Source organism: Oryza sativa, chromosome 9, assembly GCF_034140825.1.
Source record: "Oryza sativa Japonica Group chromosome 9, ASM3414082v1".
NCBI lineage: Eukaryota > Viridiplantae > Streptophyta > Magnoliopsida > Poales > Poaceae > Oryza > Oryza sativa.
In genome coordinates this window covers 14,088,519-14,232,697 of record NC_089043.1, presented here as the reverse complement: position 1 = coordinate 14,232,697, position 144,179 = coordinate 14,088,519, and the positions used below count along the sequence as shown (strand labels likewise).

The following is a 144,179-nucleotide window of genomic DNA, read 5'->3' as shown; positions in this document are numbered from 1 at the left end:
CCCATAATGTCCATAAGCAGTGTCTATGGTGCCATGTCAATAAGACATCACAATAGAAACTACACTCTAAAACCCATGAGTTCTTAAAGTGGGGCCATTAATAAATACATCATCTCTCTTCTCTACCAATCATATTTATTTTTCATCTATTATAAAGACACTATTATCTCCCAATGCAAAACTTAATAGTGTCTAGTGCATAGGTTCTCGTGTCTTGCATGAGGCCCAGTTTCTTTCTCTCTTCACTCTCTCTCTCTTAATTAATATAGAACACATAAGCTAAATGTCCTACATAGCAATGTAGTTAATGCCATAGACACCATCTTAGGTGGAGGCTTGGGAATGACCTCATGCAATAATCTTTCCGCAACGATGTTTCTTCTTCCTTCCCTCTCTTTCTTACACGGCACCAAATTTACCGGCATGAAAACGAAGAGAGCCCGTTATTAGATACTATTGTACGTGCTCTTACATTTCTTCAAATTAGTATTACCCTATGAAAATGTAATTTGTACTGTCCAATATCAAAATCATACGTATTTGCATCACGATGAGAATTTAGAAAGTTCAGTTAATTTGAACGTCCCAGCATACAAATTTGGAAAGGATAATTGTGGTGAAGATTAATTGTTAGGTAAGATGGAAAACCGTAAAAGATCTGGGCGTGTTCGCTGCAGGAAATTGGAACCTATCTCAGCGCACGAAAAACGGAGCTGGAGTGGTCCATTAGCACGTGATTAATTAAGTATTAGCTATTTCTTTCAAAATAGATTAATTTAATTTTTTTAAGCAACTTTTATATAGAAACTTTTTATAAAAAACACATTGTTTAGCAGTTTGAAAAGCGTGTGCGTGGAAAACGAGTGAAATGGGTTGGGAAAAGGGGTGCCGAACAGATGTCTTGCACTCGACAATTAATTAAAGCCTATCCGCTCGGTCATTTCTCTTGCAGAATCCACAATCAATTGAGACTTTCTCGTATGCTTGGGAGGCAGTACTATATCCGTTCATCGCCTCTAATCTAACGATCCATAACAAAAGGTAGCTATGGCAAGGTATTAAAAATGTGGGTCAGGTATTAAGTTAAAAAATTAGGTGGAGGGTTAGATAGGTAATTGTACTTATATCAAATTTTATTGGGACGGTTGTTCAAACAAATCATGGAGATTAACTCGGCACTGTTCTGTTGCGTGAAAATAGATAACGGAAAACCAATCACGATTAATCTTAGATTGAACTTTGTTAAAATTGACAAGAACCGAACTAAGTAACTATATGTACTGGAACCAAGTAATCAACTTTCACAAGCATCTATCGGTGAAGGAAATATTCTGAAAAGGAGGATCGTCAGGTCCATGTCTCTTGTCTTTATGGATCATACAAAGAAATACTAGTAGGTAAGAGAATATTACTTTCGGATTTAGTTATAGGTATTTGTACGTAGGTATCGATGAAAAATAATGAACCAAACGGCTGATCACCGTGCAGTAACTAAATGTGTGAATGTCAAGGAGAGAATTAGAAAAGTTTGTTGACAAAGAAAAAATACTAAATTACCCATGTTTATGCATTTCTATTTCTCAGGCACCCCTTTTTAAATCAACGGTAGATATTAAACATAGATGAAGGTATCCCCAGTACCTCTCAAGCACGGTAAAAGCCCTCCAATCAATAATATATGAAGCATTGCTAATTGCCGACGCTCCTAGTAATACTGGTGACGACGTTCCGCTAGACGGAAGAGACGGCCGTGATGGCCCAGACCGCTCCGACAGAATCGATAAACGGAAAATCCATGAGCTCAGAACTAGCGAGGAAGACAAGGTTTCGCAGAATATAACAACTGGAACGCAGGTCATTGGGATTGTCTCTGTGCTCGTCGCGGCTGTGCCATTTGCAGCAGCCTTCGCGCTGCCTGGAGGTTATCGAGCCGACGACCATCCTAACGGTGGCACGCCATGGCCAACACTTGCCGGGAGCTATGCATCTCCATTGCATTGGCGTTCATCTGCTCCTTGTTAGCCACGAGTGGCCTAATCTACTGTGGTGTCCCGATGGTTGAATTCTCCATTCGTTTCAAGTACTTCAACGCATCCATGCATCTGCTGCAGAGTTCAGTCAGAAGCTTGTCTGCTGCTTTTGCCTTGGGTGTTTATCTGGTGATGTTTTCTGTTGCTCCCAGTGTTGCAATCACCGTGTGCGTGATCGTTTCTTCAGGCCTGCTTTACGGGAATGTGGAGTTACGGCAGTCCATCATGGTGGCAAAAACGGTATGCATCAGAATCGGACTTAAGGTAGCTCTTCAGTTCAACTCCAAAACTCTAACTCTGTTCTACCCAATCTTTGTATCTCTGTTCTACAATTTCTGGTCCTTCGTATTAATCTTCGGCCTGCCCGCTATTTGGAAGATCCACCGCCGTCCCGAATGACTGCAGAGGTGGTGACTGCAGCCGCAATCACGATTGATGGAATTAAGCTGGAGGCACATCCTTCCATATAGGACTGCACCGTGCAAAATAATAATATCTGCTAGAAGTTTCACCATTCCTTTACTTCCCTGTATTCGATAGTATTATGTGTCTATTGCTGCAACAAATTGTAAGGAACCATATCACCTGTATGTGTAGCTTGCTTGTTGTTTTGAATTATATTTTCAGTTCATTAACCGTTGCAAATACATGTAATCTATATTTGTTGCGCCATTGTAACGCTTTGATATTTCTCAGCCAGAAGCAAGCACTAGCTAACTCATATCGAGTGTTATGCATAACTTGTAAGATAGTACCGGCCCTTGGGTATACAAGCTGGTTCATACAGAATAAATATGGATTCAAAGGAAACTAACTTTCTTACATCACTTGGAAGTAGTTCTTACATATGTTGCCATGATGGGCAGGCCTATAGATGAACAACATGGAAGCATAGAAAGCTACAAAAGCGACATCACATAAGCTAACAATGGAAAGCATCTAAGCGACTAATTAAGCAACTAGGCACTAGACAAAACACCTAGACGGCTAGGCGACTAACTTATTCCATAGGCTTGGCTTGGGAGAAAACACGAAACTTCTATTGTTTCCTTAGGGCACTTCTCGGCGGTTGGGTCAATGTTTTCATCTTCACAATCTGTATACATATAAATGGAGCAATGGTGAATACTTTATGTACTCAGCAAACAGGGAAAAACATAACATGTTTGACTTAAACAAGGAGGCTAACATTTATTTGCAAAAGCAACTTTTTTGGCAAAGGGGTTTATTTTGCACAACACTATAGTGAGTGAAATTTTAGTTATTAGGAAGAAGCTCATGCCTCCCCTAGTCTACCAGGCTGAGTCCGGCCTTAAGCTCTATGATATACCCGAACATGGAGGGATACAACGGACAGACTCACCACTTTCCGTGGGACACACAACAACGAACGTAATTTCTAACCTAGACACCACGCCTGAGTTATTAATTATTACTCAAGCCTTGCGCAGAAACTTCCTTCTTTATCCAGAGTCCTAGTACTAGAGCACTCAGTTGCACACTAAGCGATGATCCCGCATCGATGAGAATATATCTCACTTAAATAAAATAATTAAAGAACACAAAGAAATTCAAACAATTACTTTGATAAAAGAAGCATCCGCCGAGGTACAAGCAAGAGAAGAAGGCCGACAATCCCGGCTTTCTCCGGAATTCCGTTGGAAGAATGCCGACACTTCAACACTCCTCTGTATCCTTTGTAAAATTCTCGAAGAAACTATGATATTTCGGGGCACTCCTTCTGGAGCTTCCCTTACTCGCCAACATACTAAAATTGAAACTACAAGTGAGTTGTACTCTACTTGAGCTCAAGAGTTGTGTGTTGAAGTGTGTGAAGCCTCCTCCTTTTATAGCCTCCATATGGCGGTTGTGAAAGTTATCCAGGCCGAGAACCGGGCATAATCGCCATTGGTGAGCCATCTAGGACCTACACGTGGAAAGCCAAGGTGAGAGGGGCTAGTGGTAGTTCGGCTGACCCCTGAGCCCCTCCTTCTGGTTTCTGCTTTATCCAGGAGTCTTACTGGTGGGCTCTTATGGCAGTAAGGATGGCTTGCCCCACTTTACTCGGTTTCGACTGACTTTTGGGCCCTCCAATCTTTGTACTCGTACATGATTAGTCGGAGGTTCATTTTTGTCGTCTGGCGGGTGTATTTTCTCCTTAAATGACCCGCATACATATATTTACCAAAACTAGTGGAAGTGGTTAGTAGTAAACTCCTACCACTAAGTTTTGATAGTATATTTGATATCTTTTATGTAGGAGATTACGGTTAAAGTTTGCACTTAACGGCCGTCAACACTTGTGAGGATCGTGATGGTGCTACCCAAGGAGCAGAAGGTTGAGAAAGGTCAAAAAGCAACTTAAATCAGCTTTTATCGTTGGAGCAAGGCAAGTCATCGCATCCCCTTCCGTTGATCATATTGTACCTATATTGCAAAATGTTTTGTTTTCAAATAAACTACATGCTATGTTTAAATCGCATACCTAATTGCCGATTAAGCCTATCTTTATGTTGATTACCTTTACCTTGATAACCATAGATATATTAGGGTCCCTAGTCAAATTATTGACACATGTTTAGCCATGCCTATAGTTGCTTATAAAATGAAATGATGATGTGATTTAGGAAGGTAGTTGCCAGGGTAGCGGATGGAGACATTGATTTCCATCTCACAAGACACATGCGAAGTTGTTTGTGAAAAACCAAAACTTAATTACAACAAGATGATTTAGACTGGGGCGGCTGTATGATTTGGGTGGATTCCAGACAAGGCTAGTGGGAACTCTGGTTAGTTCAGGACAGAGTCAGGAAAACAGGTTGGAAACGAAGTGAGTACGACCGTATCTTTTCGTATGGGCATAGACGTAGGATTAGTGTCGACCCCCCGATTTTGGAAATCGGAAATCTTTTGCGTTTATCAATACCAATCCCTGGATCAGTAGTTGGTACACACATACATAGCCGAATCACAACATATCACGAATGAATTCAGGCTAAGAGAGTTAAATGCTTACATTAGGGCCAGACATACCAACAACTATCATAGAACAACAGCGGAAGACAAAATAATACAAGGGCCCGGTTGACATGCCACAAGCAGTCGACTGGGGAACGAAACCTAGAATGGAACCGCACTCTGATCATCTTGTTAGCTACGCAAGTGTACTAACAAGGGATTCTCTTCAACACTCTGCTAAAAGATATATATATATATAGAGAGCAACAATGAGTACGAAAGTACTCAGCAAGCCACCACACAAAATGCAGTAATGTACATGGTAATACAAGGAGTGGCTATGGTTACTTTATGTAAAGCTGAGTTTTCAAATATCATTTCACAAACCTAAGACCTAGCATAAACTGCTCAAGTTCTAATTCCATTATTCATTAAACAGCGACGATTCTGTCCACCATCCATTGTATTCCCAAGGATAGCTTCCCGCCACTAGTCGTCATGGTTTTCTAGGGTCTACCCCTTCTCGCCTCTCGAGAAGTTGATCCACCAGTACAAAATCATCATGCAATATCCCACCCATCATTTTAAGAATTTAGAGTCTAGCCAAGTGTAATACATGTCCCGATGCTCAATAACCGCGAGCATGGCTATTCGAATAGATTTGGTTTACTCACATTGCAGTGGATGTACACTTTACTCGTACTCCGAGACTTGCCCAACACATGAGCCTACGTCCCAACGAATGAGACTTGCCTCGGCAAAGCCTTTCAACAACCTCACTTTGGCAGTACCCACTCCATGAACTTAAATCCTCATGCACTCTAGGCGTCCACGGTTTCTAGCAGTGAGAGGAGTTCTGGCACTCCTGGGGAGGGAAAAACACACGCATTCCTAACGTTGCATCCTGTAGTTGAACCCAATCCATGCTGTCCTCCTTTGGGTATCTCCTTATAGTCTTGTAGTCTTGACAAGTCAGTCTCTGGCCATCCGTATCGGGTATATGCCATTTGGCCATCCGTATCGGGTATTCGCCAGCAGAGCTTGTTCGTCCACACACCTAAGTGAAACCACTATGCAGGGATATTGCCTCCGCTCGGCTATCTACTCCGCTAGGTCTATACCCATTCGAGAAGTACGACTGTACTAGGATCGTTTCATGCTTAATATCATAGCTCGGTCCTTAACTGACCAGGGACGGCACTAGCCTTTATCGGACACCACCCAAGTCCTCCAGCCACCCCAGTCGAAAACAGTTATTTATTTTTATTTTTCCTTTCACCAATCATTTCATTAATGTCATGGCAATGTGGCGCTTATGTCTCCACATGCCGCATCTCAACCACCTTCCCAAAGGTAGTTGCCCAAGCATAAAGCATTTTGATAAATATGAATATGCATGATTCTAGAGTAGCATTTCTAAGCATTTGTCATATTTGACTAGGGACTCATACGTAATTATGGATACAAGGGAATAATGAGGTAAACAATAATCAAAGGCATGGCATAATAACAAGTAGGATATTCATCATTGCATGCAATTTTATATATAAACAAAATAATTTCACAATTGGGATCAACATGCTCAAGGGATGGGGTGATGACTTGCCTGCTCAGGATAGTCCTTATTCTGGATATAATTCTTGATCAACCTTCACCTCCTGGAAGCTGCATACGCTACCTCACGACTAACCGATATACAATTTTTATAATACGCGAGAGAAACCAATATTCGAACAACAATCAAATGCGCAAACAAAATATAATTGTTGGCGTTGATCCTAGGGCAGTTCATACTACTCATGTTTGCTAACGGATAATCTCTTAATCATTCTCATTGTCATGGCGGCTTATTTAGGAGCTAATCATCATAATATCAATGGGATACACATTTCGTTAATTCGGAGTTGATCTATCTATTGAGTTATAGAAGGGGTATGACCACATATGCCTCTAATTAGTTTACATGGGTTTTACAGTGATAAAGCATGTTAAAGACAATTATCCTCACACCTACTCTACTGTTCAGTATCAATTTTATCTATTAGCACACTATTTAGGTTAACTATTATCTAATCATTTGATATTATTTATTTATAATTATAAATATATTTTATTGAATAGTGAATTATATATCATTGGAAAGCTTATGAATTTAGATGAATTTAGGTTCAAGTTTCACTCAAATCAGAGTTAAAATGAGTGAGTTATACCTGTTTAAAGATTCAAATTTGTATTAATTCCGATAATTGTGAAACAGTACTGTTCCTAATTCATTTATTTTTAGTCCTAGCATTATTCATAAGATACATTGACTGACACGTGGGGCCGGCCCTGCTGACTAGGGGTCAACTGGCCCTTTTAATCACCAGTGGGTCCCGCTTGTCATTGACAGTAAACTTATTTTTGATTTTAATTAGATTTCTAATCATCCGGACCCACGCGTCATGGACTGAACTAATCATCATTAAGGAGAGGATTACTGTGTGCTAATTATACGTGGGTCCCACACGGTTTTCTCTCTCTATTCTTCTTCTTCTTCCTCACGCTCGCATCCGAGCAGAGGGAAGCGCCAATGGCGGCTGGTGCGACCGGCCCGGGACGACGGTGGGCGGCTCAGCGACGGCCAGGGAAGGCGCGGAGGAGCTCCGGCAATCTCCCGTCGGCAGTCACAGCGCGTGGCGACGCGGAGGCGAGCGGCGCGGCATGGCCGCCATGGCCAAGCTCCGGGGTGCAAAGGGGACTCGGCAAACGGCGAGGTCTCTAACCAGTTAGTTTGGCGCAAGAGCTTCTACAGCTTATGGTGATAAGGGCGCTAATCACCAAAATTGGTGGGGGATTTAGCTTCTACGTGACTAGGAGGAGCTATAGGAGCGAGGTATTACCGAGAGACGGCGGGATGACGAAGTTCAGCGGCACGCGGCTCAGTGCGGACGAAACAGGGGCGGCTAGCGGTCGGCGACGCTTGCAGGTGTTCGATGCGTGGTTCCCGACGTCCAGCACAGCTCTTCCTCCACTCCCTCCAACCTCCAGCTCCGGCCGAGGAGCCTTGCAATGGTGATCTCTAGCGGTGGTGAGAGAGTGATCGCAAGGTGTTCGATGAAATGCATTCGAGGGAAAAAAGGCAGAGAGGGATGGGGGTTTTATGGGGGCTTAGCTCAGGATGTAAGGAAACCATGGGGATAAGATCGCCAGGGCATGGACAAGACGAGCTAGAGCTCTAATGGCGATCGGATAAGGGCAATGAGGTGGATGACGCGACTGAGGTTCATCTCCTTCTCCATTAAGGTTCTATGGCTTCATCATTGCGCCAACAGCTTATAATCTGCGCGTTTTAGTCCTAGCTGGGGAAAAGGGATCCGTTTTACCCATTGGGCGCAGATGGGGGCGATGGGACGCGCGTGTCTGGGTGATGAAGGCGGGCGTGGCGACGGCGACGTGCGCACATGCGATGGCCGAGCGGTGGCTTGGCGAGGACGGTTTTTTCGGCTTAGGGTAGTTTGCTAGGTCTAGAGGTGACGCGAGATGGCGTGGCGGCCGTTATCCATTGGCATCGATGGCGACGCGTGATGGGACGATGTGACGCCGGCGCGCGTGGCGACGCAATCTTTTGCGGGATCTCGGCGGCTCGGTCGGGCGGTGGGCCCACGCGGTCACGGTGCGACACGGTGCGGCGTACGTACGTCATGCCGAATGCGGCGCACGGGTGGGAAAGGCGGGCGCGCGGCACGGTAGCAATCGAAAGGGACGGCGCGACGCACGGGAGAGGCGCGACGCGGGTGTAGAGCCACTCGGTCGAGTTGGGCTGAGAATAGTGCGCCCAGAAAAAGGAAAGAAAGAAAGGAAAGAAAAGGGAAAAGAGGGAGAGGGAGGGGCTAAACTTCAAAAGTGAATGGGATTGGATTTGAATTAAAATGTAATTTATACATTTTGGTTTTGAGAATTCAAATGTTTGTTTTGAATATTTATTTGGTTATTCATTAGTTCCACAATGAATTTGCTTTCCATTACATTATCCAAATATTATCCAATATAACTTCTAGGCTTTGATATTTCTTAAAAACTAATTAAATATTCAAATGTGTCCTTTAATAATACAATGGCACATTGGTCGAGTTTATTTGTATAACAATGTATTTTACATGGACATGCTTAATCTATTATTCCATAAAAGTAAATTGAAATTTGGTACAATATTGATCTAAATGTTTAATTAAACACTCACATAAACGTATTTTATATAAAGCTCAATTCATTTATAGGACTAATTATTTTATGTGAGTGAATTTTATTCCATCAGAGATTCGATGAAAGTTATAAATATTAATTTAATTATTCCAGTGGAACACTCCTTTATATATAGGGTTGTTGTAGTGGCGACTATTTTTCTAGTTACTTAGATGTCATGACACTTGTCAACATGGTTCAAGTATTTAACATTCAATTTGTAATGTACATTATAGAAATTAATAATTGGCTTGTGCTTTATTTGGCTTCGCTTTCTTGTGCATAAATACTTATAGGATTAATAATAGATATCTTATTATTATAATTATTACTTAGTTGTGCAGCTTTAGCTTAATTTTTAATTGTGACAATTTATAGTTTGGCAAGCAATAATAATCATAATATCCATCATGATGCAAAAGTTTTAAAAAGTTCGAAATTTTAGCGATTTTTATTGTCAGGAATTTTCAGGATGTTACAATTAGTCCCACCAAAAGGGGGCGGTACCACACCCATTTGTGGTTCAAAACCATAATAATGTAGGTCGTGTGAGAGAGCAAAACACGAGGAATTCACGGCGAGCGTGAAATCCAACACTAAAATTGGACTAATTGTGCCTAAGACTTCTTCCCTTAGAATCCCGGGAATGCTAGAACTCACCTCACTTCTGGTTTGCGAAGCGAGGTAGTTGACTAGGGCGCAAAGTTCATGGAGCGGGTACCACAATCTTAAGAGACCCGAAAGACTGGGTCGTGACTCTTCTCATGTGTTGGGCACGTCACGGAGTGCGGGTAAAGTGTATATCCACTGCAGTGTGACTAAACCAATCTATTCAAATAACCATGCTCGCGGTTAAATAAGCGCAGGGACTTGTATTACTCTTGACTAGACTTATAAACTTTAGTCTGTCTTAACGCATGGATGGGACTGGGTGGTGAATGGTGTAACTACCTATGGTGAGGGTAGCCTCCAATGGGAGAAAAATGGATACGTGTGCCTGAGGGTAAACCAATCCAAGTGAGGCCTGGGGAGGTGAATACAACCCTTGTTGAATGCTTAAACAAGAAAACTTGGCATTGTTTCTATGTTAAAATGGCTAGGTTATAGGTTTAGAAAAACTGGCTTTGTGTAAATGAACCCTAACCTTCCTTGAACCTTATGAGCATTAATAATGCTGTACTATTCTTGACTATTTCCCCCACCAACTGGCTTGCGAGTACTCTATGCACCCACCGTTGCTATTTCCCCGTTTTTAGACATAATAGCATGAGAAGAGAAAGATTCTGCCAGCATATGCTGGCATACTTAGCAGATGATCGGAGGGCTGATCGAGAACTAAGTAGCAAGTGCAACCCTAGTCAACTGCTTGTGGATAAGTTACTTGTGCCTACTACTATGTTGGTTTCCGCTATTGTTTATTTGATAGGATAAGACCTTATTGGTCCTTGTAAAGGTATTAAACTCCTTTATCCTAAATTCATATTGATATATGTTTTGTACTGGCAATAAATGTGTGTACCAACTATTAATCCTGGGATTGGTACAGGAAAACACATGAGGTTTCCAGTCTTCAAAGCCGGGAGCCGGAACATTTCGTGCAACCATGGTCGTGGGTATATCGCTCACTTCGCGCCATAACGACTCCTCTCCTATTAGCAACCAAAACGAACCTAGATCCACTAATTACTTGGCTAGGGGTGTTCCGTAACACCCATGTGGTCGCACTATATTATGATTTATGATCAGTGCAATTCTTCAACGAATCGGTCCTTATTTGCGAATACAAAGCACCACCACACATGTGATCATTTTGCATCGCGGGTTTTTGCAAACTTTTATTTCGCAAACACACCAAAAGTACGTGTTGGGTTTTAAAAGGTTTCGCAAACCCTTTTTTACCATATCGACGAACACGTGTCATGGGAGTGGAACCATCGGAATCCATACTCAGAGAGCACGGTTACCGAGGTACCACGAGGATGAAGCGGCAAAGGATGAGGGTTAACAACAACATATGAGTATAATGCAACTATTGGGTAGTTCTATCGATTTGTCGCGTGAACTGAGGCCGGTCAAACTATCGTGCACACTCAGTTATGCAATTTTGCAAACAAGACATTTACAAACTGAGAGCAATACGATCAAAGGGTGACTTCCCTCAAGTCTTCGTCTTCAGATCCTTGAAGGTCCAAGATCAAAACAATTTCTGGCGACAAGTACAAATCGCAAAAGAGAGAGAACCACACAAAACCCTAAAAAGGAGATACTATTAATAAATAATAGATCCATTTTGTAGATATCAATTTAAGGAAGAATTGGAGACTGAAACAGGGTCAATCGGAGCTACGGTTTTGAATATATGACTTTTTGAAGATAGAAGTATTTTCTGGATATTGGGAAAAGAATTTATATTTAGTAAAGAATATTCCTTGGGCTGAGAGGGTGTTGAGGGAGGTCGGCTAGACTTTCTTACGCTTTGGTACAAATAGGAATTCGGTCGAAGGAGACAAAATAGACTTTTGGTTTGGAGTGGGAGGTTAAAACGTATATTGGAGGAATAAGTTCACTTTGTGACCCTCAAAAGTGATCAAAATCTAATCCGTAACCCTAAACCAAAAAACCGGATATCTCGACCCCTGAACTCTTAAAACCGGTGCAATTTGACTCTCTTGACGGTTTTGAAGGGCGATTTTGTTGACGTGGCGCCTACATAATGGTATTGACTGGGTCTCCTTTACACGTGGCGATGATGTGGCGTTTATGTGACATTTAGCATTAAAAAAATATGTGTGGGGCCTATTGGTCATTGACACATAAAAGAAATTATGGGACCCACGTGTCCCTTCTCTCTCAGCTCCCACCAGTTCCTTCTCCCTCCTCGCCGCTCCCTCTCTCTCTCTCTCCCGCGGCGGGCGGTGAGGGCCGGAGCGGCGGCGGGCGGAGACGGCAGTGAGCGGTGGAGGCGCGGGCGTGGCGTGGCGGCCTGCGAGCGGCGGAGACGCGGAAGTGGCGGCGGCAAGCACTAGAGCGGCGACGGCGGCGGCACCCGGACTGAGCTCCACCGCGCGCCTCCTCGCCGCGGAAAAGGGTGGACGCGGGCGAGGAAAGCAAACGCTCTGACGGCATGCAACTGGGGCGAACCATGTGATACCCCCGTTCAAACACGCGACACCACATGGAGCTCCGGCAGCGAGCGTCGTCGTCGACGACGATCCGACGCTGCTCACGTCGTGCGGCGGCCTGGGAATCGAACTCCGGCAGAGATCGACGATCTTGTCTATCAGCGCCCGGACATCCTCCCTGTCCTGCTCGGTGTACTCCTCCCAGCTATCCATCCCAACCTCGTTCATGAGGACGTTGTAGTACAAGCACTGCATCTGCCTGGCGTAATGGATGAGGATGCGATGAGTGCCCAGGCATGTGAGCTTGATGTACCTATCCTCGCACAGTGAATTCATGCCGCCATTGTCTCTCAGAAGCAGCATGGTCCTCCTGTGTAGCCATCGTTTGACATTGATCTGGACCATGTACCACCACGGCCGCCGCCGCCTCCGCTCCTGGCGATCTGCTGCTGCTTGTTTGTCTTGCCGCCGCCCGCCGTCCTCCTGCTCCAACGCCTGGTCACCGTCGGTGAGGAGGCGGTGGAGCTCAGCCCAGGCGCCACCGCCGTCGCCACTCCAGTGCCTGCCGCCGCCACTCCCATGTCTCTGCTGCTCGCAGGCCGCCACGCCACACCCGCGCCTCCGCCGCTCGCCGCCGTCTCCGCCCGCCGCCGCTCCGGTCCTCGCCGCCCGTCACGGGAGAGAGAGGGGGAGCGGCGAGGAGGGAGCGGAGAGAGAAGGGACACGTGGGTCCCACAATTTCTTTTATGTATCAATGAAAAATGGGTCCCACACATATTTTTTAATTCTAAATGCCACTTCAACACCACGTGTAAAGGAGACCCGGTCAATACTTCCACATAGGCGCCACGTCAGCAAAACTGTCTTTCAAAACCACCAAGGGAGTCAAATTGCACCGGTTTTAAGAGTTTAGGATCATGGATTAGATTTCGATCACTTTTGAGGGTTAAAAAGTGAACTTATCCCTATATTGGACCGAGGACTTCTGGAGGGTATGGATAGACTTGAAAGGAGACGGGCTGAAGGCGGCCCATGAGTGGCGCGGCCTGGCCCGAGAGAGGGCCGCGGCTGTTAACGCGATCGCCACATGGGGCTGCACGACGGCACGGACTGGGCGGGTTTGACCCGGTTCCCGATCCACAGCCGGCAGCGCTCTAAGGTGAACCGGCGAATGGCGGCTCGCCGGAGGAAGATGTACACGGAATCAAGGGACGGGGAACATGATGAACAACTTGGATTCGGGACATGGGAGTCGCTGGCGGCCGGCGGCGAGGCACCGAAGGCAGCGGCGGTAGATTCCGGCCGCGCGATAAATGGTCGCCGGCAGCGGCCGAATTGGTGGCGGAGGGGGCTCGGGAAGGATGTGGGGATGTGCTGCACGGTGAGACGAAGGGAAAGATTGGAAGTGGGACGCGCTACCTTGGTGGCGACGAGGGATTCGGGCCGACGGGCAACGGCGGACGGCGGTGACTGGAATTTGGGGGTTTTGGCTCCGGCGACGATTGGGCGTCGAGGAGGGGTGAAATGGGGTCGTGGGGAGATGGCGGACTCAAAGGCGGCGACGGATCAGTGGATTGAAGGCCGAGGGTGGGGAATTTCAGCGGGTCGAAGCGAGGATGGCGGTGGGAGAGAGAGAAGGCGGCGGCTTGGTTGCCCAAGGTGAGGAGCAATCTCGCCAGTAAGTCCTGACCAGAGAGCGAGCAGCGAAGTGGCGGGCCGCCTTTTCCTCCGTGCTGTGCTACCAGGGAAGTGCATGAGTAACTACTTAATCCTATCTCACTATAAACTTATCCCCCACTAACTTCTTAAGCTTAACGTGCAAAGATGATGCCACATCATCATCTACTAACAATCATCACATTTAAACATCATGTAAACATACTATATCTTTATAGTTTTATAATTTATGAGCTTTTCAAATACAAACATGTGAAATTATCATCCAACATAATTCACATAATGTTTCAACGCATATCTTTATTATGTTTTATGATATTCTATTTACTTATATAGTTCATCCTTAGTTAGTTAGTGTTTAAATGATTAATCTATGGTCCAAATTATTTTTCTCCTTTTTTTTCTCTAATTAAGTCATATCACATCAATTGTTTTTAACCTTTAGATGATTAATTTACGGTTCAAACTATCTCCCTATTTTTCTTCTTCCATAAAGTCATAACACTTTACTTTTTATGTTTGAATCACCATTCTACATACTATTTAAATTTAAATTATCATAAACCACATTAATTTACTTAATCTGATGTTATCTAGCTATCTTACACATTATTTTTTTTATTGTTATGATACTAAATTCCCGCAGCAATGCGCGGGGTTTCACCTAGTTCATTGGTTTTGCTATCCATTTCCAAAAGAAGTTATACATATTTCACAAATGACAACAGTTCAATTAAACATTTTACAGTAGGCTAACACAGTGCCTAACAGTTACATGCATTCTCTAAAATTTCAATTAGAAGTACAATGTTTGTTTACACCTCAATGAAAAAGCGTGACGTTTACATCATAGCCGCATAGGAGTACTTATTATGGGCCCAAAGGGCCTCAGATATGAATGACATAAGAAAACACTCAAGAGAGCACACGCTTGAGAACAGTATAATTCAGACGAAGCCAAATTCTAGGAGTCAGACACGACTCACGTCCAGAAGAAAGAACATATATACACAGTGGATAGTGCTGATCATCTGTTTCATACCCACGTTGACTGGCTATGTTTCAGAAGCTAGGTGTGGTTCCTTCCATGTGCCGCCCAAGCAAAGATGAATATTAGCGGCCAAAATTCCATTATCGAATAAAATACAATGGTGATTGCAAGAAATCCCAATGTCCAAATTGGCCCCATTCTGACAATACACGATGGCGCCAGAACCAGCCGTTTTACCCAGTAGCGAATGCTGTTGCACAGCACTACAAGGGGACTTAAGGCACATACGACAATGGCAGTTCTACGAGCAACCGGAGATAGCACCATATACATACCAAGTGTAAAGGTAGCGACCAAACATGTGATCGAAGTCTTCATAAAGTAGAAGGCTGATTCTAAGAAGACTGCACGGCTTTGCTTGTTAATCAACGGACTTCCAGAATACAAGAGACTAGTTGTGGAAATCAAGGAGAAAATGAAAGCGAGCGTATTGGCTATCATGAACGAATCAAAAGCATACCTCCCAACAAGTGTTGGTGTGCCACCGTTTGAGTGGTCATCTGCTCTGTAACCTCCGGGCAATGCGAAAGTTGCACCGAACGTCACAGTTGCTATTAGAACTGAGCCAATGGCCATTGTTTCCGTTGCGTCCTTTAGCTTTTCTAATTCTTTGCTTTCACTATCTGATTTTAGGTTGTGAGTGTCTTTGTGTTTTTCTCTAAAGTGATCGTGGCGGCAACTGTCATTCATAGCACCAGCTTGTGTCAATACAAAGCGTACCATTTCTTCGGTGCTCTGAAAAATAAGGAAACTAATCAATTTTGTTAGGAAGTGAAATCAGTATTCAATTATCGTTTATCTCGAAAGTAGTACTTCTAAAAGAAGAATTTAAATTACCTGATTATTATGTAGCCCTGGAGGAATTTGATCATGTGATATATCTCTAGGAGTTTGGCCTTTTACATTTACTACATTTAGTTGCACTTGCCGATTGCCAAATAGCGAACAAAACATTTGAAGATTCGCAGCCTCGACAGCTAGGTGCAGCGCAGTGTTCCCATTATTGTCTTGCATATTCAGGATCCATGCTTACGACCGATTTCTGCAAGCATAGCCGACTACATTCACTCTCCTGTTCTCAACAGCAACATGAAGAAATGTTCTTCCTCTTTTATCGCGCAGGCCAGCACTGCTGGGATACTTCTGAACAAAAATCTCGATGGTCCGTTTCTCACCAACTGAGGCAGCAATATGTATGGGGAACATCCCATAGATGTCTGGCTGGTACAGTGGAGCTCCATTAGCTTGGATTACTTCTCTCACAACTCGATGACGTGGACATGGAACACGAAACCAGCGGATATATACGGTGGGGATAGTTCCAATTGTTGTTGTCAATCGTACGAGACGAGGCAAAGTGAAGAGGAGTACTACCGTTTTTGTCCCCTTGCATAGTAAGGTTCTTGTTCCACCCCAACAGCTGTTTGGTCATTCCTGTAAATGGTAACTTTGTGTTGGTACATGCTCGTTGAAACAAGAAAGAAAGATATTCTAACAACATTTTCCCTCTAAAATCCGCATGAGTTTCTTGTGAGCATCCAAGTAATGAATTGGACTAATTCCTGTGTTCTTAAGTTCATGCAGAAATGCATATATATTACCTCTGTTTTTAATTTATGACACTGTTGACTTTTTTTAAATACGTTTGATAACTCATCTAGTAATCTTATTCAACATGATATAGGGGTACATTACTCTGAGAAGGGTCTAAACTTGTATAAAAATCTCTCGGTTCATTTCACAGACATCTCACCGTATGATAGACAATATGCAAACATGATTCAGGTATATGTATAAGTTTACAATTGTCATATTTATAACAACACCAACACATATTGAGTTTCATATGTGCTAGTTCTCTACTTAATTTAACCCCTGTAGGTACCAGGGTAGGCAGGAAAATCCCTCGTATGTAGTGATGTTACATATTTGGTGTTTGTCATAGTACTGCTATGCTGTCTTTTCTAGCACTAGAGATAGGCATGTTTTTAACACCGTCATCCCCTCGTAGATACTACCTCGAAGGTTTTAATCATTAATAACGGTACAAATAGAAGGATTTGACATGTAAAAGTCGTAGAAGTAGATTTTTCATGAAAAAAACTTTCATATGTTATAGTTGTAATAATTTTTATAAATATGCAGTTTAAAAATAATGATGATTGTCCATCGGAGGTTTGTGTCATTGGCCAAATCATCAAGTAAAAAAGAACCAACATAGTAAACAAATAGAATGGGCATCTAAAACTTGTCGATTACCTCTGCTTCGGAGAACTGCAACATGCAATGCATTTTGTCCACTTGGCCCAGAATATGAGAGAATATTTTGTCTACTCATCTGGTATAATGTCCGCGCGATGTCAAATTGCTTCAGCAAGATAGCTAGGTACAATGGTGATGTGCCTTCTTGCGGAAATAGCGCCAATTCAGAATCATATGTCAATAGCTCCGTTACTATAGGACTATGACCAATGCGAATTGCCGCATGCAAGGCCGTTTCATTACTGTCATTTTCCATTCTGAGATATTCCACTCCCCTGTGGACATTGTCCTCACTTATGCTAATACTATCTCCGACTGTAAGATTATCTGCAACACGGACATCATCGCTCAAGAATGTCTCTGTAGAAAGATTATCACTTCTAAGGATCAGGTTATTCGCTATGCTGTCAACACTTTCCTCCCTTCTACTAGGTCCAATAGCTAGACCAATAAGCTTATTGACCATTTCGTGATTCCCAGCCCTGGCAGCACAGTGCAAGGGTGTATCATCCTTATTGTTTGGCTTAAACAGGAGGTGCTTGCCCTTGGCACAGATTGTGTCAACACATTTCAAGTAGTTGTGGCCATCCCCATGTGTGGCCACCACATGGAGCGCAGTGTCTCCCTCGATGGTGACACCCTCCAGAAGCGACTCGGGAGACAACAACAATGGCATGTTTGCACCTTCTTCTATGTCATTAGAAGCTTGCGGCGGAGTCGGCAACCTTCCGTTGGTGCAGTTGCCGGGGATGCATGCTTCTAGGGACTTCAGAAACTTTTTACTGGGCTGAACAGATGAATCTGCATATGCTTCTTCCCTGTTGAGAAGAAAATTCACACCCTTCCAATCCCCGGAGGAAGCTGAGGCGTGCAGCAGCGGATGCATGGCCACCGGAGGACTTGCCGCCGCGGCGGAAGCCGGCGTGCCGTTGCTTGACGCCATCACCAGCACCATCATGGCAGCATCCTCCTTGTTCACGACATCCTTCAGCTGCTGGCAGTCGCCATGGGCTGTGGCCACCATCAGTTTGGCGTCCATGGGCAGTACAGCAGGAGCATTTGCCTCCATGGATCACCACAACCAGAACCAGGTGCCAGCCGTCGCTTGCACTTTCTCGATCGTAGCCGAAATGGTTTAGTAAGTTTGGATATGATGTCTGCTCAAAATGTGTGAGGGCTTATTGTGTTAGTGCGCCCAACTCTGACGTGAGAACACACCGTTATATAATTGTGCGCACACACATTGACCTGAGTAGGGGAAACAGAAACTATTTTGATCCCTCTCGAGGGGATGTCGTCCCCTCGTTGTTTTAACATATGATATATCACTCCAAAAACACGATCAAATTCAACTTCTACAGCTCGCAACAAAGAAAACAAATTAAATACAACTAGTTAACGTATATTCTCAGCCAATTTATTTTTTTCGTTGCGAAATGTAGAAGTTAAGTTTGAACTTGTATATTTGTGTAGTGATATATCACACGTTAATATATACATATTTTCTCTAATTTTTTTATAACTATTTAAGTGACATCAAAATAACGAGAGGACATCCGATCTCCGAGAGATCAAAATCCACTCCTCGTAAAGTATTCTCTCGTCATGTTTTGCTTTCCTCGTTTGTTAATTCGTGTGGCATGTATTCGTTATGATTGTGTGCCCGCTGTATTTATCAACAGGATCCAACTCCTAGCACATCTTGCAAAATCTAGCGGATAAGCACTGGTGGAGAAATCATCTTTGGTCGGTCGGCCAAATTCCACAATAGTCCCGGTTCTAATAATAACCGGGACTAAAAAGCATCTTTAGTCCCGGTTTAAAAGTTGAGGGGTACTTTTTGATTTTTAAGTCCCGATTGGTGTTACCAACCACGACTAAAGTTTATTTTTAGTCCCGGTTCAAGAAGTTGAGAGGTTCAAGACAGACCCCGATTATTTTTACTCCCGGTTGGTATAAACAACGAGACTAAAAACAGATCTTTAGTCCCGGTTATTTATACCAACCGGGAGTAAAGAGTACCCCGAACCGCGCGCCAGATATTATCCCCACGCCACAAAAATAATTGTTTATACCAATTATTTTTACTCCCGGTTGGTATAAACAACCGGGACTAAAGAACCGGGAGTAAAGAGTACTCCGAACCGCGCGCCACTCAATTATTATCCGCGCACTCCTCTCGATCTCCTCCCCTCTCATTGCTCCTTCTCCATCCCTTCCTCTCCCTCTTCATCCCCTTCCTCTCCCATTTCCCCTCTTGTTCCTCCTCTTCCCCTCTTTGAGCAGCGGCCGAGCGGGAGCAGCGGCGCCCGGCGGGAGCGGCGGCCGCAGGCCGTCTGGGTGCGGCAGGCGGGCGGGCAGGTGTGGCAGCCGGCCGGGTGGGCCGCCGCGGCACGGGCTGGCGCGGCGGCTGGCCGGGCGGGCGGGCGCGGCGGCCGGCCGGGCGGGCGGGCGCGGCGCGCAGGCGGGCTGGCGCGGCGGCCGGCTAGCCGAGCTCACGCGGAGGCCGCAAGGATGGTGAACGGGAGGCCGGCAGCGCCCTCCTCTCTGGTGCCGATTTTTTTTGAATTTTTGATTCATTGGATTTGATCTGTGATGTATGTGATATTGGATCTAATCTGGGAGTTGTGATGTATTTCTTTTAGGATTTGTGATGTATTTTTTGTTTGAGATTTTGTGATGTGCTGTATTGTGATCTGTGATGCATTTCTTTCCAATATGTGATGTATTTCTTTATAGATCTGTGATGCTACTTTGATTTGGGAATATGGATTTGGGGATGATTTGGGAATATGATCGGGGATATTTGGGGAGCAGATCGATTTGAGAAAAAAAAAACAACCGGGACTGCTCCTACCATCTTTAGTCTCGGTTGGTAAAGATAAATTTTTAGTCCCAGTTATTTTACCCGGGACTAAAGATGGGTATTTTTAGTCCCGGATTCGTAGTCCCGGTTGTATAACCGGGACTATAGGGGGGTTCTCAACCGGGAGTAAAGCCCCTTTCTTCACCAGTGAAGGGACGGACAACTAATATACTTGTAATTAATTTGACTTTTTTTTAAAACAAATTCTACTACTACAGAGTATGAGTTTTGTGCTATAAACCGAATCCTCACGTGCTTGCATATATCCCTTTCATATGTGGAAAATTATTTTATATCTGTTCATATTGTATCACCTGCTTTGTCCTAAAATCCATGTTTCACAAAAGACGAGGACCATACACAGTTAGTCCCACCCTACCTAATCTTGGACTAAATCAAACGCCGAATCTTGGTTACGACCCTCCCCCGAATTAATCTTGGACTAAATTTACTAAAGAATCTTTGTAGGACGCTTTGGGATTTTTTTTCTTTTGAAATAGAGTATTATAAGACGTTTTAATTATTACGTTGGCTTTTACATACTGGCTGTACTAGAGTCCATTTTCATATTGCATATATATGGCGTTAATGGAAGATAAAGTGCAATAATATGAGCCCCACCCCACCCCCACCCCCACCCCTATTGGGCTGTCATTTCATGCCTTATGTGATAAGTTTGATCCTAGAGTGTCTTAGGGCATCGGTGTAAATTTATTATGCCATTATCACTGATTTGTTTATGCCCGCCTTGTAAAAATAGATAAAACTACAGATAAATTTTCACAAGTGGCCTTCGTGGTGTCGCTTAAGGAAACATTTTCACAAGCGGCTCCATAAACCGGCCACCTGTGGAAATGTCCTCCCGCTATATAATCTAGCTTCTTTGTTGAGCTGATCATTGTGCACCCAGCTCTCTCTCTCTCTTAAAAAAAGAAAGAAAACATAGAGGGAAGGATAACCTTAACCTTTTGGGGTAGAGTTGTCTCTATAGTATTGTTTTCCTACTAACTTTCACGTTCCCTTATAAGTTTACGCCTTTATTACGGTGTTATTATTTTTTGAGTAAATGCATCGCCGGTACATGAACTTGTCAGGTGGGGTGTAATCTAGTGCACAAACTTGTAAAATGCTCACTTTGATGCATGAAATTATCTGGTGCGTGTAGAGGAAGGCGAAAAGGACATAACATGGCTAATCTAATTGATTTAGGGGCTGATTATAATACTATGTAAACATATATACGAGAAGGATGCTATTAGACATACACCTCTTCAATAGAAAATAAAATAGGATATAATGATAGTAGAAAAACATTAAAAACAACCAAGCAATGATATAAATGTTAGAAATAAATGAAATTCATCTTTTCCACGATGAAGGATAAACTAGAGACAAAATTTATAAATATTGCATGTCTTATGCATACTCACTGCACGTATACACGTTACATCCTAATCAACATCAGCTTCGTAAAATTAACATTACCAAATTATTTTGATCCTTGTTTGCACGAATTAGACAAGTTCGTGTACTGAAACGAGCTTTTTACAAGTTTATGTACTAACTTGCATCCACCTAATAAGTTTGTGTACCACCAATACAATTTACTCTTATTTTTTTAATCCATAGATTTTAATTTTCAACTTGGAGCTCAAATTAGTCCAACTTTGTAGGCAATCCTTCTTCAACATTGCCTTCTCATCTTTAAATTAGGAAATTTAATGTCTTTAAGGCTATGAAAATTTAATTGTAGATATAGGTCACTTTCTAGATCCATCAATGCGAGGTAAACCATGAAGCCGATGCAAATATATATTTCAGCTCCAATTGCCTGACTGCCCTTTCACTTTCACGCGCGGCTCCTTTCTTTCCCTGCTGCTTTTACAACTGAAAACCCAAGAGGCCATGACGTCGCCATGCCCTCGTCATCGCAGGGAACGCTCACGCCGTCATTCTTTTTCTTTTTCCTTTTTTATGCTGCTAAAATGTACTAGCTAGTTGCATTTATTTTGTTTATTTATGTACTACGACTTTAATTAGTTAGCTTCAATTTCAAGGGAAATGATTGTCGATCATTCTGCTAGCTTTTCTCAGTGCGGTCGATCATGTGCATGAGGCATAGTCAAATCAAGCATCTCATTCTAATCTTAAAGCGTCACCAACGTTACATACTCACTTTATCTTCGTAAAATGTAGGGTACTGGAAGGAAGAATAGTTCTATTAAAAACCAAACAATCGTCCAAGTGCACCATTCTGCTCGTTTCATAACGTTTGTTGAACGAAAGAAAATTAAAGGACCATGCAAATTGTGCCCAACTTGCAAATTAATGGCAGCATTATAAAAAAGCAGTATGTAGTGGCCTCATCTTAACGTTAAAATACATCTCGAATCATGACTTAGTACAAACGTTCGATCGAATAATGAGTGCTCTATCTTGCACATAATTAGTTGCATATATTTAATCTCGTAGCTATGTACGTATGTCAGACCCTATTATTTTTAGGGTAATTGGAACCATACCATTGTAAATATGTAGTATTAAAAAAATAAACCTGTTGCGTACATTTTATGAAACCTGCTGCGTGCCAGAAATTTTGAAAAATTCGAAATAAACCACTCCGTCACGATTTCAGCTACGAACCAAACAACTCCATCACGATTTTAGTCACGGAGATGGACTGCTCCCTCGGCCGCTTCAGGTCCCACTTTCCTGACCCCTTCGCCGGTCACCGCCATCAGCTTTCTTCTCCTCCCGCCGCAGTAGCAGCTTGGATCGGTCCCTGCAAAAATCCACAAGAAGCTCTGCTAGTCAGACAGAGCAGCTGAATTTAATCGTACAATCCAAGAAACCAACTTGAGCAGTAGGAATTTCTCGGCCGCTTGTCGATCATTTGGGTTCTTCTCAGGATGCACCTGCCGTGGCTGAGGATCAATGAACGAAAAAAGAAAGCCCAAATCAGCGCCGGCTCTCCGAGCAGAGTGCTAGGAATTAGCAAGAAGCAAGAAGGCGACCGCCGCAGTCATAGAATTCGGTCTCCTTCGCCATGGCCACGACCGCCCCACCACCTCCGCCGCTGCTTCCTACACCAAGGACACCCTCCCGTAGCAGGATTCCTCCTCCTCTCCCACCTCTGACCTCCCGAACTAAGAAGCAAATGGGACAGGGAGACGCAACAGAAAGAAGCAGACAGAGCATGGATGGGGAGAAAAGTGCAGGTAGCAATCAATCTGGCGACTGCTCTACCCGTCCATGCTGCAAGGTGCCGTGCCAAGTTGGGGCTGACGGGCTCAATCTTGCTGTCACCCCGCAGGCAGCGCCGCAGCTTCGGGAGGTGGAGAGGCAGGTGCGAGAGATCGCCGGGAGATGGAGGCTGGGCTCAGAGAAGGAGCTAGGGTATGGACGGTGAAGAAGAGGGTACTTGTTGCAGCGCTGGAGAAGTCCAAGGCGATGAACCAGGCCGCCTTCCACTTCTCCCCTTTCCTTCTGGCCGCTCCCACCATGAGTCTCCCCTTTCCTTTCCGGCCGCTCCCATCGCGAGTTCGCGTGTCGGCGAGGAGCGCGGCTCCGCCCAATGCCGGCGGACGGTGGTTGGCAAAAATGCATAATCCCGGCTGCTCCCATCTCGAGTCCATGCGCGTACACGAATACACGATGGGCGTGTCGCCGCCGATTCGCCGAACGGCGGTGGAAGGTCGTTGACAGAAATTGTGACGGAGTGGCATGATACTAATTTTTCAAAATTTCAATGGCACGTAGCAGGTTTCGTAAATAGTAGTGGTATTTTTTCAATACGGTTTATTTGCAATGGCATGGATCTAACTAGGCATTTTAACCTGGACTAAATATTTTTTATATGTACGTATGTCAAAAACATGTCAGACCCCATTATTTTTAGTCCCGGTTGGTAACGGGTTGGTGTTGCCAACCAGGACTGAAAAAATGGCTGGCCTCGTCCTTATCTCCTCGTCCCCTCTCATTTTCTCACCATCTCCTCCTCCCCCCTCCTTCCCTTCCCCTCTCCTCTCTCTCCCCTCCCCACTCCTCTGACGACAGCGCCGGCGGGCAGCGGCCTATCCTCCGCCAGATCTGGCGGGAGGGGAGGCCAGGCGACGGCCGCAGCGTACAAGGCAGTGGTGGCGGTCGGGCGAGGCATCGACGGCGGCCGGGCCACGGTAGGCAGTCGGCGGAGGACGGGCTGCACAAGGCAGGCTGGCAGTGGTGACGACTGTGTTGCTTTGTCGAATTTTTCTTTTATATTTTGTCAATGATTCGTAGATTTTTTTTTAGATTGGGATGATTTTGTGGAGGATTTGTGAATGATTTGTGGATTGTGGATGATTCTGTGGATGGGCATGTGAATTGTGGATGATTTTATTGTGCATGTTTTTTTTGGATGATTTGTGGGGATTTGGTTGAAATCAATAGGTGCAAGCAGTAAAAAACAATGAAAGAAAAAAGAAAAAGACATTAGCCAGAACTATCATCTTTAGTCCCAGTTATTTCACCTGAGATTAAAGATGGGCATCTTTAGTCTCGTATTCGAGATCCCGGTTGCATAACCAGGACTCCATGGGGTTACGAACCGTGATTGAAGATCCTTTCTCCAGAAGTGCTAGATTCGTGTAGATCCCTTGGAACCCCAAAAACTCTTCTTCCTCTCCTCTCACTCACACCGCCACCACAATTCTAGCTAGTGCCGATCGCAATCATGCCTTTTCCACCGATACTGCTCCAACATGATGTCGCCCGGCCACATCGGCTGCCCAAAATGCGCGAACGGCGGTTGAGCAACAATCCTCGTCGATCTAGTACTAGGGTTAGTGAGCAAAGACATTGGAATCTAGTACTGTCTTGAACGAGGTGTAGAAACAAGGTTAGCATAACCAAATGAATACATGTTCTAACCCTGCATATTCTTCACCAACCTTGTTATGTCATGTTGAGGGTGCTGTTGACGAAAAATCCACACTCGGTGAGTGGTGCCGAATCTGTGTTGGCGCAAACTAAGTCAACGAACACAACGGCCTGGGAGATCTGCTTAGCTCTAGTGCAGGACCAAAGGTTGATGAGATGAGGGCGTGCCAGTCAGTTTGACCCTGCAACTGACAAGATATACAAATAACAGATCAATAAGCCGATCGGCTGAAAAGCCGATGGAGTAATTCCAGCTGATAGCCGATGCTGATTCTAGCCGATGTCGATAGGGTTTTGAGCAATCGGCTATATGTCCAATGTAGATAATGATGCAAAGACAATCGGCTGATGATAATAAAATATAACAATAATATAATCTAATAGAAACCAATCGGCTAATAATAATATGATAAGATAAGCACTGATCCGATGGTTAAAGCATACATCGGCTGAAGGTCCGATGTCATAAAATCCAAACGATTTAGATAAACAGTGAAGCCTTTGTTGCAATCGGCTAAATCCAACTTGTATGTAATCCTTGTAAGCCGATGCAAAGTGTAGATAACTTATCGGCTAGCACCCCGATAAAACATTAGCATGAACCTATCGGCTTAACAAGATTTATATTATCAACAACAATCTAGTAGGTCGGACCTAACCGATGTAGCACGAGATTATATATGTGTTAACAGCGAAGTTTGGTAAGCCCTTAAGAGAAAGCAGATCTCCCAGGCCAGTGTGTGTTTTTTGCGTTAACAATATGATAATCTAGTACTCAATGAGCTGATAGATCTGTCTAATGTGATGGATATAAGAAATCTATTTATAACAACATTGTGATTGTAGAGATATATCGGCTAAGACAGAAGATAAGACCTAACCGAGACAGTCCCAACTAAACCGATACGTCTCTAGACACAATGCAATTAGAGATAGAATTGAGATATCAGGTAGGCAAATATATCAACCAAACCAGAGAGATCCAAAGAGATCGAAGCGATGCAGCCGTGAAGAATACCAATGTAGTCGATAGATTCACCAGGGCCGACGGAACATAGGACTTACCCCTTCGCCGGAGATCGAACTGAACCGATGTAGCCCCACGTCAGGTGCCAAATTCCGCCGATTGATAAGTAAAACCTCAGAAAAGGGGGTGGCGATACGCCGAGAGTAGTTGTATTGATCTGTGAGATAAATTACAATGACCTCGGGTGTACATATTTATAGCCATGGGTAGATACTAGTCTTTGTAGGACAAGAAAGAAACTTTCCTAAAGATAAAAAGAAAACATAAAGTCCTTATAGGACACTAAACACACTTTCCTAAAGATAAAAGTAAACTAACAAACTATTTCTAATTAATAGATAACTTACCATGCCGCATCCTTCTTGAACTCGGTCACTTCTAGATAAGTTTTCTTAATAGATTAATTTCCTTAACCGAATATAGCACGAATCTGACTATTGGCGATGTGATAATTCTCTTAGGGGCTTACCAAATTTCACCGTTAACAGGTGCATATCTCGGCGAGGAAAGTGAGATACACCACTTGAATGATAATGACATGCACAATCGAGCCTCTCGAAGACTTATGGAAGTACTATGGATAGCTCTCAAAGTCCTAAGGTGTTTTTGACGCTTCTTTCTAGCCTTTCTAAAGCAGAACCTAACCAAATGACCAGCTTTCCCACAAAAGGTGCACTCAAACTTGGTTTTCTCTCAAGGTTGGCTTTGGTTCAGGTTTCTCTTGTGCTCAACTTGTTTTGGATCCTTAGGTTTTGCTATCTCCTTAGGCTCTAAAAGCTTAGACTTGCTAGTCATAGGTACCAATTTATGCTCTGATGTTTTGGATCTATTAGACCTAGTATTTCTATGAAACTGACAAATTTAAAGGTTATATGTTTTGGGGCTAGCTCTATTATCCCATTTGTGGCATCTAATATCTCATGGGTACCTACACTCAAAGACTCAGCAAAATCATAACCTATGCTTCGGTTGTTTATGGACACTTTGGATTGGTCTAGGATCATGTTCAGCTTTTTCTTTCTTTAAGCAAGCCTCTCTAAGGACTGTTGTAGATAGGAGTTCTCTCATTTTAGGTTCACAAGGGATTCCTCACACTTGGCAAACTCTCTTTTAGCATAATCGAGATCAATCCTAAGAGAAATGCAAGATGCACATGAATCAAAAGCTTTAAAAGAGTCGGTGGCAATTTTAGCATCTTTTAGTTCTGTTTTCAGAATGGCACAATTTGAACATGAGCATTGAATTGGTTCCTTAGAAGCAGAAGATTCTAGCAAGTTATTCATGATTTTGACCATGCCAATTTGTTGTCTTAATTCACCATTTTCACTGATGAGTATAGGACAGTTTTCACAACTATATATCCTATCATGTTCATAATTACTATTGATGAACTCAAACTTATCCTTCCATCTTCCATTCATAGCAAAAAGAGCATGCAGTGATAGCACTAGAGGGATTCCCAACTCATATATAATATGAATTTAAATTATCCTTAAGGAGGTTGATTTCAGAAAGATATAAATCACATGAAAAATCATGGAGCGAAGCCTATCAATTTCTAGCGCCATTCCTTCATTCTCATCTTTTAGTTTCTCAGTTTTAATCACATAAGTCCTATAGTTTTTAGTTATTTTGATCATTAAGTGAGCCATTCTCTATCTGTTAAGATTACCATCATTCAAGCCATCATCAAAACAAGAATCATCACAAAGAGAGGAATCATCCAAAGAGAACACATCGCCAGAGCGTACCTTAGGATGCTACATCGAGTCATCCAAGTCCTCAGGTGCCATAAGCCACATGTTGGTGAAGTTTCCATCGTTGACGTGATGGCACATGTCGAGGAAGACCTAGTCCTTCTTCGTCGTCACACGATCATCCTTGTCCTCGGAGTTGATGTGGCCTAGGATCACCTCCAAAGCGGCAAGCACCTTTTTGACCACCTTCTTCATGATGCATTTGTTCCAATGTGCCCTGAGATGATTTAGCTCACCGTACTCAAAACAAATGATAGAGTGGCTAGTCATTTGTCTTATTTCTGTTTCTCACATTTTTATAGGCTCATGAGAACTTTTTAGCAAAAAGAGAAAGATCATTTTCAGGGATCTACCCTAATTGTTCTTCAGTGATCGAGTGTAAAGCGGCAAGTGAAAAATCACCACATACGAGAGCTGAGGTAGAAAATGCATTAGGAGCATCAAAGATCGCTGGGTTTGAAGAGTACTTCTCCAAAGCGTGGTTCGTTGCCACAGCTAGGTTACAACGAATTTAACCGGGCTTTGATACCAATTGAAAGACCGATACCCGCTATATAGGGCGGTGAATTTAGCTTCAAAAAATATTCTTTCCCCAAATACTCGAACTTCTCTGAAATCTTCTTTAGACCATAGCTACGTGACAAGCTAGATCAAGGATGAGGTTGAGAAAAGCTACAAAGAACCCTGCTCGGATGAGGGCTTCAACCTCTGATATAGCACGAAGGTCATATGAGGTTGCCTCTCCGTTCACCTCCAGTAGAATTGGACAGATAGTAGAAACATACTCCACAAAAATTAGGAGAAAGGCAAAACCCCCGTGTGAAATTTAAATTGCACAAAGTAAATACAGGAATTTAAATTGCATAAAATAAATTTAAATCATCACATTATAAAAGAGTGAAGCTAACACACTAAAAAATACACCTTCACATTGGGTTAGAATTTAAACTCGCCCAAAGGCCAAAGCCCTAAAGGCATTCTCTCACGCACAAAGCACAGGAGCCACCAAAGGAACTCAAAGGGGCTCCTCACACACTAGCCCTTCCAGGCGTTTTTTAGGCCCAAGGGCGGCTGAAACCCTAACTCGGCCGAAATCTAAGCCATCCGTTGGAAACATATCTGATTTTTGCCTTTAGTGTAGGATCGAATCACAATAACTAAGCCAACCAGAGGGGGGGGTGAATGGTTGGTATACCCAAAAACCGAAAACTTTTAGCGGAAATAAAAGTTACCCTCTAATTCGACGGATCGCGGTGTGACCGAGATTGTCCTGCCGGTCTGACCGCCTGGTTGCCGTCGGTCTGACCAAGATCGGATCTCCAGTCTGACCGCCGAGATCAGCTCCTGTCGCCTGTTGCCGACACCGGTCTGACCGCCTTGCACCTGCCGGTCTGACCGCCGCGATGCCGTCGTTCTAACCGCCGGTGGGTCGCCGGTTAGACCACCGAAACCCGGTGAAACACAAATCGAAGAATTCTTAAAGTGGATGACGACTTTATTGATTCTCTCTGTGTTTACAAAGTGCACCAACAGCACTCCTTACAAAAATTTCGACTAAACTTGAAACCCTAACTCAAAACTCAACTCAATTGCTCTCAAAAGCAATACCAGGAAGCCTCACGCTCCCCCTCTATTTATACCCGAGGTAAGCAGCCTAAAGCCACGAACTAAACTCATACTAGGAGTCCTAAACGCCTTAGGAAACCCTCTAGTACAAGAAACAAACTTTACATAACCAATCATACCAAAATTTGGACTCCTTCCAAATTCGACTCCGCATCCCATACGCACACAATACCTCTATCGTATGCCATATATAATCTTCACCAACCACGTGCATCAACTCTAGCCTAAGTATCCCGCATGATCTTTGACCACCACGGACGTCGTCTTATCCCCAAGCCGACTCCCGGTCCATCACCGCAAATACTCTCCCGAGGCATCGAGTCACCTACACATGAAATAAACAAAGAAACCATATTCAGAGACCAAGCTATCTCCAACTTGACTTATTAATAGCAAACAACAGTATTACATACGTATAGTATCTATCTAGAAGCCATAATCATGAAACAATCTCGGATGTCCAAACAAACAACCCGAAACCGAAACCGACACAGAGTCGGCCGGTCAGACCGTGCGATACACGCCGGTCTGACCGGCACACACTGCCTGGTCTGACCGGTCCCAAAACAGCGGTATCTGTATATTCACCTGTGAAATCCAATCATCTCCAAAACCACTTCGTGAATAAATTCCAAATATCAAAACCAATAATCTCCTATACCAATTGTTCATCACAAAATAATAATCAAAAACACATTTGATTTTACATTTAGCAGCCCACACCTATATCCCGTCTCCCACAGAAGATCTGTGCAGCTGCCTCCCACGCGCGCTGTCCTCCCGGGCGGGCCTGCCTACCAGTGAGAGAGGAGAGTGCCCGGCTCCCGCGCGCGCACTCCCGACGTGAGCCACGATCCATGGCCGAGCTCCTCCGAGCTCCGAGCCAATCTGTGCGCACATGCACCACACATATCCACCTCGTCCTCTTCCGCGCGAATCGTCTCTCGCCACGCGTCCCCACGCTCCTTCGTGCTGCCACCTGGAAGTACGGCCCTGCGCTACTCGGCATTCGTACCCATGCGCACCTGCACTACCTTGGGCCGACTCCATCTTGGACTGGGCCAATGGTTAATCTGCAGTTCCGCCATCGGCACTATAAATTATCCTTGCTATTCGCCTTCAGCCCGGTGACGAGCTTGGGTGCAGCCTTTGCGCTTGTCATGTTGTTGGTGCTCTCCCCAGTGGCTCAGTTGACTGCGTGCAGCTGCAGTCTGTTTTATGATGATGGCTACGTCTCTATGCTTATTCACGGAGCCTTTGAATGGCGCTCGTGTAGCGGCGGCGGCATATTTTAGAATGGGGAACCAGGCATTGCTATTCATCGCGCGTGTTCTTCTTGGTCAAACATTGCTTATATTTTGGCCCTATGTGATAATCTTTGGGTGGGCAGCGATTTCGACCAAATATGGATGCAAATAATGATCAGATAGGTTAGTATATATCCATCTGATGAAATTAATCCATACATATTGCCACTCATTATGTACAGGATATTTCTCCGTAGTGGTTATGATTCCAAAGCTTCTTGTGCTTGTTGTGTTCAGACATTGTAATTTTCACTGTCCAAAACTATGCCACTGTAACATTGGCCCATGGTATTCACCTTAATTTGAATGGGAGCCATATGGAAAGATCGGGCCTAAAAAATTGGAAGGAAAATATCCGAGTTACCCCTGAATTGTTGTGGCAGTACAATTTAATCCCGTAGTTTAAATACCAACATTTTACATCCTAAACTTTTTATAGGGGATGAACAAACACCTCAAGCACTATTCTAGGCGTTTTGACACAGTTTTGACTCAAGCTGGAAGACATGGCACCGACGTGACATCTAATCAGCAAATAAGTTTTTAAAAGAAACATAGGGCATACCCATTTCTATCTCATTGCACCTCTCTCTCTCCCGAGCTTCCCAGTGGCAAGGAATACCCAGGCATCCAGCGACAACAATGGTAGAGAGGAGTCTCCAACAGCAGCTACGGTGTTGGCAGCTACGAGGAGCACCCAGTAGTGAGGAACGAGCTCACCGGCAGAGCTCAATAGGTGCGGTGCCTACACCTCGATCGATCGAGGTGCAGGCACCGCACCTATGCCCAGTGGAGGCGGAGGTGGCGGCAATCCGTGGAGGTAGGGGCGGTGACGTGCACCTCCAGCCTTCCAGTTTTGGCCGCTTCTCGTCATCACCCCTACCTCCACGGACTGCCGTCACCTCCACCTCCACTGGGCGCTCGAGGAAGAGAAGGCGAAGCAGAGAGGGGGCTGCAGTGGTGGTCTATAACCAAGAGCTCCGAGGTAGGGTCATGTCGCTGCCTACAACTAGTTAACGTATATTCAGTTGCCGGCACTATATCTTGCTTTAGCCACCGCTCCCATCTAGCCATCCCGAGCCCAACTGAGAGAAAGATAGGGGACGGGATAGGCAGAAATGAGATATATGACAAGTGGTCCCTTCGAATTTTTTAAATTTTTTTGCTGGTTGGATGCCACCAACACCACGTGTGCCAGCTCCGGCCAAAACTACCTAGAACATTGCTTGAAGGGGGTAATTCGTTTAGTATTAAAAGTTAGGGGTTTAAAATGTCTGGTATTTGAATTAAAGGGGTAAATCATACTATCGCAATAGTTCAAGAGGTAATTCAAACTTTTCCCAAATGGACCCACCAGTACAAGCATTGGTGTCCATCTTTGTTTTGAGGGAGCATCAAAATATGTCTGGTTAATTAAGCTGGATATATGAAATGGAAGGAAACAAATATGTGTTTCATTCTGGACATCAAAAAATTATGTAGTCTAATTTGGTATGATCCAAGTGCATAGATGTCCAAGTTCAAGTTCTTCGCATGGCTTCTACTCCAATCTGGACGATAGATATGCTTCAGCAAAAAGAATGACCCAACAACTATTAATTTTTTCCAACTCTACTTGAGGAAAGTAGAAACAACACACCACCTCTTTAATGAATGCCTGACAAACTAGGAAAATCTGGGATGCAGTGGCAACATGGATTCAACACCCTCAACTAAATCCACATAATTGGTTCGACATACTACCTCTTGAGGAATGGTGGACCCAAAGTGTCAAAGCAAAACATCCAAGAAAAAAATAGATGTCACAGTTGATTCTCATCCTACTCTCCTAGGAAATATGAAAGGAGAGGAACAATTGAGTATTCAAGAACGAAGAGATGCTGCTGCAATGGATTATAATCTAGGTGATCGACGAGATTTGGTTCTGGCGTGCAGGTCAAATCCTTCATGCCAGATGAATAAGGTGGCACAACTGATAATATGTAACACAACACCTTGTAAAAATTGGGCATGCTGGACATCCCGCGGTCACTTCCGTACCCTACCCCTCGTGGACCTTAATTTTCCTTCTCCTTGCTTTTTACAAGTAATTCCTAGCCCCAAAGGCTATTATACAATGTTCCCTTCTTCTAGCATCAACTATATCTAATTACTACTGATCACGGTTTGAATGCCAATTTGATGTTTCAAATGCATTTTTTTACACGGTTTTCAAATTTGTATTACATGAAACTCAAATAAGCATGATCAAATCACTTGACTATTTCAAAATTCCCTTTTGTCCAAGAGCATTTTTTACCATCCTTGAGGAAGTACCACCAGGTACCAGGTACCTCGAGGTACCACTGACATCTCACCGTTGATTTGAAAAGGGTACGATGCTCATCTGATTCGAACTTTTCTGTCCGCTACTCTATGATATGCTTGAGAGGCTGAGATACTAAAAATTTGCCGCCATCGCTCAATGCACATGCTGTTTTTTTCGTGAACGTGCAAAAGGATTGCACGTCAATATATTGGAAAGGAAAAGAGTTTTGGTTACACAACGCAGTCAGCCAGATCGGCTTATGCCAGGGGAAGGGAGAAAAAGCAAAACAAAAATTGAAACTAGTAAAAAACTACTACGACAGCTAAACACAACTCCAAAAAGCGGGAAGGGGCAGAGCCACGCTACACTCCCAAGAAATCCCCAGAAGCGGCAACACCAGCTAAAGACCACATATGGCCCTCCGAGAGGATGGACTCCAGAACCACTGAGACCGAAAATACAATTTTAGCAATTGGGCGGCAGGTACCACGCAGATTGAGAGGCGGTAGTGCGCTACCAACAGGTACCAACTCTTTCTCAGTTGTCCGATTATGACATATCAACGGTCTAAATTTGGTACCTCTTACCTGATAACTCTCAAGAGATGGTAAAATACCTTTTTGTCCAAAGCAAGCAGATCCTCTCAAATTCCCTTTTTCACTTCCTTTCCGCCCATGTCCCTGCTCGATCGTCACGGAATAATTAACTATTTGCCACTCTTACTAGTGGTTCTAAAGGATTTGCCACTGGACCCACGTGTCATAGACACATAAGGGCCCACATGTCGTAGACAGCGAGTGGCAAATCATTAATTGGCACATCTTAAGAGTGGAAATAATTAAATGTCCTGATCGTCATGGGCAGAGTGACGGGCACGTGTCCAACCCAGCGCTAAGGCTCGTCGAGTATATGTTTGTCGACGAACACAATCACATACTTTGCCTATTATTTGTAAAATATTAACGACTACATATACTGTTTACAAGAAACGTAAGCACACGGTTACATATATAGCACATGTACAACAACCCAAACAATTGACATACTATTGAGAGACATGCATTTGAAGAAGAGCAATATATAGTAGTGATGCAGAAGTCACCAAATGCAGCTTGCCAATCTTGTTATTTTCATCTCTATCGATCGGGACCTATAATTCATCGGTGGTGTCGACAATATGTCGTATACCCAGCCCAGCCGAAGATTAGTATCAGAGTCCAACACTCCTTCAGCACGCCAGAGAGAATGTCCTTCGTCAGTGACAGCAACGCCCAAAGCCCCATTCTGATATACAACGGTCCAGCGAGTGCATAGAGCTTCTGAAGGCGTCCCTTGTTTCTGTACAGCATAGTGAAGGGGCTGAGCACGCAGACGGCAATGCCAGTCTTGGCATCCACCGGAGCCAGCACCATGTACATCCCCAGTGCAAATGCCGTGACCAAGCTGGCCAACCTGCTGCTTGAGTACTGGTCCTTTGTGATGATCTTTGTATTGCCCTTGTACCTCAAGTTCTGAACCACCTCACGTTAATTAGTTCCACTTAAGAGCTCAAGCTGGTGAACTTTCACAACAGGAATCTTGGATAGGTCAGTTTTTTGGGAGCGATACATATCGGACATCTAATATTTTAGCTAGAAAACATCGGATGATGTTGCACTGTATTATTACGAAATGTTTCACATGCTGCACTACTCGATGAAAAAATGTCTCAACGAAAATATTTCAGATGCTTCATCAATCGGGAAAAAATGTTTCATCACATGATTGAAAATATTTTAGCTCTCAAACAGAAATGTTTTGACAAATAGAAACAATGAAACACAATCGAATCACAACATGAAACATTTTGGTGTAGCGTTTGAAACATCATGTTTCATCTATTGGGACATCCACGATTCACAAACTTTGTAAAAAATACCCATTTATTAGACATTTAGATCCAACACAATGAAACACAAAAAAAAAATTGTGGCCTGAAACATCGAAAAATCCTAAAACAAACGGTAAGTAGTCTAGATCCTTCTTATTACTCTCCAGTGGGAGGTAGCCGGCCATCATCGAGCTTGGCACCAGAGCACTCTTCACGCCGCCAATGGCATGTGGTCCGCCACAGTCATGCTATGTCGCCATCGACGCCGAGGCCTAGCTCACAATGCCATCGTCGAGGGCGAGAGGCCATCGCCGTCGTGCTGCGCCACCGTCAAGGAAGATGTGGCCAATTGCGCCACCCTCGAGGAAGTCGAGGTGAATCTCACATCGTGCCGGCACGCCACCCACGCCATGCTGAGGACGAGAGGCGGAGCTTGTCCGTACCGTGTCGAGCGTTAGTGACAAGAGGATCGAAGGAGCTCATCGCTTTGCCTCCGCTGCATCAAGGACGAGAGAGTGCTCACTCTGTTGGGGATGAGAAAAATTTGTTAGAGCACTATATGTATAAATTGTTTTTCTTATGCTTTTTATGCTTTTGTATGTTATAGTTGTTGTTTTCCTCTCATCCCTTAGTCTTTAAATGTGGTGCTTTTATATGTAAAATAATGTTTTTGCCAACTTAAAATTTTTAGATCTAGATAGGAACACAAAAAAATATGTAATTTTGCTTATGTGAAATTTGTGGACCTAGATAGTTACAAAAGATAAAAAGATCACACGTTGCCTTCTTATTTTTATTCCTCGTTCCCTAGTTTCTTTTATTCCTCTTTCCATAGAGAGCAAATTTATTTTTATAAATTTATTTTTGTGAATTTAAATATATACAGATTAATGTGTTAATTTAATAATATATGAAATATTTTTAGAGACATGGACAAGCAATGGATGTATCATACGCCAAGATATATGCCGTCATATATGAATGAAGTATCTAAATAATATTGACAAGACGCACGCTTTCCAATAAGAATATAACAAAGATACATTGTCCATAGGATGACTACAAGAATGAAAAGTATGGGCACATACAACGAGAATCATGGGACACTAGTGAAATTTATGAATACCTATTATTGCGAGCAAGGTACACCACAAAAAACTGAACAACAAGTGGATCTTGATGACAATAAAGAAAATCGAAGGGATGTTGATCATATGGACGCTAATGATGGTAATAGTTGTGGTGATAATATTTTTGGTTTTCCAAAAATGCTACGCCATATAGAACCTGAGGTGCTAATTGGGTCCGCTAGGGGTTTAGATAATTTTGAAGCCTTATAAAAGGCAAGGCAGCGAAGGAATTTTTGTACGCTGAGTCAAAGGGGTGTGATAGAGAGTTCTAAACATTACGTTCAATGCTTGAACTTACGAGATTAAAGGTCAGGTATGGTTGGTCTCACAGTTATTTGTTAGCTTACTAGAGCTTTTGAAAAGGCAAAATTTACTACATGACACTCAAAAAATATGTAATTGGCTGAGAGATATTGTAAAAATGTGACACGGCTGATGGATACTACACAAATTATGTAATTAGCTATAGGACACCAGAGACAATATTTTATAATTTATGGATCAAAAGAGGTGAGAAATTTTTCAAAATGGCGAAATTGCCCCTGGCACCATCTTCCTCTCACGGCTCGCCCATCCACGACAGGTTCCCAACAGCACCTCCGCCGGCGGAGAGTCGTTGTCCTCATCATCGCGGCGCTGGCGCCTGCGCGACCTCGTCGGCGTCGGCGTCGGCGGCTGGTCAACAATGGATCATAAACTGGGTGACCGATGAGATTTGGTTCTGGTGTGCAGGTCAAATCCTTCATGCCAGATGAATAAGGTGGCACAACTGATAATATGTGACACACCACCTTGTAAAAAATGGACATGCTTGACATTCTGCGGTCGCTCCCATCCCCTACCCCCTCATAGACCTTTTCCTTTCCTTTCTTTTACAGGTAATTCCTAGCCCCAAAGGCTATTGTACAATGTTCCCTCCTTCTAGCATTAACTATCTAGTTATATTACTAATCACGGTTTGAATGCCCATTTAATGTTTCAAATGTATTTTTTTACACAGTTTTCAAATTTATATACATGAAACTCAAATAAGCATGATAAAATCACTATACTATTTCAAAATTCCCTTTTGTCCAAAGCAAGCAGATCATCTCAAATTCCCTTTCTTCACTTCCTTTCTGCCCATGTCCCTGCTCGATCGTCACGGGTAGTTTGACGGGCACATGTCCAACCAGCGCTGAGGCTCGTCGAGTATATGTTTGTCGACGAACATATGACACAACACAATCACAAATTTTGCCTGTTATTTTTTAAAGGAAAAAGTACGAATTAGCCCCCTGAACTATCGCGGTCGGCTGAATTTCCCCCCCGAACCTAAAAACCAGACATGACTCACCCTGAACTTTCAATACCGGACGAATTACCCCCCTCGACCCAATCCAGAGCGGTTTTATCCTACGTGGCGTAGGCGTGGCAACCCAGTTAGCATTTTCTTTTTTAAAATATGGTGGGACCACATGTCATATATTCTCTCTCTCCTTCCCCTCTCTCACTTTCTATCTCTCCCTCACTCGGCGAGCAGGCAGACGGCGGTTGCGGCGTGGGATGGGAGGCGGCACTGGCTTGGGATGCGGCGGCGTGGGATGCACCGGCGACAGCGTGGAATGCGGCGGCTATGGCGTGGGATGCGGAAACAGCGGCGGCGGCGTGGGATGCGGCGGCGGCAGCGTGGGATGCGGCGACGGCAGCGTGGGAAGTGGGATACGGAGGCGGCGGCGGCTGCACCATGGGATGCGGCGGCGGCAGCGTGGGAAGAGCCGGCGGCGGCGCCTCCGCATCCCGCACCGCCTCCACTCCCCGTCTCCTCCTCCAAGCCCACCTCCGCACCAAGAACGATCATGCGCTGCCTCGTCGACCTCCTCCCCTCGCCGCTCTACCTCCCGCGCCGCCTCACCATCTTGGATATCATGGCGCACCGGTGGTCGAAGCCCACCGCGGTGGCCTCCGAGCTCCTCTCCCCGCATCCCACGCTGCAGCCGCCACCGCCGCCGCATCCCACTTCCCACGCCGCCGCCGCATCCCACGCCGCAGCCGCCGCATTCCGCGCTGTCGCCGCCGCATCCCGAGCCGCCGCCGCCGCCTCCCATCCCACGCCGCAGCCGCCGTCTGCCGTGTTCGCTGAGTGAGGGAGAGAGAGAGAGTGAGAGAGAGAGAGGGGAAGGAGAGAGAGAGAGTATATGACATGTGGGCCCCACCATATTTTAAAAAAGAAAATGCTGACTGGGTTGCCACGTGTACGCCACGTAGGATAAAACCGCTCTGGATTGGGTCGGGAGGTTAATTCGTCCGGTATTGAAAGTTCACGGTGAGTCATGTCTGGTTTTCGGGTTCGGGGGAGAAATTCAGCCGACCGTGATAGTTCGGGGGGGGTAATTCGTACTTTTTCCTTTTTAAAATATTAACTATTTACAAGAAACGCAAGCACACGGTTACATATATAGCATATGTACAACAACCTAAACATTGACATACTATTGAGAGAGATCGATGCATTTGAAAAGAGCAATAAATAGTGATGCAGAAGTCACACAAATGCAGCTTGCCAATCTTGTTATTTTCATCTCTCTCGATCGGGACCTATAATTCATCGGTGGTGTCGACAATATGTCGTATACCCAGCCCAGCCGAAGATTAGTATCAGAGTCCAACACTCCTTCAGCACGCCAGAGAGAATATCTTTTGTCAGTGACAGCAACGCCCAAAGCCCCATTCTGATATACAACGGTCCAGCGAGTGCATAGAGCTTCTGAAGGCGTCCCTTGTTTCTGTACAGCATAGTGAAGGGGCTGAGCACGCAGATGGCAATGCCAGTCTTGGCATCAACCGGAGCCAGCACCATGTACACCCCCAGTGCAAATGCAGCCACCAAGCTGGTCCCGGAGCTCGTCAGGAAGAAGATGGACACGGCGAAGTGGTTGCGGCGGACAGGCAGGTTGACCATGGAGATCCCGGAGTACATAAGATCAAGGGTGGCAATCGAGGAGCAGATGAATGCTAAGGTTGTTGCCATGATGAATGCGTCGAACGTGTACCTTCCCGCGAGTGTCGGTGAGCCGCCATTGATGTGGTCATCAGCTCTATAGCCTCCTGGTAGAGCGAAAGTTGCGCCGAATGTCACCGTTGCTATCAGGACGGAGCCAATGGCTAGGGTTTGGGTTGAGTCACTCAGTATCTGGGACTCGTTGCTGTCGCCCTCTGCCGTCCCAGGGGGTATGTGTTTTTGTTGCAGTTGATCCCATCGAATAGTGCCATGCTTTGCACCGGAACGAACCAGGGCATGATGTATTGTTTCTTCTAGGTTCTGTTAAATCAAGTAGGATCAACACAAATCATCAGTACATTTTTCAGGGGCTGCATGGTAAGTGATTTTAGTTATCTATATAAGTTACTAATTTTAACCACTAAATGCATATCAGCTTCCCGTTGTCTAACAGTATCCTACTCATCTATGATCCATTGTTCACAAGCAAACGATAGAGCAAACAGAACCAGTTTCAGTAAAACTTTTCTATGATATACTACTCATCTTGGATAGTTGGGTGCTACGAATAAGCAAAACGTTTTTAAGAAATTTTAAGACATGCATGCTGTGACAATTTTTCAGCGTAAATGTAGGTATGTCCTGGTGCTAGAAACTGAGTAGAATCAAATTTTATAGTAGAAAACGTAGGCTGTGGTACCTCACTAGTCACTACGTACCTCATCAATTACAATAAAACTGCTTAAAACATTTTGTTAGGCTTTTTAGAATTTAAAGTGCAAGCATATAAGGAAGTAGATTACCCATCCATAGAAAATCCCTGTAGGAATTTTTCTTCTTGCTACATCCAGTGGAGTTTGCCCAACCTTATTTGTCAGATTTAAGAGTACCCGCTTGTTACCTAGCAAAGAGCAGACTAAACTCAGGTTCCCAAGCTGGACAGCTAGGTGCAGTGCAGTGTTGCCTTCTTTGTCCTGCATGTTCAACACAGATGAAAGAACTACTTTTTTGCAAGCAAACCTAACAATATCATTCCTCTGCTTCTCGACAGCAATGTGAAGGAATGTTCTTCCATCAGAGTCACGAAATGAGGCACAACCTGGCCATTTTTCTATCAAGATTGCTATGGCGCTCCGGACACCTGCAGATGCAGCGACATGGATTGGTAGGGACTCTTCATTGTCTGGTTGAAATGCTGAAGAAGGACAAGCTTCAAGAACTTTGGAGACAATTGCTTTGGAACTGAATCGATTGTGTAGTGACGATTCCACTGATGCAGCAAAGTGAAGAGGTGTACTCCCGTATTTATCCCTTTCTTCAGAAAGATCGTTCTTCCATCTCAACAGCCTTTCTGTCATGTCTGTAATCAAGCAAATAAAGCATATATAATGAATATTCCAACTTTTAGGTACATATATAATAATACATGAAAATATGTGGTGCAAACCTAGAAACTACCGTGAATCCAAAAATGAATGTCTGAGATTTGTCTATGTCACCCTCAGTAAAACTTTTACTCATGGTTAAACTTGGGAGTAAAATTTTACTTAAGATGATGTGGACAAATCTTAGACATTCATTTCTAATTATATATATGGTAGTTTTCAGGTTTGCTATATATATAGAGATTGTACTATATATTTTCCCTAGTTAAACAGCAATTTCCACTACAGTCCTATACTCCTATTGTTTTATCTGTAGTTGAAAAATCACTACATGGTTTCTTTGGCTTATTTCCATTTTGCCACTACTAAGGCCATCATTTTTTTATGGTATTAGGGTTGTTGTTACTCATCATAGATGTACTATAATAAGTGGTTTAAAATAAATCGTCTGCCGCCACAGGAATATAAAAGTCATGTCCTTACCAATTTACCATGTCAATCGGTCTCCATTTTTGACACAAGAATATAAAAGTCTTGTCCTATCCAATTTATCATGTCAATCGGTCTTCATTTTAGAGGGAAATTTATAGTGCAAGCCACGTATATATATTGAAAACCTGAAAGCTACCTTAATAAGGATCGAAATAGACGCATGAGATTTTTATCCTACAGTAGTTTTCAGCTTTGTACTATATTTTTTGCCTTATTTGGTACATGCTAAAATGGCTTATGATTATCATATTGAAATTTTTTAACTTAACTTTCTATAATCAGTACTTCCAAGATCTTCTCGATCACTATATGTACACATTGTTTTTTCCAATTTATGAAAATTCATGAAAGATAACGAGTTAATTAGCAGGAAAAAAAGCACAACCTTATACTGCTTCCTAAGATTAGTAGAAAAGGCTCTGTTTTCTTACTATGTTGTTGGTAGTTCAGAAATACTCTAAACAGGAAGTGCGTAGCAAGTACCTTTGCCTCGAAAAACTGCAGCGTGCAATGCATTTTGTCCATTGGGTCCAGCGTAGGATAGAATGTTTCTTTTACTCATATCATATAGGGTCTGAGCGATAACATTCTTTTCCAGCAAGATGGCTAGATACAGTGGTGAAGTGCCTTCTCGAGGAAATCTAGCCAATTCTGAATCATACGTCAATAGCAGCTTGACCATAAGATTATCGCCGATGCATACAGCCTGGTGCAGTACTGTCTCCTTCGAATTATTCTCCTTCCTAAGGAGATCCTTCACAACATTGGCACCATTAGCTTCAGTTGCAAGATCAACAAGCTGAGAAACCATTTGGGGATTCCCGGCCCTTACGGCGCAATGCAAGGGCGTGTCGCCATTGTTGTTTGGTTGGAAGAGGAGGTGTCTTGCACTACCATGGATTACTTTGGCACACTTGAGGAAACTAGGGCCATTCCCATGTGTGGCCACCACATGAAGCGCGGTGTTCCCATCAACGGTAACACCCTCTAGCAACGACTCTGCAGCCACGGAAGGAACATTGGTACATTCCTCTATGTCAGAAGGCGAACTTCCGTTGCGCACTGGTATGAGCTTAAGGAATTTCTCGCTAGGCTTCATGGTAGTTGGATGAGCTACTGAGTTGCCGTCTCCGCTGAGAAGGAAGCTCAGACCCTCACAGTCACCGGAGCACGCCGCTGCAAGAAGCAGCCGATGCATGCCGCGGCGGACCACCGGAATCTCCACGGCTGCATCCTCCCTAAACCGCCGGCTTTGGCCACGGTCTCCGGCCACCACCGCCATGGGCACAGCAGGAGCACGGAGGCTTGCAGCCTTTGGCAGCTGGGAAGGCCTCATTGTGGGTGGTGCAGTGTTGGATATTGTGTTTTGGGTCACTTGTATGGGTGGAAGTGTGTAAATTTGCTAGGAACCATTTGCAGCTTTGCAAGTGGAAGTAATCCATATTAATTTGCTGACCACCGTTGCGAACCGTACTACTCCACTCATCTGCATTTGCAGTTTGTTCTTTCCTTCGCTAGGCTTCACATGTTCCTTCCTTCATATGCAATTTGTTCTCTACTTCTTTTGCCTGCGGCAACGCGAGACAAGATCGTACGTTCGATACAAAAATAATCTGCGGTTTATATGCGTGGTAGCTAGGCGCCTTTCGTGTATTTAATTTGCATTGGCCTATGGTCTTGTGTTCGTTCTCTCCGGGCAAGATTATGGGATCAAAAGATTGTTTCAATCAAGATTATGCCGCTTCGTTTGTTGCACTGGAGCAAGTTAAGTATCCTCTCTTTTCAACTTTTTATTGAACCGTTTGCGTTACCTGTCTAGTTAGCCTACGATGTGATGCAATGAAAGAGCCCATGCGCTTTGTATGCCGTACATCACTTGCAGCTTCTTTTATTCTTTAGCTATTCCCTCTGTACTTTTTCAACACCAAAGGGCAACTTAGTCTCTGGTTTCACCGGCCGTTAGGCATTGTTTTTCTCAAAAGGAAAGAGATTCATGAAGAAATTTTGTAGGATTCAAATCCTACAAAATATTAGGGCTTTCAAAATCCTATAAAATTCATTTGAAAAGACATAATACACAGTGATATGAAGAAATTAGAGATAATCTAGGTTTTACCCCTTCAAAATTGTCCTTGCAATTCTCTCTTATTTGGAAAATACAATATAAACACACATACTCATATATACATACACACACTCACCTCGATAAATAAATACATGACCATCTCCTCTAACGATCAAGAGGCACACATTCCTTCCAGATCTACCATCCAAATTAATTAAATGGCTTGTTTTTATATCATCGATATCACCTTCTTCTTTCCTAATTCCAACCTGGCCGTAAACTTTACGGCTTAAGGGCTGTTTAGATGAGAGGGAGAGACTTATATTTATTAGAGAAGGACTAAAATCATCCAAACAGGGCCTTATACGGCCTCACTCTCTAGTAATTGCATTTTTACTGTGGACGGACTGGCGCTACCAGCTGGACCAAGGGTAGGCCTCAGCTTTTTCATAGAGATTTAATCCTTGATTAGGTTGCTTTAATGGCAGTACGGTTGAGTAATTTGGTCACAAGTTGGTTCTTTTGAATGCCATCTTCCGATTGGCCGGATCAATCTATGGTTGAGTAATTATTTGGGCACATTGTCACAAGTGGTTGTTTTGAAAGCCGATCTTCCGATTGGCCGGATCAATCCAACTTATCTCGGGTTTGATGCAGGCTCAGATCGGCTAAGGGTACCCGCAATGGTTATCTATAGGCTCTCTACAAGAGATCCATGTTAGCATATTTTCCTACTTGGAAGAGATTAAATGAAGAGAGAGAGGAAAGCTATCTACTAACCTGGAGATAGTCTATAGAGAAAAACGAGGCAATGGATTAGAGAGCTATAGATACCCATGTAGACATACCATTGAAGTGGTTTACTATTAATCTAGTCTATTGCTGAGATGTACATGTTTATAGATAGCACCTTACTTTACCATTGTGGGTGCTCTAAGGGCAAGTACTATAGTCATTTAAGTATAATATTCTAGATGCCACCTAAGTTTAAATGATGATTTGGAGGAGAGACGAGATGAGAGAGAGGATGAGCCACCCCTCATGTAAGGGGTAACCTCTTCACAAACTTTAAGGAGGAAGGAAAAAAGAGTAAGGTTGATTGGATGAGAGTGAATAAAATAAATATTTATATTGCATTGAGACTAGTATATGAGCTGCCCTCTAATAAATTAATTGATGATGTGGACAATATTAGAAGTGATAGTCACCTCTACCATAAAACTTGCCCTAAGAGTGCTGACTAGGTTGGAGATAAGAAACTCCACGTCAGCGTATTTCTACGTGGAAAGAGAGTGAAGCAGGCGCTTGCAGAAGCGCTGAGCGTTAGCATGCCGGAGCAGGCGCTGCTGCCCTCCCGCAGCAGGTGCGGATGATAGTTATGCAGTTATTGTTGATCCCGTGTGCATAAATAATTCTGCCTGCTCTCACAAGTGCAACATGCAAAAGATTCTGCTCTCATCCGGCATGCGACACACAGATGGTCACACAAATAAAAGCTAGATTTGATCATACTCACATGCAGTCAATAAATGTATTCAAACTTCTATCGAGACAATCTATAGCCAATCCATTATACCATCCATCTACCGCCGGCAGCAAGCTATAGTATTATCCTTGCTCTTACTGTTTCCATATTCATCATATTATATTGTGTGTGAAAACTATATACCTAACGGCTAATTTCTTCAATATAAAATCATCCAATTACCTCTCTTTTATCTCATTTTATCCATGTATTCCCTTATTTTCATTCTTAGTTCTTGCTGGTTTCTTACGTGAGAATGTTTTCTTATCTTTTTTCCTTTCCTCGTTAACTGTTTCCTCACCTCAGCTTTTTTTTTCTTACGTGGCAATTTATTTAACATATAGCTGAGGTAGAGAGTTGGGAATGCTTAGAGATTCTTAGCACTACTGCCAAGATATTGCATAGACTCAAATAATTAGGTGGATAGAAGTAAATAGAGGAATAGCCACTACACATATAAGAGGCAACCTCAGGAGGAAAAAGAAAAAAGTGATGTAAGTGAATAAAAAGAAGGGAGTACCTACATGCGACAGTTTTTTTTTTTAGAAAAAAACTTTCAAATGTAACTACACTGTAATTATATATATTGTAACTAATATGTAACTGGTATGTAACTAATATGTAAGTTGCTCTTTTCTCTCAGAAACATGCAACGCTGTAAGTGGCTAGCGCAGTGGATGCATGAGCTTAAGTCCACGGATCGAATCTAGCACAGATCTTAAAGAACATCCGACAGTAAAGATTTGAATGTTTTGAGGAAAAAAATATGTCAAAAGTTTTAGCTCTTTAATAATATCATTGAAAGTATGAAACTAGTTTTGATTGCTAAATTCTTTCAATGTAAACTATTGAATAATCTCACAAATAAGGACTAGTTTACCCATTGATTGTTATTGACAGTGACTATTTGACCTCCTTTGCTATTAATATTAGTTATTCGGTCTCATGGCTTCGCCCCCTGGTGGAACTAGTGTATTAGAGATAATATATTGCATGTACCACCACTTAGGCTGTGTTCTTTTCCCCTCCTTCCCAACTCACTTCCCTGGTTTTCCACGCGCACAATTTTCAAACTGCTAAACGTTGTATTTTTTACAAACGTTTTCTATATGAAAGTTGTTTTAAAAAATCATATTAATCCATTTTTCAAGTTTTTTAGGATAATATTTAATTAATCTCACTATAATTGTGTGCTTTGTTTTCTATGTCGGGAGGCCTCCGAACGCAACATTAATTATTTAGTTGATGATGTGGGTAAAATTACAGGTAGCAAACACCCTACCATAAAACTTTCAACCAAACCACTACATTGGATAAAGCAACAATCCAAACTACTCAATAGGGCCATCGACAAGTAGGAGCCATCCAGGCGGGAATAAGTTCACATTGACTCCCTTAACTAGCGACCAAATCTGATTGGTATCCTTGAACTGCAATATCGGATATATCAATCACCAACTATTTAAACCGGTGCAATTTTGCTCCCTTAGCAGTTTTGGAGGGCAGTTTCACTAACGTGGCATCTACGTGGCAGTGTTGACCTGGTTTGTAGTGTTATAAACATATATAACATATATGTGTCGTATTATAAACATTTATGTGGGCCCCATTCGTCATTTACACAAAAAGAATTGTGGAACCCACTGACATGTGGGCCCACATGTCATCCCCTCTCTATCCTTCTTCCTCCTCCCTGTCTTCCATCTCTCGTTGTTTCTCTTCCTCTCCACTTCAGGGCGGGATCTAGAGCAGCGACGGTGGCAGGCTGTAACGCCCCAATTTTTGTTCGGGATTAAAAAACAATTAATAATGCATTTCCAGAAATTATATTAAAATTTAAAGCAATTTAATCAAGTGAAATTATAGAGGGAATTAAAAGTTTTCCCGTAAAAATCATGGCCGAGAATATTTTGTAATATTCTTTGTGCCCTAAAGATTCTTTGAAATTTTCCCCTGAATTTTCGGAGCTCAAAAAGTAATTATAATAATACAAAGTTCATTTAATCAATTTAAATAAAAAGAAAAAAAATAAAATCCCCTCCCCTCCCTCTTGTGCTCGGCCCAAGCCTCCCCTTCCCCTTCCCGGCCCGGCCGCCTCCTCCCCTCTCCTCTTTCAGCCGCACGGCCCAGCTCGCTCCCCTCCCTCTCCCGCAAGTCCTCTCTGCTTCCCTCCACGGGCCACCCCTCTCTCCTTTGGCCGATAGGTGGGACCCACGATCCCACCCATCAGGTCCATCCCCTTCCTCCACCTGCCCCAACCGCGCCAAGCCGCCATTGCCGCCCCACGTCACCCTGATTCCGGCCCCTCCTGCTCGCGCCCTCGCGCCCAAACCACGTGGGATCGGTTTCCGTCCACCTTGTCCACCTCTCCCCAATCTTTTACCCAATTTTCGGCGCCGTTTTGAGCCCCACTCACCCACATCGCCGGAACCCACCTCGTCGGCCATTGCCACCCGATTCCGCCACTCCCGGCCACGGTTTCCCTCCTCGAGTGCTTTAAAATGATCACCGCACCTCACCTCGTCCCTTTTCCCCTTTCCCCGAGCTCCCCGCGCCTAGAAACCATTCCCCCGCATCGCTCACTCCCTCCGCTGTCGCCGGAGTTCTCCAGTCGCTACTTCCCACCGCTAGGGCCGCCGTCGCGCTGCGCTGCCACCGCCATGCCAAGCTCCACCTCGGCATCCACTCCGTCCTCCCCTTCGACCCCCGCAAAGCCATTCCCACCGTGAGGCCGAGCCACGGGCTCTTTCCTCCGTCTCCAGCTGCTCCCCGCCGGCGAGACAGGCCACCTCTGGCCGTGCTGCTGCCTCCCACAGCGCTGCCGCTCCACGCCGCACCCCGTCCGCCGCTCCCCACCCCCAATCCACCACTGAGCCGCCACCTCCACAGCCAATCCGAGCTGTCGCCATCAGTGTTTCCTCCAGCCGCCCGCCGCCCGCCGGCGCCTGACGCTGCCTCGGCCCGTGCCGCCACCACCGCTCGATTGCCGCTAACCGCTGCCAAAACCCTATTTCCCCTCGTCCTCCGGTGAGCATCTCCATTTTGTTCGCCATCTCCTGCCGGCCGCGTTAGCCGCCATGGTCGTCGTCCCCGCGGTTAACCCCTCTCCTCTCTTTCTGTAGGTGTCCCCGCCGCCCGTCCGCTTCTCCTCGTCGCCAGGTTGTCGCCGCCGTCTTCAACCTCCGCTCCGGCCTTTGAGCTCGCCGGTGAGGATCCCTTCCCTTCCTTCATCTCTCTCCCTCTCTCCTGTGTGCGCCATTGCCTTTGGCCGCCGCCTCCACCCTGCGCGCCGTGCACCGCCACCTTCTGCGTCGCCGCTCGTCACCAGCGACCGTCGGGCCGGGCGCCGCCGCTCTGCTCGCCCGTGGCCGCCCGGTCCCTTTGCCACGCTGCGCCTACTCGTGGCTGTCCGATTGGACGCCCTAGCCGATCTGGGCCGTCCACGTGTCGCTCTGGCGTCGCCCCGCGTGGGTGCCCTCGTGGCACCAGTTGGCACCACGTCCGCTCACCCATCCGTCGTGGCCGCCACATGTCTGCCACATGGAGCGCTCGCGGCAAGAGCATGCGTGGACCCGATCCACCATGCACCCGCCTCCCATTAGCCACTGACAGGTGGGGCCTGCTTGCCGGCGCCACCTAATCCCCCTCGGTGACGTCAAAATTCATTTAAATTGCGCAATAAATCGATATTAATTATAGAAATCTATTTAAATGGCTCAAAACTTCTATAATTCATAGTTAATTCATTCGAACTCCAAATTGTGTCGTTCTACTTGCAAAATTCATCTAAAATTGAGCTCTAAATGTTTGTTTGCTTTTTACGTACTATTTCCTTGGTTTTTATCATACTAAATGAACTTATGTGAAAAAGTTATCAAAAACAAAGTTGTATAACTTATTGCTATCTACCTACTTTATTTTGGTTATTTCTCCTTCTGAGTTTGATTGACCTATATAAAATTTGAATTTCAAATTATGACAACTTCAAAAAATATTTTTAAATACTAAATGATTTCAACTGAAATGGTCATCAACATCAAAGTTGTATAAATCATCAATATCTACAACTTTTGTTTTGATCATTTTTCTATATGACTTTGTTTCAATAATTTGAATATGAATTTAAAATTATGACAACTTCAAACAACATTTTCAAATATTAAATGATTTTAACTGAAAAAGTCATCAACAATAAAGTGGTATAACTCACCAATATCTATAACTTTTATTTTCGTTATTTTCTCATCCGACAAAGTAATATTAACATTGTTCACAAAATTTACATATCTCTCTTATAGTTTATAAACTATATAAGAAATATGTACATTTTGTGAACAATGTTACAAATCACTTTATCGGATGAAGAAATGAACCAAATAAAAGTTATAGATATTGATGAGTTATACAACTTTGTTATTGATGACTTTTTCAGTTGAAATCATTTATTACTTGTAAATGTTGTTTGAAGTTATTATAATTTGAAATTCAAATTCAAACGATTCAAACAAAATCATATAGAAAAATGACCAAACCAAAAGTTGTAGATATTAATAAGTTACTACCCGAAAAATTATTTGAATTTCTTGTATTTTAAAATTTAAATTTTATATAGTTCAATCAAACTCGGATGGAGAAATATTCAAAATAAAATTGGTAGATCTCAATGAGTTCTACAACTTTGTTTTTAAAAAGTTTTTCACACGAGTTCATTTAGCTTGATAAAATTCGATTCAAAGTTTTAATATTTTAAAATTAATTTTTTTCCCTCCTCCTCCTTTCAAATTTTTTCATCTCCTCTTCTCTCTCCCCTCCTCTCCTGATATTTTAACTTCCACTATCCTTATCCTATCCTGAGAAAATGGACATTTTGCCATGCTCAAAAAGCGGTTTCGCTAGAATTCCATTTTGAAAACGTCTTTCGTTAAAATGCCAATATGAAGCGTGCGACCACAGCCACTTTGCTATTTTCTCCATTTTCTCCATTTTTGATTTTATTTTCGCTGGAATGTGGCTTGATGAGACGAAATTGCCCTGAGACACAGCGAGCCCGACGATGTGAAGCTCGCCGGCCAACTGGTCGTAGAAGAACTCCTCCAGCTCAATCACGGCGAGCACCTCGGCGACGCCGACGAGCACGTGCTGCGGCACTAGCCACCACACATCCATCGGCACCGTCGCGTCCGGCCGGTCCACTAGGACATGCAAATCTGTGCACGCTATAAGATAGTGGGACCTGCACATGCTAGCCTGGCTAGGGGAGAGAAAGAGCGTCCCATTTCTCTTCAGAGCATCTCTAACCGTCTCTCCAAATCTGACTCTCCAAATATCTATTTGACCAACTCTCTATTTAATTAGCAAGTCAAATTTATTATTTACTCCAACAACCTCTCCATTCATGCTCTCTATTCTGAGTGTATGCCAGTGAGACCCGCATGTTAGCCTCAACTCTTTCTTCTTCCTCATTTTCTCCCCCTTTTCCCGAGCAACTACACAACGGTGAGGCGGTCCCCCGTGGTGCCCATGTCCGTCTCCGCCTTTGCCGCCGTCGCTATCGCCGCCGCCGCCTCCTCCCCCTCCCGTCCCCTCGTCATCGCACCCCGCTACTCGTCGCCGGCGCCTAAGGTCGCTGCGACAAGCCGTAGGCTTCTGTTCTCCAACCCCCATCCCCTCGTCGTCTCTTCCGCCACCTGCACCCCCGCCATGGCCACAAACGGCGCTGCTGCGGTAGGGTTAAAGAAGAAGGAGCTGCCCCCGCCGCCGCGATGCTCCGTTCACCGGGCCACTCTCCTCGCTATCCGGATGGAGAGTCTGTTGTAGCTCGTTTTTACTCTATGTTAGCCAAATTTTAACTTGAAGAGCCAAACAGAGATTCTGTTAGAGGAGCTATAAAATAATCGGGCACTCAATTCCTAGTCTCCTCAGTATTTTACTCAGTATTTTAGTGTTTCCTCTGTCGATATGTACCTGGGGCATAGTACGCCATCACGTTCCAAACCTCAAAAGGATTTTCACCTAACTCAACGTACCTTTATTTTTAATCTGTACTATAGCTGATCGAGTGCAAGAAAAAAAAAACACATAGGAAGTACCACCATCAGGGAATTGTCTCTACCGTTGGACCCAATCCGGCTATCACATACACATCCATTTGCCTGAGCTGTTTTGTTTTTAGAGGAAAAAAACATCGAGGAGTGCCTGAACGAATTTGACCAGACTTTAGTGAGGCGCCATTCATTCTTTGGGGTTTGAACAACACGTTTTGTTCACTACCACAGAAACCGTAACAAGGGACACACTTATATGTGTCAGTTAATATAAACCTGATAGCTTTTTCTGTCCTACAATCCCTCAAAATAGATCTAAAATTTAAACCCGACAACTAAAACACTTCATAGGTACCGGTTAATTAAAAAAACCGACACCAAAGTGCCAATGTTTTAATAAAACAGGTACCTAAAAGTGAGATAAAAGTGTCTTTTTTATATATATAACTGGCACTTCAATGGACCGAGTTGAGCCGATCGCGTGGACGTGGGATGGTAGGAGAAGAGAAAACAAATTTTTTTAAGTTGTGTCCTTGTCATCTGATCCTCCGCACCCTCCACACTTTCTTGATCCTTGCCATCTCACCCTCATCCTCACGTCCTTACCGCTCTCTTGTCTCTCTCCGATATCGATCCCTCTGCTCAGCTCCGCGTCTCCCCAATGAATGTTTTGTGTGGATTTTGTGATTTAGAATGTTGATTTAGTAATTACAATATGAGATTCATGATGCTGACTCGTGATTTATTTTGCGATTGCAATTGAGTGATTCATCGAGCTGATTTTTTTGTTTTATTGTCGCCTCCCATATCGGCGCCGGTTGTCAATCTAGCACTTATCAGTGCTGTCTCTGTGGTGCTGGTTGGAAAATCCGATACCTATTAGACTCTCTGTAGTAATGGTTAAACAAATGTTAAGAAAAATGTGTTGTCATTTCTTTCAAGATAATGAGAGATGGAGTGCATCAAGTAATGAAATTAAACCAAGGGTATTTGATTTAACTCTATCTTCAGGTCCACGTGGTTTCAGCTCCACCTAAAAAGAAGAGGAACAGACTGAAGTGCTCTCATGAAATAAACTAAAAAAGGTGGACCAGGGTTTAGGTTGTTTCACAACTTCATTATAGACCCAACTGTTGAAGTTACAACCCTACCAAACAAGCCCCAAGTATTTGCGTCTAAGAAGATACATACAGTAAAAATTAGAAAGAAACTCAAATAACCTCAACATATCTTGCTAGTTTGGGACAACAAGACCGCAACGACTATTAACCTTTCAAGAAGAAACCACTTTTAATCACCGATCTTTCATCCGAACTATCCCACAGGTCCTTTCTGGATCGATTCACACCCACATAAATCTCTGAGACATCTTTCACAAAGGAAACGAAATCAAGGTTTTACCCATAGTCAATTCAAAACATCATGTAATAGACCATTATATATAGAGCAAGTTTATCCCTCTGTGATGCAGTGGTTAGAACGACTAGGCGATGAATCAAAATAATAGGCACACGAGTAAGATAGAAATCCAATTAGAATTACAACCCACAAATTTCTTCTAGTATCTCATCAATAGTAGTGAGTAATCTCACCATAGCTTTTGTTGTTTAACTTGGCTGAAGGTCCATCGTCCCTGGAAACAGGAGGGGATTAATGTGTATGGAATAAAGACCAAGGAACCTCTCTCACACTACTAGAAAACACAATTATGCAAACAGCCAAAACATATTTTTATAGGTGGCCATCCACACCGCCTGCACTTAAAGGCTTGCGAAATACACAAATTTTATAGGCGGTGAACAGCTTCGCCTATATGAAAATCATTTCGCAGGAAGCCTCTCCATCTTTAAAGACACTACAACCACCTGCCTACTAAAACATTCTCAATGAACAAAAAAAAAATATCACCTGCCACCAACCCCACTTGCCGCCACCCTCCCCACTCCAGTCAGATCTGGTAGGGAGAGGGAGAGGGAGGGGAGAGGTGGGCCACACAGCCGCCGTCGCTTGCTATGGCCACCACCGCTGCCCTCTCCCCTCCAGTTGGATCTAGGAGGGAGGGGAGGGGACAGTGCCCTCCTCAGCCATGTGCCGTGGCCGCCGCTGTTGTAGCTCCCCTCGTCCGATCGGATCTGGGAGGGAGGGAGGGAGGGGAGGGAGGGGACCACACCGCCTCCGCTGCCGCCGTCACTCCCCTTCTCCACCCAAATCTGGAACTGGAAGAGAGGGAGGGGAGGGGACTGCGCCGCCTCTGCCACCGCCTGCAGTGGCCGCCGCCGCTGTCGCTCCCCTTCTCTAGCCATATATGGGAGGTTGGGAGGAAGGGTAGGGGAGCGCTGCCTTCGCCGCTGCTTACGCTGTAGCCTCGTTAACTGTTTTCTTATCTTTTTCCCCTTTCCTCGTTAACTGTTTCCTCACCTCAGCTTTTTTTTTCTTACGTGGCAATTTATTTAACATATAGCTGAGGTAGAGAGTTGGGAATGCTTAAAGATTCTTAGCACTATTGCCAAGATATTGCATAGACTCAAATAATTAGGCGGATAGAAGTAAATAGAGGAATAGCCACTACACATATAAGAGGCAACCTCAGGAGGAAAAAGAAAAAAGTGATGTAAGTGAATAAAAAGAAGGGAGTACCTACATGCGACAGTTTTTTTTTTGAGAAAAAAACTTTCAAATGTAACTATACTGTAATTATATATATTGTAACTAATATGTAACTGGTATGTAACTAATATGTAAGTTGCTCTTTTCTCTCAGAAACATGCAACGCTGTAAGTGGCTAGCGCACTGGATGCATGAGCTTAAGTCCACGGATCGAATCTAGCACAGATATTAAAGAACATCCGACAGTAAAGATTTGAATGTTTTGAGGAAAAAAATATGTCAAAAGTTTTTTTTAGCAAAACTGTAAAATAAAGAGTTAAAATGTAGTGGAACTCAGTGGGCGCAGCTAGGGGGTGCCGGAGGGTGCCAACACCCCCTATCCAAACACCACCACCGCTACACCCCTTGTTTTTGTCTAGTTTTATTTCTGTAGCTTAAAAGTATTATCAGTTTACTTAGTTAGTAAGTCTTCAAAATATTAGCAAGAAACATGATCTACAAAATTAGTTGGTGATTTCTCATCTTTTTCAAAGTAAAATAGATGATCCTTATTTGTGAGATTATTCAATAGTTTACATTGAAAGAATTTAGCAATCAAAACTAGTTTCATACTTTCAATGATATTATTAAAGAGCTAAAATTCAAGTTTTTTTAAAGGACTAGTTTACCCATTGATTGTTATTGACAGTGACTATTTGACCTCCTTTGCTATTAATATTAGTTATTCGGTCTCATGGCTTCGCCCCTGGTGGAATAGTGTATTAGAGATAATATATTGCATGTACCACCACTTAGGCTGTGTTCTTTTCCCCTCCTTCCCAACTCACTTCCCTGGTTTTCCACGCGCACGATTTTCAAACTGCTAAACGTTGTATTTTTTACAAACGTTTTCTATATGAAAGTTGTTTTAAAAAATCATATTAATCCATTTTTCAAGTTTTTTAGGATAATATTTAATTAATCTCACTATAATTGTGTGCTCTGTTTTCTATGTCGGGAGGCCTCCGAACGCAACATTAATTATTTAGTTGATGATGTGGGTAAAATTACAGGTAGCAAACACCCTACCATAAAACTTTCAACCGAACCACTACATTGGATAAAGCAACAATCCAAACTACTCAATAGGGCCATCGACAAGTAGGAGCCATCCAGGCGGGAATAAGTTCACATTGACTCCCTTAACTAGCGACCAAATCTGATTGGTATCCTTGAACTGCAATATCGGATATATCAATCACCAACTATTTAAACCGGTGCAATTTTGCTCCCTTGGCAGTTTTGGAGGGCAGTTTCACTAACGTGGCATCTACGTGGCAGTGTTGACCTGGTTTGTAGTGTTATAAACATATATAACATATATGTGTCGTATTATAAACATTTATGTGGGCCCCATTCGTCATTTACACAAAAAGAATTGTGGAACCCACTGACATGTGGGCCCACATGTCATCCCCTCTCTATCCTTCTTCCTCCTCCCTGTCTTCCATCTCTCGTTGTTTCTCTTCCTCTCCACTTCAGGGCGGGATCTAGAGCAGCGACAGTGGCAGGCTGTAACGCCCCAATTTTTGTTCGGGATTAAAAAACAATTAATAATGCATTTCCAGACATTATATTAAAATTTAAAGAAATTTAATCAAGTGAAATTATAGAGGGAATTAAAAGTTTTCCCTTAAAAATCATGGCTGAGAATATTTTGTAATATTCTTTGTGCCCTAAAGATTCTTTGAAATTTTCCCGTGAATTTTCGGAGCTCAAAAAGTAATTATAATAATACAAAGTTCATTTAATCAATTTAAATAAAAAGAAAACAAATTAAAATCCCCTCCCCTCCCTCTTGTGCTCGGCCCAAGCCTCCCCTTCCCCTTCCCGGCCCGGCCGCCTCCTCCCCTCTCCTCTTTCAGCCGCACGGCCCAGCTCGCTCCCCTCCCTCTCCCGCAAGTCCTCTCTGCTTCCCTCCACGGGCCACTCCTCTCTCCTTTGGCCGATAGGTGGGACCCACGATCCCACCCATTAGGTCCATCCCCTTCCTCCACCTACCCCAACTGCGCCAAGCCGCCATTGCCGCCCCACGTCACCCTGATTCCGACCCCTCCTGCTCGCGCCCTCGCGCCCAAACCACGTGGGATCGGTTTCCGTCCACCTTGTCCACCTCTCCCCAATCTTTTCCCCAATTTTCGGCGCCGTTTTGAGCCCCACTCACCCACATCGCCGGAACCCACCTCGTCGGCCATTGCCACCCGATTCCGCCACTCCCGGCCACGGTTTCCCTCCTCGAGTGCTTTAAAATGATCACCGCACCTCACCTCGTCCCTTTTCCCCTTTCCTCGAGCTCCCCGCGCCTAGAAACCATTCCCCCGCATCGCTCACTCCCTCCGCCGTCGCCGGAGTTCTCCAGTCGCTACTTCCCTCCGCTAGGGCCGCCGTCGCGCTGCGCTGCCACCGCCATGCCAAGCTCCACCTCGGCATCCACTCCATCCTCCCCTTCGACCCCCGCAAAGCCATTCCCACCGTGAGGCCGAGCCACGGGCTCTTTCCTCCGTCTCCAGCTGCTCCCCGCCGGCGAGACAGGCCACCTCTGGCCGTGCTGCTGCCTCCCACAGCGCTGCCGCTCCACGCCGCACCCCGTCCGCCGCTCCCCACCCCCAATCCACCACTGAGCCGCCACCTCCACAGCCAATCCGAGCTGTCGCCATCCGTGTTTCCTCTAGCCGCCTGCCGCCCGCCGGTGCCTGACGCTGCCTCGGCCCCTGCCGCCTCCACCGCTCGATTGCCGCTAACCGCTGCCAAAACCCTATTTCCCCTCGTCCTCTGGTGAGCATCTCCATTTTGTTCGCCATCTCCGGCCAGCCGCGTTAGCCGCCATGGTCGTCCTCCCCGCGGTTAACCCCTCTCCTCTCTTTCTGTAGGTGTCCCCGCCGCCCGTCTGCTTCTCCTCGTCGCCAGGTTGTCGCCGCCGTCTTCAACCTCCGCTCCGGCCTTTGAGCTCGCCGGTGAGGATCCCTTCCCTTCCTTCATCTCTCTCCCTCTCTCCTGTGTGCGCCATTGCCTTTGGCCGCCGCCTCCGCCCTGCGCGCCGTGCACCGCCACCTTCTGCGTCGCCGCTCGTCGCCAGCGACCGTCGGGCCGGGCGCCGCCGCTCTGCTCGCCCGTGGCCGCCCGGTCCCTTTGCCACGCTGCGCCTACTCGTGGCTGTCCGATTGGACGCCCTAGCCGATCTGGGCCGTCCATGTGTCGCTCTGGCGTCGCCCCGCGTGGGTGCCCTCGTGGCACCAGTTGGCACCACGTCCGCTCACCCATCCGTCGTGGCCGCCACATGTCTGCCACATGGAGCGCTCGCGGCAAGAGCATGCGTGGACCTGATCCACCATGCACCCGCCTCCCATGAGCCACTGACAGGTGGGGCCTGCTTGCCGGCGCCACCTAATCCCCCTCGGTGACGTCAAAATTCGTTTAAATTGCACAATAAATCGATATTAATTATAGAAATCTATTTAAATGGCTCAAAACTTCTATAATTCATAGTTAATTCATTCGAACTCCAAATTGTGTCGTTCCACTTGCAAAATTCATCTAAAATTGAGCTCTAAATCTTTGTTTGCTTTTTACGTACTATTTCCTTGGTGTTTATTAGAGTTTTTCCTCGTTTTGCATGCCAATGAGTAGATTCCGTCATTTCGGAAGTTCGCGGTCGCAAGGATCAGAGTTCATAAGGTTGTTGTGATGAAGCAAGGCAAGTCACACATTCCCCTTGAGCATTTTGATCCTAATTTACAAATGTTTTATCGTATGCAAATAAATATGCATGTTTTACTAATTACATAGGATCGGGGTTTACTTATCTGTTTGCTTGTGCCATATTAATTGATACATGTCCTTTCTCAACCTTGGGTGATAAATCGACTAGCTTGTGTTACTTTGATGATCGAGCTAGAACTATATGCTTAGCCATGCTTAATTACAACTAGCTCAGTTGATGGGATAATTACAGTATTAGACATCTTAGTATCATGGCGAGCTATGTGCTCAAGAAATCTGACCATGTTTCATTGGTCGTAATTATCCAATTAAAATGCGACTTAATGGTGGGCTATGGATGCATGATTTTGCTGGTCGCACCTATAACAAATAAGGACCGGTTCACGGGAAACCCTGGAAGGCATCAAGCATCCAAGCAAGAGTGGGTGTGATGGAGCGGGATGGCCCCTGCGACAACCTTTGTCGCTTCTGGATTCATCTAGGCACGAGAAGGGACTGCCCGCTGCCTGTTGAGGAGTGGGGGTGAAACCTGAGGTGTGGTGTGCTTGGTCAGAGGGGGTTATATGAAGGGTCTTGTCAAAATCACTCGACATGGTGACATGTCATGCATGGCACGGTGACATGCCGGTGGATTGTGTCTTGTGGGTACAGTTCTGCACCTCTGGCCAGAGTAAAATTATTCGAATAGCCGTGCCCGCGGTTATGGGCGATCGACCAGATTCACCGTGATTTGTCTCACCCTTAATAAATCGACTGAATGCATTGGTTAGCTCAGGTGGGTTGGTTGGGCCTGTTCAATGTGGTGTAGCATTGATCAGTGGATATTTAATATTACCTTAATTACTCTACAGTTTTACTGTTTTGCTCAATAAATGTTTTGCAACCGCATTTATGCAAATAGCCACAAACCTCTCTTGTGTCTCCTTGCACGTCTGCATCATTGGTATGGCTTGCTGAGTATGGTGGTTATATTGAGCCTTACTATGGTTCCCCCTTTTCAGAAGTGTAGTGCTTCCGAGCTGAAGACGAAGTTAGAGGACCAAGGCTCAGACCCCAGTTGAGTTTTGCCTGTGGAGTAGAGCTGAAGCCCCCCCTAGGATCACCTTTTCCGCTACTGTCGTTCTCTTTCAGTGTGAGGACTAAGTGCCTCTTCTGTAAGTATTTTACGCTTTATTTACGTTTGGATCTGTATATTAATTTGTCGTTTTGTGTACCCTGGCTGGTCCTCAACAGGGATTTACTACACAAAATAGTTTGGAAATTTGGGTTAAATATCAGGGCGTGACACGGGCGCGAGGGCCGGAGTGGTAGCGACGACGACATAGGGGTGAGAGTCAAAGCGCCAGCGGCGGCAGCGGGGACCGCGGGCGCTAGAGTTGGCACAGAGGTGGAGTGGATGGGAAATGGGCCAAGGAAACCAAGAGTAGATGAGCACTAGGATGCGAATGAGGAGTAGCCCACCGCCTCTGAGGCCGTGCGCCGCCAAGGTCTTAGTCTCTGAGTCATCGTGCCTCACCGCCGTCCTTAAGTCTGACCACACTTGCCCGAGCCACAACCCTCCTCTTCCCCATTCAAATGCTTCGGCCCTTCGTTCCCGACTACCATCACCACAGCCGCGCAGCGGGACAACGACGGAAGCAGCGGCGGTGGGGCGCGAGACGACCACGGCAAGCGGCGACGGCGGCGAGGCTGCCTCGCCGCCTCCACCTCTATCCCTAGTTGGTGACTAAATTCTGGAGCGGTGGCAACGACGGAGAGCGCGGGAGCTGGAGTGGCGGTGGCAGCGCGGCCGGTGAGGGTTGCAGTAGCGACAACAGTCAGAGGGCGGGAACTGAAGCGGTGGTGGCGACAGTCGGGAGGGTGGGAGCTATAGGGGCTATCGCTCGAGCAGTGCGCATACGACCGGAGGTACGACGAGTTTCCGCAGCTAACGCCGACGCCGTCGCTGGCGGTGGTCATCACCTGGAGGACCACCGGGCCCATCAGGCGGTGCCAAAGCAACGCGTCATGGGAGTCGGGGTTGGGTCGCCACCGCTCTAGATCCCATGCCGAAGTGGAGATTAGAGAGGAAGAGAAAGAGAGGGAGGAGGAAGGACAGAGAGGGGATGTGACATGTGGGCCCCATAATTTTTTTTTGTGTGTGTGAATGATGAATGGGGTCCACATATATGTTTTTAATTATAGTGCCATCTAAGCGTCACGTCAAACACCACATACCAGGTCAACACTAATACGTAGATGCCACATCACCGAAACCGTCCTTCAAAACCACCAAAGGATCAAATTGTACCTGTTTTAATAGCTGAGGGATCGAGATATCTGGTATTGCTATTGAAGGATACAAATCAGATTTGGTTACTAGTTAAGGGAGTTAAAGTGAACTTATTCCTTGGCGGCGACCGCACAGGACCTTCAATTTTTAGGTGCCTCCACCTCGAAGTGGGCCACATGCCTGGCCTAATACCGGGCGAGCAAGGAGCGGCAGAAGGGCAGAAACCGAGCCAGCCGCGCGCCGGGCCCAGGCCACGTCGCTTTGCTCGTAGGATCGAGGTGTTGCAGAGGAGCCCACTTCCCAACTGCTACGTCTGCTTGCGTCGAGAGTCGAGAGTCGACGGATGCGATGGTCGCGGCTAGCGAACGCCAAGCGGATCGAACGCCGAGGCGGCGAGGCGCAGCAGTTATACGAGTACGTGTTGATCGAGCGCGAACGCCACCGCCCGCGGCCACCGGGCAGCCAGATGATCGCAGCGGCGAGAGGCAGCGAAGAGGGGAACGCCGAGACGGCGAACGGCCGAGCCCTAGTGGCTGGGGGCTAGCCGTGGCTGGCTCTCCGCCTCTGCCTCCTCGTTGTCATCTCCTCATCCTCAACTATGCAATCTTCATCAGCTGCGATCATATCTGCTCAAAGTCTCGACCTGGCGATTGAAAACTAGACCGTAACATCGGTAATTTCGAGCAATTAGCAATTACCATGATTTTAATTTTCTGATTAATTATTGCATTTTAAATGATCGATTCGATTGATTATGGAATTAATCAATTATCGAAAGTAATGTGAATGTATTTTCTTTTTGCTTAAAACATGAAGACATTTATTTCCTTAATCCTTGCCACGCCTTCTAAAAATAGTAAGTACGATTCAGGTGCTAAATAGCATAAGAAGAAATTAACAATGACCAGATACAAATATAATCGACAATTTCATTTTAGAAAGATTTCATTTTGAAAATAATGTTCGCGATAATATTAATTATGAAGATATAATTGAAGATTTCATTTTAAGAAACACTAGAGTATTAGACTAGACGAATGATGATTTTCAGCAAAACATCGGATTAGTACTACTTGACTATTTTAATATTAATATTTGATGTATTTACAAATATTGTATGAAATAACATATTATATAGTTGATTGTAATTATGCCCTTATTTATATTAGATATGATTTTTTTTCAAAAAAACATAGGGCTCCATTTGTTTATCGTTCAGGGGCCCCAAATGTTTAGAGATAGCCCTGCCGCTGAAGGAGGCAAAATCAGCCACCTTGATGCATGGTTCAGAAGCCTTTATATCTTATTTCGTGGTTTAGGGTGTGAATAAGACTCAGATAACATTTGAGAGTGGCAAAATGGAATTTTTTTTTGTGAGGCATGTTAGTGTAGTGTTTCACCGATACTAGCAAGGACATTTAAAGTTTTAGCATTGATGACACATATTAGGAAGGAGATGTTCAGGTCCTGTTTGGGGGAGCCTAAGATTCTTAGAATCTATTAGTTGGTAGCCAGCTTCTGAGAATCTGTTTTTCAGCTTCTGGGTTTTAGTTCATTTTCTGAATTCCATCGTTGAAGACTCACAAGGCCCAGCGGAGACCCGTGTCTCGTGAAACGCTCGCGACTTAGCGATCTTGCGCGTGCGCGCTAATTAGCGATCTCGGTGGCCGCCAGCTGGGGACGAGTCAAGGAGGCACCCAGCGGCCCGACGAGGTGGTTAGGGTGGAACTCTTTTTGTTATTGGAAGTTTTGTATATCTCTTATAGATGATTCTATTTACACCTTAAAATCTTGTTAGGTTTTAAAAATTGTAATTTTGGGATGGATTTTTAGACATTCGTCGGTGATGCTTTTAGTTGAGATGTTTCTTTCGATGCTTAGTTGGTTGAGATGTTTGGAAAACAAAGTCAAAATCAAGTTGGTGATATGCTGAGTTAGTTGAGCTTAAAAACAAAGTCAAAACAGTAAGCATGATTCGTGTTTTATATTTTTAAGCTCAGATTATTCAGGTGGAAAATTTACTACTCTCTATGATTAATAAACTGCTATTTATATACTCACTAAGATAAGATAGTTGTAAACAAATCACAATATCATAAACATGCATGTGCAGAAGTTATACTTATGAGCTCATCATTGACATACACATTTACTAGAATTATTTATTTTTTCAAGTGCAACAATCAGCCTGGCTGGGCCTACCATGTTGTTGTTTAATTATCACACTTACATTAGTCTTTTTATTTTAGAAAAAAATCAGTAGTCCTGGGTTACATAAATACACCGTCAGAGTTGTATAGGAAGAAAAACAGATAGGCATTACAGCCGGCCATTGGTCGTTCCAAACTAACCACCAAAAAGGTTGCAATTTGCAAATTTATATGTAGCGACACTGATGGGTCTAACCAAGTTCATCCACACCCCCGGCATGAGCAGGTTCAATCAGATGTGTATCAAGCCGTGTAGCTCAACTACGTACTTGTCAAAACAATCTGTTTTTGTTCTGAACACGTCTAATTTTTATAGCATTTTTCAACACGAAAATAACTTGCTTTTCGACAAGGAGGTGCAAGAGATGTACCCTTTGATAGTAAAGGAGAGGATACCAGTAAGGAAGTGAACATAGCTCAATTATCGTGTCTATTCCATCAGTTGTATAAATGGAATATTTCTCTCATCAGTCTTGTGATTTTGTTTGTTGATTTCTATGTGATTTTGTGCCATAAATACCCCATTTTACTGAAAACTAAAAATACGTACCCTTTCTTAACCACAGTACTATTTATTTGTTTCTTAGTATATGGGTTTGATATGCGTGTCCTGGTAGTCACACTTCCTTTTTCTGTGCTCCTCAATTGCTTGCAATCATTATCATAGGATAAACCACCTAATTAATCTCATTTCACTATCACGTAGGACAGTTCAATCTAGTGTACGGATGGGAGCTCAGAAAGACGTGCCACCAAGATCTGTAGCTGGAGAGCTCAAAGCCACTAGAACACGGATACCATCATCTCAATCGGGCGGCAACCCCCATCTCAATCGGGCACAGCGTCTGTCACAGGCTAGAAGTCACTGATGTGAAAAATTATCTCAATCGGGCAAATGGCCGTCACGAATAAACCTATCTCAATCGGGCCCTAATTAAAGCCCGTCACCAATAGCTTTGACCCAGACGACATGTCAAACTATAGCCCGTCACGGATGACATATCTCAATCGGGCCTAAACTATAGCCCGTCACAGATGACTCTTATCTGTGATGGGCATTAACTATAGCCCGTCACAGTGAGTCATCTCAATCGGGCCTAAGTTAATGCCCGTCACAGATAAGTCATCTCAATCGGGCCTAAGTTAATGCCCGTCACAGATGAGTATAATCCGAAAAAAAAATAAATTTTATTTTTGCTATCTCAATCAGGCATAAACTATAGCCCGTCACAGATGACCCTTATCTGTAACGGGCATTAACTATAGCCCGTCACGGATGAGTCATTTCAATCGGGCCTAAGTTAATGCCCATCACAGATGAGTCATCTCAATCGGGCCTAAGTTAATGCCCGTCACATATGAGTATAATCCCAAAAAAAATAAATTTTATTTTTGCTATCTCAATCGGGCCTAAACTATAGCCCGTCAAAGATGGGCATTAACTATAGCCCGTCACAGATGAGTCATCTCAATCGGGCCTAAGTTAATTCCTGTCACAGATGAGTATAATCCCCAAAAAAAATAAATTTTATTTTTGGCTAAGCTTTGCCATGCCGTCCCACCTTTCTCAGGCCAACCTTTTCTTTGTCCTTACTCGTGTGCACCCAGGAAGTTCACTTCAGGCCAAGCACGCTTAATATCAAAGTTCTTTGGAGATCGGCTTCCGAAAGAGTAGTTGTAGCTTGTTGGTATGTGTATTCAATTAATCCTATTAAGCCTTAGGCAGGGATATGTCACACCCCAACATCCCCCATTCATATACATTCATTCACATACACAACCATCAAAAATCATAAACAACAAATTTGTATAACTCATCGAGATCTACAACTATTGTATCGATCCTTTCTACAAATAAGTTCATTTGAACAATTCAAATTTTGAATTTTCAAAATTTGACAACTTGGAAGAAAAATTAGGGTTAATAAATGATTTCAAATGGAAAAGTCACCGAAACCAAAGTTGTAGAGCTTATCGAGGTGCAAAATTTTTATTTTGGTCATTTCTCCATCTGACTCTATTTAAACTATTTGAAATTTGAAATTCAATGTTTGAGAAATTCAAATAGAATTTTTTGTTAGTGGACGACTTCAACTAAAAAAGTCATCAACAACAAAGTTGAATAACTCATCAAGATCTATAACTTTTATTTTGGTCATTTTTCTATATAACATTGTTTGAACCGTTTGAATTTGAATTTGAAAATATGACAACTTCAAACAACATTTTCAAATACTAAATGATTTCAACTGAAAAAGTTATCAACAACAAAGTTGAATAACTCATCAAGATCTATGCTTCTGTGCTTGACCTGGAAACAGTGGCTAGTTTTTGTGCACTCCATGAAACAAGATTAGGCCTCATAAAAACAACAAAGCCACCAGTAGAACGCTTGTCATCCAAGCAACATGCCCAGTCTGCATCGGAGAAAACACTAACAAGTAGAGAGACTTGTTAATTTTTAAACCAAGTTTTGTGGTGTGCTTGAGATATCTCAAGATTTTTTTTTTGACTACTGCCCAATGATCTGTTGTTGGAGCATGAAGATACTGACAAATTTTATTAACTAAAATGATATATCTGGTATGGTTAAAGTTAAGTACTACAAGGTCCAACAATACTCTGGTAGTATGTACTATCATTTGGTGCAAGAGGAATCCCTCCTTAGTGTTGACTGGTTTACAGTCACTCATTCCTACTCCTCTCAACATATATGAAGGATATTTTTCTTGTGTCAAGATTATACCACACATACCTTGTTTACTTCAATGCCAAGGAAGAAGTGGAGGTCTCCCAGATCCTTTAGTGCAAACTTTTGACAATTCCTTTTAGAAGGATAGTAGTTCCATTTGCAGATGAATTAGTCACAATAATATCATCCTGTTGACTTGAAATCTGGCGCCACGACACACAAAGGTCTGGGAGGTCTGCTTAACTCCATTGCAGGTCCTAAATCTTGATTGGATGCAATCTGGCGCCTCGACACACAAAGGCCTAGAAGGTCTGCTTAACTCCAGTGCAGGTCCTAAATCTTGATTGGATGCTTAGTGACAAATACTTTGCACCGAGTATTGGAGGTTTCTAGGATGGTTCTTTCTAGGATGATTCCTAGTCAGTTGCCTGTGGTGAACTTATATTTTATATTTTGCAACTCTAATTCTGCTGTGATTAAACTCTTCTATTTGGTTGATCGCCCTATCTATGTTGTATAACTTGTGTACTCGGTAAGACTATGTGAACCATGCTATCTATGTATGTGTGTATTATGTGTGGATGTGATGATAAGGTTATGGATACGTGTAGTAGCCACTGATCAGGGGACTAGTTCTCGTAATTTAGCAGGTGCGAGTACATCTCTACCACCATGATCGGATCGACCCTGGCGAGAAGTGCCCCGACAACAGGACCGAAGTCTGCATTAATTCCATTAATAATATAAGCAATAAGATCATCTTTATCAATTGGCTTGCCTATAGCCAAGAGTTCATTGCCGATTCATCCACATCTTGGCAACGTACTCGGTGACCGACATTGCTCCCTTCTGGACTGAGGCGAGCACCAGCCGCAAGTTGATGAGGCCGGTTTTGGACTTCATTGTGAACATGTTGGTGATGGTTTGCCATGCCTTGGATGCCATCGTTGAACCAGCCACACAGGACAGAATCTTGTGCAACAGCTAAGAGTACAGAAAACCAAGGACTTGTTGATCCATGGCAAACCATTCCTCCGTCACCTGGTTTAATGCGTTAAGTTGGCCATATTGTCGCCTCCCTAACTCCCTTCTTCTCTATATCAGTAGACGATGGCATTAATTGCCACCTTGTCGCCCTTCCAGCTGTGTGCCCCTCATGGCCGTGAGAACTTGTGCTGACCAGAGTGTGTGGTTTTGTTTGATAAGTTTCTCTGGAACCTGAACAAACAGAGAATTGGAGGTGGCTGTGGAGGAAGATGAGCTCACAATCCTAAATCTAAGCTGAAAGCTCTGATACCATGTAAAATGCCAGAGGCGCTAGGCATGGAACACTTATGGTGAGGTGGTTTCGTGTTGACAATACTTGACCAATCAGCCAAACAAATACAGAAAGCTATATATGGTTTTTTTTTTAATTTAAGAAGCTATATATGGTTGACCACAGAACTCATCCTAATACAAAGGGATAAAGACAGGGGCGGAGCTAGCATATAAGTAGTGGTGTCACAGGACACCAATGACCTCCATATTAGTCTAGGTACTCTTCTAATTTTTCAATGGATGACGCCAGTAAAACTTGCTTTGTGACACCAGCGTGTGAATGAATTCTCACTTTCTTTAGACTAGTTAGCTTATGTGGATGTAGACAACTGGACAACTCAACAAATTAACTGCTAACAAACTATAATTTATAGCTATTTGACCATGCACAACAGCTAATTCAACAAGACTATGCACATCAGCTAAATAAAGTTCATGTATCATAAGTTTTCTTGAGTGATTAGGTGAAACATAAGCTAAGCAACCACTATCGTGAGGGATTTCTTGTATTTTTTATATGTACTATTGTTTAATTTAAACCGTGATCGTCAATTAGAGTTCACGAATGATACCATCAACCTAAAATCCTGGCTCCGCCCCTGGATAAAGATTATATTCTATCTAGAACCAGCAACCTTGAACACAATATAAGGTCACAACATTTCATGAGATATCTAACACTCTTTTGGTTGGATTTGTGTGTTCTTTTTTTGATTGTCGGTTCTGTAGTAATGCATGTCAATAGAAATCGTATGTGGCGTAGTAGTTTTTTTTTTTTACCAGGAGGCGTAGTAGTTTATTGCCATAGACACACTGGCACACAGGCCCGGGGGGGGGGGGGGGGGGGATATGAAGCCTTTTTTTTTCCTTTTGACGTCCTGGATACACTGCCGGTTTAGAATCGACCCATGCATCATAGTGGTTCACTTGTCACATCCGAGTTTCAACGCTACATATTTGAAGTGAAATCCCTAGATTATCGTAAGAACGCAAGCCCTTCAAGATGACAAAAGAAATTCAGCTTTGGCCAACCTCTCCAACTGTTTCTTCCAATAAGGACGACACACGACCATTCAGATGCTACTGAACACCAAACATATTCTCCCTTTAATAAATAGTGGATTATGAGGTGCTTGTTCAATGGCTATAATCTAAAGAGTTCTGTTCAAGTTTATAAACAAAAAGTAAGAAAAACAGTATACACTTTATGGCATCTATCCATTTCTCACTTATTATTTTCAATCCTTTCCATTGATCGATATAATATCTGATCTTCCATCATCAATTGATCCAATTGCTAATTTTGGATTGTTAAAGATCTGATCTTCCATCATCTTCCATCATCAAGTAATATATGATCTTCCATCATCTTCCATCATCAGTATATAAGAGCAATTTTACGGTCCTTGAGAAGGTACCATGAGGTACCACTTAGAGAGTTTCTTTTGTGCTTGGAATCAATTAGAACCCTTGATCTCCTTTTTTCTATTGTAAATTTGGTACCTAGATACTATGAGGTACTATGAGGTATTAAATTTTACACTAAATTTTTGATACCTCATGGTACCTCCTCAAGTACCGTAGAATTGCTCATATAAGAAAACTGAATGCCCATAAAAATTTACAATTTGCAAATATTATACTATTTATCCCGTTGACATACTAACATGTGACATCATCGATCTGTAACAGCTATAAATCGTACTTGATGGTATCCATAAAATCACACCATAAATTCCAGCAAACTCTCTCAATTCTCTCTCCAAAGTCCAAACCATGGCTCCTGCTCATTTGACTTCGGGAAGCCATGGCCGCCTGCCTCACGTAGCTATCTTCCCGTTCATGGCGAAAGGCCACACCATCCCGCTCATCCAGCTCGCCAACTACCTGCGTCACCACCGGCTCGCCACCGTAACCTTCTTCACCACCCCGGGCAACGCCGCGTTCGTCCGTGGTGGGCTGTCGTCCGGCGACGACGACGACGACGTAGCCGCCGTCGTCGAGCTGGACTTCCCCGTCGACGCGCCGGGCATCCCTGTCAGGTTTCCCTAAGTGATCGACAAACAAGCTGTGGAAAACACACGCGAACATGAGGAAACACGCTGAGTTTTGTGGTGCGATGAAGCTGCACCTTTTCGGTTTTTTTCTTCTCCTTTTATTATGCAAATAACAGACTTAGGATTCGATCCCACGTCCCGGTTCTTTCGCGTCCATCCCCGCGATCCGAGAGACGCGTTCACGTCCCGTTGTCCAGGCCAGTCGCGAGTTAATCTCGTTGACAGCCACTACGTGCACGGCATCCACAACCCGGAGCTCGCGCATGCAACAACAGAAAAACTAACATGCATGCAGCAACAGAAAGGAACGTAAAACTAGCTACTACTAGATACATCGTGTAAGGTTTATTTCCAACAAATCTCCCCCTAAACCTTGCACGTCCCTTTAACTTCGACGAGGCCAATCCTTGTGCACAGTTCATTGAACCGATCACGCCCAAGTGACTTCGTCAGAATGTCCGCTAGTTGATCATTTGTACTGACGAACTCGATCTTCACCCTGTCCTCCTCAATGCATTCTCTGATGTAGTGATATCTGGTCTCTATATGCTTGCTGCGATCGTGGAAAACAGGGTTTTTGCTGAGTTGAATTGCCGACTGATTGTCGACATTGAGTGTGACGACGTCGGCTTCTTCTCCCTTGAGCTCGGCAAGAAGACGCGCCAGCCACACACCCTGGCAAGCAGCTGTTGTCGCCGCAATGTACTCCGCTTCACAGGACGATAAGGCAACAACCTTCTGCTTCTGAGATTGCCAGGTAATCAAGTTGTCACCGAGGAAGAAGAAGACACCGGTGGTGCTTTTCCGCGTGTCGACGTCGCCGGCGAGATCGCTGTCACTGAATCCAACAAGATGAACAGCTCCTTTCTTCCTTCGGTAGCTGCAGCCGTGATTGATGGTGCCGGCGACATAGCGCAGCACACGTTTCACGGCTGCCAGATGCTCGGTAGTGGGTTTCTCCATGAATCTACTCACATAACCCACTGAGAACGCCAAGTCCGGTCTCGAGTTCACCAAATAGCGCAGCGACCCAACAATTTTCCTGTAATCAGTTGCATCCACGCAAGGAGATGTGCTCAACTTACTGAGTTTGAGGCGTGGCTCCATTGGAGTCTGGCTCGGGTTGCATCCAACCATGCCTGCTGCCTCAAGTATCTTCTTGGCGTACGCACCCTGGCTCAGGGTGATGCCCTCGTCGGTCTGACTCACCTCCAGGCCAAGATAGTACCGAAGTAGCCCGAGGTCGCTCATCTGGAACGTCTCCCGCATCTCCTTCTTGAATTGATCAAGCTCGGAGTGGTTGCCGCCGGTGATGACAAGGTCGTCGACGTACACCCCGACCACCAGTCGACGTGCGTTAGCTCCGCGCATGTACACAGCGTGCTCTGAGGCACTGCGATGGAACCCAAGTGACAGCAGCGACGCGTCGAGCTTGGTGTACCATGCACGCGGGGCTTGACGAAGTCCATACAACGCCTTCACCAGGCGCAGCACCTTCTGTTCCTTGCCGTCGACGATGAAACCGGGCGGCTGCGCGACGTAGACTTCCTCCTTGAGCTCGCCGTTGAGGAACGCTGATTTCACGTCCATATGATGGACGGCCCAACCTTCGCTCGCCGCGTACGCCAGCAGCAAGCGAACCGACTCGAGCCGTGCAACTGGGGTAAACACTTCGTCGTAGTCGATTCCCTGCCGCTGCACGTATCCTTTTGCGACGAGCCGCGCTTTGTGCTTGGTGATGTTGCCGGCGGCGTCTTTCTTCGTCTTGAAGACCCACTTGAGTCCTATGGGCCGCTGGCGAGGTGGGGGATCGACGAGCAGCCAGGTTACGTTTTCTTCAATTGATTTCATCTCATCCAGCATAGCTTGACGCCAACAGTCTTGCTATTGCGCCTCGGCGAGAGACGCTGGCTCTTCAGCACTTGCGATCATGAGTTCGTCATCAAACTCACGCACAGCCAGTCCCGGCGGGGTCGCCGGTCCTAATATCTCGTCGACGCGGCGGAACCGAAGCGGAGCATCATCATGATCGGCGTCGAGGTCGTCCGCGGCGATGGTTGGTGGAGTCGCGAATTCCGCCGATGTCGCAGTTGTGCCCGCCGTGGCGGCAGGTGTGCATGGACTTGTCGATGTCGCGGGCGGAGTCGGCAGCTCTGGCTGCTCCGAGTCAGCTCGTGGCGCGTTCGCCACAGCTGGGTGGTACACAATGGTGTACTCGATGGTGAAGTCCAGCTCACTCGCCGTCTCGCCGTCCCACCTCCATTGCGCCTCTTCGTCGAATGCGACGTCACGTGAGATGTGCACGCGCCGAGAGGCAGGGTCGTAGCAGCGATACGCCTTCGACCCCGGCTCATAACCCACAAAGATCATGGGCTTACTCCTGTCGTCGAGCTTCTTGACATTCGGCGTGGTGGTCTTGACGTGTGCCAAACACCCGAACGTCCGCAGGTGGTGGACGGCCGGCGGCGATCCGTTCCACAGCTCGTATGGTGTCTTCCCACCAATACTTTTGGATGACGACCTGTTCAGGAGATAAACAGCTGTGTGACTGCCTCCCCCCAAAACATACCTGGCAGCCCTTTGGCTTTGAGCATGCTCCGCGCCGACCCGACCACCGATTGGTTGCAACGTTCCACGACGCCATTTTGTTGCGGCGAGTAGGGCGCCGTCGTCTCGCGTCGGACTCCCAGCTCGGCGCAGTAATCCGCGAAGTGGTGGACCAGGAACTCTCCCCCCCTATCCGTGCGAAGAGCACGTAGCTTCTTGCCGCTCTTGCGTTCAGCCGCGGCTTGGATGCGCTTGATGGCTGCCGCCGCCCCATCCTTGGAGGGGAGCAGTGACAACCACATGAAACGGCTGTAATCATCGACGAGAAGGAGAAAGTACCGGTTGCCGCTCGGAGTTGGTGGCGAGATCGGGCCGCAGAGGTCGCCGTGGAGTAGTTGGAGCGGCTCCAGGGAGCGCTGTTGAGCCTGCTGTGGGAACGGCGTCCGACGGTGCTTGCCGGCGAGGCAAGCCTCGCAAAGCTGGTCAACTTGCGACACAGCCGGAAGACCGCGCACTAGCTGCTCTCTGCCCATTTGCCGCAGCGCAGTGAAGTTAATGTGGCCGAACCTTGCATGCCACTTCCATGCTTCGTCGCCGATGCGTGCCGTAAGGCAGACCGGGCGCGCGAGCTCGACGTCGAGGACGTAGAGACGTCCAGGATTGCGGTGAATACGGGCAAGCAGGCGCCGCTGCTCATCCCATATCCGCATAACGCCATCCTCGGCCTCCACCTTGAAACCGGTCTCGTCTAGCTGCCCGACACTAATGATGTTAGCAGCGAGGCGTGGAATGAGGTAGGTGTTGGCGAGGGTTCGATGCTCCCCATTCTTACAGGAGAAGAGCACGGTGCCTCGCCCTTCGATTCGGACGACGGAGCCGTCTCCTAGTCGGACGTTGCCGGTGATGCCTGTGTCAATGTCGGAGAAGGCCGTCCGGCAGCCAGTCATGTGGTTGGAGGCGCCGGAGTCCACAATCCAGCGGCCTGGATCACGCTCCGCGGCGTCGTCGAGCGCCGCGAACAGCTTCTTTTCCTCCAGGTAGATGGGATCGGATGACGGAGTTGGCGCAGACGGCGCTGGTGCATGCTCCCGTTCACGTGCATGTGTGATTACTCCTCCTGTGAGGAGAAGCAAGGTGGGCTCGTCGTCTTGTGCCACGTGGGCCTGTTCATCCCGCTTGGGCTTGCTCCTGCAATCCTTGGCCCAGTGGCCGTATTTGCCACAGTTGCGGCATTTGTCTTCACGACGGGCCGCTCCGGAGTTCGTATTCTCCGCGCCGCCGACTCCAGCGCCGCCGCCGTTGCGGCCTTTGCCGCCACGCCGCTTGCCACGGTTGCTTGGGCTGCCTGAGTTCTTCTTTGCCTCCTGCTCCTTTTTCTTGTGGCGCTCTAGCCATTCTTCCTCGGTGAGGTAGAGCTTGCCGGCGTTGTCTGAGGACGAAGATGGCAATGGCATGGCGTCCTCAGCTGCCTTGAGTCTGCTGGTCACCTCCTCCAGGGACAGTGTAGAGATATCAAGGAGAGTTTCAATGGAAAGGACGAGTTGGGTGAACCTGGGACGGGCGACGCGCAGGTACTTCTCGACGACCTTGTCTGCCGGCTCGGGATCGCCGAGCGTCGCGAGTTGATTGACGGTGGAGGTCAGGCGCATGGCGAAGTCCTCCACGGTCTCACCGTCGCGAAGGACGAGCGACTCGTACTCCATGCGCACCTTCTGTGCGCTTGCTTTGCGAATTCGGTCGTCGCCGACTCGCAGGATCCTGATGCAATCCCATGCCTCCTTGGCCGAGGCCTTGGTGGCCAAGGTCGAGATCATCTCGGGGGGCACCGCGCTGCAAATGGCGTCAAGCGCCATCCTATCCTCATGAAGCTCGACGCCGCCTGGATCGATGGCGCCCCATAGGCACCGGGCTTGCAGTTTGATCTTCATCAACAAAGACCAATCGTTGTAGTTGGTTCTTGTCAACAGCGGGTAGTTCGCTGCACCTCCTGCTTCCTTGACCACGCGGTGGATCACCAGCCCGCGGTCGCTCCCGCCGCTGCCTGAGGCGCGGCCGCCGGAACCTGAAACATGCACGGACGGTGACGCCGACCGCCGGCGCGGGGAGTGCGTGCGTCCTCGAGGCATGAAGACACCCTCAAGAGCGCGATCTCGCGTCCACACTCTGAACCGAGCTCTGATACCACTTGTCAGGTTTCCCTAAGTGATCGACAAACAAGCTGTGGAAAACACACGCGAACACGAGGAAACACGCTGAGTTTTGTGGTGCGATGAAGCTGCACCTTTTCGGTTTTTTTCTTCTCCTTTTATTATGCAAATAACAGACTTAGGATTCGATCCCACGTCCCGGTTCTTTCGCGTCCATCCCCGCGATCCGAGAGACGCGTTCACGTCCCGTTGTCCAGGCCAGTCGCGAGTTAATCTCGTTGACAGCCACTACGTGCACGGCATCCACAACCCGGAGCTCGCGCATGCAACAACAGAAAAACTAACATGCATGCAGCAACAGAAAGGAACGTAAAACTAGCTACTACTAGATACATCGTGTAAGGTTTATTTCCAACAATCCCGCCGGGCGTCGAGAGCGCCGAGGGGCTCGCGTCCATGGCGGCGTTCGTCACCTTCACCGACGCCGTGTCGCTGCTGCGGCCGCAGTTCGAGGCGGCCGTCGCCGCCATGTGGCCTCTGGCGAGCTTCATCGTCGCCGACGCGTTCCTGTACTGGGTCAACGAGTCGGCGGCCGTGCTCGGCGTCCCCAAGATGTCCTTCTTCGGCATCTCGGCGTTCGCGCAGGTGATGCGTGAGCTGAGAAACCGCCATGGCCTGTGCGCCGTTATGGAGCCCGGCGACGTCGACGACGACGGATACCCAGCGACGCTCGCGGTGCCGGAGTTCCCGCACATCAGGGTCACGCTTGAGGATCTCATGGCGACGTTCGGCGAGCCGTCGGCTGTGAGGATGATGATGGAGCTCGACGGCAAGCTGGGGAAGGCCATCGAGGAGAGCCATGGCCTGATCATCAACACGTTCCATGGCTTAGAGGCTCCCTATATCAAGTTCTGGAATGAGCATGTCGGGCCTAGGGCCTGGCCCATCGGCCCGCTTTGCCTTGCGCAATCGGCATCTGCGACCGCCGATGCCCGGCCCTCTTGGATGGAGTGGCTTGACGAGAAGGCGGCTGCCGGCCGGCCCGTGCTGTACATTGCGCTTGGGACTCTCGCGGCAATCCCGGAGGTGCAACTCAAGGAAGTTGCCGATGGGTTGGAGCGGGCTGATGTGAACTTCATATGGGCTGTTAGGCCCAAAAACATTGACCTTGGGCTAGGGTTCGAGGAGCGTATCAAGGATAGAGGCCTAGTTGTAAGGGAGTGGGTGGATCAACTGGAAATTTTACAGCATGAGAGCGTACGAGGGTTTCTCAGTCATTCTGGATGGAACTCTGTGCTAGAGAGTGTCACAACTGGTGTACCACTAGCTGTTTGGCCTATGATCGCCGATCAACCCTTCAACGCGAGATTCTTAGTCGACGAGCTGAACATTGCGATTAGGGTTTCACCGATTGATAGGACCATGCGGGGTTTAGTTCCAAGTGAGGAGATCTCAAAGGTGGTGAAGGAGCTCATGGATGGTGAGGCAGGGGCGGAGGCAACGAAGAGAGTTGTGGAGCTGTCGGCATTGGCTAAGGAAGCTATGGATGAAGGGGGACTATCATGGATAGCAGTGAAGGAGATGATAACTGAGTTGTGTGCAATGAAGAATGATGTGCATGAGAAGGAAGAGGCAAATTATTGCAAGCAAGATATTTAGCACATTTGTTCTTGATGGTGTGTGTAACTAAGAGTGTGTTGGAGTAGCCACAGGGGTGGGGTCCTCTGGAAACTGGAGCTGAAGGCAGAATCAGTTAAATTTGTGAACTTTTCGTTTGATCAGGACTGTTTAATTAATGCATTTTACCAATACTCTTGTAGTGAATATATTTTCCACAAAACTTGACGGTTTTCATGCTATATTTGGCGGTTTTTGACCGCCAAAAAAATTGTGGATTCTTGTAGTGAATATATTTTCCACAAGTTTAATTCTTTAGAACGTGAAAGTATTCTTTAGTTATGCTTCTGCGAATTTATAATTCATACATCAGTTTCTTTTAGAGCAATATATATCAAGTTAAGGCTACAGAGATTCTTATAATTGAACCCATAACCTAACTTCTATTTCACTCTTTTCTTCTAGACAAATATCTCACTCGTAAGCTTAATGATGTCAACACGGGGAGAATTTGCTTAATATCGTGTCCTTTTCCTACAACAATAAAATTGATAGTTGACCTGCCAACACCCCATACCCCACCGCCCACCCTACAAGCAATGAGGTACATGCAGCAGAAATGAAAAAGAAATCATATTGACTCAATGGTTCTCCAAACTATCATATAACAACTACACACATCAAGAATCTCAATGGAAAAAATAATTCTATATTGGTCGACAACTAATCTAAAGTAGTGAAAAGATTAATCTTATACAACACTAGATTGCGCCACGTCATCAGCTCAATATGCAACACAACTTTAATCCATATCGTACAATCCAGTGTGTGAAAGAGGTTAAGTAAAAGAGTCAAAATGGTTCAAGAGTATTCTGGTATGTCACATACTGGGTATTCTGGGTATCATACTGTCAGAAAAAAGTGAACGGTAGAGAAGAATAAAACCGCCATATCAATGTCCGATTCCTCGCACGCGACATGCTGCTGACTCCTCTCTCCTCGACCATCGCCTCCCCCTCCCACTTCCACATCATCACTGGTTCCCTTCTTATCATAATAATTTTAATTATAACATGTATATATGCAGGGTTTTTTATACGGGCATCTAAAGTCGTGCAACACACGACCAAGTGGATAGTGACTAATGAGGTACTATTTTACCTATCACAATACAATTGAAGGTGTCCTCTCTGTCGATCATGTTGTTGGTGCATACTTATCGCTGTTTCCAAAAACAATATTCAGCATACAATATTAAACACGGTGACACATCCTTCTTTCACCCAAAAAAAACCCAACCTAGAAGTTCGATGGGATATAATTTAGTACAGATTCATTGTACTAGATTATATCTCATCGAAGTTCTAGATTGGGTTTTTTTGGGACGGAGGGAGTACGTTGCATCATGCACGCAAATCGACCATTGACCTTTGGTACCAGCCAGTCATTTTCTGCTTGCATCATTTCTAACGCAAAACGTACTAGACTGAAACGTTTAAACAAACCTATTGACCAAACCGAACTAGATGTACGTACCAATCGCTACTCTCTACTATTAAAAAATTGATAGTGTCTCTACCAGTTTTTTTCATCTGTCGGCCCCTTCACTCAGTTCCCATATCGCTCACTTCCGATCCTATTCAAATCATATCATGAATCGATCTGATGTATTTTCTTAAAACACAGTACAAATACAAGTGCTTATAAAGCGTGCACACTTACCCGAGGCCTATATATGAACAAATACATGCATACTCTACCCCTATTATACCCCTATGAACACATTCGAAAAACTAAGCCGACATATCTTGAGATCCATGACGTCATCATGGATACCTCGCACGGATATATCGCATATAACTAAAATAATATTAGCCATAGATACGAGCACATGTAACGCTCAATCTATTATATTATTAAAGGAATAGAAAAAGGAGCCTCCACGTTCGCTCTCATGGCCTAGAAATTCTCACATTAATCAGAAAAAAGAAAAAGCAAAGTCCATATAGAAATATAATTTAGAAATAGCTGAAATTCGGAATTAAAAAATAAGGAATATTAGAAGATAAGACTAGAGTCCATATAGAAATACAATTTAGAAATAGTTGAAATTTGGAATTAAAAAATAAGGAATATTAGAAGAGGAGACTAGAGTCCATATAGAAATACAATTAGGAAATAACTAAAATTCGGAATTAAAAATAAGGAATATTAGAAGAGGAGACTAGAGTCCATATAGAAATACAATCAGGAATACAATTAGGAGATAACTGAAATTCGGAATTGAAAATAAGGAATATTAGAAGTAGAGGATAGAGTCCATATAGAAATACAATTAGGAAATAACTGAAATTCAGAATTAAAAATAAGAAATATTAGAAGTAGAGTATAGAGTCTATATAGAAATACAATTAAGAAAAAAAATAGAAATTCGGAATTAAAAATAAGGAATATTAGAAGTAGAGTATAGAGTCCATATAGGAATTTAAAACTAACTAAAATTTGGAATAAACATAATAAAATTAAAAGTAGAGTTTAGAGTCCGTATAAAAATATAATTTACAAATAACTAAAATTTAAAATTAAGAAAAATATGGGAAGAAGAGTTTAAGGTCAATATAGGAATACAATTTAGAAGTACTGAAATTCGAAAAATTAAAAATTAAAAGAATATTCAAAGATGAGTTTAGAGTCCACATAGAAATAAAATTAGAAATAATAAAAATTAAGAAATAAAAATAAATAATATTGGAAGAAAAGCATAGAGTCTATATAGAAATACAATTTACAGAAAATTCGGAATTAAAAAAAGAAATATTAAAAGACGAGTCTAGAGTCCATATAGGAATATATATAATTTAGAAATAACTAAAATTTGATATTAAAAATAATCAATAACTAACACGTAAATAAAATATAATATGAAATATAAGAAATAAAAATAAATAATATTGGAAGAAGACCATAGAGTCTACATAGAAATACAATTTACAGAAAATTTGGAATTAAAAAAAAGAAATATTAAAAGACGAGTTTAGAGTCCATATAGGAATATATATAATTTACAAATAACTAAAATTAAATTTTAAAAATAATTAACAACTAACACATATATAAAATATAATATGAAAATTAAGAAATAAAAATAAATAATATTGGACGAAGAGCATAGAGTCTATATAGAAATACAATTTACAGAAAATTCGGAACTAAAAAAAGAAATATTAAAAGACGAGTCTAGAGTCCATATAGGAATATATATAATTTACAAATAAATAAATTTTAATATTAAATATAATTAATAACTAACATGTATATAACATATAATATGAAAATTAAGAAATAAAAATAAATAATATTGGAAGAAGAGCATAGAGTCTATATAGAAATACAATTTACAGAAAATTCGGAACTAAAAAAAGAAATATTAAAATGCGAGTCTAGAGTCCATATAGGAATATATATAATTTACAAATAACTAAAATTTAATATTAAAAATAATTAATAACTAACACGTATATAAAATATAATATGAGTTTTATAGAGTTATTGCAAAATTTAAAATTATATTATCATTTTAATATATTTTAATAATATAATGAGAAAGCATATATGCTATTATATGAGAGCAAATATAATGATGCTAGCCGTGCAATCTGTACGGACCACAATGCTAGTTAAATGCATTGTATCATGAGGACAAAGCCAGTGGGCAGTCCAACCCACCCAAGAGATCTAGGAACGCCTCATGCTCTCAAAGCCCACTCCACAGGCCACTGCACAACTGCTGAAGTTGGAATATGTTCATCTGAGGTCCCTTAACTTGTCTACCAATTCGATTTTCGTCCTTCAACCGAAAAACAAGATACAACGGGTCTCTCAACTATGAAAACCGGTGCAAAATAAGTCCCTTTGTGGTTTGGACAGCGGTTTTAACTGACGTGGCGCCTACGTGGCTAATTTGACTCGATCTTCATCTGACGTGGAATTGACGTGGCGATGACGTGCCAATTCGATCCGGAAAAATATTAAACCCTGTGGGACCTACATGTCAGTATCACACATAAATTAATTAAAAATGGTGGGGTCCACGTGGGCCCCACATGTCATTCTCACCGCCACCTCTTCTTCCTCCTCCATCCCCATCTCTCCTCTCCGGTCACAGCGGCGCCGGGGACAACGACCTCAAGAAGGCGGACGAGGCCGGTATTGACGCCCTTCCCACGTCCTCCGCCACTCACCTCGGCGGTGTGCTCGGCCAGTGGAGAGAGGAAGCGCAGTGGAGATGGCCCAGGCGGCAAGAGTGGAGATCGGAGGGAGAGTGGAGATCGGAGGGAGTTGGGGGCGCCCCCGGCAGATTGCCGCCGCTCCGCCCCACCAGTTTCGCGCGCCGCCACCGCCCCACTCTGTCCCGCCGCTCTGCCCACCCCGCCCCGCCGGCTTCGTGCCGCTGCGCGCCGGATGACGACGACGACGAGGCTGGCGCCCTCCACTTGGCTTCGCAGCCCTGCCGGCTTCGTGCGCCGCCACTCTGCCCGCGCGTCCGCCCGCCGCTGCCCATGTCCGCCCCGATGCTCTACCTGCTCAGCCCCGCCGGATTCGCGCCGCTGCGCGCAGGAAGACGATGACGACAAGGCATGAAGAAGCAGGAGCAGACTACAAAACAATGGCATTAACCATGTTAGGATTCCACATTCAGAGAGTGAGCTGGAGCACATCATTGATTTTTGTGCAGAGATCGATGGATCGATTGATTCTGTCACCGACGACTCTAACAATTCTGTCCGGGCTAATCAACTCAACTGAAGTGCTTGCAATTTACATCGGCCGGCAGCCTGCTGCCGCTGCCGTCGCCGGCGGATGGCTGGATGGTGGTGGCCACGCTGTTCGCTGCCATGACGTTCCAAGCGGCGCTACAGCAGCGGGGTGGATGCCGAGGCCCAGGGACTGGTTCGCGGTGCTGCCACCTGTAGATAGAATATAGATACCCCATACCTATATGGCTTGTATAATCCGACTGGGTATGGGGTGCCATGTGTAGATAGAATATTTTTAAAGGGACTCGGGTTAAATTCCAAACTTGTACGTCAAGAAAATACCCGGGATCCTAGTCGGTTACAACTGTATCTTATTTGTAACTACTTATTCCGTTAGGGATATGGGGACTGCACTTTGTAATGCGGACCCCTTCCCCTATATAAGGAGGGGTCCGGGTGCCTCTAGGGGCACGATTTTTTCTCCCAGATCATACGATCAATAATAAACTCGGTGGATCAATCCCCGGACAGGAGTAGGCTATTACTTTTTGATTAAGAAGACCTGAACCTGTATAAAATTCCTTGTCTTTTAACCCATCCACTTTTCCAGCTTGATAGCCACCCCTTTTAGTATTGCTGAAATCTTGTTTCGACAACGATGGACTAGGCCGGGAAGGCTATGCTCTACCTAATCGTCAACCCGTGCACCTTCGCACCTCCACGGCGCCGCCACCCTCGCCGCTGCCAGTCACCGCCGTCCGCATTGCCTGCAACCGCGCCACTGACGCTGAGAGGGAAGGGAGAGAAACATATAGAGAGAGGGAGGAAGGAGATGATGTATTGACCGGTGGCCCCCGCCATTTTTATTTTTTAATTTTTGCGTAGATGACAGGTGGGCTCACGGTTATTATTATTTTTGTGAGATATAATTGTCACGTAAGCACCACGTTAATGCCACGTGGTACGAAAACCTTAGTCAAACCAACCACGTATGCGCCACGTCATCCAAAACCGCCTTCAAAACCGCTGAGTGACCTCGTTTGCACCGGCTTTAACAGTTCGGGGACGGGTTGTATCTGGTTTTGTGGTTCGAGGATGAAAATCGGATTCGGTGTAAAATTAAGGTACCTCAGATGAACTTATTCCATATAAAATATGTGTGTAAACTTTGTATATATAACAATACCAATTTTTATGTTACATTTTTTACATATAAAAATATATATACACACATATACTTCCCCATCCCTAAATATTTGATGCCGTTGACTTTTTTTAGATATGTTCGACAGTTCGTCTTATAAAAAAAGTAAGTAATTATTATTTCTTTTCCTATGATTTGATTCATTGTTAAATACACTACTACTACTAAAGTTTTTAGTAATATTTACAAAATTTTTTAAATAAGACGAACGGACAAACACGTTTAAAAAAGTCAACGTCGTCAAATATTTAGGGACGGAAGGAGTATAAAATATATAAATTTTGTATACGTACGTATAAAAAATATACATATACCTGTGTATGTACGTATATAAACTTTATATATATACGTATAAAATAACCGAAAACAAACGAACGGAAAAACTGAAAAAAAATCGAGCATGTGTCCCCTCCACGTGCGCGGTCCGGTCGGCCCCTCTCCGCGCGCGTCACCGTGGCTGCGTCGCACGGGAGGAGATGCGTGCGCCTAGGTAGGCACGAAGTATAGAAGTCTTGTCGTGATGGGTAGCGTCCGTTCGAGAATCGGACGAGGCGATACCACATGGATTTGGCCCCAGTCCTGCTTATGTTATTCGGTGCATTCATTTCCAGTTGCAGAATCCACACGGAGTGGATGGGTTGTGGCATGCATGACACTCAAGTAAATACTCACTCCGTTTCGAAATATTTAACGTCGTTGATTTTTTAGCACATATTTTACCGTTCGTCTTATTCAAAAAATTTAATTAATTATTAATTTTTTTCTATCATTTGATTCATTGTTAAATATATTTTTATGTAGGCATATAATTTTACATATTTCATAAAAGTTTTTGAATAAGACGAATGGTCAAATATGTGCTAAAAAGTCAACGGTGTCAAACATTTCGAAACGGAGGAAGTATAACATAAAAAAAAAGCAAAACACAATAATTGTCCCTATAATCTATTTGAACCTGCATTGCTTGCAAAAGATGCCGCAGTTAGAACTATCCATTTGTTACAGTCATACTAAAAAACGTTTGACATTTATGTTAATTGTTGTGGGGAGCATTTCCTAACGGAAGAAGGGGAGAGATTGGAAAAAAAATTAAAGCACGCAACTTCAATTTTTAACATAAATAATACTCCATCCATTCTAAACTATAACAACTTTTAAAATTTAGAATATGTTCCAAAATATAACAACTTCTCCACCAACATATTTTTCCCAACCAATCACAACCCTCCACCGTTCAATTTCTCAACCTAGCTATCTTCACTTCGCATCCAACCATAATATTTTTGTTGGCAACTTTGTATGACAAGTCGACAAGCACGATCGCAACACCTAAACGCTTTGCGGTGATATGGAGTCGCCAACCACCTCGATCTAGCCAGACGGCCAAATCAAAATGGATTTTGTAGAAAAACAGCTAAACCGACTAGCGAAGCCGATTTAGAGATCAAAATCAGCCTCTAGGCTGATTTAGATCGATATGAGGATAACTACCCGTCTCATGGGAAAAACGGAAGGTTTTCAGGACAAACTTACAAAGAGGTGTCGCACTCTCGCAGCGGCGGCGGACGGTTTACGGCGCAAACCGACAAAGATGGACTAAACTAAGGTAAAATAGAAAACATAGTAAAAGAACGATTCAAGTAGATTGTATTCGGGGGTTTTACAATGAACCGGCCTTGTCCCTTAAATAGGGGTTGGTCTTGCCCTCTACAGGCCCTTCTCCACGTCCAACTCAGGATAGAAACTAAAGGAAACACGAAACATGTCTTCCCGAGCAAGGAAACCCGAGACCCGACGAAAACAGACTCGGACTCGGACCCTGCCGGTCTGACCGCCCACATACCTGCGGTCAGACCGGCCCTACTAGCCGGTCAGACCGCCCACATACCTGCGGTCTGACCGGCCCTGTGAAGGAAGCCCGGTACTTTCCAAACTTTGGCAATTTTTCCCTATTTCGTCCATATGTGCCAAATTTGGGTGTAAACACATGCCTCCCTGCCTTTTTGGTGAACATACGTGAACCTAAAAGCATAGAACATGTTATCTCAGGGCGATAATCCAATTACCGGCCATAGGACTTCCTAAGCATCTTACCAAATGCTCGGGAAGTATTTCTTCAAGCTATCTCCCATTAATTGCTCTCTGAAAACACCGTCTTGAAGTGTCTTCATCTCCTTCAAAGTCTTCAAACGCTTGTCGATGATGTCTTCAAAATTGCTTCCCATCAAGGTCTTGTAATCTTCAACCGACAAGTCGTCTTGTTTAAAATACCGAAGAGAGCCAAGATTTACCTCAACTGGCAAAACGGCAATTTCAACAATGTTTTATTACTCGACTCGGCTTATCCATTAGCCCGAGCGTAGTAGAGAAAAGAACTCAACAACTTAATATCATAAAATTCGGCAAAACCTCTCACCTCTTTAGACATAAAAGAAGCTCCTCGATCAAAGTTTAAGGAATACCGAATCTATGAACAATATGCTTCAAAATAAAGTCAATTACATTCGTACAAGTAATATTGTCGAGCGGCACGGCTTCGGCCCACTTAATGAAGTAATCCATTGCAACTAGCACGAACTAATGCCCTTTTGATAATGAAGGATAAATCTGACCAATGAAATCCAAAGCCCTACCTCGGAACGGTCATGGTTTGATGATAGGATTCAATATAGCGATATGCGCCAAATGAACATTGCCGATCTATTGACAAGCTTCACTCCCTCTGTAGCACTTGAAATAATCATCAATTACTTTCGGCCAACAGAATTCCACTCTTCTAAGCAACCAATGCATCTTATGGGCCGATTGATGAATTCCACAAATCCCTTCATGCACATCTCCCCTAGCAACTTTAGATTGATTATTGTCTAAACACATCAATAGCACTCCATCTACATTTCGGCGATATAATAATTGAACGCTTGCTGCCGAATCTTCCGGTCAACCCCAAGACTGGATCTTTCAAATATTCTATTCAAAGGGATTCTCCAATCTATTTCTGACTTATGGGCACAAATGTCCGAATTCACAATTAATCCGGTCTTTAAATCAATTGTAATGTGCCCCCAGCTCTCTACCCGGGATCAGTCAGACCGGACGCACAATGCCGGTCAGACCTCCCTGTCTATCCGGTCGGACCGGCCATGCAGAGCCGGTCAGACCGCCGGTCATCACCGGTCAGACCGGCTGTGCAATGCCAGTCAGACCGCCCCTAGTCTGTGATTTGGCCAATTTCATCCAAAGACTTAAAAATCAAGCACCGGCTTTTCAAGTAAAAAATACTCCTTTCTTCATATTATAACCAGATGCTTGGTGTATCAAACTATTGGACCAAAATCCCTCCTCTCTAGACATATGAAAAAATTATAACATCCAACTAACATGTCTAGATGAATACTAATTCAAATGGCTTTTGAAACAATAATCATCATGGCATCAAAACACTTAGCCAATTGAAGTATGATCAATAATGAATCACCAAAGTCATATGTGTCACATGCATAGATTCCAATAAACTACAAATGTAAGTAATTGGCTTGAGCATGTATGTAAAATATTAACAATGCCAATGTTCCTAAATACAATAACTCTAGGACAAATCATCACATTGACCATTGACACTAGCCAAATTACTAATAAGCAAAACTTTCATGGTGCAATAAATATGAAATCTATATATTATATGGTGATCCATAAAAATACATATGATTTGGCTCTAAATAAATATTAAAGACTCATGAGCCAAATCATACTTCAAACAAATTATATGCCAACCTACCAATTCCACTACCTAGAACTGGCATTTGCAACATGTATGTATAATATCAATTTGATAAACAAAAACACACATGTGCTAGATAGCAAGCAATGTTCTAACATGGCATAGGCATATAATATAACGTTGAACACAATAAACCAATAAACCCATACCTTGCCTTAGCATCCAACAAACGGCGGCTCAAAGATGTGATGTTGTATCCATCGCCGTTCATCTTCTCTTGGTTCCCTCATAAGCAAAATAATGTCTTGCCCCCCAAGCAAAATCGGCTTTCTCGACTGCATGATTTCGAAGGCAAGACGAACACCGCACAAACATTCATAGCATCATGCGAAGGAGACTTATCTCTAATGACCGATGATTCTTCTCTCATCAATTTGGATTTACCTCTACTATGGGAAATCACCGGTCTCTTAACTTTTACCTCTTTGGATCTCCACACTTGCCTAGGTGTCGTTCGAGGCTCTAAATTATTACATATTTTGTTCTCCACATCTTCGGCCTCCTTTTCTTTTTGACCTATGGCTCAAAGATGTTGTAGCCTCCTCTTTTGAGAGCGAGATAAGCCAGAAGGTATCCACTTCGGCTGTGGTTGTTTTCCAGGAGATAAACAATGATTCTACATATTTTTGGTCGAAGTGGAAGCTCCTATGTTGCTCTCAATCTTTCCACTCTTCTGCAATACCCCCGGTCAGACCGGCCTCTGGTCCCGGTCAAACCGGCCACAAGCCGTTGGTCAGACCGGCCAACAGGGTCGGTCAGACCGGCCGTTGTCTGGCGGTTAGACCGGCCAGCTGGCTCGGTCAGACCGCCGATGTCGACAGCAACGGCGTCGGCTTTAGTCTTCTCCGCTTGTATAGTTTTTGCCGCATCTCTAGTAGGTACATGAACACCTTGATATTCCTCATTGATAGCAACGACTTCCGGAGCTTTGGCTTCTTTCCTCACCTACACCTTTTTCACCTTTGATCCACCGGACCGATTCTTTTGTGAGAAACGGTCTTGTCCTGAATTAAGTAAATGATTCGGTACTGACCTAGGTGATTCCTTCCACTCTTGATAATACGGCATAGGTGGTTTAAGCATCCATGGCATATAATACATAAAAGGATAACCATATAGTGACATTAAATATGGATACCGTGGCATCACAACCGGAGGTTTGTATGGAGTTGGTATGGTTGATGGCTTCGATTGCTTTGATGTTTGACCAAATCTCTTCCTACGAGATGATCTTGGTCTTTTCGAATCACTAGTTTGGTTATCAGATCGTTGATCGGCTAATCCTTTCTCGTACTTAGCCATAAGCATCTCAAAAGTGAGCTTCGGCTTTTTATTCTTTTGGGAACTAGATGACTCATCCTTTGCAACTTTATGATCTTCGGCCTTCGCATTGTTGATCCTATTCTTTGGCCAAGGATCCCTAATAATAACACTTTTCCCTTTCTTTTTGTCAACATCAATAGGACTAACAGGGAGAAGATCACTAACAATTCCGGTCTTAGGCATAGATGTAACCGAAATAGTTTCACAAGTGACCGATGAAGTATCAATCGGCCTTTGCTCCATCAAGCTTGCATCTTTAAAATAATCATGAAACTCATGCTCCATTTGTGACCATGTAGAAATTGAATTAGGAGCAAGTAAACTATACCATGTAGATGCAAAGTTTGACAAAGAAAGAAGAAACAACTTTAACTTAAGCAAATCATTACTACCGGCCTTACCACATTGATCAATAAATTGGCCGATATGCTCCATTGTTGTTCTAACATCCTCACCTATAAATTTTGTGAAGTTGGGCACCTCAAATCCTTGCGGGTATGGGACCGAATCTACGTGTTTAGGATATGGCCTTTGATATGTATGCATGGCTACTTTGGATTCTATTTCACTACTATCCTGCAAGACATTGTCATCATCTTTTCCAACATCCACATGACCGATTTGTGACTCGGTCTTAGGTGACAATGCTATTTCACTTTCGCTTGTGATACAATCCGAACCGTCATTTAGTTCGGCTATATCTTAAATGATGCTATTCTCTAAGCTAGCAACACAATCCGAACCACCACTTGGTTCAACTATTCCATCATTATCTAAACTAGTAACACAATCCGAACCGTCACTTGGTTTGGCTATTCCATCATTGTCTAAACTAATAACACAATCCGAACCGTCGCTTGGTTCGGCCATAATGGTTGTTGCATCATTATCCAAACTAGCAAGACAATCTGAATCAACATTTGGTTCGGCTATACTCGTTACGGCATCATTGCACAAATTATTACCACAACCCGAACCATCGCTTGGTTCGGCTATACATGATATTGCACTATCATCTAAGGTAGCATTTAAGCCATTGTCATCCACTCGGCTTTCCTGAGCCAGAGCTTCATGCAACACATGATCAACATCAAGAAATATCTGGCCATTCAATTTCTCTTTAATAGAATCAAGCAATCCATCATATGCAATGTTGGCCAAATTTTTATCAGTTATTTTCAAACTAAAACATCGGCTTTTAATATCTCTAAACCTTTCAATATAATCAGCAATAGATTCATTGCATTTATGCCTAGCCAATGTTAAATCAGACAACCTAAGCTCAGTTTCATTAGTGTGAAAATAATCATGAAATTTTTGTTCTAATTGAGCCCAGGTAAAAATTGAATTTGCCGGTAAAGAAGTAAACCATGTAAAAGCAGTACCGGACAAAGATAAAGAAAACAAGCGCAATTTAAAAGTATCACTATTAGCCTTACCATATTGCGCTAAAAATTGACTTACATGCTCCCATGTGGTCCTACTATCCTCACCACTGAATTTGGTAAATTCGGGAACTCTATAACCACGAGGATATGGTACATTATCATAATAATCAGGATATGGCTTTTGGCAAACCTTAGCACGATTCCTAGTTTCAATCCCGAATTTATCCCTAATAATCCCACTAATTATATCCTCCATATTATTAGGCCCATGTTAATTCGGTGGTGGATTCGGTGGCCTAATAGGTTGTGCTTGCGGCGCAATATGATTATATTGGCCTTGTCTAGTATCGGGAGGATACCCCCTACAAACATCATTATAAGCATTAGGAACATGTGGGGGAACTTGAGGACTACTTGTAGCAGTAGATACAGGAGGATCAAATGTTCTAAAGTGATACAAATAACTAGCATTAGTCATCGGATCTATTCCCTGTATCAGAACAATTGCGCCGGTCTGATTGGCCCAGGGCCCGGTCTGACCGGCGTCCAGATGTGCGGTCGGACCGGCCTGAGACCCGGTCTGACCGCCGGGGTGATATCCGGTCTGACCGGCCGTTTGGCCGGTCGGACCGACGGCTATATCACGGTCTGACCGGCCGTGTGCACCGCTCCATCGGTTTTACTACCCGTTTGATCTATAGGAGGTTGGTTAGCAGTGGTAGAGGCTTTATCTTTTAATGTGTAATCATCCATAATAGAACCGAATTTAATCCTTAAAAACTCATCAAATTTACCCTTAAAAATTGCATCTAACTGATCTTTAAAAGCAACCACAGATGAATCTATTGTAGATGCAATTTGTTGTTGGATAGAGTGTGATACCTCATCATTGCTTATCACGTCGGGAGCGAGCTTGGGACGTGGCCCGGGCTTGATGGTCACGCCTTGACGAGTCCTAGTGCTTGCTCTCATCAACGCCTCCCGTGTGAGCTCATTGATGTACTCCTCCATAACTTTACGATCTTCTCCTTCGAAGTCATCCAATGTGACCGGTATCACATTGGATGGCTCCACCTCCGTCTTGGATGGTGGCTTCGTCATGGCGAAGTCGAAGTCGAGTTGACGATGAACGGATCTCTTCCCCAGTGGAGTTGCCAAAAATCGTGTTGGCAACTTTTTGTGACAAGTCGACAAGCACGATCGCAACACCTAAACGTCTTGCGGTGATATGGAGTCGCCAACCACCTCGATCTAGCCAGACGGCCAAATCAAGATGGGTTTTATAGAAAAACAGCTAAACCGGCTAGCAAAGCCGATTTAGAGATCAAAATCAGCCTCTAGGCCGATTTAGATCGATATGAGGATAACTACCCGTCTCGTGGGCAAAACGGAAGGTTTTCAGGACAAACTTACAAAGAGGTGTCGCACTCTCGCAGCGGCGGTGGATGGTTTACGGCGCAAACCGACAAAGATGGACTAAACTAAGGTAAAATAGAAAACATAGTAAAAGAACGATTCAAATATATTGTATTTGGAGGTTTTACAATGAACCGGTCTTGTCCCTTAAATAGGGGTTGGTCTTGCCCTCTACAGGTCCTTCTCCATGTCCAACTCGGGATAGAAACTAAAGGAAACACGAAACATGCCTTCCCGAGCAAGAAAACCCGAGACCCGACGAAAACAGACTCGGACTCGGACCCTACCGGTCTGACCGCCCACACACCTGCGGTCAGACCGGTCCTACTAGCCGGTCAGACCGCCCACGTACCTGTGGTTTGACCGGCCCTATGAAGGAAGCCTGGCACTTTCCAAACTTTAGCAATTTTTCCCTATTTCGTCCATAGGTGCCAAATTTGGGTGTAAACAATTTTCTATTTAATTCTATTCACTTTCTTAATAACCGTATTTAACCTTAAATATCCTTATAGAGGTAGTAGGTAAAAGCATCCAACTTATATAATACTACCTCCATTTTTTAATAGATGACACCGTTGACTTTTTCTCACATGTTTGACCACTCGTCTTATTCAAAAATTTTATGCAAATGTATAAGATATAAATCACACTTAAAGTACTATGAGTGATAAAATAACTCGTAACAAAACAAATTATAATTATGTAAATTTTTTGAATAAGACGAATGGTCAAACATGTGAGAAAAAGTCAACGGCGTCATCTATGAAAAAACTGGAGGGAGTAACTAAAAAGAAGAAATGTGGAGTAGAGGTTAAGAGCAATCATGAATTATAAACTAAAGGACGCCTCAGCTCGATGGGGTTGACATTTCACGAACTATTTGAACATATCGATAATTTACACCCAAGTGTACAGCAACAATCATGGAGGTTCACTTAAAATAAAATATCAACAGATCATTTCAATCTTACTATAGACTCCTAAGTCCTAACACAAAAGTATCGTTCATTGCTGGAATCAGGAAACAGAAGACTCGGTTTCATATGCCTAGCTGGAACTAGACACCATGATTACCATGAACAAGACTGGGTCTTGATGGACAAATGTATGCGTGCCCATGATACATGGCAATACATATAAGAGGTTAGTAGTATAGCCAGCAACCGGCTATTAAAAATCCAACTCATCAAAAAATATAGGATTAATTGGATCTATGCTATTGCAAATTTTCATATTTGAAAAAATGCCGCTACAATTCGTTTATTTGCAATCATGCCATTGGAATTTTACAAAATTAGATTTAAGCCACTACCGTCACATTTTCCATCCACCTTCTTCGTTTTCCGTTTCTTCCTTCTTTCTCCTGTCTTCTTCTCTTTGCCTAGATGCTGTCCGGTTGAGGTCGGGGTTCTTGGTCCAGCGGCACTGGGGCGGTGAGGGCTGCGGTGGCTGGAGCAGCACAGGCGCCGCGCCTACGACGGAGAACCCCATCTCTCCATCACGGCAAGGAGCGCAAGCAGGTTGGGAGGAACGGCGGCGCCCTTGTGTGCTCGCGCCTGGAAGTTGAGTACTCCGCGCTGGATTCGTAGCCAACTGCCGTCGGATCTTGTGCACCCGCGGAGTTGGCGAGTGGCGGCGGTAGAAGGTGCTAGTGGATGGCCGCCGCTTCTTGTCGCTCGCCATCGGCAGGTCCAGATCCAGGGTGCTCCTGGTTTGCGTGGCGGCAGCGGCGCTGGCTGCCTCGCCGCGCAGCAAGGGTAAGGGCGGGGCTGGTCAGGCGGAGGTGGACTGGTGGAAGCAGGTGCCGGTGAGCGAGGCGCTCGCCGGCGGCGCCGGCCAAGCCCCCTCCGCCACCGCCGCAGTCACTCCTGCTGTGGGGAGACGTGGTTGTGGAGGTCCTCGAGGAAGTTACCGGCGACGAGGACGGGCGCGGACGGGGAGGTATTCGGGTTCTGGATTTGGCAGAAGATCCTCGCTGCCGCCGTCGTCGGGTTCTGGTTCTGAAGCCGCCGTCGTCGGGTTCTGGTTCTGAAGCCGCCGTCGTCCTCCCGTTGCTCGTCGGCGCAGCCTCGGCCTGTCCCCTGCCTCGTGCTCTCGCTGCTCACCGGCACTGCCTCGGCCTCTCCCCCGCCGTCGTCACCTCACCTTCTCTCCGCCCGCACACAACGACATGACAATGAGGATGGCGACGTGAGAGAGGAGGACGGAAAGAGTGACGGGAGTGGGACGGAAAGAGTGACGGGAGTGGCATAGATTCAACTTTAGAAATTTTCAGTGGCATCCAGCCGATAAAGTGAATTGTAATTTCATTTTTCTGAATGTGCAAATTTACAGTGGCATGGATCCAATTAACCTAAAATTATAAGACTTCTCACCTTTGACAATATCTATACTCTTTCATTGGTGTAATTAGCTAGGAAGCGTGCAAATGGTGGGAAAAGCTTGTAGCTGCAGCATGCATGGATGACTATTAATCATGCTGCTTTTCCTACCGCTGCAGCCCGGCGATAGATTAAGCATCGGTTACTAGTACTCTCTCTCTCATGTTTTCTCATTCTTCCATATAGGATCTGTCTTAAATGAATAGTACTATTGTCCGTTAAATGTACCCTATTATATCTGCTCTAAGTCTATATATGCCTAGCCCCCAATCACATTTATTCATCCAGACCATCGAGCCATACAAACTACAGCGACATTATTGACGAGATAGAAAGCATCGTGGGCGAGGCGATGGCTTCTTCAAGCAACACCAGCGGAAACAATCCACCAGCAGCTGGACCATCGTCGTCCGCACCAAATCGCGAGCATGCCGTAGGCATGGATCTGCTGGACTTCACATGCGACTACTGCAAGCAGCTGAAAGAGAAACCACCCCATTCGCCATCTTGTCCGGAGGGAGGCTTGCCGAATAATGGGATAATTGCCCAACAAGAAGCTCCTCCACAGGTCAGCAGTCAGTCTTCTTCACCTGTAGAATCTGTCACAACTGCAACACTTCGTCCGATCTGCTTCCGGTGCACAAATTTGATGTACAACGAGATCAAAGGCTTGATCGGCCGCAACGTTGGAGGTGAGGCGCACATCACACGCCCTGCCAGTAATGCGTCGTACTATATATTCCCTCCGTTCTAAAATACTCGTCGTTTTGAGTTTTCGTTTATAACGATCTGGCCATTCGTCTTTTAAAAAATTAAGAAATTATTATTTATTTTGTTTATGGCTTGCTTTATTACCAAAAGTACTTTTATTATGACTTATTTTTTTTATATTTGCACTATTTTTTAATAAAAGGATAAGTGGTCAAACGCTACAAACAAAAAATTAAAACGACATCTAATTTGTGATGGAGACAGTATGATTTTGTAGGCAAAGATGGTGTTATACCATCTCCTATTAATTTTGTAGGCGAGGAGGGTCGTTATGCGGAAGATATTAGGAAGCAGAACGAGAATGGAGAGACGATTTTGCACGAGGCGGTTCGCCGTGCTGACAAGGACATGGTTGAATGGCTCATGCTCGTGGATTCAAAACTGGCTCTTGTTCCGATGGAAGGCACTTCCCCGTTGTATCTGGCCGTCTCTCTAGGATATCACGACATTGCAACGATGATACACACACAAAGTAATGGTTTTGTATCCTACTCCGGACCAAACGGACAAAATGTTCTGCACGCCTCTGTTCTAAGAAGCGAAGGTATTGTATGTGTCTCACCTTTGATATTTTACATTTTAGACCTTGGTCAAAAATTATTTTACGAATAAACATGTATAAAAACTTATTCGAGGAATAGTCCATTTTTTCTCGGCGCCAGAGTCATTGATGCCGAGGTTCACTCTGGCGCCGACACCCTCGCTTCCTGTGGTGAAGGGGGTCTCACTGGTGGAGAAAGGGTTATTACTCCCGGTTCATAACCCCCCTATAGTCCCGGTTTTCAAACCGGGACTACGAATCCGGGACTAAAGATCGCTATCTTTAGTCCCGGGTGAAAAAACCGGGGGTAAAAATCCATTTTCGTCCCGGTTGGTGTAAGAGGCTAATCCGGTTGCTCTTTCCGGTTCCTTTTTATTATTTTCTTTTCTTCATTATTTTTAAATATATTGATTTCACTCCATCCCGTCCCCAAAATCCCAAATCAATCATCCTCAAATTGCCATCAAATCCACAAATCGATCATCTCAAATACTCAAATACATCACAAAATCTTAAAAAAAAATTACATCACAACTTCTACAAAATTCATCACATATTCACATCACACACAAATCAAATACATCACACAACAATCTCAGATCCAATCAAATACATCACAGAACAATCTCAGATTCTTAAAAAAAAAGGGGAGAAAGCGCTGCCTCGCGGCGCACCGCCGCCGCGCCAGCCGGCCCTCCGCGACCCGCCGCCCTCGCGACCCTGGCAGTAGAGAGGAGGAGAGGAGAAGGAGGAGAGGAGAAGGAGAGGAATAGAGATAAGGATGAGAGGAGGAGACAAGGTTGAGGAGAGGAGTTAAAGGAGAGGAGGAGGTACCGGCCTTGATCCGATCGCGCACACCTCTCCGATCTCCGCGTCGATCTTTACTCCCGGTTGGTTTTACAACCCGGGACTATAAATAGATCTTTAGTCCCGGTTGGTAACACCAACCGAGAGTAAAGCGTATGGCGATCTTTTTTCCCGGTTGGTGTTATCAACCGGGACTACAAATAGATCTTTAGTCCTGGTTGGTAACACCAACCGGTACTAAAGATTGAAAAAGTACCCTGTAGCTTTTAAACCAGGACTAAAGATATTTTTAGTCCCGGTTTTTAATACAACCGGGACTATTGTAAAATCTGGTCGACCGACCAAAGATGGTTTCTCCACCAGTGTCTGCACCAAATAGACTTGCGTTGAGGACCTATTTATGAAATAAATTTTAAAAAATAGGTTGAAATGTACTCCCTCCGTTTCACAATATAAGTCATTCTAGCATTTCCCACATTCATATTGATGTTAATGAATGTAGACACACACACATATATATATAGATTCATTAACATCAATGTGAATGTGGGAAATGCTAGAATAACTTATATTGTGTAACGGAGGAAGTAAATACTTTTCTTACAACTTGGCCTTTAGGCTAGCCTCTTTGGTGCTAAGGACCTATTTGTAAGAAAAAAATTAATTGACAATTTTTTATAAAATTTATTTTACAAATAGGTTCTTGGTGCTAGTCTATTTGGTACCAACATATCTACATCTCGGTTACTAGGGAGCGAGTTGAGGTATCTACATCTCGATTTCTAGGGAGCGAGTTGAGGTTATCGGTGCCAGTGTCATTGACACCAAGACGTTGAACCTTGGCTCCAGCATCACGCATCGAGAAAAGAGTATATTCATGGAACAAGCTCGTTTAGGAGTCTATACGTAAAATAAGCTTTCAAAAAAGATCAAAGTGTAAAAAAGTTCAGTCTCACCTTGTCAGTCTTTAATTATAGACATTTAAGTATAGACCAAAATCCTTATATGCTACCGAAAGTTCACAAGTTTTTATATATACCATTATAAATTAGCTATTCCCATATATGTCATCAAATGGAATTTCCGTTCACCCAAGAGTAGAAATAGTGTTAGCATTTTTGAAAAATAACAAAATTGCCCATAGACTCCCTTTCCTGCTATGTGAAGCACAAATCAGGATGAGTTGCACTTGAAACTATAACTAAAACTTTAGCAATCATTACTGATGCGACACACAACCAATGGCTGGATGCAACGTTTATTTCTTCTCTTCCATTTTTGTAGTTAATTTATAGATAATAGAAAGAAATTGTTAATAATCTCTTTAAATGGCACTAATAACAGTAATTTAATTAATTAGTTATAGTCTAATGTATCTAACTGGATGTAAGCATACAATTTAGAAAAAAAAATACAAAACAATCTCTCGGCTTAGCAAACTGATCGTGTGCTTAATTTAGTCGCAAAAAATAGGTATACTTAACTTCAAATTTGCGTGCTTAATTTCATCTTGTCATGGAAGTAAGTAATTTCATGATACAGACATTAGTTGATTAAAAAAAAATGCATCCGCTTTATATATTCGTAGTAAGAAAACTAAGATAAAATTGAGAAATTTCTAGACTATTCAGCTGCCTTTTCCTGAGCCAGAGAGGTGGAGTTGTAGACGAACACCAACAATTAAGGAAGATAAAATGGAGAGACAATGCATAAGAAAGAACGGAAAAGAATTCTAAGGGTAATTTTGTACTTTCCATGCCAACTAAAATGATCAGATAACGTCGATGGCATATGATGAAAGAAAAAAATTAACGTGGATGGCATATGGGGAAAGAAAAATATTATTTAGTGGCATATATGGGAATACCAAATTTTCGATGGCATATGAGAAACAGATGAACTTTCAATGGTATATAAGGAATTTTCTCACTATTATAAGTCTTCTCGCTAGAGGATCCTATTCGACACCGACTCGACGGCTGGCGCGTCTGCGCCACAATCTTATTGTTTCTTTCATGAATTTTTGGACGTATTTTAGACTTTAAATCTTTCAGCCCAAATTTTAAACTTTCATTGTAAAATTCAAAACTATCAACTCAAATATAAAAAAAATAACTCAAAATTGAAAACTTGAATAAATCTTGATTCGAATGTTTTCAAATTTGAGTTGAGAGTTTGAAACCCTAAGTTGAATGTTTCAAATCTTTGACTTAGAAGTTTTCAAATCTGAGTTGAAAGTTTTAAATTATGCTGCTTTGGCATCAAGTTTAGGGGCATTCCCGTCATCTCTCTTCCAATGCAACCATTGAGCGGTAGCACGACGGGCAGACGTCACATGGGGCAATGGCAGAGGCTGAGCTGGGAAGGGCGACCCACGAGAAGTGTGAGCACTGGCTAGTGAGCAGTGGCCTCGCGCGTCTCCCCGCCATCTCCTCTCGCTCTGTCTGTCGCTACCGCTTGATCTGAGACAGTGATTCATCGTTTCCATCCGCGACGCTAGATCTGGAGACCGCAGCTCACTTCCCCAGTCGTCCACGCCAGATCAGAAGCTCTTGCGGCTTGTTGTTGCCACTGCTTGTGGGTGGCTGAATCCGCACGTCTCACCACCATTGAAAATACTTGCCTGCACGTCACCTTGGTAGGATTGGAAGGTCCCTCTCATTGCCAGGGATTAATCTTTTGTTTGGACGTTTCAATCGAAGGGTGCCAATATACCGAAATTCACAAATTTCTGAAATTTTGAACAAATTATTACCAAATTAACAAAAAAAGGACAAATTTAAAAATTTCGGCTGAAATAAGATCATATCGGCGGTGTGGGGGTGGGGAGGTCCGAAATGACCGAAATTTTGAACCCCTGCTCATTGCAGTTCGACTCTTATCTCTTTAGTCATCCCCGACCTCGCTGTCGTCGAGTCTGCAGGTGGATGAGCCAGCCCAGACCGTGCCACTGCATTCCCACTTTACTTTCCCCCCCTTTTTCCGCTCTGTGGATGGCGGGGAGGGTGCTGTACGAGGTATGGGAGGCTTGGACACCGCCATCCGGTGGTGGTCCTTATCGGAAGCAACAATGGAAGAGGGTGACATGGATGGGTGTTAGCGGAAAGCTTGATGGTAATGGTACGATATAAGTTGTAGTGCTATGTAGCAGGTGACACGAATAGTAATACTCCATAATGATGTTATTTTTTTTTCAATACGGTAAACTTGTAATGGTATGAATCGCATTAACCCTTCATTTAAACTACAAGATCAGTTCGCTGAAATTTTGACCAAGATGCCTCACACTCGCAGGGTTCACAAAAGATTTACTGGGATGGGAGTGCAAAGAGATCATCCCGCCAGTCCATTCCGAGCAAAGTGTGCAACAGACGCCTAATAAGTTTTCTGTCCTTGCCGAGCGAGGTGATAAAGATGGAAGTACACCTCTTCATTTTGCTGTCTCAGTGGAAGACCGTTCATTTATCAACATATGTTGGTTCCCCTTTTACCGGACGATCAACGTCCCAATATGTGATCTGTTGGAGGTTAAACAATCTGTGGCGTTTCAACCTGATATAACTGGATCTTTCCCCATACACATTGCTGCTTCGATGGGTGTCCTGAATGCCATCTCCATTCTACTCGAGAAATGCCACGATTGCGGTGGTTTGCCCGACGCTAAGGGAAGGACCTTCCTCCATGTTGCTGTGGAGAAGAAGAGGTGCAACGTAGTCAAGTTTGCTTGCAGAAACACAAAGTTGTCATGGATGCTGAATATGCAAGACAGCGATGGGAACACTGCTCTTCACCTAGCCATCCAAGCAGGCGATCTTGGGATTTTCGGCTGGCTGATGGGGAACCAGCAAGTTTGCTTGAATTTAGCCAACAAAAATGGGCTTACTCCTCTAGATCTCGCGGAGAGTAAGATTCCTCCGCAGTTCAGTTATAAATGGGTAATGGACTTTGATGAGACCTAGCTTATTCCAAAGTTTCCCTTTAAACACCAAACTTAAATCATCAGTATTTAGTTAATTAGAAGATTCTCTTGTTCTTTCTCATCTCTTTTATCCTGCAGACTGCACGGAACTTGATGTACGAAACACTGAAATGTGCCAAGGCCGAACACGGTAACATTCGCCGGGACCGCTTTGAAAAGGACTACACTTTTCAAGCAGATGTTGAGAATGAATCCGAGAGGATGACAAAGCTAGCGCAGGCTGCCATCGTCGGGTCGGTGCTCATCGCCACGGTCACGTTTGCTGCGGCCTTCACGCTACCTGGAGGCTACCGTCAGGACGACAGTGGCACACCGACACTCGCCGGGAGCTACACCTTCCACGCGTTCGTCATCGCCATGGCGTTCGCCTACGTCTACTCCTCGCTCGCAACATTTGGGCTCATCTACTCGGCGATGCCATTCATGGACATGAGCGTCCGTCGCATGTACTTCCGAGGCTCTCTGCAATTGATCGCATGCTCGTTGAGAACCTTGGCGGTTTCGTTTGCGTTGGCCGTCTATACGGTGGTTGCTCCGGTCGATCGCTGGACTGCTCTCGTTGTGTGCCTGACTGCTTCTGTCGTGATGGGCTTCGGGCATGCTAACGTTCTGCAAACCCTTGCTCTTGCATGGAAGTTGCTCGCAAGAATGGGGTATCGGTTGTCGGCGATGTTACTGGCAAGGATAATTATGCAGTTGGCGTTGGCATATTGGTCATATATACCCATTTTTGGTTTGCCGGCGTATCTAAAGTCACGCAGCATCGGTGAGCATCAGCCATGAAGGTAATAAGTAAGCAAAATATATATACCTGCAGGTTTGAGTTGTGTGCTAATGGATGATTATCAAGGAAGGGTGCTTGGCATGAAGGTGATATATATATGTATGATACGTAGTACGTTATCATGCCGACCTGACAATGGACAATTTCATGGTGTGTTTTTGTTTGTGAAATTTCTAATGGTTCGACTATATGTCACATGTAATTTTAATATGAGTAAAATACATAACCGGTCTTTAAACTTGAACGGAGAGGTCATATAGACACTACAAGAAAAAGCATTTTCGCTGACGTTGGGTATTTATTTTCGCAGGCGGACATGACCCTTATAGCCAAATAGCCGCCTACAAAAATGCAAATCGGGGTGAAGTTCACTGTCGGACCACTTAAGCGGCGCCTGCGAAAATAATTTTATATAGATACGGATTGAGACAAATTTTATATGGAAATTGTATCTCTCGACGAGATCTATAATTTTCTAGTTGATAACTTTTTCATTTGAAATATTATAGATATTCAAATCTATGATTCAAATCTCAGTTAGGTAGGCTCAAATGGAACGATACGCATATTTCAACAGAATTGATGCGTAGGTGAGTTGGTAAAGGAGATCATGCGTGAAGGATAGGTCTTGGGTTCGAATCCTAGCCAAGACATGGTATATAGAAATAAATATAAATAGATAGGATGATAGATTAATATTTGAACTTTTAATTTGGTACGTAGAACTAATGCCACATATGGAGCGGTGGCAATAATTTTTATTACAACGATGTAAAGTGTTGCAATATGATTTTTTTGCCACATCCATTCCATGGCAACATCTAAATTTATTACCACTAAATAAAAATCGTTGCAATAACCTATTACCACGCTATTTATTACCACGGCTAGCAACGATTTTAAAATTGTAGCAACATGTATTTATTGCCACAATTTTAGTATTGTTGCCACGATTTTTTTCGTGGCAACAAATGATTTTTCTAGTAGTGGAATCTAGGATGCAGTGGCAATACGGATTCGCCACCCTCAACTAAAACCGCACAATTAGTTCTACAGAATATGCCTCAAGGAATGATGGACCCAACAGTGTCGTCAAAGTGACAACCATGGAAAAAAAAAAGGATGCGTCTAAGTCGATTCTTGTTCTAGTCTTATAGGAAATATGAAAGGAGAGGAACAATCAAGTATTCATGAACAAAGAGATGCCGCTGCAACAAATCATTGAAAGGGTGACCGATGACATTTGGTTTTGGTGCGCAGGCAGCACGAAAGGCATCAAGTCCTTCATGCCAGATGAATAAGGCGGCACATAGATAGTAATATGTAACATAACACCTTGAAGAAATGGGGCAAGCTTGACGTCCCGCTCTCCGTCCACTACCCTCATGGTCCTTATCCTTCCCCTTTCTTTTTACATGTAATTACTAGCCATAAAGGCTATTTGTACCGTGTGTTTCCTTCTCCTTAATACAAGTACATCGCGAAGGGGTTTTTAAGAAGGCACTACACAAGCTGTCCTCAATCTGGCATTAAGTAGCTAGTTATTATATATTAGTGAAAATTAGTTCTATAGCATGGAAAGTTCACCATTTTAGACATATAGCACCGAAAATTCTTTGTTCACTTTAATTGCATCCAAAACTTTCTCTGTTAGTGTTTTTAGCATTCCGTCAACTCTACCATTAGTCATCACAACATACCCCTCTTCTTTCTTCCTCTTGCTTCTTCTTCCCAACTGCACGCGAGCACCAGATCAAGATCAACTTACTAATAATTCATCACACTGATTCAAGTGAGATTATATTATTTAAGTACTTGCACCGTTAAATAATACTTTGCTTATGACTCTATTGCTTGGTTGGTTGCCACGTGTGCGGCCTTGACATCGTGTTAAACATAGATCGGTAGAGGTTTAAAAAAAGACGCATGATGCGCAATACTCCCTCCATTTCATAATATAAAACTTTCTAGATATTCATATAGATGTTAATAAATGTAGACACACAATGTCTAGATTCATTAACATTTATATAAATATAGGCAATGCTAGAAAGACTTACATTATGAAATAGAAGAAGTAGCTTTTACAATCCTGATAATATATTATCATAATCTAGATCTCTTAACAATCAATGTTTAATGAAATACATCATTAAAAAAACTTGGATTCTTTATTTTTTTTTACTTAAAATAATAGTTCAGAAATTATAATTATACAATTGTGCCCGTGAAATTTATTGATTGAATTCTAAATTTTGAAATTAGTAATTAGCAATTTGTAACATACAGGGATTCATACCGAGTACACCTAATATGTATTAATTACGGATTTCATTATTATTAAATCAGTAAAAACTTATTTTTGGGACTTCAAAACAAATATAACTTTAGTCCTTATTAATTCCAAACTTTAAAACTATTACATCGTGGAAAATATGTATTAGACACTCTAAACTGAGTACAGGTTTATATTTTATTTACGACCTTTTAAATTACTAAATCATAAAAAATCTCTAATTGAAACTCTAAATTATATACTCCCTCCATCTCATAATATAATAACAAGATTCAATTTTTAAAACATTTGATAAACAATTAGTATAATATAACATAAATTTTATGTGATGAAAGTAATATAATTGGATCGACATTTGAATTTACTTTCATATGGTTATAATTTGGTTGATATAAACCTTATAAATATAAGAAATTATAAACCAAATATTAGTTTTGAAGACTGTTTGAGTTTGACCATATCTTATATTATGTGACATAGGTTAGTTTTTTTTGACGAAAAACAGCAGGAGAGGCTCCTACTGTGGTAATAAAATTAAATAAAGGAAAGTTATTTACAGGGAATCAAAAGAAAAGAAAGTATGTTGCAAGATTAAAGCACCAATGTGTCTAGCCATGATTGAAACTTTTGTTTGTCTCTCTCCTTCACTCTATGCATAAGAAGAGTGAAATCTTCCTTGAAATCTATTTTCCACCTGTGCAAAGATATTTGGATATTGTTAAAAACGAGTGCATTCCGTTTGCACCATATTTGCCAACAAGCAGTGCCCACCACTTCCACAGAGAAAGGTTGATTGAAGTGTCTGAACGCCAACTCGATCATATCTAAAAAATCCTGATCTTCATCCCAGAATATACCTAAGAAGTTCCAGCATGATTGGGCAAAACTGCAAGAAAAGAACAGATGCACCATGTCTTCTAGGACACCTGCGTTGCACATTCTGCAGGACTGGCCATCCTGAACATTAATTTGTCTCCTTTGAAGCATGTCTCTTGTGTTGAGTCTGTCCATGAATAATAACCACAAAAAAGCTTTTACTTTCATAGTGCATTTACTCTTCCAAATTGTTGTGATGGTCGGATGAGGTGAAAGGTGTGCAAAGAACATGTCATAGACTTTCTTTGATTTGAATGTTGCTCCCCAGGAATACTTCCAAGAGTCACTTTGTGATGAAAAAACAATAGACTCCAAAATGTTTGAGAGCTCATTGAGTTGATGCAGAGCTTGTGGAGAGAGGGGAAGAAAGAAATTGTCTGAGAGGTCATTTTGAACGAATATCTGAATTGATGCATCTTCATTTGAGGAGAAGGAGAAGATCACGGAAGGCAATCTGAGGGATGACATCTGTCCAAGGATCCTTCCAAAGGAGATCTGTGTCTCCTGAATTGATTTGGATGGAGCTAAAGCCTCTGAAAAGAGGGGTAAGACGAAAAATATCCTTCCACCGGAATGATACTTTTTCCTGCATAGCATGGGGAGGCAAAGGACTGTTGTTGTAATATGAGTTCCATATCAGTCGAACCTAAGGCAGCATTTTTTTGTCGTAGAATTTGTCCAAATGTTTCATCAAGAGGGCTGAATTTTGGAATTCTAAATTGATGATACCAAGCACCCCTTTTTGTTTAGGTTTGCAAACTTTATCCCATGCTGCCAATGGAACGGCCCTAGCATCCATCTCATTTGACTTTCTTTAGAGGCAGTGTCTTCTTGTCCTGTCTATGTGTTCTATCACCTTTTTTGGTAGCTTGAGAGTGCACATGTAGAAGGTTGGCAGAGAAGAAAGTACTGAGTTTACCAAAGTGAGTCTCTGTCCTTGGTTTAGAAACATAGTGATTGCAGGCAATCTTCTTTCCACTCTGTCAATTAGAGGGGCAAAATCTACAATTTTTGGCTTTGTGGTTCCTATAGGCAAACCTCGATAAGTGAATGGGAGGGTTCCTATGGTGCATCCGAAAGTTTTAGCAGGGATTTCAGATTTCTCCTCTGCTATATTTATTGGGATCATGCAAGATTTGTGAAAGTTTATACTCAGGCCAGTAGAAACTGCAAAAGACTCAAGGATGCCCTTAAGGCTGAAGATTTCCTTTTGACAAGCTTTCATAATGATCAGAGTGTCATCTACATATTGGATTATTGGGAACTTTGAATCTTGCTGAGGAATTGGTTGAGATAGCACACCTACATCATGAGCCTTGTTAATCATGGATTGGAGCAGATCGGCTGCCAGAACAAAGAGGAGAGGGGAGAGAGGTTCCCCTTGCTTTACACCTCGACGACAGTTAAAACTTGTTCCAGGAACTCCATTGAGTAGCACAGAGGTGGATGAAGTTGAAATTATATCTGTTACCCATCTGATCCAAGTGTTGTTGAAGCCTTTAGCTTTCAATATTTCCAGGATTGCTAATGTTCCAAAGAATCAAAAGCTTTTTTAAAGTCAATTTTAAGGATCACAATCTCTCTCTTACCCTGATGGCATTGGTGGATATATTCAAAGGTCCATGCCAAGCAATCTTGAATTGTTCTGTGCTTTATGAAACCATATTGGTTTTCATGGATAAGATCAAGGATGATTGCCTGAAGTCTGTCAGCCATGATTTTTGCTATAAACTTTGTGCTTATATTCTGTAAAGAGATTGGTCTGAAGTCGTTTGATGACTTTTTTGGGACCAAGCAGATATAAGAATTGTTCAGATTCTGAATGGAGATTCTCAAGTTAAAAAAATCATCTGCTAATTTAAAAAAATCATCAGAGATGATGCTCCAACACTTTTTCATGAATAGGCCGTTAAAACCATCTAGCCCAGGGGCTTTATCTGTGGGCATAGTTTTAATAACATTTTCAATTTCCTGCTTGGAGGGTAAGTCTGAGAGATGTGATAACTCTGATGAAGGTTGGATTAGTTCATTTAGCTTGATGATCATCTCATTTCCTTTAGAAGTACCCATTCTGTCTTTGAAACATTTCAGGAAGGCTTGAGCTTTTTCATCATGAGAGGTGATAATGCTGCCATCATCAAGTGTTAAATGAAAGATCTTGTTTTGGCGATATCTTTGTGTAGCAGAAGCATGGAAAAATTTGCTGTTCTCATCCCCAAATTTCACCCATCTAATTGTGCATCTTTTCTTCCAAAAGATATTCTTGTAATGAAGCAATTTAAGAATATGATTCTTAACTATTCTAAAGTTCCATTCCTGGATGAAAAGTGGTCTTTCCTCCTCAATTCTATCTAGCATATCAACTGCATCATTTGAGTTACAAATCAAAGAGTTCAAATTTGACAGTCTTCTGCTCCAAATTTTAAAACCTCTCCTCAGATTCTTGAGCTTTCCATTTATTATTTTTCCTTGGTTATCAGCTCTCATAGGGATATCCCAAATGTTTTTAACTGTCTCCATAAAACCTGGGATATCTACCCAGAAGTTTCCAAATCTGAAGATCTTTGCCTTCGGAATTGAGGTCTCAATTGAGATCACACATGGGGCATGGTCAGAGATGCATTTACTTAGAGCTGTGACCATTGTGTTTGGGTAGATAGTTGTCCAAGATGGGGAAGTAAAAAAACCAATCCAACTGTTGGAGTAGGGGTTGAGACTGCATGTTACTCCAGGTATATGTTCTGCCCTTTAGAGGTAATTCATGTAGACCAATGTTGCTGATGATCTCATTGAAAACCATGATGTCATTCAAGTCTCCCCCAGGCAAGTTTCTGTTATGTACAGACCTTATGAAGTTAAAATCTCCCATGAAAATCTATTTTTCTTCCGGGTGAATGATAAGGCCATTCATCCAATCAACAAATTCATTCCTCAAGTCTCCTGCACAGGGTCCATATATATTTGAAAGGGTCCAGTACGCATTAAATTAACATCTCGGAAATTAAAGACATATACGACGTTGAGTCTCCATCTTGAAAACATATTCGCAAAATCTAAATCGAGAGGCATCTCGTTTTAGTGCTAACAAGCGACGCCATCAGATGTTGTCCGAGTATGTGTTGATCTATAGTACTTGTCTATCAACTAAATATAAAATATATACCTGCCACCTATGCTTCAAGTAAAATTTTCTCTTAACTTACTCATCTGATCTACGATCCAATTATACTATTGTGTTCGTAACAATTAAATCTTTATAACAAGATCTCACATGATTATGTTTTAATTAAAAAAACACAAATTATTTTAAGATTTCATTAAATTACATCTTCAATAAACCCTAAAAGTAATTTACATATATTATAGAAGTACCTTAAAACAAAAAGAAAGTAACTTGTCACGACATTAAAAGTAAATTTGTTGTGGAGGTAACTATGATACGTTGATTAAATCTAACTAGATATAGATAAGCATGGCGGCACGCCGCGCAGCGTTCTAACTGGCAAATATGTTTAGACAAGTATAAAGATTTTATTTATTTGCTTATTAAAAATGTATGTATTAACGCAAGAGGTTTGTTAGGCACGATGATGCATGAGTGGAGCTTGATTTAGATTTTTATTCAGTAAAGTATCGGGGACAGCGTATTACATGGTTTGATTGCTGAACATGATGACAAAATTTACAGGTCGTTTCCTAAGCATATATATAGAACATTCTTAAGGGGCCTGTTGGGTGGATTTTAGCAGGCTAAACAGATATAGGTCTTTCTCGTTTGCATGGTTGTTGCGAGGTCTTGTATGCTTGGAGACAGAAGAGACCTACCATAAATTAGAAACCGAATAGATGTGTATGTAATCCGATATCACCGAGTGGCAGCCGTTCGACATGCAAAGAAACAGCTGTCAGCAAGCATTGCATGCATGAGAAAGAAACAAACAGAAAAAGAGAAGAGAACCATGCAGGAAGCTGACACGCTTGGAGACAAGAATACATGCATCATTACATCCGGCAGCATGCAACCAATAGAAAAAAGAGGAAAACTATACCATGCATTGACGCGTGTAGCAACCAAAAGAAACAAGAGGAGAACTGTACCATTGACGTGTGTTGTAAACGTACTGAAGGAGAAAAAAAAGAAATGAAAATAGACGTCACCACACACAGCACGCTTGCCAACCAGCAGGCAGATCAAGTGAACACGCAAGGAGAGAAAAAAAAAACAACCTGTGCGTAGACAGGAACCGGAGAAACCGGATGGAGAATCCCACACGAGAAGCTCTGGCAGCAAAAGAATGACGTGTCACTTCGGACCAGCAGCAAAAAAAATGATTATATGCATTAACATTTAACAACTTAATTTAGCAACCGACTAATCTGCATATCATTAGGAAACTGCAATGAAGCTAAAAGTGAAGATTTGTCAGATGCAATTTTCGCTCGATATAAATGGAAGCAATGGAAAATTTAGGACACTAGTGCATTCTGAGCATCATGCTTACTTTGAGAACCCCAAACAGCTAACTAAACAATTTAAACTATTAGAATCTCTTAGGTGCTAGAAAATTTTAAGTCCAAAGATGTACTCCCTCTATTTCCTTTTATAAGGCCTATAGTTTTTTATGTTGTTGAAAAACATAAGGCTTTCATGTAAACTGATTGAGCCTTTTATCACATAGTCGTTCTTGCATTGTTAGGAAATATCTCACATTCTCACTGCCATCCACTCTCCTATTTCTAAGGTATTTAAGTATGGGTGACCTGATCATTTTAACTCATCTTTTTAGTATTGCCCACCAAAATAAGAGTTAAAGGGTTTGGCACAGCTCCAACTCTAGCTACACTCCTAGAGCTAGAGCTCAGCCAAACAGTTTCAGCTCCAACTCTAGCTACACCCCTAGAGCTGAAGCTCAACCAAACAGTTTCAGCTCCACCAAAACTAGGAGTGGAGTTGGGTGGAGCTCTCTCACAAAATGTACTAGAGTTGTGGAGCTGGGTTTAGGCAGCTCCACAACTCCACTCCAGACTTAACTCCTGGAGCTAAATTTAGAAGTTGGAGCTGTAACAAACATGCCCATATTTTCAAATGGAGGGAGTACATGAAAACATCAGAAATAAAACTTCCTTGCATCCTAATTTATTTTCAGAGGAACTGGTAGCGTGTTTTTTTTCTTCAGCCGAGGACCAAATTAAACTTGGGAATCGGAACTTCGCTGGATAGCAGAACAATCCTATTCCTATCTCTTGAGACTGTTTACCAATGATTGTAAGGATGATATGGTAAAATTATCAAGGAAAAAAATAGATATCACAAGTTTAACAAGAACAGTAAGCTGGACATGCAAACCGTTTCTCATTTATCACTCATATATTTACTCTACACCAAATGAGCACATTTTACAGTGACAAATTTATTTAGTCATTTTACAGTGAACATATCAGCAAAGAAAAACCTTAACTCGTCTGTGTTCTGGAAAATAAAGGTTTATTATAGCACCAACCGCGCGCTTCTGGATTTAGCCGTAAGCAAACTCTCACAGAACTTCAAGATATTTGCATTTCACAAGGGTTATTATACCTCTGAGATATTTGCATTTATAACTTGTGTTTAAACCTGAACCAATAGGTTATCCAAGAAGAAGAAGAAGGGAGGCCACCGCCGCGAACGGCAAGTCGAAGGCTAAGACCCTGTTTAGATGGAACTAAAACTTTTAAGTCCCTATCACATCGGATGTTTGAACACTAATTATAAATATTAAACGTAGACTATTAATAAAACACATCCATAATCTTGGACTAATTCGCGAGACGAATCTATTGAGCCTAATTAATCCATAATTAGCCTGTGTGATGCTACAGTAAACATTCTCTAATTATAGATTAATTAGGCTTAAAAAATTTGTCTCGCAAATTAGCTTTCATTTATGTAATTAGTTTTATAAGTAGTCTATATTTAATACTCTAAATTAGTGTCTAAATACAGAGACTAAAGTTAAATCCCTGGATCCAAACACCACCTAAGAACTGCCTCATTATTTCTGATAGACTTATGTTTTTACCCCCACAATATATTTACTTTTAATGTCGTAATAATTTATTTTACTTTTGTTTTAAGCTACCTCTACAATATATGTAAATTACTTTCACGCTTTATTAAATTTACTTTTAAGACTAAGAAGTAATTTAATGGAATCTAAAAGTAATTTAGATTTTTTAAAAAAAGTAATTTGTATTTTTCTAAAAAATATAAACATATGAGATATGAGATCTTGTTATAAAGATTTAATTGTTATAAACCCAATGGTATAATCCGATCATAATTTGGATTAGTAATTTAAGAGAAAATTCTATAAGAAGAAAAAAATACATACATTTTTGGGTGTACTAGTAACAACTTGATATGAGATTGAGATCGCTGGTTGTGGCAATCCAGTGTACGATCTCTCGTCATAGTCACGTCCAAACTCCAGACATATTGCTTTCAACAAAAAATAATAGCCATAGCCCATGCAAAACACGAGCTTACTTGTAACGACTAGTTCCTACGAATCCAACAACCACCAAACTCCGTAAGAATTGTCGGTGTCGTCAATGATTAATCCAATCTGACTGACCGTCATTGATTTATAGGGAAACAAATGAAACCGTCCAGATCCATTTGCTGTTGCTCTTGTATTTTGCGCATCAGCGTATGTAGTCACTGTAAGGCCATCTCCAACCTAGAAACCCATCTAGTAGTTTCGATACTTGTTATGTTATATAGACACTATACATAGAAACTATCTATTCAATGGATGGTGTCTTCAAATTAAATTTTTATCCAATCATCTATATTCTCTCCTATTTTATCCACTTATCATCTTATTTTCATTCTTGGTTCTTGTGTAGATATGGTTTCTTGCATGAGAAATGGTTTCTTCATTTTTTTACCTCTCTTCTCATTAACTCTCTTGCCACATCATATTTTTTTTCTTATATAACAATGTATTAAATACTATGGACACTAGATGATATTGAGGGTTGGGATAGCCTAATACTCCGTAACTACTATTAACATGTAATAACTCATCACATGCCGCCGTAGTGGTATCCATTAATCCATACGAAGTAGTCTATTACACCGAGAAAAGCTCTCTGCAACTCACTCACTCCACTTCTGAGACCATGGCTTCTGCTACTCTCACCACATCAGCAAGCCATGGCCACCTCCCTCACCTCGCTATCTTTCCGTTCATGGCGAAGGGCCACACCATCCCGCTCATACAGCTTGTCAACTACCTCCGTCACCAGCGCCTCGCCGCCGTCACCTTCTTCACCACCCCGGGCAACGCCGCCTTCGTCCGCGATGGGCTGTCGACGTGCGGCGGCGCCGGTGAGGACGACGACGATGACGACTTAGCCGTCGTCGAGCTCGCGTTCCCCGCGGCCGACGCAGCATCACCGGGCGGCGCCGAGAGCGCCGAGGGGCTCACGTCCATGGCGTCGTTCGTCGCCTTCGCGGAGTCCACGTCGCTGCTGCGGCCGCGGTTCGAGGCGTCCGTCGCCGCCATGCGGCCCCCGGCGAGCTTCCTCGTCGCCGACGCGTTCCTGCACTGGACCAACGACTCCGCGGCCGTGCTCGGCGTCCCCAAGGTGTCCTTCCTTGGCACCTCGACGTTCGCGCACGTCATGCGCGAGCTGATTGTCCGCCAAGACCCGTTCGCCGTCCTGCGGCCCAGGGACGCCGTCGACGACGACGACGAGAACGGCGGCGGTGGCGGGCCGCCGGCGACGACGTTCTCCATGCCGGAGTTCCCGCAAGTCAAGCTGTCGGTGGAGGAGCTTATGCTGACGTTCAGGGACTCGTCGGCGTTCGTGGCGATGATGGAGCTGGACGCGAAGATGGGGAAGTCCATCGAGGAAAGCCATAGCTTGATCATCAACACGTTCCATGGCCTAGAGGCTCCCTACATCAAGTTCTGGAACGAACATGTTGGGCCTAGGGCCTGGCCCATCGGTCCACTCTGCCTTGCGCAGCCCGCATCTGCGCCCGCCGCTACCCGGCCCTCATGGATGGCGTGGCTGGACAACAAGGCGGCTGCCGGCCAGTCGGTACTGTACATTGCGCTCGGGACTCTAGCGGTGATCCCAGAAGTACAGCTCAAGGAAGTCGCCAAAGGGTTGGAGAGGGCCGAGGTTGACTTCATATGGGTCGTAAGCCCTAAAGACATCGACCTCGGCCCAGGGTTCGAAGAACGCGTCAAGGGAAAGGGGATAGTGGTAAGGGATTGGGTTGATCAATCCCAAATTTTGCAACACAAGAGTGTGCGAGGTTTCCTCAGTCACTGCGGGTGGAACTCTGTGCTTGAGAGTGTCACGGCTGGTGTGCCACTAGCAGTTTGGCCAATGAATTTTGACCAACCGCTCAATGCGAGATTCTTAATTGATGATATGAAGATAGCGGTTATGGTTTGGACGAGCAATAGTCTCAGGCGAGGTTTGGTTACACATGAGGAGATCTCAAGGGTGGTGACGGAGCTGATGTTAGGAAAGGTGGGGGTAGAAGCTGCTAAGAATGTTGCAAAGCTGTCGACTTTAGCTAAGAAGGCTGTGGATGAAGGAGGATCATCATGGGTTGTAGTGAGGGAGATGATCAATGAGTTGTGCGCAATCAATGCTAATAGGAAGTAAGAGAGAAACCTTGATCATATCATAATTTGATTAGACAGGTTCAACTCTTAATTTGATGAGTTGGCATATCTGTGTGTATTGGATGGAGTATTTGGGGGATATGGGGGTTGGTGCTTGCATCTATAGATGTAACATGATTCTCTTTGTGTACTCTTCATTAGTGGTATAAGAGATATGGTATGCATGCCCTCGTCATTTCTCTTGATTGTTCATCACTAATGGTGCCAACAATCACTAATAAAATGCTTAGAAAACTTTGCCTTTACATAGATGGGCTGATAGCCGCGTCTGAAGCAGAATTTCCATAGGGGATACATTGAGAAAACCGTCTATAAAAAGAATATTTTCGCATGTGGTGGCTTGACTACTTGTGCAAAACTATATATTTGTACTCACAATGAACAATAAACAATTAATTTCGCATACCGAATACAAAATAAAAAAACACAACGCACTCAATTATTTGCACGATCCAGATTTATTCACATACTAGCTAAATGCTCGTGCTTCGCTATGGATAAAAAGACAAAATATCATAATATTGCCTCAAATAAAATAAAAATATATTTTCCATGGAATATGTTTTCCACCTTTTATAAATATGGAATACTCACCTTAAGTTAATCTTATATGTGATTAACTATTTAGATGATTTAGTTGTTATATAATACTTCCTCCGTTTCACAATGACTTCTAGCATTTCCCACATACATATTGATGTTAATGAATCTATATAGATATATATGTCTAGATTCATTAACATCAATATGAATTTAGGAAATGTTAGAATGACTTACATTGTGAAACGGAGGGAGTATTAGGAAGTTAGGGGGTGATATGTAAAAGGCACATTCGGCCACCACCATTAATTAGACTATTAGGGTCTTCTTTTTTTAAGTATCGGTATAGAATTTGAGCAAAAACACAGCGCCACAATATTCGAAATACCCATACCAAAAAAACACACAAGAAACCCAAGAAACTAGGGGGTGTTTAGATCCAGGTTGTCCCATGGGTTATCCCTAATCTGATGACAGCTTTGGCCACTTCTCTTCCTCACTTGTGGTGATATATTAGGGTTAGCGTGGTGAGGCTGACAAAGGAGTGAAGAGATAGAGTGATGAGAAAATCCACGTTACGATATATATATATATATATAGGAGGATATAATAGGAGGTGGCGAGGCGGAGTGGTAGTACGTATAGAACGATGTGAACAACTTTTGATGCTCGGCATTTTAAGCTTTTAGTAGATTACCAAAGAGTTACGAAGGAAACATATAAGAACAGGAGGCTATATTAAGAGCAAGTTTAATAGTATAGCCAACTGCTAACTCCAAATTATTTATAGCCAATTTATACAATAGCTACCTATAAATATGTGCTTCCTCCGTTTCACAATGTAAGTTATTCTAGCATTTCCCATATTCATATGGATGTTAATAAATCTAGATAGATATATATGTCTAGATATGAATGTAGGAAATGCTAGAATGACTTACATTGTGAAACGGAGGGAGTCCTACACTATTAATATATAGTCACACCTGTTACCCGCTGCTCATCTTTTTTTTTCTTTTATCTTCTCCATATGTATGTATAACTGGCTTTTAGTTTGCTATTGTTCCTGCTCTAAGAAAAGACTTTTCTAGCTAGAGTCGTTCGCTTATGCCAATCACCTTAATACCATGATTTCCACAAACGATCAACCTAATTAACCGACCGTTTCCCGAAATAGAACTTTTAATAGATGATCATATATGTGAAAATTAATATGTATATTTCCAGAGTCGGTCATCCGACTGCCTTTGGCGCAAAACTTTCTAGAAGCAGTCTTTCATACGTCCACCCCCAAGCACAGCGATGGTGGCACTTGTGAACCGCGGATTTGTTTTTCTAGGTACACAATTATTGGAGAGGTCTTTTAATTATCTCACGTTGTTCGTACGTACTTGCGGGTCAGTTCCGTGTATAAACACAGTGAATCAGTGATACTGACTTTTATATATTGTTAATATACCACGCGGATATATAGAAAAGTAGGAGGTATCTCACCAATTCACCAAGCAAGGGTCCAAGTCAATCGACGCTCTTGTCCTTCATTTTTGGTGTTGTTTCTAAAGAAAATTGTGCACGTGATACGCACTATGATCGATCCTAGCTAGCTAGCAGTTGTACGAGTATAAGAAAATGAAGAGATCCGTTTAGAAAAGTTGGAGATGTGGCCAGTTATTTTGATATGGATCAATCTTGACTCTTGAGAGAGAAGAACTTAGGTAACATCGCCACGTATATAGTTGAAGCCTCCTCTTCTTGATATTATTTTTTATTATTACTATTTCGAAAATAACGCTTCATGTTGCAACAGTGGTGGTGTTGTTTTTCCGAAACAGTACAACATGCATGCAAACTCACCCCTATAAATACACGCTTGCACACTCTACCCCTATAAGCACTTTTGAAAAAAATAGGTTCGTATATCTTAAAATTAACGAAATTACATATGCAAACATATTGCCATTGATAAGTATGTTTCCTATATATATGCGGTGACGGAGGCTTCACGTGGACAAATTCTTCGTGTGGAGGAGGGGATGAGAAAAAATTGTTGCCCCATTACATTTCATGGGTGGAGCGATGGGGGAATTTTGGCTCTGCCAGGGCAAGTACAGTGTTGTAAGGTATAACCACCATAAACACAAAGACCAGAAATGAATTATTATCACTTTCTTGTTTGGATCATCTCAATAATAATAATTCATATATACATCTAATGGAATTAGAGATATTAAGATGAAGGATTTTAAAAAATAAATTTAAGGAAGAGGGATGTGCTAGTCAATTGCATGTATACATACACGTTTTGTATTATGAAACATCGAAAAAAATTGATTGCATATAGGGGCAAACACATCGACTCGGCAAGGTGAGTCAGCCAGCCCAGCTATCAGAGAAATCAAGTATTTGAAGTAGGGATTAAAAACATAAGTGGTTCCATTTTGACCATACATAATATGTGATTCTTTAGCACATATTACCGTCTATGTACACCCTCCTAAATAATTTTGGTGGAGCACTTAACCCCCTAATTAATTTTTGTATCATTTAATTTATACCCCTTGAAAGCGGTTCCCCTCACTGCTTGACTTAACAACATCTCTCTTTTTTTATCTCTCTACATATAAGCTGTATTTACACATAAATTTGGTAGGATTAATATATCCATTATAACCTACCGCTTAACATTTGTTAATATTTTTTATCACTATTTACATATGTTTGGAAGCACTTATTTTGACAAATACTTTCATACTTTGGTAATGGTGTCATTTTAAAGTTGTGTCGGTCACTTTTTGCATATTATATTTTGGGATTTAAAGAGTAGGTATAAATGAAAATGTTCCTATTACAAGGGGCAATTCCTTCTACCCGACTCATGTGTAACTGAAAAACACAAAAATCTTGTCCCGGAAAAGCTCAAAGCGCGCTGGCCAGGACTCCTGCCCAACCAATGCTAACGTGTATCCATCCCGGCTCAACCCCTCTCCTGCCCAACTACGATGGGCCTCCAAGTCAGTTGCAACGTGTATCCATCCCGGCTCACGATCTATCATGGACTCTCATGCTTGTCAGAGTCGCCTTAAAGCCCATACTGAATGGACCAAGTATTCCTGGACCATCTCTTCCAGCCCACACAGCATCCCAAGACGCCCAGAACTAGTAGTATTCTGGAGGAATATGTTCACTTTAGATCCCTCAATTTGTCGCCCAGACCGATTTCATCCCTGCACAGCAAAACCGGATACAACACATCCCCCAACTTACAAAACCATGTAAACAAGATTCCTCGGCAGTATTGTGCCTGGTTTTCGCTAATGTTGCGCCTACGTGTTTCTTCCTTTGATGGGGTCTTTGTCCCACGTGGCATTGATGTGACGCTTACGTGGCAATTCAATCTCGGAAAAAAAAACCATGGACTCACATGTTAGCTACACACCAAATAATTAAAAAAATGGTGAGGCTCGTGTGGCCCCACATGTCATCCTCACTCCTTCCTCTCATCTTTCCCGTGCATTGCAAGGAGAAGGGCGGAGTAGTGGTAGGCGACACAGAGGAGGGATGGGCGGAGCAGAGGGGCGGCGGGCGACGGGTGAGCTCCTCACCCTCCCCACCTCCTACTCCTGCCCTCTTCTCTATATCGTCTCTCTCTACACTACAAAAAGAAGTGTGGAGCGGCGTTGGGCAGCGTACAGGGGCAACAGGCGAAGCGGAGTGGAGCGATGGCATGAGGAGCGAACAGCGGCGGACGAGCTCCTGGAAGATGTTTGCCGCTTGGGCCACCAAGCGGGGGAGCTCAAGACAAAGACGCTTCGTATCCTCCGTGGCCCTTCTCGGCCAACCCCAACACCGTCGATGACGTCGAAGTGCAGCACCGCCCTCACGACAGCCATGGTCTCCCCACCTCGCCGAGGTCACCACCCGTCTCACTTGCCTTCTCTATTGTTCTCCTTGCTGCCCACCCACCGGTCCGCCTCCCGTCTTTCCTGTCCGCGTAGATCTAGGATGGCGCCCTCTCCACTATCGTCCCTCTTCTCTCCGCCACCCCTCTAATCCACCAGCGCCGACCACACGCCTCACGGAGCTCGAGGAGCACCATGTCACCCGCCTCTTCATCCATGTTGGGGGTGCGCTCGGGGCCAAGGCGGTGGAGGCGGTTCCCAACAGCGGCATGCTGCTGGAAGAAGGTCGGAGGGAGGATAAGGAAGAAGAGAGGGAGGAGAGAGAGGGGATAGAGAGGAGGGAGGAGTGATGATGATATGTGGGGCCACATTGGGCTCACCATGTTTTATTATTTTGTGTGTGTAACTAACATGTGAATCCCATGGTTTTATTCTTTTTCTGGCATCGAATTACCATGTAATCGACATGTCAATGGCATGTGAGACAAATATCTAGTCCAAGGAGCCACATAGACGCCACGTTAACCAAAACCAGGGGATAATACTGTCAAGGGACCTTGTTTATACCGGTTTTGTAAGTTGGGGGATGCTTTATACCCGGTTTTGTGCTTAAGGGAAGAATTTCGGACTCGGCGACAATTTGAGGGACCTAAAGTGAACTTATTCATATTCTGGAGTAGTATGAAGGCCTAATAAGCCCAGTCGTAGTGCACTAATTTCAGCTAATCTGCCTCCGTTAATACTTGGCCATTTTTATTTTTCCTTGTTTTGGTTTAACCAAATCCTATTTTATAAATAAGCTTATAAAAATTTAAAATTATTATATTACTATATATAGTATGTTTCGCGGTAAATATAAATGTTCAAACCTCGTTTATCATAATTAAACAATTCAACAGATATTAGAGTTCAAACTAAAGCAACATCCGGTCAACATTGTCAATTAAATATAATGAAACATTGTAGTGGTAAATTATATTTGGTTTGGTTAGCAGCCTTTAACGGTTCACGCATCTGTATCACATTTTCTGTACCTTCATTTACATATTAATGGTCCATACATAGTTAATCTTACCACTCAAATCTGCACCTAAACTACTGTTTTCTGAAATGGTTTTTGATAACTATAATTAAGAAATATAGAAGATTGCCAATTGACCGTCAACTTAACCCCAACATGAATGTTCACACTTCCATCGCTAGGTTTTAGGTGAGGATAAGCGAACAAGCTGCACTCCTGGTGCTACATATATTTGCTTGAGCATGCACAAGGTGCTTTCAAACCACCACTTTTACCAATCCATCTACTTTACCAGTTTACATTTGATTAACAGTATGCATATATAACATTCTTAACCCCAAAAAAATCTTCGGGAAGTTTGAGTGAGTGCAAGCTTATTCTCGTAGGAGCTTCTGCTATATGTTGGGCTCTGTGGTTGTGCAGGAATAATGTGGTTTTTGACAAATCACCATCTATTACATATATGCATGTAATTTTCAGGGCAACGTACTGGCTCCAGCTCTGGGCTCAACTACAAAGGTCTAATGAAGATGGTGAGTTCATAAAAGTTGCATGCTAGAAGCTTGAGACGATGGTTATGCAACTCTTTACCAATTATGGATGGAGATTCACAAATAGACTTTAATAAATGTTTCTCCTTATCTTAGTTTGTTATCTCTTTAAACATTGGTGGTTGTTTTCGATGTCTTTGATGTTTTGTTGAACTACACTCTTCTAGAGTATTAGATTGTAATAATTGGCTATAGCTCTTTGAGCAAAGGCCGGAATGTTATTCCATTATCTTTAAAAAAAAGTTTTAGTGAGTATGCACTCCCGATTGAATAATTAAGAGAGTGCGCAATTTGAATTTGAACCAGACTGTTTTTCTTTAAAATGCCTTTTTTTATGGACCTATTGCTGTGAATTTCGGATTACATTAAAAATCTTCCCAGTGTCTTGTACCCACTTGTGAGGCATTTCTAGGATTTATAGTTTGTTCTCCATCTGTTAAAAAAATAGCAAATTTTAGCAATAAATCTAAATTATGAGACAGATATGTTACCACAATATGAGCATTCCTGATACACTAATTACAATACACAAAAAATGTACACTTTCTCAGCAAATCATGTTCTTCGGAGGGTAATCTAAGCAAATCAAAATTTAAAATTCAACCAATGAGATTATTGTAAGTGAATATTTTTCCTTTACCTAAGTATTTTCTAAATAACCAAAAAATATTTATATTTTGGGACAAAGGGAGTATTTGTTATCACATCAAATATATATTAAGGACAATGCTTATACACACGCTTCACACCTTCAAACGGAGTTGGACAAACTTAGAACACCCAAAGTCTATACATCCTTTTCATGTCATCATAGGCAAACACAATGACTCAAACAAATTCCCCATCTTGCATGATGAAACATATGAATTTGGTAGGATCAACCTTTTTCCCTGTAAAAAGAGACCATACAATTCATAGTTTGATGTGTGCACTCTCAAAACAAAAAAGAAAAAATAATGTCAAAATCTTCCTTTTCTTTGAACAGAATAAACACAAACAAGTCAATCCAGTGTGTATATCAATTAGCTACTGTCCAAGTCATATCCCCTTGAAAGATCCAATGGCACACCTCCATCTCACCGGGTTTTCCACCAAGCGCGATGAAGGCTCCGTGATTCGGGCTCCAATCGGACGTGTCGAGATGGCAGATGGCCACGCCATGGTTGATCTTCTGGTTGGAATCGACGGCCAGGATGTCGGCCTCGTACACGCGGACGGTCGGCACCGAGTGGCAGTAGTACACCAGGTACGGGAACAAGCTCTGGTGGCACGACACCGACCGCGTCACGTTCCCGCCGGCGGGGACGCCGGCGACCCTGCCCAGCCTGACGTCACCGCCGCCGCCCGCCGTCGACTCCGTGGCGCGCGCCACGACGTTGTCGCCGAGCATCTCCACGGCGAAGTCGACGACGTCCTCGGCCGACGTCGCGCACCGCTTCGTCTCGCCGCGGCTCGGCGGGCGCGCGCACTCGGCCACCGTGGACGACACCACCTGCCGCATCGCCGTGCCCGGCGCCGCGCCGAACAGCGCCGACACGGCGGCCGCGTCGAACGGGATCTTCGCGGCGATGTCGCGCGGCAGGAACGCCCGTGGCGGCGTCCGGTCGGCGATGTCCGGCATCGGCATCCGGTTGCCGGCGACGAGGTCACGCTCCCGGAAGAACTTCCCCGGCTCCGGCGACCACCGCAGCGGCGGCCGGCGTGCCGCCGCCTCTATCTTGGACACCTCCATCTTCGACATGTTCTGGTACTCCTTGAACTCGACGCCGTCGTTGGAGTACGCCTTGAATGTTGTGTTGTCGCCGGAGTAGCGCGCGAAGCCGATGCGGTGGTTGGGGTTGGAGCCGAGGCCGTAGCCCTTGAACGTGACGCTCCCGGGGTTCACCGACTTGCCGTAGCTCTCGAAGCCGGCGGCGGCGCCATTGGCGTTGCTCGCGTACGACGTGAAGCTGTCGTTGCCGACGTTGGCGTCGTCCCTGTACCCCTTGAAGTCGTCGACGCCGGCGTTGCTGCCGGAGGCGTAGCTCTTGAACGTGTTCTCCGGCGTGTTGCCGCTGGCGCCGTAGGAGGAGAACGCGTCGGCGGCGCCGTTCGCCCTGTCGCCGTAGTTGTCGAAGCCGGTGGCGATCGAGTTGGAGTGGTTGCCGTACGTCCTGAACGACTCGGCGGCGCCGTTCGCCGTCTTGCCGTACGCCGCGAAGCTCTCCTCGCCGGTGTTGGCGTCCTGCGTGTACTCCGAGAACTCGCGGGACCGGCCGTTCCCGGTGTGGTCGTAGTTGCCGAAGGAGACGGCCACGGTGTTGGCGTCGCCGGCGTAGGAGGAGAAGCCCCCGGCGCCGCCCGTGGCGTCGCCGTTGTACGAGGTGAAGCTGGAGGTCCCGACGTTGCCCCCCGCCTCGTAGCTCGTGAACGAGTCGTTCCGCCCCTGCGACCCCTTGCCGTAGCGGCGGAACGAGTCGACGCCGCCGCCGCCACCGCCGCCGCCGTTGCTCTGCCCACTCGAGTACACGGCGAACTGATCGGCGCCGCCGCCGCCGCTGTTGCCGTAGCTGCTGAAGTTGCCGTTCTCGTAGTTCTTGAACGGCGCCGCGCCGCCGTCACCGCCACCGCCACCGCCACCGCCGCCGCCGGCGGGGGCAGCAGCCGCGGCGGCGCCATCCCCGTCGGACGAGGACTTGGACCACGAGGACCCGGGCGTCGTGGGGCAGAGAAGCGACGCCGCGGCGCAGAACGCGCGGATCCTGGATCCCAGCTGCCCCGCGGCGGCCAGGGTGGAGAACGCGGCGGCGTCGGGCGCGGACAGCGGCGAGAGCTTGGCGAAGAAGAAGGCCGGGTGCGGGCGGTTGCTGTGCACCTTCCGGTTCCAGTACCGGACGAACGCCGCCTTCGCCGTGAACGGGCTCGCCGGCAGCTCCGACACCCGCGGCGGCAGCACGCTCCGCTGCTGCATCATCGGGCACAGCTGCGGCGACGGCGACGGCGGCGAGACGGCCGCGTCGGACCACGACGGTGACGCAGCTGAACGCGGCAGGTGACAGAGGAGGACGGCGATGGTGGCGGCGACGAGGCGGGCGTGGCGAGGCGGCGCCATTGTTGCGGGATGAGCTCGCGGGTTGCAGAAGAGGAGAGGAGATTAATAGGTGGGACTTGGGCGTTGGCGGGAGAGAGGTTGATCGATGGGGCGCGAGGTGTGAAGTGTGAGTTTGGGACGCATTAGATGTAAGCTTCGTTCAGACTAGTTCAGAGCAGGGTTTGAAATTTCGAAATTGGATTTTATGCCGGGGTTAGCGAAATTATTTGAAAATTTGAATGAATTTGAATAAAATTTGACCAAATTCACAAAAAAATTGCAAAAATTCGAAAATTTTGGGCGAGATTTGAGCATGCCGGTGGGGGTGAAATTTCTGAAATTTCGAACCGAAATTTCAAACCCAGATTCAGAGTGAACTGGTAAGCCTGACCAATTGATTTCACTCGGTTTCACTTTTACATTGCAAAATCGTAGCAACATGAGCACCAAACTTTGATCCAAGAAAAAAATTCCTAACCAACTTGATAGTTAAGCTGAGGAGGATTATGTTGCATTGGGTGCTTTTTTTTTAATTTGTGTAAGTCAAATTTGAACTTGCATGTGTTGTGGAGTGATATATCTTATATTAATCTATCTTATCATTTTTTTTAAAAAAAGATAACTATTTAGGTGGTATGTACTAAGAAACAAAGGTATGTCACCTCGAGGGATCAAAATCCATCACCGTGTTTCACATTCATTAAAATATATATACAACAGTGTTAAACTGTCCGTTTGTATACTGAATTTCATGGTTTTCTTGGCAGTAAATTGCTCCACTAGGTTACAAGAAAAACACATTAGTGCATACATATACAACACCCAATCTCTTCAGTCAGATTCACCTCTTGCTATTGCCCATTCAACTGAGATTGTCCCTCATTAGTTCAGTTGATCACAAACTATGAGTTCACTATGTGGAGGCTCTGGAGCTTGGTCAGTGAATCCGGTAGCTCAAGGTGAGCATGTGAAATGTTCAAGTACTCTAAACTACACAACTCACCAATATAATCTGGCAATCGTTGAAGGCTAGAACAACTTGCTAAGCTTAAAGAACAGAGCTTAGAGAGGCCACCAAACGATTCTGGTAATCTCTGAAGACTACAGCATCCTGCCATCTCAAGACTCTCTAAACAGGATAAGTTACCGAACTGATGAGGCAGTAGCTCAAGCTTGGTGCAACTTGATAGGTTGAGCAACTTAAGTTCATCAAGACCGGAGATAGATGAAGGTAACTCACGGATTTCAGGACAGCATGACAGGCTGAGGTGTTCTAGCCTCTTGAGATCACCAATGTTTTGGGGCAAGTTCTTGAGTTTGCCACATCCATGTAGATTGAAGTATTTCAGCTTATCAAAAGCTCCAACAAACAAGGGCAGAACTTCGATGCATGTTTTTGAGAGATCCAAATACTCAAGGCTTCGCAAGCAGCACATTTCGTTGGGAAGTTCAGTTATCCTGAAGAACGAAACGTTGAGATATCTCAAATGCTTCAATTCACCGATAGAAGTAGGTAATTCTTGAAAGAGGCATCCACTGAGATCCAAGAGACGTGAGTATCTTAGTATTGGGAATATATCCGCAATAGGCATTGTTGCCTCACAATTTCTGAAAATTGCTGCTTTTGCCGCCTTGGCCTTGGCTATGAAATCTTCGTGCATTTTAGCTTGCCAACTGTAATTAGTTAATACTGCATACCGGAAAGGTTGATTTCTTACAGAAATATTTGGTGATTTCGCATAATCCAAAGTAAATATATCATCCGCTGCAATATATCTCAAAAAATCGTAAACCAAGCCGTGCACTTTAAGAATGGTAGGAGGAGGGTTCTTGCATTTCTTCTCGGTAACCTAAAAAAGAAGACTGTCAGTTTATCAGAACTATCTGTCAGTATCGAATTCATATTAGATGTTGGCCAACAATTTATCATAATAACAATCCAAACTGAACACTTAAACATGTAATAAGCCTGACCAAAAACTCAGAAGATGTGAAAAATAAAAGAATATACATTACTTGCAAAAAATATGTTTTCTTGTTAGTGTAAGCACAACATGCAACCACCAATATTGCAACAGTAACAAGCTAACCAAGCTTATTGTTCATGAAAAAACAGGAAAATATTATAACCGAAAAAATATTTAACAACTTACTAAGGATGTGTTGACAATTTGAAGAAATGATCTTGATACAAGTGCTTCAATGAACATCTCCCCGTGTAGAAATGCAGGTAAGGTCCCATGTCTGCTAGAGTTAATCAAGTCTAATGCAATCCATTGACGAATGAGTTCATCCTTATCTATGTCGGATCCTCTCGGAAAGACTGACAGGTATAAGAAACATGATTTTAACATCAAGGACATGTCGTAATATATCTGCTTGAATGATGAGAACACTTCCCTTTCAAGGGAATGTCTTTCCACTAGTTCCCACAATTCATCATTCCCTGCAGCAAGCCAAGTTTCCATGTCTTGATTCTGCACCATCAGACAAGAGATTGAGCTAATATAGGCATGCCCATGCACCGCTTTACAATCGCCTTGCCAATCTTTGTCTGCCATGAATGAATTGTTGCATCCCTACTTCCAAATGCTTTCTCAGAAAATAAAGTCCAGCAATCATCTTCAGATAAACCGCCTAACTTGTAGGATGGAACAGTGTGCATCACTTGTGCAACTTCTTCACTAGAAGTCGTCACTATAAATCTTGTACATTTATGTTTAGTCTCCCCCAGCACATACTTCAGATCAGGCAACCAGTGTTCGTTTGCATATAATAGACCATCTAGAACAATTAAACAGCTACTACTAGAAAGAATCTCTTCAATACAATCCTTAAACTTTAAGTAGCTTGGACAATCTGATCTATTGAGAATGTGAGAAAATTTTCCTTTCATCAATTTGTTAGCTTCCGAGATAATGCACACTGCAAATTTCTCAAGGTCAAAATTGTCGTCGACATGAATCCATATCCTAAGATCAAAGTCCCAACCTTCTTCCTTATCCTCAAAAACTAACCTGGCAAGACTTGTTTTACCCAAACCTGGAAGGCCAACAATAGGAAGGATTGATAGGTCATCAGGATTACTTTGCGAGAGCAAATCTTTTAAATATTGTTTCTCAGTATCCCTTCCAATGATTGTGGCTCCATTAACTTCTACCATCTCCTTGTATTTCTCGTGTTGTGGATTAGCGTGTTGATAATGTAATTTGAATTCAGCATCATTATTTCGCTTCAAAAACAAGGAAAAACTTCCAGCCACAAAATTCAATTTTGTACTGACTATATTCAATCTATGGGCTACAGTTGAATGCAAGAGTAGTGGACTTGATAACCAGAATAATGTCTCCTGCAAAAATTGCTCCTATCAGTTGAAATACTTTGAGTTCCCAATATGTAATTTGATAGTGAAATGCTAAAAAGTACGCCAATTTTTTTTGTCATGTGAAGTGGAGGGGAGAAAGGGGCTTAAAAAACGTCACAAGTTTTTTGGTCAAAAATTTTCAGATGTAACTATAACATGATTGAAGTAGAATTACTGTAACTGCAACTACAATAAACTTATTAAAACTTAGCACTGGGATCTTAAGCATGACACTTGTAAATTTTTTTTTTCTAGCAACTTTTTTCTCTTCATGAAAAAATCTTGAGACGATCTAATAGTCACAAATCTAAAAGTTTTAGGGGGTAAAAAAACGTGCGAAGGTTTTCTAGCAAATTCTTAAATCCAACTAACCTTCCACGTGGGGCGGCCAATCGACAATATCATATCGCAGTACCAAATGATGAACAAAATTTGGGTCGGCGCCTGACGCCGGCGTGCTCGTCGAGGTCGTCGAGCAGATCCTCCAGCTCGTAGAGCGCCCCCTTGATGGTGCCCAGCTCGTCGCCCGGCACCGGCGCCGGCGGCGGCAGCAGCAGCATGTCCAGCAGCAGGGAGAGGGTCGGGTTGACGCCCACGCTCAAGGCCTCGTCGAGCTTCCACGGCAGCCACGGCGCGTACTGGCGGCGGCAGCGGTCGACGCGTCGCTTGAGGCCGCGTAGCACGTCGAAGGCGGTCGCTTTCCCCGCCATGGCCATGATGGCGCCGGCGGCGAGCGGTAGAGAAGGGGAGGTTGCGATCGGCGGCGAAGTTTGAATTTGCAGTTAGAAAAAAAAAAGAGAGAGAAAATCAATCGTCTGGAGTAGGAGCTGGATCGGGGATTCGAGGCCGATTCGGATTTGGGCAACGTGATTTCGGTCCAATTCGGTGTGCGCGCCGGCCTGTTTCTCCGTTGGATGAGCTGCTTGGGCTGTTCGGATTGGGCCACGGATTTAAGGAGAGGGAAGAGATTGAATTGGTGACAGGCCCAAAGTCTGCATGTGCATATTTTAAGAGAATTTTCTGGCCCCTGAATTTTGCCTCATTTCCATTATGTTTCCAAGTGTTCATTTTTATCTCTCATCCAGTGTTTGGAATTTCAGTAGTTTTGGACAACGCCGACAAGCACAAATCTCCCCTGCAATTTTCGGACTTTTTCCAATATTTAAGAATTTGATTAAAATTTATCCAAATTCAATCATAATATGATAAAATTTTAAATCATTTTGGTCAAAACACCAGAATTCACGCAATTTTGGTGGTTATCGAAATTGCAAACCCTACTCTCATCTATATCCATTTCGTTACTTGATCATTAGCTACTTCTTTTAAAATAACTACATTAATCTCTTACATACTTCATAAATCTTAATGTGGAAATTTTTAATTGTAATAAAATCAAATGGTACAAAATTATTTGATCCACAGTTTGAAAAACAAAATTTCAATTTGAACAATTTTATTTACTTTTTGTTAAATCCATACAAGAGTTTCAACTAGAAAACAAAATTAATTTTTATTTGGGTAAATTTTGATGAAAGTTGTGTACAAACTTCATCAAATTTGATTTGAAAATTTTTGAAATATTTCAAATTTGTGGTCCAGCTTTGTTTTTGTCACTAAACTAGCACATAAGCATGAGACGGGCGGTATAGTCACTTTGAAAAAAAATGGAAAAATCATGATTAACTAATGGAATGGGTAAAGAGACTATCAAAATAAATTTTCAGGCTTTACATCAATAAATAAATAATTTTTTAGGGGCATTTAAGGCTTACATGATAAATAAGCAATTTAGAACTCAACGTTAAATGTAAGCCTCACAATACTAAAATATGAATCTAATCAATACTAAAATATCCAACCCGTAAGCAATTTAGAATTCAACCTTAAATAGATTACTTATATACTAAACATACTTGTCAATCACGAATAAGCCAATATATCAATAGTATATTCCCACTAATCTCTATGTATATAAGTTATATATACAAAGTACTATCCATCAATTGTCAAGTCATATTGCTTATGAGGTATCCGTGCACAGGCATGTGTCTCATCAAGCACCAAAAATAAAAATAAAGGATTGATACTAAGGCTGTGTTCTTAGGTCCTCCGACACAGAAAACGGAGCAATGGATTAATACATGATTAATTAATTATTAGCTTAAAAATTTTAAAAATAGATTGATATGATTTTTTAAAGCAACTTTTCTATAGAAAACTTTTGTAACATACGTACCGTTTAGCAGTTTGAAAAACGTGCGCGCGGTAAACGAGAGAGTGGGGTTGAGAACATGGACTTAAGAACACAGCCAAGCGAGCAACCATCAAACAATAGCGGTCCTACACTCCACTCAAATACTTCTAAGATGCCACATAATGTTGTAATAAATAAGAGAAAATCTAAGAAAAAATATAAGGGAAAAGCAAAACATCTAGCTATCGATCGATTTACACTTAAACTAGTGAATCTATTATTTTAAACCATTAGATTAGATCTATTCATGTAATCTCTCGCTACTAAAAAACAACTAATCCTTCCCTACATACGTACATATATAAGAGATATCAAAAGAAAAAAAAAGGTGTATATGATCCAGGTTTTCTGTTCCTTTCTTTGGAGCCTTACGGTTTTCTTCATGTAGCGACCACTCCTAGAGAGGCTGTCGAAGAAGCCATGCCATCGTGGCTCAACTTCACGCTATCCTGCCAATTTTTTTGAAATTATTATTTTTATAATGATGTAAAAGGCAAACGTAGACGTTCATATACACGTGTGCACACCCACCCTATGAATACACATTCGCACAGCCTATCCCTGTGAGAGAAAAATATTTGTTAAAAAAACATGAGAAAGTATGTATGTACAAGAAACTAATACTTGCTAGGTAACATACATGCATACATGTGTACAATCGAAAATGTCATAAGAAACCGCATTATGCCATTCTCATGTAAACAGTGTTAACAATTAGCATAAATAATTTGGCAATATAAACTATTCCTTTGTATATTACCCATGAACATGTATATGTGAACGAGATGTATAATAAAAGAATGAAAAAAAAAATCAAAATCCATATTATGTTTACGAAGGATGGTTATAGGTGAGTTTACATATAACAGTGGCAAAGTGATTTTTGTTTGAATATGATAGACATTAACATTTAGTATATCAAAGTATATGGTCTATTTCACGGTATAAATATTTTCTTCTTTTATAATTACTAGTTAGGTGCCCATGCGTTGCAATGGGAAATATTTATATAAATTCATATATACTCTATCACTTGTCTCTCTCTCTCTCTCCCCCTCTCTCTCGGGCCATCAACGCAGGTCGAGCGGTGGCGGCGGCGGGTGGTCGACGTCCGACGTCCGTGGCCAGACAGCGTGGGTCGGCTCCGGCACAATGCTCGGCGAGGTGTACTACGCCATCGCCAACAAGACCTCCCGCCTTGGGTTCCCCGGAAGCGTTGGCCCGACGGTCGGCATCGGTGGGTACCTCAGCGGCGGCGGCTTCGACCTGATGCTGCGGAAGCACGGCCTCGCCTCCGACCACGTCCTCGACGCCACCATGGTGGACGCCAAGGGGAGGCTCCTCGACAGGGCCGCCATGAAGGCGGACCTCTTCTGGGCCATCCGAGGCGGAGGCAGCGGAAACTTTGGGATCGTCTTGTCCTGTAAGCTCCGGCTTGTCCCTATTCCAGCCACCGTCACGGTGTTCACCGTCCACCGCTCAAGAAACCAGTCCACCACCAACCTCCTCATCAAGTGGCAACGCGTGGCGCCGTCCCTTCCCAGTGACGCCTTCCTCCACGTCGTCGTGCCCCTGTACCTCGACACACGCGCCGGCCTCATCGCCATCATGGCCGACACCTTCCCGGAGCTCAACGTGACGGCGAGCGACTGCACCGAGATGATGTGGATCCAGTCCGTGCTCGACTTCGCGTTCTACAGCACGGGGAAGCCATCGGAGATGCTCCTGGACAGGGGCAACGGCATCGGAGATCCATCGGGGTCATGGATGCGATTGGCGAGGTCGTCGTAGTGGTCGACCGGGCCGTTGTCGATGAAGAAGTCGACGCCGTCGCTGCCGCCGCCTCGCCTCACTTCCTCCGTAGCCGCGCTCTTCCGCCGTCGCCTCGCCTCCTCTGCCGTGCTTGCGGAGCCGACCACACCGCCGTAGCCTCACCTCATCCCGAGCTCCGCCTCCAGCCTCCTCCTCCATCAGCCACCACCCTCATCCCGAGCGCCATCCCGACCGGTGGCGAAGGCGGCGGCTGGAGGCGGAGTTCGCCGCCGCCGCCTCTGCGTCCCGTGCAATCGTTGCCTCCGTGTCCCTCGCAGCCGCTGTTCCCTCCCGGACCGTGGCGCCGAACGCCTTCCTGCCGCCGCGCTGTGCATGCCGCTTTGAGCGTCGACAACCGCACCGCCGTCCTCGCCGACCGCCCACGCCCACCGCCCGTCCTTGCCGTGCGCGCTGCAAGAGATAGAGAGGAAGAGCGAGAGAGAGAAGAGAGAGAGAGAAAGAGGGGAAGAAGAGTATGATAGTTGGGTCCCACTTTTTTTATTAAATAAATGTTGAATAGGTACTAAGTACATAGACTTTTCTATAAACTTAATTAAACTTTTAAGAAGTTTGACTGCAGAAAATCAAAACGACTTCTAATATGAAACGGAGAGTATTAATTTAAATCCATGGCTAACTGTAGTTTTTTTTTTCCAGAGCACCATATTTACAATCTCAATTCACAATTAAATTTTACAAGCGTGTATAAAATATAGACAAACAAATTCTCCCCGAGTTTCCACACATGACAAAGAAGTTCAACCAATTGCATCACATTGTGCCAGTAATCAAATCACAAAAATCTAACAGTTCACACATCACACTCATATTGTACAGGACAAAAATGTGACCGATTCCATCACACATCCAATCAATACCATTCAAAATCGTAGTTAGTCAGTTAGTGGCCAAGTTCAGTTGGTGGAAGTCCACATAAAGATTCAAAGTGCAGACCTAGAAGGTGTATTAATCAGTGAACAACTGCTATAGTTACATCACAATATATCCCAGAAAGGTACATAAAATTATTGGACAAGAGATTATATGAATAGATGCAAACATATTCCATGAGAACAACTGTATTGCCAATACAGATTATTGAAACACCAATAGTAGCAGGAAGTTCCACATCCTATCTAATTTCAAAATATGGTATAAAATAATATTTGCAGATTTATACAGAATTTCTGCCCAGAACATGAATCCCAGGGATATAAATCTGATTGTTCTAATTGGTCCTCTGTGACCCTTATACATGTGAACGCATCTTTTTTTGCTTTCATCCCAAATCCTAGCTAAGATCTGTATCTAAAGAACAAGATGCACGGGCATATTACTACGTCGTTGACCAGGGGATCATCCTCCAAGCATGACTTCAATGGTCCAAGATTTTTAATTTGTCACTTCTAAACCTTTGAGAGAAAAAGAGCCCAGCAGACAACGGCACATTTTTGTGCTAATGCACTGTTATTTGAATGTAATTTTTTAAAAAGGAACTAAAGCATGGCTTGCTTAAAATAGGTCACATTTTATGAGCAAAATGATCACATTTTAAAAAAGAAAAAATAATCGGGCGTTTGTTAATAGTAAATCGTTAAATTTCTCAAAAAAATATATATATTTGCAAGAGGGCATAAGAAAGGAAGACATGGGCGAAATTAGCATGCAAAGAGTGCATCATTCGAGTCAATAACATGCACATGGCTAACCTGATTTTGTACTTGATGTTGTGGAGCCCCAACAATCTTATCCATTTCTGAAAATAAATGAGATGATAGATCAAAAATTATGAATTTGTGAAACAACCAACAGAAATATGCAGTGCATACGTTTCATTGATGACGAGGCTAGCATCTTATTATGCATCTGTTTGATAGATCAAAAATAGAGAGAACATGGTGAACAAAAATGAATATTAAACTACTCCCCAGGTTTCCTCACGTGACAAAATAGTTCAAACGATTGAATGGCATCTCATTGTTCTAATTGCTCCTCTATTTAAGTATCTTAAAAACAAGATGCAATGGAGTGAGACACTCAACTTTCAACTCCTGATAGTACATCTCAAGAATTTTAGAACAATAGTAAAAGCTCGAAAATTCAGCAGTGAACTTTCAAGTGTACAGGGCATCTTTAGAAATTCATAGTGATGATAAAAACTCAGCATAGGAGCTTCATGTATTCTGGGCTTCAGATGCACAAGACTTCAAAGCTCCTATTTCTGTATACATGACAGGAGATCGACAGGCTTCCTACAGCTTAAATGCTAAATTATTAGTGTGTAATTGGTGCCCTCATAGACCCATTGAGACCCTTCAAAGATGCCTGCATGTTGCCAATGCAGATTCAGAATGTTGACCTAAAAAGAGAGGTGTTCTCCACTTGAGTTCAGAGTTTGTAATCGCACCAAGAGTCTTAAGACTGAAGCTAAGTTCATTCAAATGCTATATATATGACATTCCCTAATCACTCAAGGCCGAGGACTTATTGTTCATGTTTAGATAGGAGTTTGAAGAGATCAATTAGCTAAAGGCACTTTCTTACGTATGTTTGCTGATTGCAAGAAGTGGCAGATCCGGCAAAGAAGTAGCAGATCCTCCCTATCACTCTCCTAGTCTCCTTATCCTGCAAATCAAGACCATATCATTACTTCGTTAGTTGTGCAAGGACAACATTCCAGGTTCCTAAACTGACCATTCTAGGTTGCAAAGAAGACCATGTCAGCAAGATTTTTTTTTTCTTTTCAGCAACAGAGAATATGTCAGTATAGTCATTTATAGGACAGTCAGCAATGGTCCCAGGGGAATGGTTAATTAATCAAACTGAAGACGAAATGTGATAGCATCAAAATCTACACGCTATGCCATATCTGTTCCGCAAACAATAGATACAGTTGATCCTCTCCTAGCGATAGTGTATATGCAAACAGTGAAAGTATTCAGAGCATAGCAAAAGTCATCGAGCTAAGAACAGTACAGAGCTTAGCAAAAGTATTCACGAAACATCTGCTTGTAACACATGGATGGATCTTGACTGCAATTTAAGGCTAGTTCATGAACCAATCAAGCATTCCATGCATTAATTATATCTAGCTAAGGACCAGTCATGACACAAAGTATTTGTCACACACAATTAAGATGAGAGGGAAGAAATAGAATAATATTTATAGCCTTTCAATGTGAAGCCCAGTAATTTTCTGGCGTCGTAGAATTAATAACTGATCTACATGGTACCCAAAATATATAATTGGACATGTCACAGGATACTGGATCAAAGGTCTACGTGAATCTAGATGTACTCAAAGAATATTGCAGAGACATACGCACAATGGAGATGAAGAAAAAAATCTCACAAGATCAGAAGAGAGGAGGAAAATAAATAAGGATGGGAAAAATGCTGGGTTATACCGTGAAATGAGCAGATGGCAGTTGACTATGTTGTCCAAGCGGAGATAAGCGACGGTTGGTGAGGCGTTGTTGCAGGGTCAGGTCAGCCGGGTTCAACAGAGATGCATTCCCAAATTTTATAAGAACTTGACTAAGTAGAAAAATAACCGAAGTATCATTGGAGCAGTAAAGAATAAAAGAAATTATTCTTTGCATGATGAAAGCAAAAAGTCTGGTTTTTATCTGCGACAACAGTTTAAATATACAGAAATAAGCAGCAATAACTTGAATGTCATGATCATTGTGAGACAAATTATGCAGATATATAAATTGGATAAATAATCAATTTGATTTGATTCATGAACATAAAGGAGGGCCTCTGAAACTGTTAGTTGCTGTATTTTTTTTAGGGAGAGTGAAACTGTTAATTGCTGTTATTGTTTTCCTGGAGCATCAATCAGTTCATGACTTGCGCTCCTTCATATTCAGTTTTATGCAAATTTGTACACACCAGGCGGCTCACTTTGAAGCAGTCCAATAAATTAACTTCTGCTAATCCTAAGTAATAAACTTAAAATAAACCATGATTAGCAATTTTACAGAAGTGAACAATGTTGGCCGATGTCTGAAGAAACTGACAAAATCCCATTGCTGTTCTATTGTTCCAGTTAAGCGAAGAAGGTTGATGTGCCACTACTTCAGAGGATTCTTCACATAATTCATCAGGCAAGCATTATAGTGCTTCGGGGGAGATTGCACCACTCCAGATTTTTTTTTTTTTAGAAAATGGGATAAACCCAGCCTCTACATCCGATCGGTTGTACACAGCCAAACCACTCCAGATATTGAGCGATGGTACTCGATTATTGCAATTGTTTGACTGAAAAGTTAATTTGGGACCTCTGCTATATATATTGGGCCAATGTATGATTTTCTACTAATTATGACATCTGATTCTCTACTATATTCAGCACCTTTATGATATACATGCTTCACTGGTAAAAAAAAATTGAGCAGATTTTCATGTGGCAGAAGGGAGGGGCCGAGCGGCAAGGCCTACCCCGGCAATGGACTGCGGGCCGAGTAATTAGGGTTGGGTAGAGAGAGAGAGGGGGGGGGGGTTGGGGTGAGGCAGGAGGGGAACTGTACCTATAGAGGGAGACTGTGGCGTTGAGGACGGAGGCGGAGGCGACGGATCGACCTCCGTGGCGATCGTGACCGGCGGAGGTGGCGCGGATTGGGGAGAGTGAGCCAAGTGCAGCGGGCATCGGTCTCCCGATGACGCGGAGGAGATCGGCGAAGCAGCCAACGGCGGCCGTTGGTCTCCCGGTGGCGCAGTCGTGGTTGTTCGGGCGGCACGGAGCAGATCGACGAAGCAGCCGGCGAGCAGCGACGCGGGTGGGAGATATCGGCTGCGAGGCGCAACGGTGGCGGTCGAGGGCGGCGCGGGACGCGGGTCTAGGGTTCGTCGGCAATTGAGGGCGGCGCGGGGCGCGGCGAGGAGGCGGCGCGGGTCGCAGCGTCGACGGTCGAGGGCGGTGCGCGACGCAGGACGCAGGGCGCGGGTCTAGGATTCATCGGCGGTCGAGGGCGGCGAGGAGGCAGCGGTGGTCGAGGGCGTCGAGGGGCGTCGGCGCAGGTCGAGGGCGGCGAGGAGGCGGCGGCGGTCGAGGGCGGTGGAGGGCGCGCGGGGCTGCGAGGAGGCGGCGGCGGTGGAGGGCGCGCGGGGCGTCGGCGGTCGAGGGCGGCGAGGAGGGGGCGTGGGGCGGCGGCGATGGAGGGTGCGCGGTCGCGCGGAGGAAGGGGCAACGGCGGCTAGGAGGCGGCGCGGTCGAGGGACGCGGGACGGGGCGCGGGTCGCGTGGCGTCGACCCTTTTTACGCTTTTTTCCGTTCCGTATCGCATGTACTTCTTTTTTTATTTTTTTTTCTCCAAGCGTGTCGACGTACGTTTCTACGTTGGATCGTATGTCTGCTTTGGCTTCACCATCACCAATCTGGAATTTTTAAGTAGTAGAGATAACTCAATCGATAATTCTTATCATGAATATGATGATATATGACTTCGTTTAATATACTTTTCATAAAAAACAAATAAATTACCGGCGTATTTAGGCAGGCTTCCTTTCTAGCTGATATAAAATATTTAAAATAGAAAAATAATGCACGTACAATAAATCGTACAACCATAAAAGAAAACTAATGTGGCATGCTACGGTTGAATCTTGATTTTCGGTAACCACCAACAGAGATTGAATGTAAAGATTTTCTTTAAGTGCGTGTAGCATACTCTTCAAAAATGTAGCTCTAGCTACATACTCTCCTTTCGTTTCAAAAAGACTGCTGTTTACAAAGTCAACATATCAAAAAGGAGTTGAAAACACTACCATGCAATCCAATAATACAGAGAGAAAACGAAGAGGGAAAGAAAACTAGAGAAAAAAAAGAGATAATGTGATATTAAGGCCTTGTTTCTTCAGCTTGGGATTATTATAATCCAGATTATTGAAAGTAAGCTGAAAGAAACATACAACTTATTGAAGCAACTTATTATAATCTGGAGCCCAGCTTATTATAATCTGATAAGCTCATTTAGGTGAGCTTTTTCCAGATTATTAGGTGAAAAATTACCCACCATGCCACCCCACTCCCTCTTTAAACTTGCAAACCCAATAATCTAGGCTCTAATAATCTAGAAAAGAAACAACTAACCACTTATTCTACTACAGATTATAACAATCTAGCGCAAACCCAATAATCTAGGCTCTAATAATCTAGGAAAGAAATAACTAACCACTTATTCTACTACAGATTATAACAATCTAGATTATAGTAATTTGACTCAATAATCTAGATTATATCCCAACCTGAAAGAAACATGGCCTAAAGAGATCTAGTAGATCCTACAACTAAAAATATAGGACAAATTCAAAGCTAAATGGACAGTTAATTATTTTGAGAACAGAGGAAGTATTTCCATTGATTGTTGGGTACTTGGACCGTGTGATTCTGATTGGCTGAAAGGCAAAAAATAAATAAATAAATAAATAAAAATCATCGGATTGTCGTTGGATATGGCATACGGAAAGCGAATCCACGCACGCACACGCGTGCGTCTCACGTAGCTCCATCACGTCACACATGATCCGCGTTAGGCGTCAAGTATGAGTTGAGATCTTCGTTATTCTTGCTTCGCTGACACGGTCGTTAAGGAAGGAAAACGGTGGACTGAAATTTTTTTAAAAAAAATCTGAAACATGCTTATCTGTCCTTTTTAAAAGTGCTTGTCGTAGAATTTATTAATCATAATGGCCGGACGTTTTCGGAGGGTATTAAGTTGTAATCATTTTTGAGCAAGTTGAAGCGAAGGTGGACAACTTGTGTGATGATCAGTCAATGATTGTCTTATGAAGCTTCTATGTATTTCCTTAGGTGCATGTATTAGGCTTGATCTTGTTTAAGTTTTTGGAGTTGGTGTTCCCCAACCATACTTATCTCTGAAGTCTGAACGACTTATTATATCTATGCTTTCAATACTCAGAAAAACAGTAGAATGTTTCCCTTAGTTTCGAGCGGGGCTGTATGGTTTCGATCTCCGGTGAGAAATTATGTTACGTCAACTTCTCTTGTTATCGGCCTGGCTAGAAGTCTCGGTTAAGTCTAATATTCTAATGAAGTTGATGTGAGTGTTGCCTATCTGATATATTGGCTTTGGCTAAGGCTACATCACTTTAATTTGTTGGTCCGATCTGGTATATCCATCACGTTTATATAGATCTATTGGCTAAGTAGTTTTTTCTTATTATCTTCAATCTTATATTGTTCTTGGTTAGATCCGATCTATTAGATCGCTACTAAATAAGTTTAATTCTACTAAGTCGATAGGTTTTTATGCAATTTTTATCGAAGTTCTAGCTGATGAATTATCTTGTGGCAATTTCTGAGTGTTACATCGACTTATACTCAAACTTGCATACTCACTAGTTAAATCTCTCTTTATTAACTTCAATCTTATACGGTCTCGGTTCGGTCCGATCTATCAAGATTGTTGTTTTTTATAAAGAGCGGTTATTGATGTTTATGCATAATTTAGTTCTCACTGACGATAGTATGAATCTCATCGTTTATTTGATTATTTGAATCTACATTGGATCTATGCCGATTGATCAAAACCCTATCAACATCAGCTGATCTTGCTACATCATATCGGCCTATTGGCTGATCGGCTCCCTAAGTTGATGATCAATTCCTTAGGTTGATGATCGGCTCCATAATCTGTATATTTATCCTGTTAGTTGCAAGATCAAACTAACTAGCACGCCTAAAACTTATCAATATTTAGGACCTACACTGAAACAAAACAGATCTCCCAAGCCTTCGTGTACCTACGTCAACGGAAGTTTAAATCAACATTGCTCCAAGTTGGTAGGAGAAAACTACAGATCGAACACCTGATTTCTAAAAAAATCAAACGGCCAAATGTTTCAATTGACCAACAGGTGAAACATTAATATACACACACACACTATAGCAATAGTGCCCGTGCGTTACAACGGGAAAAACATCGTTTGATAATGTGACACCTTGAAAACCTTAAATCGGTAAAAATCAAGTCTAATTTGATATATTAACAAAGAGAAAATCCCTTATATGCCACTGAAAATTGGTCTGATCCCTTATATGCCATTGAAAATTGGCTCTTCCCTTATATGCCATTGATCCAAATTTGCACACCCTCTCATGCCACTCCCGTCAGTTGACCGTGTGTTGACCGTTAATTCTCAAGGAAAAAAGACGTATTTACCCTTCTAAGTATACGGCATGCCTAACAACTCAGAGAGGGCAAATATGTCTTTTTTACTTGAGAGTTAACGATCAACACACGGTCAACTGACGGTAATGGCATGAGAGGGTACGCAAATTTGGACCAATGGCATATAAGGGAAGAGCCAATTTTCAGTGGCATATAAGGGATCAGACCAATTTTCAGTGGCATATAAGGGATTATCTCATTAACAAATAGGTAGAACCGAGTCTAATTTGATGAATTAGCATAGGATTTAGGATTTAGTTTTAGATTTATTTTTGGAGCCTACTTAGGAGTTTATCCAACGGATTTTAATTTAAAAAATCTGAGCCACATTGTTTGATCAAATTTGCTTTCGGCCTAGGTCTTCCTAAGCCGACCCAAACTTAGGCTGGCCCATCTTTGGCAAACCGAGTCAATTCGACGGCCCGCAAGTCGAGTAGCTGAGCGCGGTCCACTTATGCGGGGACGGTCCAATGCACTTTTGCGGCCCATTGGGCGCAGCGTAATCGGCAGTGGCGGCCTGATGTTGCCGATATTTGAGCCGTCTGATCTAATGGACGTCTCCGATATTCCCCGTGTCGGATGAAGCGCCGATCGGGAGAGAGGGGCAAAACCCTAGCTCCGAAATCCCTCTTTCCCGATCCCATTTCTCTCCCGCGACGAGCGAGCGGAATGATGGCGAAGGGGGCGACGACGGTCCAGCTAGGCGGGCGCGTAAACGGCGACGAGCGCCGAGCGACCTAGACCTCGTCGGCGGGAGGGGAGACGCCAAGGACAGTGGAGGAGTGCTCCAGGACAGCACGCGCACGGGGAACCCAACGTGACTGTGAGGAGGTGAAGTTGCGGCGGTGCCGTTTCCCAGTAAGCTCCGGTGAGCTTAGGGACTTCAAGTCTGTTAAGTAACCCAAACCCTTAGCTTAATTGATTTGGATTTTGACTCTTAGGGATCTTACCCTAAATTAGGGTTCTTCGAATTTAGGGAATTTTGTCGGGAAATTTCAATCTATTTTATTCCCTCGTTTTGAGTTAGGGGAGTTTTAATATCGTTTATCCTCTTTTAATTTTGGGAACTTCAATCTAGTTTATCTCTTTGCTCAATTTCGAGTTTTTTTTTTTTGCTTTGGCCGGCGTTTCATTGCGCGGGCGAGGACAGAGGGCGCCACTCGGTCCCCTCGGAAAGATTGAGATTAAGACAAGATAAGATTTTCACGAACGACGGAAGTAAATTGAATCGGACTTCTTTTTTTGTTTTAATGTTTTTTTTGCCTTTTTTGTTATTACTTATTACGGACGACGTAAACGTTTTCAATCCTGTAAGTAGGAGAGATAGAGGTAGAGAAGATAGAGATATAGTATAGTGTCACATATAATAGGATTTGATTTTTTTTTACTGCGTCATATATAATTCTTTTTTTAATCAGATAGATTTGTTTTTATTTTTTTTGCCCTTTTTTTTACCTTGTCCACATAATCGGATTTGTTTTTTTTGCCCGGTTTTTCACCCAATTTTTAAGCCCGGTTTTTTCGCCCGTTTTCTCTTTTTTTTGGAATCAGACCGATTTATTTTATTTTTTTTCACCTTTTTTTACATGGAATCGGGTTCCTTTTTTCGCCCGATTTTTTTTGCCCGGTTTATTTAGCCCGATTCCTTTTTTTCAAAAAAAAAATTTCACCCTTTTTTTTTTCACGGAATCGGATTATTTTTTTCGCCTCTTTTTTTTTATCGGACAGTTACAGTTTTTTTTCTCGCTCGCCTGTTTTTTCACTGGTATTTTTTGTCGCCTTTTTTTTTCACGGAATCGGATTGTTTTTTTCACCTTTTTTTGGATGAGATAGTTACGGTTTTTCGCCCGATTTTTTCGCTGGTTTTTTTTGTCGCCCTTTTTTTCACGAAATCAGATTGTTTTTTTTTTGCCCTTTTTTTGGATCGGACAGTTACGGTTTTTCGCCCGGTTTTTTTATGAACGATGGAAGCATCTCTTATTTTTCAAGAGTGTATATATATATATATATATATATATATATATATATATATATATATATATATATATATATATATATATATATATATATATATATATATATATATATATATATATATATATATATATATATATATATATATATATATGGTACAAGAATCATCAATTGAAACATTTATAAAAAAATTATGAAATACAGTGGAAACACACGCTGAAACATGTTGCTATCACGTACTCCCTCCGTCCCAAAAAAAAAAAAGACAAACCTTGGGTTTGGATCTGTACATGATGTATGTCCAGATTCAAACCCAGGGTTTGTTTTTTTTTTTGGTACGTAGGGAGTATGAAACAATAAAGTTTTAACAGTTTGAAATATGTGTTTTTATTTCATCAAGCATGTGATATATTGTTAAAAAAGATTTAATTACAATAAATACTGTGATGTGATCGGATCCTCGATCATAATAGTAGTTTAGGAGAAAAACTATTTTGAAGATCGCTAGTGCATACATGCATGTATGGAGTGGACAGAGTGCAAGTAGTATGCCAGGAGATAGATATATAGAGATAGAGAGAGAGTAAAAGGAGGTAGTTATGTAAATTTTGTGAAACACATTAAAAACACAAGTTAAAACATGTTGTTATAGCGTATGAAATATTGAGTTTTAACTGTGTGAAGCATATGTTTTTTCTTTCATCATGTGATATAGTAACATAGATATTTAATTATTACGAATATATTGGTATAATTACATCGTAAATTGGATAAATGGACCAGGAGAAAAAAAAATTTAAAGATTGATATACATATATGTATGGATGAAGTAGGGTGAGCAGCTGAGCAGTAGGGCAATTAGGGCAATTAGTTGCTTAAGCTGTGTTCGGGAGGAGTGGTTGGGAACTCCTCTGACACGCAAAACGATATGTGTATTAACGCATGATTAATTAAGTATTAGTATTTTTTAAAAAATATGGATTAATATGATTTTCTAAAGCAACTTTTATATAGAAAAATTTTGCTAAAAACACACCGTTTATTGGTTTGGAAAGCATGTGCGTGGAAAATGAGAGAGATGAGTTGGGAAAGTGAGTTAAATAACTCAGCCTTAGAGTGATGGACAGGGGCGGGCCCAGCTATAATTCAAGGGTATTCACATGTATACCCAAGATTTTTGGAAAAAAAAAAGGTATATATACTCTATAGTTCATATATGTATGAAAAAGATAAAGAAAAAGAGTTAAACTACTCATTTGCATTTGAGCCTTGTTTTACCATTTCTGCTGTATTGAGCTTAAATTTTCCACTCCCTCCCCCCTTTCCACACGGCCCACACTGTCTGATACTTTTTCTTGGATCGGTACGTATACTGTTCTGGAGCATTCTCCAGGTTGGCAAGATGGAATCCAACTGTTGCGTGAGTATGGCATGCAACGGCAAAGTTTGCCTTACCATGCGAAACGCCAACGAAACAATCCATTGAAAAATATGTATAGCAAACCACATATATCATGCAAACCTAAAAACTATTATAGGATTTAAAAATAAACGTTTGATATTTGTCTATGTCACTCTGAATAAAACTTTTATTCCTAGATTTATTCGAGGTTAAATCTAGGGAGTAAAAGTTTTAATCATATAGTGATGTGGATAAATCTCAAACATCCATTTTTATTCAACTACTTTCCAAGTTTACAAAGTCATGGTATTTCGGTATATTTTGGTACAACTGGGATATGTGAAATTGCTTGGTATGGAAAGCCTATATTTGTGTTTGTTAATTAGGATGTTGTTTGGATTGAAGATATATATGTTGCCTAGTAAAATATATCACCACCGGAGAAACCATCTTTGGTCAGTTGCCTAAAATCCACAATAATCCCGATTTGAATAGGAATCAATTGAAAGAGCTGACGTCGCTTTTTGATTTTTAGATCATTTTTAGTCCCGGTTTTAAAGAAGACAGGCTCGTCAGACCCCTCCAATATATTTAGATCCATTTTTAATCCCGGTTTCTTATAACAACCGAGACAAAAAAATGAAAAGAAATCGTCTAGCACGCACCGCGCCTCCTCGATCCTCTCGCGCCAACACAACCTTATCCTCTCATCTCTCCTCCTCTCCCTTCTTATCTTTCCCAATCTCCTCCTCCCTTCTCATCTTCTCATCTCCTTCTTCTCTTCCCCCTTCCTCCCCTTCTGTCACATCCTGATTTTTGTTTCAGGATTTATAAATTATTTAATAAATTAATAATAGAATTTATATTAAATAATCTTTAATTTACAAGTGAAGTTAAACGTGGGAAATAAAATTTCCTAAATCTAAGGCATGGATGGATTTAATTTTTATTAAATTCTCCATGATTAAGTATACTCTCTGAAATTTTCTCGGATTTTTCAGAGCTCAATTCCTAAATGATACAAAGAACAGTTCAGTAATTATTTGATCAATAATGATCTAATTATAATTGTTAAGTGCTTTTCTTGTTTAAAATCCTTAAATTATAAATTGTTGTTTAAAAGGAATTATTAGAAATGATTTTAAAAGCTTAAAAGAGAAGATCTAATTTTAATTTGTTAAATCTCAATATAAAATGGGGCCAGATAAAATTTCATTAAATACTTTGCTTAATTCTATAATTCCTAGATTTTTCTGGGATTTATTTGAGCTAAGGAAGTATTTTTAATAAATGGAATTGCATTTCATGAATAATTTAAATAGAAAAAGGTTTTAAAATCCTCCTTTTGGCTTTGGGCCGAAAGCCGGCCCAAAACCTCTCTCCTTCTCTCTCCCCCGGCCCAAGTCGGCCCAGTCCGAGCCGCCGCTCTCCTCTCTCTCTCCCGCTGACAGGTGGGCCCCACCTGTCAGGGTCGTCGTCTTCGTCGCGCCGCCGCCGCCCGAAACCCTAGCGCGAGCCGCCGCTGTCTCCTTCCAAATTCGGCCGCGTCTTTCCTTCTCCGGTGAAATCAATAGAGGGGAAACAATCTCCAGGATCTCCTCCACCTTTTCTCTTTTGGAATCATCGGTTAAAATCGTTTGGAAATTCGTGGATTCGAGTTCGATTCGGATCGGCCTCTTTCCTCCGAACCCCGACCTTTCCTTCTCGTCGCCGGCCGCCGTGGGCCTTCGCCGCCGCCTCCTTGCACCTATATAAGGACCCCCGGTGTCTCCTCTACCCGCCGCCACCTTTGCCTTAGCCCGCCGTCGTGTCTAGCGCCGCCTCCGCGTAACCCTAGTCGCCGCCGTCGTTGCCGTCGGTTCAGCCGCGCCGCGCCGCCGTTGCAGCCGCCGCCGTCGGTCGCCGTCGCCATCGTCGGGATCGCCAAGTCGTCGCCGTCCCCGTCCACCCCTTCGCCGCCGCCGAAGACTGCCGGAGCTCCGTCGCCGCCGTCGACCCGATCTCCGCCGCCGCTTCTTCCTCGTCGCCGGCGCTGTCCGTTGTTCCTCCGCCGCTTCTTTGGTCACCGGTGAGTTCGCCGCGTCGCCCTCTACCCATTGGTGTCCTCTGTTCGCGTCCTCGCGCCGTCGTTCGCCGGCGAGCTTGCGCCGTCCGAGCCGCCCGAGTCGCCGCCGGTGCTGACGTCGTCGCTGACGTCATCGTCGTCGTTCTCTATGAGCCGGTCGTGGACCGTTCGATCTCGGCCGTCCGTTTTGGATCAAGTCGATCTCGGCCGTCCGTTCCCGTGAGCCGTCGCCTGTGCGCCCGGTCCACCGAAACCCTAGCCGCTGACGCAATAAATCTCTTTTCCTTTTCAAAATTAATTCATTATTGCGTCATAATTCAATTAAAATCAATATAAGTGTTTTAATCCGATTTAATCTTTAAAAATTCATAACTAATTCATCTTAGCTCAGTTTAATGTGGTTCAAGTTGCAAAAGTTGTATAAAATAAAGATCTACATATTAAAATTGTCCATAAATTGAATTAAATTTATTTAATTCTTTTTAAATGGGCTTAAATTAGATTTAATCTTGTAAAATTCATAATAAATTCATTTGAAGTCCGAATGAGGCCGTTCAAGTCTCATAATTCATCTAAAATTATGATCTACATGTTTGTTTACTTTATATGTATTGTTTATTTGGTTTTTATTAGTCTTTTCCTTGATTTGCGTGTTAGCTTGTCGTTTCCGTCGTTGCGAAGGTTCGTGAGTGCGCCGGAAGTATTCAAGAAGATTATTTGAAGACCGATTATTGCAAGGCAAGTCACACAGATCCTAAACACAATCCTTTGAGCATGTTGATCCTATATTTAAATTCTCTATTTATTTCAACTGTGCATTTATTTTCGAATGTCACTGGGTGGTGTGAACCTATTCCTTTGTTATGGCCTGTTTGCATTGATTACTTTATTCCTTGATACCTTGGGTTATTATAACTTGACTAGTTGGGCTTTATATATTGGTTCAGCTAGATATTAGTTATGATTGCTTAGCCATGCTTAGAAACATTAGCACATTATTGGAATAACTTATGACTCATTATTATTTTATGATGGCTTAATGATAGTTCACGATGGTCAATCGTGATTGGTTAATTAATTACTTGCCAACTAAAACTTGATAATGGTAGGTTGTGAGCACATGGTTTTGAGAGTCGTGCTCATGACAATTAAGGACCGGTTCGCGAGCTACTATTGTGAAACATTAATCGTGCCAACCACAAGCCAGCGTGGGCAACGACCTTTCGTATAGCATGGTTCATTGCAGAGCACCAGACTGAGAAGTGGCGGAGATAAGCCCACGGGGGTCGCTGGGGAGTCCATGCCTCTGGTTTTTGAGGGGGTGATTATGATCCAGGAAAGGTGCACTGTGGTGGGTTGTGTTATGCGAGGGGTAATGTCACAGCTCCTTTCCGAGGTACCGTGGTGGTACTGAGGCACATGGTGACATGATGTGGGGCTGTGTCTTGTGGGTACAGTGGTACACCTCTGGCCAGAGTAAAACTATTCGAATAGCCGTGCCCGCGGTTATGGGCGGGTTGAGCAATGTTTTTCGTGATTAGTCTCACACCTCTCACAATAATTATGGATGTTATAACTGGTAATAATTTGTTTAGCTCCTGGTTTGGAGTTAGATCTGTACAGCCGGGTATGGTTGTTCAGGATGGTTGGGCCTGTGCAGCATGGGTGTGCTGTTCAGTGTTGATTAAAATTTCTGATTAACTACTCCACTGTTTTATTTCTCTTAAATGTTTTGCTAAATGCTGCTTTTGCAAATGAGCCTATACTATGCCATCCTTTGTTATCCGGTGCACTTGCATATTTGCTGCGTGGCTTGCTGAGTATGTCATATGCTCACCTTGCAATAATCAATCAACCTCAGTTGAAGAAAAAGGATCCAGAAGGAGAAGACGTTTGGCTTATACCCCAGTTGAGCTGCCTGTGGGAGTGGAGCCGGAGCTTCGCTAGATTTTATTTTCCGCTGCAGTTTTCTTCTTGGTGAGGACTTAGTGCCTCTTAAGTAAGTATATATCGGTTTAGTTATTATGATGGATTTGTATATTAAATTGTCAGTTTGTGTACCTCTGCTGATTCCTGGACGAGGATTTTATGCACAAATAAGTTCGGAAATTACTAGTGAATTTCCGGGCGTGACACCTTCCCCTCTCCTCCCCCTTCCCTGCGGGCGCGGCGGTTCCCTCCCCGACGTAGGCGCGGCCGCATGCGGTGGACGGCAGATGCGGCCGCGGCGGCGGCCGGGTGACGGCTAGGATGCGGCCCGGCGGAGGGCGGCGGCTAGGATGCGGCCGCAGCGGTGTAGGCGGCGGCTGCGGCAGAAGCGGCCGCGGCGACGGATGGTATGCGGCCCGGCAGAGGGCGGTGGCTTGGCTGTGGCTTGGCGGAGGGCGACGGCCAGGTGACGGCGGTGGAGTGACGGCGGCAGTGGAGGATTTGTTTTTTTCCGGATTTGTGATCAATTTGCTTTTGAGAATTTGTGATGTATTTGATATGTGTGAGATGTGAATATGTGATCTATTTGTGATGTTTGTTTAGAATTTGTGATGTATTTTTTTTATATCTGTGATGTATTTGGAGATGGTGGATTTGTAGATGATCGATTTGGGATTTGGAGATGATCTTTTGTTATGTCATTTTGGGGATGATTGGGCATGTGGTGAAATCAATATTCAAAGTAAAAAATAGTACAAGAAAAAAGAAACTACCAACCGGATCTGGCTCCATCTCCATCTTTAGTCCCGGTTGGTAACAAAAGATCGATTTTTAGTCCCGGGTATTTGAACCGGGACTAAAGATCGATCTTTAGTCCCGGATTCGTAGTCCCGGTTGGGTTTACAAACCGTGATGAGGACATCACTTCATCGGATACGCCCATAACTTCACACGTTCCAATGATAATTTCAAGTCCAAGTCCAGTTCGGCCTCCGGAGACAGCACTGACTTCAAACGGGTGATCTTGGACTTCATCGAAAACTTATCTCGCTACCTTTCAAACGCATCCAATCTCATCTCCAAATTCATCTCGAGTCAACGGAAATCGCCAAAACAAGACAGTGCTGTTGCTGAAACCGAATTTGGGTCTTGGGCCTTGTAATAGACTAGACCCATCTCGGAAGTGTCTCCCTCCACCTCCACGAATTAGCACTTATCCTTAGCTTTATTTTCCTCTATAATTAGCTTTGTACATCCTCAAAAACATTTGGGTTTTGTTTAGTTGAATTTTGCCAAGTGCTATTCACCTTGTCTCTAGTCCTCGTTCGATTAGTCGGCGACTATTGATTCAGAGCCCCAATAGTTGGTGTATTGATTTGCCGGGTCGATTAGATTTACCACTTCAATCGCAACTATTTCTTTGTGCTTAATCACATATTCACAATATTTAGATTGCATCTTATCTTGTTCTTGCAGTGTTCTCTCGTTTGCATTGCAGGGATCATCAACCACGCGTCACGGTTGGTACGGCATCGTTTGTGGTGTAGCGATTGCACGGCGTCCTGGACTTGTTCTGGTTGGTAGCCACGTCGCAAACGTCGCACTCGATCAAAGCGAGAGTTATCCCCTCACCAGAAGATCGAGCCACGAGAGAGAGCGTATCAGTTGGTATCAGAGCTTCGGTTGCCTGGTGAGGAATTTAGTTTAATAGATTTATTTTCCCTATCCATCATCTACAAATTGCCACACCACTTTTTTCTTCACCGAACATTAGTGTTCAGCCTTGCAATTTTCATTCAGTTTTGCTTTATTGAGTTTTGGTCCACTGTCGTGTCGGTGCTGGTTTTAGTCCTAGTTTACTCCTGGTTTGAGTTTGCAACTTGCGAGTGTTTACCTCATCGGTCTAGAGTCGTCGCGGTCATCGGGTTGTTCACAGCCTACCAGTGGTTTCAATTATGTCCCTGCAAGTGTTTGTGCCTTGGGAGGAAGAAAAGCCCGGTTAATCTGATTGTTGGTCAGAGCTCTTAGGTGGTGTTTACATCCACGGACTTAACTTTAGTCCCTGTCTTTAGACACTAATTTAGAGTATTAAATATAGACTACTTACAAAACTAATTACATAAATAAAAGCTAATTCACGAGACAAATTTTTTAAGCCTAATTAATCTATAATTAGAGAATGTTTACTGTAGCATCACATAGGCTAATCATGGATTAATTAGGCTCATTAGATTCGTCTCGCAAATTAGTCCAAGATTATGGATGGGTTTTATTAATAGTCTACGTTTAATATTTATAATTAATTTTAAAACATCCGATGTGATAGAGACTTAAAAGTTTTTAGTCCCATCTAAACAGGGCCTTAGATCAATTTCTCGATTGCTTGCGTAACAAATCCCTGATATTTCTCCCGAAATAATATCCAATATTCACTCCTATCCATAAACAGAGACCTTCCTATTTTATTGCGCGCATGTGTACTTGTGTAATTTTTCCATCCGCCACTTCCTAACTTCATGCGCATGCAGATCTCCACTCCCTGAAAACAGTCAGCCACTTTAATTGCGTCGGCTTTCCTAGTTTATTGCGCATGCATGCAAGCTAGCGTGACAGCTACAAATCTGGCAGCTGCCATTTGATAAAAGAAAAGGAAAAAAAAAGGCAGAAGGTGCAAAAAAAAAAGAACGAAAAAAAAGAGCCGCACCAAAAAAAATAAAAAAAAGAGAAGAAAAAAATCGGAAAAAAAAAGAAAGTGTGGAATTTTTCTTTTGTTGGAATCTTGGAGAGAGTTGCTTTGCTATAGCGAGTTGTAGTTGTCCAAGTGTGATCATTTGCTTGCTTAAGCTAGGATTGAGTCTAGGCTACGTCAGCAATTTTGACTAGTACTTTGGACTATTATTCAATTTCGCAAATCTGTTTGATTTTTGCTATTCCTTGTGATATAGTTAAGCCTACCAAGATCCGCGTACTATTAACCTTTACAGGTCCGGCTTTGCAATCGCTCCACTCATCAAGCTTGTCATTGTACCATGAACCAGCCATGGTGATTGACCTGTTATGCATTCTTTGAGAATATTATAAGAATTTGGTATATGCTTGAGTGTTGAGTGCCTTCAAAAGCTCTACATATCTATAGATTATTACGAACTAACACTTTCTTGTGAGTTTCTTTTGCTTGCTAACCATGTCAGGTACAAGTTCCGATGAACCAACACTGGAGAATCTAGCGCATAAACTGAAGGGCATGGAAAA

At 43.5% G+C, this 144,179-nt stretch overlaps 9 protein-coding genes, 1 long non-coding RNA gene, 1 other non-coding gene and 1 pseudogene across 16 annotated transcripts; 6 read left to right on the top strand and 6 right to left on the bottom strand.

Moving 5' to 3' along the window:
* LOC136351695 (ankyrin repeat-containing protein NPR4-like) overlaps positions 1 to 2,405 on the top strand; it is a 5,462-nt pseudogene extending 3,057 nt beyond the window's left edge.
* A 13,686-nt stretch (positions 2,406 to 16,091) lies between these two features.
* On the bottom strand, positions 16,092 to 18,393 carry LOC112936452 (uncharacterized). Its single transcript, XM_066303959.1, has 2 exons — positions 17,568 to 18,393; positions 16,092 to 16,240 (listed from the first exon to the last, which is right to left on the bottom strand). Exons 1-2 carry the CDS (start codon positions 18,391 to 18,393, stop codon positions 16,092 to 16,094), a joined length of 975 nt encoding a protein of 324 aa, XP_066160056.1.
* A 19,343-nt stretch (positions 18,394 to 37,736) lies between these two features.
* On the top strand, positions 37,737 to 38,258 carry LOC136351694 (ethylene-responsive transcription factor ABI4-like). Its single transcript, XM_066303958.1, has one exon. The coding sequence runs from the start codon at positions 37,737 to 37,739 to the stop codon at positions 38,256 to 38,258; it is 522 nt and encodes a 173-aa protein (XP_066160055.1).
* A 240-nt stretch (positions 38,259 to 38,498) lies between these two features.
* On the bottom strand, positions 38,499 to 42,386 carry LOC112936450 (ankyrin repeat-containing protein At2g01680). The gene is made up of 3 exons (XM_026020446.2): positions 41,473 to 42,386; positions 39,916 to 40,472; positions 38,499 to 39,433 (listed from the first exon to the last, which is right to left on the bottom strand). Exons 1-3 carry the CDS (start codon positions 42,323 to 42,325, stop codon positions 38,717 to 38,719), a joined length of 2,127 nt encoding a protein of 708 aa, XP_025876231.1. The 5' UTR covers positions 42,326 to 42,386; the 3' UTR covers positions 38,499 to 38,716.
* Positions 42,387 to 51,719: 9,333 nt separating this feature from the next.
* LOC107278923 (uncharacterized) lies at positions 51,720 to 52,958 on the bottom strand. Its single transcript, XR_001539844.3, has 2 exons — positions 52,532 to 52,958; positions 51,720 to 52,256 (listed from the first exon to the last, which is right to left on the bottom strand). It is a non-coding gene; the product is annotated as an uncharacterized lncRNA (long non-coding RNA).
* Positions 52,959 to 64,797: 11,839 nt separating this feature from the next.
* On the bottom strand, positions 64,798 to 64,936 carry LOC112936502 (small nucleolar RNA Z247). The gene has a single exon (XR_003238807.1). It is a non-coding gene; the product is annotated as a small nucleolar RNA Z247 (small nucleolar RNA).
* A 2,278-nt stretch (positions 64,937 to 67,214) lies between these two features.
* Positions 67,215 to 73,893, top strand: LOC4346756 (UDP-glycosyltransferase 90A1). Its single transcript, XM_066303957.1, has 2 exons — positions 67,215 to 67,503; positions 72,647 to 73,893. Exons 1-2 carry the CDS (start codon positions 67,260 to 67,262, stop codon positions 73,891 to 73,893), a joined length of 1,491 nt encoding a protein of 496 aa, XP_066160054.1. The 5' UTR covers positions 67,215 to 67,259.
* A 16,515-nt stretch (positions 73,894 to 90,408) lies between these two features.
* LOC112936451 (ankyrin repeat-containing protein At5g02620) lies at positions 90,409 to 97,205 on the top strand. Its single transcript, XM_026020447.2, has 4 exons — positions 90,409 to 90,793; positions 91,129 to 91,416; positions 95,515 to 96,155; positions 96,278 to 97,205. The coding sequence occupies exons 1-4, from the start codon at positions 90,454 to 90,456 to the stop codon at positions 96,980 to 96,982; spliced, it is 1,974 nt and encodes a 657-aa protein (XP_025876232.2). The 5' UTR covers positions 90,409 to 90,453; the 3' UTR covers positions 96,983 to 97,205.
* A 10,048-nt stretch (positions 97,206 to 107,253) lies between these two features.
* Positions 107,254 to 109,015, top strand: LOC4346755 (UDP-glycosyltransferase 90A1). Its single transcript, XM_015755645.3, has one exon. It carries the CDS (start codon positions 107,320 to 107,322, stop codon positions 108,823 to 108,825), a length of 1,506 nt encoding a protein of 501 aa, XP_015611131.1. The 5' UTR covers positions 107,254 to 107,319; the 3' UTR covers positions 108,826 to 109,015.
* Positions 109,016 to 115,723: 6,708 nt separating this feature from the next.
* LOC4346754 (BURP domain-containing protein 14) lies at positions 115,724 to 118,399 on the bottom strand. Its single transcript, NM_001422730.1, has one exon. The coding sequence runs from the start codon at positions 117,945 to 117,947 to the stop codon at positions 115,875 to 115,877; it is 2,073 nt and encodes a 690-aa protein (NP_001409659.1). The 5' UTR covers positions 117,948 to 118,399; the 3' UTR covers positions 115,724 to 115,874.
* Positions 118,400 to 123,649: 5,250 nt separating this feature from the next.
* On the bottom strand, positions 123,650 to 130,618 carry LOC107277727 (uncharacterized). 6 transcript variants are annotated; one of them, XM_015756691.3, is made up of 6 exons: positions 129,895 to 130,618; positions 128,767 to 128,896; positions 127,904 to 127,984; positions 127,069 to 127,115; positions 124,079 to 124,108; positions 123,650 to 123,996 (listed from the first exon to the last, which is right to left on the bottom strand). In XM_015756691.3, the coding sequence occupies exons 1-6, from the start codon at positions 130,011 to 130,013 to the stop codon at positions 123,987 to 123,989; spliced, it is 417 nt and encodes a 138-aa protein (XP_015612177.1). In that variant the 5' UTR covers positions 130,014 to 130,618; the 3' UTR covers positions 123,650 to 123,986. The 6 variants fall into 6 exon arrangements, with proteins under 6 accessions (XP_015612177.1, XP_015612174.1, XP_066160296.1 ...); XM_015756688.3 differs by having other exon boundaries at positions 123,650 to 123,991; XM_066304199.1 differs by having other exon boundaries at positions 128,767 to 128,791; positions 129,895 to 130,586.
* LOC112936367 (berberine bridge enzyme-like Cyn d 4) lies at positions 124,360 to 125,701 on the top strand. The gene has a single exon (XM_026020177.2). It carries the CDS (start codon positions 124,532 to 124,534, stop codon positions 125,336 to 125,338), a length of 807 nt encoding a protein of 268 aa, XP_025875962.1. The 5' UTR covers positions 124,360 to 124,531; the 3' UTR covers positions 125,339 to 125,701.
* Positions 130,619 to 144,179: the final 13,561 nt, after the last annotated feature.

Excerpts from the sequence above, each read along its gene's own strand:
- LOC112936367 (XM_026020177.2), top strand. The coding sequence starts at position 124,532 with ATGCGTTGCAATGGGAAATATTTATATAAATTCATATATACTCTATCA.
- LOC107277727 (XM_015756688.3), bottom strand. The coding sequence starts at position 130,013 with ATGCCCGCTGCACTTGGCTCACTCTCCCCAATCCGCGCCACCTCCGCC. Across the intron at positions 128,897-129,894 it reads GCCACAGTCTCCCTCTATAG|TCAAGTTCTTATAAAATTTG; the intron begins GTACAGTTCCCC and ends TTTTCTACTTAG. Across the intron at positions 124,109-127,068 it reads AACATCAAGTACAAAATCAG|GGATAGGCTGTGCGAATGTG; the intron begins GTTAGCCATGTG and ends TTTCTCTCACAG.
- LOC4346755 (XM_015755645.3), top strand. The coding sequence starts at position 107,320 with ATGGCTTCTGCTACTCTCACCACATCAGCAAGCCATGGCCACCTCCCT.
- LOC4346754 (NM_001422730.1), bottom strand. The coding sequence starts at position 117,947 with ATGGCGCCGCCTCGCCACGCCCGCCTCGTCGCCGCCACCATCGCCGTC.
- LOC4346756 (XM_066303957.1), top strand. The coding sequence starts at position 67,260 with ATGGCTCCTGCTCATTTGACTTCGGGAAGCCATGGCCGCCTGCCTCAC. Across the intron at positions 67,504-72,646 it reads CGAGCTGGACTTCCCCGTCG|CAACAATCCCGCCGGGCGTC; the intron begins ACGCGCCGGGCA and ends AAGGTTTATTTC.
- LOC112936450 (XM_026020446.2), bottom strand. The coding sequence starts at position 42,325 with ATGAGGCCTTCCCAGCTGCCAAAGGCTGCAAGCCTCCGTGCTCCTGCT. Across the intron at positions 40,473-41,472 it reads TGCAGTTTTTCGAGGCAAAG|ACATGACAGAAAGGCTGTTG; the intron begins GTACTTGCTACG and ends GCTTGATTACAG. Across the intron at positions 39,434-39,915 it reads CAGGGATTTTCTATGGATGG|AACCTAGAAGAAACAATACA; the intron begins GTAATCTACTTC and ends TTGATTTAACAG.
- LOC112936451 (XM_026020447.2), top strand. The coding sequence starts at position 90,454 with ATGGCTTCTTCAAGCAACACCAGCGGAAACAATCCACCAGCAGCTGGA. Across the intron at positions 90,794-91,128 it reads GATCGGCCGCAACGTTGGAG|GCGAGGAGGGTCGTTATGCG; the intron begins GTGAGGCGCACA and ends TTAATTTTGTAG. Across the intron at positions 91,417-95,514 it reads CTCTGTTCTAAGAAGCGAAG|GGTTCACAAAAGATTTACTG; the intron begins GTATTGTATGTG and ends TCACACTCGCAG.
- LOC136351694 (XM_066303958.1), top strand. The coding sequence starts at position 37,737 with ATGCGGCGGCTATGGCGTGGGATGCGGAAACAGCGGCGGCGGCGTGGG.
- LOC112936452 (XM_066303959.1), bottom strand. The coding sequence starts at position 18,393 with ATGGAGGCAAATGCTCCTGCTGTACTGCCCATGGACGCCAAACTGATG. Across the intron at positions 16,241-17,567 it reads TCTCAGAATGGAAAATGACA|TTGGTGAGAAACGGACCATC; the intron begins GTAATGAAACGG and ends TTGCTGCCTCAG.